The 144,179-nt window shown below is 39.1% G+C and overlaps 3 protein-coding genes across 3 annotated transcripts in view; 1 reads left to right on the top strand and 2 right to left on the bottom strand.

Moving 5' to 3' along the window:
- LOC139713919 (TLC domain-containing protein 2-like) overlaps positions 1–6,776 on the bottom strand; it is a 12,805-nt gene extending 6,029 nt beyond the window's left edge. The window contains exons 1-2 of the mRNA XM_071625640.1: positions 6,589–6,776; positions 1,875–1,957 (exon numbers count right to left, since the gene is read on the bottom strand). Coding sequence (XP_071481741.1) covers positions 1,875–1,957; positions 6,589–6,776 — 271 coding nt within the window. The remainder of the gene's footprint in view (positions 1–1,874; positions 1,958–6,588) is intronic.
- A 13,007-nt stretch (positions 6,777–19,783) lies between these two features.
- LOC139713932 (uncharacterized) lies at positions 19,784–44,474 on the top strand. The gene is made up of 20 exons (XM_071625651.1): positions 19,784–19,994; positions 22,082–22,248; positions 23,265–23,438; positions 24,003–24,068; positions 24,796–24,900; positions 25,522–25,632; positions 26,124–26,306; positions 27,327–27,492; positions 28,720–28,775; positions 29,304–29,403; positions 30,252–30,303; positions 31,390–31,567; positions 31,958–32,182; positions 35,591–35,685; positions 36,214–36,398; positions 37,953–38,253; positions 40,161–40,402; positions 42,319–42,408; positions 43,067–43,207; positions 44,398–44,474. The coding sequence occupies exons 1-20, from the start codon at positions 19,784–19,786 to the stop codon at positions 44,472–44,474; spliced, it is 2,925 nt and encodes a 974-aa protein (XP_071481752.1).
- Positions 44,475–62,172: 17,698 nt separating this feature from the next.
- On the bottom strand, positions 62,173–124,457 carry LOC139713931 (galactosylceramide sulfotransferase-like). Its single transcript, XM_071625650.1, has 2 exons — positions 124,291–124,457; positions 62,173–63,274 (listed from the first exon to the last, which is right to left on the bottom strand). The coding sequence occupies exons 1-2, from the start codon at positions 124,455–124,457 to the stop codon at positions 62,173–62,175; spliced, it is 1,269 nt and encodes a 422-aa protein (XP_071481751.1).
- Positions 124,458–144,179: the final 19,722 nt, after the last annotated feature.

The following is a 144,179-nucleotide window of genomic DNA, read 5'->3' as shown; positions in this document are numbered from 1 at the left end:
TCCACAACTTTGGTTTAACCAGAGACTTCAATGTGGCCAGGGTGCAGGGCCCGCTGAAGGGCCCCGGAAGCTCTACAGTTTTATCTCTGCACCCTGGTGCTATCTTAGACATATTTTTAAACATATAGGCCCGAATTCACGAAAGTGGTACAATTGAAACCATGGTTTAAACCATGGACAAAGACAGTAGTTTTGTACAAGGTGCCAGGTGTCTCATGGCCTATTTCGTTATGAAATCAGTCATTTTGTTGACAAAATGATCATTTCGTCGACGTAATGTTAACATTTTGTAACGACATGAATAATACGTTGATGTTATCGATGAAATAACTCATTTCGTAATCAAATAGGCCATGCAACACTTGGTACCCCATAAAAAATTATGGTCTTTGTCCATGGTTTAAACCATGGTTTCAATTGTACCACCTTCGTGAATTCAGGCCATGATGACAAAAGCAATGTTGGGCGAGAGAAAATATTGATCTTGTGACGTGTGGGCGAGTGAGAGACTTTGAGAAAATGGCCCCAAAGTGGAATATCTCCCACCCAAAGCAGGACAGTTGGAGTCTCTGCTTAACTTCTTTATCATGGAAATGTCACTTAGTGTACTGAACAATTGTAATCTACACCAATTACACCTATCAGAGATTAAGGACTGCAAACAAATTCTGGGTAACGTTGATATTGAGGAGTTAATCCTTGAACTGCTAACTTGAGATAAAATCAACACTTAGCAAATCTACGTATACATGCATATCTGCTTTGAATCAATATTGTGAAACTTGTATGTAATAGCGACTCAAGGAATTGGGATAAATTATATCATCTTTTTGCTTCATTCAAATTCCTTCATGTTTGTCTCAGATGCATCTTTGAAATTATGACTTTTCCTCCTTCCACTTGTTTGAATTATCCTTTATCATTACGAAGTAGGACACAGGCATTATTTGCCCCACTACACAAAAGTATGATGTGTAGACCTTGAACAGTGCATGTTATGTTTACCATGATTGGCATTCTTTTTCATGGTCAGGTCATCATCTGCTCAAAGGATACAACTCATCTGTTGAGAATAAGAAGTGCGTTAAGTTATCTTGAACACTATGGGTTTATAATCAACTTTATAATCAATTTTAACTCTTCATAAAGCAGGACCCTAAAATTACATCTGTTCTAAACTTTGTAGTAGAAGAATTGCACTTTTGTCACCTTTTTTTTTGTACATGATTAATGGAAAACTGGGAGGTGATTACATTGCCAGCCCACTATTTGCATATATGTTCTTATCAACTGTTCAAGAACCCCTGTGCAAAAATTTGCAAATCTTTAGAATTTAACAACTTCCTTATTCTTACTCTGATTTTGATCAAATTTTCTCTGTCACGCTTGTCATTATTTTTTCTTTTCTTTTCAGAATAACTTTCACCTGACCAGTCCAGAATTCCCCTTGCACAATCAATCTGTTACTGGTGAATCTGGAGACAAGTAATATTTCCACATTCTAACTTCACTGAGGCTATTGTGGAACATACAGAGACTTTTTCATCATGGCCTGACCTACAGTGTATTTCTTTTCCCCCAAATTCTTGTTAATGTTGATATAATAAACAGTAGAAGTTAATCCTGCACAAAAACTCCTGAAGTGCTAAAAAGGTTGAGCAAAATGCAAACCACTAATAATAGCGTACAATCAGCTTCGAACAAACTTCAAACACATGACATTCGTGGCGGAAAACATGAACATGTGACAGTATCGTCAAGGTCTACATTCATTATAACAAACAGACTTCCTCTCGTGGCCTAGTTAGTCCGTGACAGGAAATGCGGTAGACCTTGTTTGGCATCTCTTAGAATGTTTGAATAGGAATACTCACCACCAGAAAGAGCTATGATGACCTCCGAACCCAGGGTGTAGCCATTGACCAAGTCTTCTTGTAATTCTGGGTTGGAAAAGAAGCTATCATGGGAAGAGCAACAAGATAGATTTAATGAGAAATAATCAGTTAATTACAGAGCGAATGAAAGAATAAATACTGTAAATAAAAGAATGAATGAAAATATGAGAACATTAGTTTTTCTTCAAATCTATGATGGAATTTCATAAATGTATATCTTTCCTTTTAAGAGTTAAGAAACTTGGGGAAAACATGATCAATAGATAGTAATTAATGACAGTAAACTAATTTCCTTTAAAATTGTGCACATTATCAAAGTATTTGATAGAAAATGTCACCAGAATATACAATGTAAACAGAACTAATATATTTTTCATCAAAGAAGTCCAATCAATGTCAAATAGAAGGAATATTCAATGAAAGGAAAATGCAACAAAACGCACATCGTAAGCTTGAAATGATGGTGGCCTGAGAATGGGGTAGTGGAGCATTTGAAAAATAGACAGTAAATCTCTTTGTATCTCTTCTTTTCTTTCATTTTTGTTTAGTTGTTGGGGGGGGGGGCGGCGTTTGGGTTGTTTTATTTTCTGTTCTTTGTTAAATTTTTCCACTTTTTTTTTTTTTTTTGGGGGGGGGGGGTATGCTCCTGAGATATCTTCACAGCACATGAAGAAAACCGACTTGTAAACAACATTCATACAGTACAGGGCTAGCAGCACTGAACAGGGAGTGTGAGTGAGACAATGCGGGGGGGAGGGTGTGGTAGATAGGCTCTTTTACCATCATCTGAATGGTGTGCAATCAGGTGTGTGTACCCAAATAGTGAGAGGATGAGAACATGATAAATGTGTGAAGCTATGAACCTGGCAGCCCTGCATTGTATACATGGGACATGAAGCACGACAGCGGTACCTCACTGGCCTCAATCAAGGTTAGATTTTCATCACAGATTGTCTATTTTGCAGATGACTGGCTACTATATAAGTACTTTTAACCTGCATTTGAATAGAACTCAATTTGATGCACTAACATTCCCCTACGATGTAAATGGTGATAATACAGAATGCCTATACCACTTTTACACAGAATCAATCATACCACTGACCAGGGCCCATCACACATGGTGCAGGGGGGGGGGGGGGTGCACATCTGAATGCAATCTGTAAAGTGTCTTTGTGATTAAAAAAAAATGACACACCGTCGTCAACCAAATCTCAGCAAACTGCACTTTACACACATCTCAGGGATTGCTTTTGAACAGGAAAGAAACATGTTTCTTTGACACTTAACCCATTGAGGACGAGTCCCGAATATACTCAGCTGAATATACTCAGGCAAGTGCCTATGGGAAATGCTTGTTGTAGCAAAATCAAACCATCCTCAACAGGTTAAAGATGCCTTCACTTCGGGGGTCTCTACTTTTCATTCATCACTGATGTTTTTGATTATCCATTTCTTTGATAAAAGATTTCAAAATACAAATATCTTTAACTCTCATTCTTTCTTGATATGGCTTTGACCTATAAAAATGAAAAAAAAAAGCATTGAAAAAAGTATGGACATTGCCATCAAGGGTAATTAAGATTCAATAAGATTCACTGGTTTTGCGCCTGTCATCTTCTGTCACAACATTGGGTGACAGGTTCCATTCCGGCTGGTTCCTTTTTTTCCTAGGTTTTCAAAAATGTAGATCAGCAGTTGTGATCTTGCAGATTTCATTTGGAAAGAGGGCAGAACAGATTGAAGAAAACTCACACAAATCATATCTTCCCTTCTGCTTCATAATCTATTGCTTTCATTTATAATCGAAGCTTCTTCCACCCTCTATATTTGGCTTTCATTCAAGCTGTATGTTACAGTGGATTAAACAGAATGGTTCTTTCACACCTTTGCTGCCTTTCTGGTGAAGCTTCAAATGGGATCACTCAGAGACAGATTAAGAGATCACAAAATGGCATTTAGACTTTTAAAACTATCAGTTATATACAGCTATTGCTCAGCATGCAATTGACACTTTGGCTGGTCAACAACAAAGAGAAGGATGAAGTCCAAATAATTGAATCGAACCTACTTTTGGTCAAGGAAGGTCAATTTGATACAAAGGGATCTGGATTAGGTGGACTAATCCTGCTTTGAATAGGGACTCTGTATACACATCTATTGTCCCTTATCTCTTCTCAAGTGCATCAATGTGAAATAATCACTCAGCTCCAGAAAGTCCACAGTAGTGGACAAATGCTAGCCAGTTGTTTAATCATGACTTTATTTCAGTTCAAGGCAATGTGGGTAGAACATAAACAAAAACCGGGTACAGCGTTTCATTCAAAATGAATGGCAGGTTAAAACATGTACAGGTTGGTTGAGCCCTTAACTTTGTTGCAGGACTAATAGATGTTTCTTGAAAATATAATACACTAGGTAAGTCATTGCACTCTGCAGGCTTTTCCATATTTTCACAAAGCACAAGTATCACCTCCCAAAGTTTAAATTGATAATTCTATATTTGTTGAAACTTCTACTATTCTGTTTGATCAATGTATTTGGTTGAGGTGGGGATTCAGGTTTTGACTTTTTGCGAAATAATTAGAATCCACTTATATAATATATTTTAATAAGACGTTGATTGAGAACATGTCTAATAATAATTATTCTAAGAGGAATTCGAAGTCAATTTGATGACAATCAGTTTTGAAATGGCTGAGATATCCAAAATGAAAGTATCAGTAAAACAAAGTAGTCCCAATAAAAAGTGGGTCCTGCCTTTTATTGAGATCTCTTTATTTCTTGATATATCTCAGCCATTTCAAAACCAATTTACCTCAAATAAACTTTGAATTCCTCTTAGAATTGTAAGCTCTTTCATTTTTTTTTTCTAGAGAGGTTTCTCATACAGTGTACTCTCACAAAAAAGTTTGAAACCTGAAGCCCCATCTCAACCAAAACTATACAATCCTTTTAATCCTGAAGTCAATCAGAATATAGAGTCACTCAAATTGCACTTTAAAAACAATAAGTTACAATTTGACACTTAACCCTAAAATAGCATGTGGATTGAGAGTCCATGCAGCAATGTTTAGAACACATCAGTGAACATTTGAGGAAAATTGGACAATCTTTTCAGAAGTCATACATTTTGTAAGTTCTGGTGCTGCCATTGCTGGAGGAAAAGACTACTACAAATCAGAATGTATTATACGAAGAAAGATTATCCATGGATGTATTATTTTTTTTAATCTGCAAAATTTTATTTTTGAAATAAGAAGTATGCATTCCCTTGACTTGTTGCTGATGTACAGTGTACATGTACTGTATGGTACCAGTAAGAGATTCTCCCTGCTTTCTGAAAGAGACAAGTCAAGAGCTCTTTCATTGTGCTAGAAAAGTGAAAATATGGTGAGTTTTCTTTACATTTTCTTTGAAATATTTTCCATTTACATGCGAAGACATAAACTGTGGTTTTCAGTCTTCTCATCCAGCGATGGTGGTACAACTTTACAAAACTTCATACTAAAGTTTTGAATGGATTATCTAATTTTCCTCAAACTTTCGCTAATAATATGTGATATGTTCTAATAATATGGCTACATTCACTCAATCCCATATCCACATGTTCATTTGGGTTTCATTCCCCCTAGAAGGGAAATTACAGCCAAATATACAAGTATAGTAGCCGAGACCAAAGAACACAGTCACAGAACAGTTCCTGCATGTCTCCTTGTTTTGTACTAGTTCAAATTTCCATGCTTTGTGCCTACTGTTTGCCGATGCTGACTTATTCGTAGATAGGAGAGGAAAAAAAAAAATAAGGAGCGGCAGAACGTGGGCGTTGGGTAGTTTGTCTACTGTTGTTGTAGACATCATAAAGACCAGGTCACATTCCGGGTGACCTCCACCCAACCCACGCTTTTTATGTAAATGAAGAATATACTGTAAAACGAGGAATTTTCGCGTGCATTTTAATATTTTCGCGAATTTCGCGAGCGCCAAGATTCGCAAAATTAAAATGCACGCGAAAGTCCTTGTGTACACTATACGCATTGAACGCCAGTGGTATTTCGCTAAAAATTTCATGCCACGAAAAAGGCTGTCAGCTCCAATTCGCGAAAAATTCATGCCGCGAATATATCATGTTTTACAGTATAGGCCTAATGAATGTGTTCACACCATATTACATGGCAATTTACATGTACAAACCTCCCAGGGACTATCCCCCACGACATACTCTGATAAGGTACAGTTAGATTAGAGTTTGAGATCATGAGATTAGGGTTTGGGTTAGATTTTAGGGCCATCAGGGTTAGAGTTTGGGTTTATAGGAGTAGGATTAAAGGTTCAGGATTAAGTAGGATTAGCGTAAGGGGAAAGTTCTGGAGTAACTAATTGTCCAGGGCCGGGGTAACTGCCATGGAACCGTTCACACATATCACATCACATATTATTTTGTAATATTAGACATTGGTCATTAGTGAAGAGAGCTGTAAAACAAGGCAAATGGATACATGTTGTCAGTCGCATTTCGAATGACAACACAGCTGAAAGCACTGAGAGAGCATTCCATGCCTTATAGGTACTGAATCATTCCACCGCTGTCGAAAAAGAGCAACCAACAGTCAGCTCAGTAACCCCGCAACATGCTGACAAAAAAAATAGATGCAGGTATAGGGGCGCTCAGGCGAGGGAGATAACCACTTACCAGTACGTGCCGTATATTCCGACAATCAGGGCGTGGACAAGCGAGCACATCGCGTTGCGCCATTTGTGTCGATTTTTGTCGGCATATTTCGCGGGTGGCGAGACATAATTCAGAGACTTGTTCAGACAGAAAAAGCCGAAAAACGACAAGCACGAGGTGGCTATACTGACATCCGAAAGGATCATCATTTTCGAAATGGAAATGTCTTGCCCCGCTCCGTGCTGTTCTGGATGGAAGATGGTCATATTCACACGCAAATGTTATGTAATGGAGATTGATGATCGCATGAGACGTCGAGATCAACCTTCCGTACCCGGGTACGCTCGCCGGACGCGACGGGTGTTTTGATATCTGTCTGGCACTGGTCTGGGAGAGCAATGGGTGCACACGGAGTCTCTCCCCCGTTCACACTCGATCGCACACTCTCGCCTGACACAGATTGTTCAGTTTTAGGTCAAAGGATGGCGTGATCCATCGAACCGGCTGTCAGGGGGTGTTTCATCAATATAGTCAGCGCTGACTATTTCAGTAAAATCATCAGTTTAGGGTTAGTTAATGGTTTTTGTAGATATTTGATATGGCCGCAACATACAATGTATTCCTTATAAATGGTGAACAATTGAAAATACTTTTTTTTAATGTTGAAATACTGAAAAGCCAATCATCTTTTTTTTTGACGTGTCCTATATTCAACATGTAACAGCTTTGAAGGAGAAACTGTTCTTATATTCACAGATAGAGCAGCAATACTTCAGTGACCATCATGTGAATGAACGAGGAATAGCGAAAATGATGTTGATTGCACAAACTGCATAATCTAATTACAATGTTACAGAAACAACGCGTCCATCTGCAACAAAGAACGAGAAAAAAAAACACAAACGAAGCAAGCTCCATAATCAGTCAAGCAGAGCCAAAAACACAATAAATTAAACAAAGTAAAGCAGCGTGAATTAAAACGAATATAGTTAATAATAAAATACAATAAGACGTTAAGACAAACTAAAAAAAAGAGGAAATAAAGAAGGGAGGGAGAATCATAATAAAATACACGTAGCTCTGGTAGGACGTTATCTGTGTTTCCAGCATCAAATTCTTGTTTGATGCAGCATACTTAATGATGCCGTAAATTTTGTCCGTTTGGGAGGAAGATAATTATATGGTAGGCCCTATATGTATTTGCAATATCTACGAAGACAGATAGAATTTGGGGAAAATGTTTTGAAAATTACCAAACTTGCAATTATTCCGGGAACCTATAGTCACGTGTAAATGACAACGGTATTTCGATAATGTTAATTCTTACAGAATGATTCCCCCATCCCCAAAAGCCAAAGAACAACAATGATGATAATGATAATTATGATGATAATAACAATTACAATGATAATTGTTCTGGTTATTACAAGTAACAACAATCAGCATAATTAGTTTACAAAGCAGGGAACATTATTCTGCGCTTCAAGAGTCAACTGATAAACTTGATAATAACTTATTCAATATATGAAATAAAATGAAATGAAATTTATTTACCAAAGGCGAAAGTCGTCACTGAACATCGTCAAAACAGTCAATAGTTTAAAGTACAGTTTTGGCAAAAAATAGCGTGCAGGCTAGTCGAGGCCTAGTCCCTTCAATGCGCTGCGTTTATCAAAGCCATTTCCAAAGCCCTTTCGAAAGCCGTTTTCAAAGCCCTTTAGAAACGGCTCCCAAAAACAGTTGCGTTTATCAACTCATCACGAACATAAAAACTAGCCTTGTCACTTCGCGGTTGCATTGTGCAATTTGACCCGAGGAGAAGGGGTCATACTGTTAGTATGCTGTAACCGCAGTCAAAGCCGTTTCTAAACAGCTTTGCGTTTATCTTGCTTTAAAGGGCTTCTAGAAACAGGTTTCTGGAAACCAGTTTCGGAAAGCACAAATTTGAGGCTTTCCGAACCCGAAAACAGCTTTGCGTTTATCATCTCGTAAAAATTCTTTGAAAGCCGTTTGGAAACTCCTGTTTCTGTCGAGAAAAGGAGTTGATAACGCACAACTGCAATATTCACAAGAACAATGTTATATCACATATTTGCAGGTTTTCATTTCATTTCTACACTAGGCTATTATTTGAAAAGAGATACTTTCGTAAAGATTTCCGAAAAGCGTTCGGGTGTATACCTTTTTTACATCTTGTGGAATTCCTCTCCTCTCCAAATTATGCTGCCGGCATGACATGACATGGAGTGTTAAAGGACAAGTTCACCTTCATAGACATGTGGATTTTGTGAATGCAGCAATATATTAGCAGAACACATCAGTGAGAGTTTGAGGAAAATCGGACAATCCGTTCAAAAGTTATGAATTTTTGAAGTTTCTGCTCAGTCACGACTGGATAAGAAGACTACTATAGCTTGTGTTGTCACACGTGTATAGCGACAAAAAGAAAGTATACAGAAAATTCAACATATTTTTACTTGCTCGCGTAACAAAAGAACACTTGACTTCTCTCTTTCAGAAGGCAAGGGGAATAATATTACCCTTAACATACGTCAGAAACAAGTCGAAGAAATGTGCACTTTAATCAAAATGTAAAGTTTTGTGAAATTCTCTTTTTATTTTCCTTACATTGTTGTACGCATGTGACATCATACACTGTGATAGTCTTCTCATTAAGCAGTGCCTGCGCAGGTACTTAAAAAATGCATAACTTTTGAACGGATTGTCCGATTTTCCCCAAACTTTCACTGATGTGTCCTACTAATATTGTTGCCTTCACTCAATCCACATGTACATGAAGGTGGACTTGTCCTTTAACTAGTTTCAGATCTGATTAATATAAACACACTATAAACTGAGAACAGGGGCGGATACAAGAATTCCGTCAAGGGGAGGCGCCTTTACAAAATTTAAGGGGATGCACGCACCCCTCCCAAACCCCGCACCCCCTTCCCTCCAAAAATATATATATATATTTTTTAATTTCTTAATAATAATAAGGAGGGGGCGCGCACCCGGTGCGCCCCCTCTGGATCCGCCACTGCATAGGTCCTACTAAGTAATCGGCTTTAGATGCAGGATATTTACTCAATAATTTTGAAAATATTCAAAATGGAGGGGAAGCTAAGAAGCAGTACTTGTAATAAGCATTCCACTAAAAAAACATTATCAATAAGGTGCAAAAAAAACAACAACAATAAACAAACACGTAACCATGCACGGGCAGACTAAGGTAGCCTATGTATAAAGTGACTACAACACATCTAACATTGACAACAAAGCTAAACCCTACAGGTGTGCTTTGGCAGGTGTGACTCCATTTACGGGATGCAAATTTTATGTCCCGTAATACGCCATTTAGAGTCCATTTTCTGAGGTGATTAGACGCGCGCTGGTGCATGTGTATGGCACATTACGACTATTTATAGATTATGTGTGGAAGCGACTTCCCATGACGATCGCTCATTGCTTTCAATTTGCTGTTCAATTTGTTTACTGAAGTGTGCTCGGCATGCTCGCTAATGTCGAGAGAACGATTTCTAGTTTGAAAATGAACAATTTGAACGAAGGGTTACGGGATAGATGACTACAACCTTCTTGTAGATAGTTCCGAGCACGATTGGAAACGAAATGATCTAGGTCAGGGGCCGCAGAACGTTTTTTTCTTTTTAGTTTGGATGTGTGTGTGTGTGTGTGTGTGTGTGTGTGTGTGTGTGTGTGTGTGTGTGTGTGTGTGTGTGTGTGTGTGTGTGTGTGTGTGTGTGTGTGTGTGTGTGTGTGTGTGTGTGTGTGTGTGTGTGTGGGGGTGGGGCTCTTATCATTGGGGGAAGGGGGCTCCTGACCCGTTCCCCCTTCAGGCTGGGTCTTGTACGTGTGATCATAACCTAGAAAATAAGCAGCGGAGAGTCTGCATTTACACAGTCGTAGAAATATAGTTCTTGATGTTATGAGATGGTTTTCTTGCTTCACAACACGATGTAACTCATGGATTAAACAAAAATGCGACATGTGTACCAATACAGGTAAAAGCTGAGATTTTACTTTGTGCGTAGATGATATCATGATTATGATTGTCATTTTGAAAAAAAACCCCCACAAATATCAGAGTACAGACCAATCCAGATTGATTGGTTGATTGCTATTTCATCACGGATAAAAGTTTGCTGATTTTCAACAAGGCCGTGTGTTTTATTCAAACAAATTTACAATAAATAAGGTGTAATCGGAACGTGTAACACGAAAAAAAAAGTATATGCAATAAACAAAAGATATCAAAATGAGATATGAAGAAAAGAATAGCATACAGAAATATACAGACATGTGGAAAATGGACAATCATATGCCACAATGCAAATAGGTTAAAAGGTTTAAAAAAAGTGGACTAGCGTTTAAGAGACACGGGGTAGACAAATGAAAGAGTGAAACTGAAGGAGGCAAAAAGATTCAGTTTCTGTAGTATCGAACTATTGATAATTGAAACCCTCGAATCTAGAAATCAAAAGATTTAATGAATACACTCTATAGCGAAATAGCGGGTTTTTCGTCTTCATTTTGCATGCAATGGATACAATTATCGTTAACAGTCACTCCCATCACTTTAAATCAATCACTTCTGGGGGTGTTTCATCAATTTAGTCAGCGCTGACAACTTTCATGAAACGGTACCCCGATACAAAGGGACAATCTCTTCGATCACTAGGCTACTCATATCACTGATTCACGAAAAGAGCAGCAGGGTTGGTTCGATGCACCTGTTTTGTGTTCAATGCGCACCTTGACAACGTACCTCTTTGGGGGCAGGGTGGGTGCGCAAAACTGGTATGCGGTCGCTAATTCGCTAATCAGTTCCTACTATTCTTGGTATTATTTATGCGTCTTTCGCGAGTGTGCACTGCACTTGTTGCTTGTGCGAAAACCGCAAACTTGCCCACAGAATCAAAACTTTCGCGAAACTCGAAGATCATGGCCGCTTGCAGTTCAGTTGTCGTTTAGGTAGGTAACGGTGTCAAATGATACAAAAAACCCGACAAAATATGCGTCGTTAATTTGATTGGTGCGCATACTACAAAATCTCTTGATTACTAAATGAAGGTTTTGGTAGGAATCGCTAACACCATTTTTAGCTATGACGGTCGGTGTTGTGTTGTGGTGTGACGTTGCGTTGTGTAGCCCCACGCATCTAGTTCGATGGGAGTTTTGACGAGTTCGTGCATTGTTGTTGGACGGACATGCCGAAAATCCCGTCAAGATTTACGACATAAGTAATAAAATAGTGTGTGGCCTATCTGCTGCCTATTTTTTTAATCATTGTACAACGATTTTAAACCGCAGTGCTCACTTTAACTCTGAATAAACTGACTGGATTCTAATCATCAGCTGATCTTTATATTGTTGAACTGTGAACTGACTCTAGCTGTGAGCTGTGTGGGTGGGTCTTCATGACCAACATTGTTTGCTAATCATGTAGAAATGCACACCATGCACACCTACCATTTTCTTCCTTAATTTGTCAATGAAAACTTCTTGCGGCTATTATAAATTTCAAGGTTGACTATATCAGACGGTTTCATGAAATTTCATAGCCAATTAAAGAAGAAAAGTAGCTAATTTTGACTCAAAATTACGCCTATTGACGGTTGAATTGAATGCCCAGCGTAGCACGATGGATGACCCATTGTATCTAGAAGAGCGATATAACAATTACAATCGATCGTTATAGTCCGTGATACAGAGCTGCTTGTTCGGTGTTTAACCGCAATGATTACAAATCCCCTTTGAATTCAACTTCCTTCTGATCTTCTTCTTTTCTCTCTCCCTCCCCTTTCCCTCCGTAGCCTTTACCTTTTTCTTCCACTTCTTCTCCGGATCTCCTTCTATACCCTACAACACTATTCAAATCAACAAACATCCACTTTTGTCATGATAAAATCAATACATTACTTGACACAATTTTTTAAAGAACAGACGTCTACATCCTGGTATAAATTAGCTCTGTATCAATTTGAATAGTGATAATCATGATAGTGGCGAAAAAATTAATGAGAAAAAAAAAGAATTCTAAGATGCGTCGCGGAAAGTACACATATTCCACGAGTTGTGTTTGATATTGTTGATAAGCGGCTAATTAGAGATGATCAGAATCGATCAATATCGTTCAGTGCGAAATCGATGCACTACGTACAAGAGTCTACGCCGAGACAGCTTGCGACCGACATACTTTTGAAATCTGATTTTTCATTTTACTTCCCTTTTTCGGCTTTCTAATTCCTTGAAAACTGTTTGATACGGTTCAACTTAGCATCTCCAATAGCTGCACAAAATTTAATTGACAAACAGCGAAGCGAACGGTAGGTGTGCATTTCTACATGATTACCATTGGCAACAATTCTCATTTAACGTTAGTTATAATATCATCATACTATATGGTATCATAGACATCAGTGTCAGACATCAGATCATTTGTGCCCCAGCACCAGAAAACCAACAAAAAGTCGCCAGACATGGATTTCTAGTTCATAAGGACAGATTCTAAAGAGCAGACTTTATTAAGCTTTTAAATTTATTTAAAATTTTGAAAAGAAAAGTCATCACATACTGTGCCTGTGGAAAAATTTTATGGCCAAATTGTGATAGCGATCCCCTCTCATTCTGCGTGTGCATCTCCGCTATGTGCAAAGTCTATGGAGGTTGAAAGAAGTCCCCGGCTTTTATGAAATGAATGGTGGTGAATGGAATGGGTACCTATTTCGTGATAATGCCATGTTTACAAAGAAAAGAGGCTCTAAAGTGCATGGTCTATTCAAGTGCTTTACCTTGCCAAGCCATGCTAGCTGTCTGCGATAAATGGGACAAAAAAACCCCCGAAAAACTGGATGTAAAACTCCGCAGCAAGAAAAATGAAGAGATTGTCAGATTAAGCTGAAATTGATTAAATGCTCTGTTAACACTTTGTGTCCATGACTACGACCAACTTTCAAAGCAATAGCATCATCCTTTCAAAAGTTATTAGAGTTGAAAGTGAAGAGTGTGTAAAGGTCTTCTGAGAAAGGAAAAAGGAACTCTTAGACACACCTAATCACACTATTCTACAAAAAAAAAAGTGTTGTAGAAAAACTGTTAAAAATGCAATTACACATTCGTTATATGATCCTGAATTTTACAATATAAATGCAGAAAAAGTCTTGCTCTTTCAGAAAAAATGAAAAACTCAAGATTCACTAGGTTTACCCATCTCACCTATTTTGAGTCCTGACACAAAATCATTGTGTGCAATTTTTTGGTGGTTTTGTGATGCACAGTCACATTTAGTCAATCTATAAATAGGCTTAATGATCTAGATAGTGTAGACTTGTTATGATTTGCAAATAAACGTCCAATGCTATTAAAGGAATTACATCTAGTCTAGATCTACAGGTATGTACCCTATCCCCGATCAGGCCTAGATCTAGAGCTACATGTACAGTATTTGTTCCTCTCTTAATTTAGCCACACTCTGACTTAGTCTTATCCAGACGGTCTCAGGATCAGGCATTAAATTAAAGGGAAGGTAAACCCCAAGAGCAATGTGGATTGAGTGAAAGCAGCAACATTAGTAGAACACATCAGTGAAAATTTGAGGAAAATCGGACAATCGATGCAAAAGTTATGAATTTTTAAAGTTTTGGTTTTGGAATCGCTGGATGAGGAGACTACTAGAGGATATGACGTATGAGTGGACAACAATACAAAGAAAATATAAAGGAAATTCAACAAAAACTCACTTTTCTAGAATTATGAAAGAGCAATGGACCAACCGCTTTCAGAAAGCAGGGGGAATAATTGCTACCCTTAACATATGTCAATATCAAGTTGATGGAATTTGTAATTTTCAGGAAAAATGGATTTTTGTAGTATTTTCTTTATATTTTCTTGGTATTGTTGTCCACTCATACGTCATAACCTCTAGTAGTCTCCTCATCCAGCGGTTCTAACACCAAAACTTTAAAAATTCATAACTTTTGCATCGATTGTCCGATTTTCCTCAAACTTTCACTGATCTGTTCTACTAATGTTGCTGCTTTCACTCAATCCACATTGCTCTTGGGGTTTATCTTCCCTTTAAACACTCTGACTCTGAGTCTGATCTTTTTCTTTGTTTTGTGTTTATTTTTTTCCATGACAATGCAAATAATGTCTGAATTTTGACCTTTTACATACACTACTTACAGTTACACTTACAACTGCACATTAATTCATTTCTGTTAACCAGTACGTACATTGTAGTAGTAGTACACTGTAGTTGTAGTAGTTGTTTGTATAATTTTTGTTAAAATTCTGTTTATTAATTCATTTATGTGTTTGCTGAATGTTGTCAGTGAGAAGGCAACTTGATCAGAGAGTGAATGATATTGTCATATTGATAATGTGAACGACTAGCTTGTTGAGAGATACACTTTAGGTCTAGAGTCTCCAGAGTGATTGTACTGTTACCTGATGTAATGAGAATATGAGAAGAAAGTTAAATATGGGGATTGGAATTTGGGAGTTGAAATTTGAGGGTTGAAATTTGGGGTTAATATGATGAAATATGGGATTACTTTAAATGGGAAGTCCAGTCTGAAAATAAGTTAGTATGATAAAAAGTAAAATTTTACAAGTTCAACGGTAAAAATTTGACTGAAATCGGATGAAAAATAGGGAAGTTATGAAATTTTTAAGTTTTGCTAATTTCTGCAAGACGGTTCATGTACAGTGGATATGCAAATGAGTGAGCTGACCATGTCATAACCTCACAATTTTCCATAGATCATAATTGAAAAAAAAAAGACGAAAATTCAATGTATCTATCATTGAAGTGTGAAGTCTGAAACATAATGTTATTCCTTTTTGAAAAACTTCAGAGTAGTGATCAGACAGATGTATACAGGATTTGAATTGCGGGGAAATTTCAACATTTTATGTACAAACTATGTGGCAAGGGGATGACATGCTCACTTTGCCATTTGCATTCAAGAACTGCTTCCTTAAAAATTGAGGAAACTTCAAAATGTTGTAACTTCCTTATTTTGCATTCCATTTCGATCAAAGTTTTACCATTGAACTCATAGTATTGCACTCTTTCTTATCAGACTAACTTGTATTTGGACTTGATTTCCCCTTTAAGTGTGTGAAAATAGTCATACAACACCACCAGTTCAATGTCTTAACCAAATAATACAAGATTAGAACTGGATTTAAATAAGTGTCATTAAAAAGTAGAATAACCATCCATCTTATTTGCTTTTATGTGAATTAGCTTAGAAAGTTATCTTAACACAAATTTATGCAATCATGGCACTGTTTGGTTCCCCTTGACCCTACTCTGACTGGGGGGGAGGGGGGGGGGGGGGGGGTTTGGTGGTCAAATTGACCCCCCAGACATTTTGCGCTATGATTCTGCAATGCGCAAAGATTTTGCTGCGTCGTTTCATGACTTTTTTCTTGAAGTCTACCGTATATTTTGATAACAAATTTGCGACATCCGGGTACATTGTTCTCAAGTTACGCAATGCTTTACATATATGCATGTCAACCCGAAAACAGCTCAAATTCATAATATTGTGTGCAAATCCTGTGCAAATTGTGTTTTTTTGTTAAATTGATATAAATTAGATTATTTAAACTTTTAACCGTTAAAATTCAATTAATTCTAATGTAGATAAGCTTGAAAAAGTGCCTGCAACAAATTTTGGAAAAAAAAACAATAGAAAACAATAGGTCAAAAAACAACAAAATACATAAGAAATTAACAAAACAATAAAAAACAAAACAAACTAATTTTGATTGTGCTATTTATTTTTGCATGGAAATCGTTGGATGTGTCTTGAGGGACTCTGACACAAAAAGTTAGCAATCCTTAAGTCTTGTTAATGGAATTATAGGTGAAAATGTGATTTCATGCGTAAATTTGTTGCATAATTAATTCACTACAAATAGAAATATTTTTCTATTGTATGACCATGTAATCTTGTTGTTGACATCCAGCTCTATCTTCAGGCAAAATTTTGCGGGCGATCACCGCTTGAGATCTGAAGGCTTTTGACCCCCCCTCCCCCCGTAAAAACTTGGTCTCAAATAGCCCAGTTAAAATAGGGTTAAGGTACCTTTAAGGTATACCTTTAAGGTTACTGTAAAACATGACATATTCGTGGCACAAAATTTTTGCGAATTGGAGCCGACGGCCTTTTTCGTGGCAAGAAATTTTCCTGAATTGCCACTTGCGTTCAATGCACATAGTGTAGATAATAAATTTCGCATACAATTTGTTTCGCAAATCTTGGCACTCGCGAAATTCGCGAAATTAAATTGCACGCGAACATTCCTCGTTTTACAGTAGCAACTTTTTGTAGTGAGAGCCAATCAGGAAGTGGACTTCTTGTCGTTTCCATGACACTCGCCATTGCGGCAAGAGTTGCTGTCACAGCAACTGTCTGATACATGGAACCCATAGGTCTCTAAATCATTTAATGTCTGACATAGCCCTGCCGGAGTGAATTTTATGGCAGATTTCTCTGGGAAAACAGTGCTTTTATATAGCTGTAAGTGAATACGAAAATGAAAACATTATTTACTTTTTTGAACTTATGTATTGATTTATGGAATTATTTATTTGCCTTTTGGAATCTACAATTGTGGGATACAATTATGCATCTATCTTTAAAATGTATACTGTATCCTTATCAAAGTCAAGTAATATTCTATGTTATCAATTCTATTTTGATTAGTTTGGTCATGGTCAACCTACTGTGTGCAGTGCCATCATATTTCAGTGTTTTGTACAGGTGGTGGTATTCAGATCACTCGCTAGCAGCAACTGTGACCATGTAAGAATTTATGACAGATTGTGGACTATGGTCCAGATAACTTCCAGAACTTGGTTTTTTAAATTCATTAATTAGGAGTAATTCAGTAAATGTCTTCAACATTTGAATTTTTTTAGTATCAAGTCACTTTGTCTTTTTATTACAACAGGGAATATTCTGTAATTTCTGTTAAGTCAAGTCAACTCCAATTGTAACCTCAAGGCAGGGACATTACAAGAAAAGGGGAGGGGGGGGGGAGATAAAAGCAGTAAATAATGGGGGTTTGCTGCAATCAGAACTTTTACTGCCTTAAATCCCCATACCACCACACAAAAGACTGTAAAGCGCTACTTTTGTGACGTTATCACCATGCAGCATGCTTGACTACACCTGACAGCCATCGAGAAGGACTGAGCAAACAATGCATCCCATTGTTGATGTGTTGAGCCAGCTTTTGTGCCCCGATTCTTGGAGAAGAGAACTCTGGCAAACAAAAAATAAATTCTGACTAAGTTTCTGTATGCCTCATATGGTGTATAATGCATGGAAGGAGTTTCTGAGATATCAGGCCTGGTTCCTCTCAATGATGCATGCGATTAAATTGCCACGTCTAAGGATTCTGCTTATCAGAAGGCAGTGAAACTGTCGTAGCAACCAGTTAATTCACTGAGCGAGACTTTTGGAATGAGAATGCCATGGAACTCATGCTCTGAGAAAACAGCAAATGATATTTGAAAGAGCTTCATCAATATCTCACTGTTCTACTGCTTGAGAGGATAAGTGCCATTGTGTTGTACAGATGCATAGGATGCTTCATACATTGGATTTGTTATTGGTTAGGCACAAGTCTTGATTTCTTCATGTTCTCGTGTTTGGAAAAGAAGATAGCCTGGCCTGTAAGTTGTGTTGTATCACAGAATGTTTGAGAATGTTTTTTTGAATGCATTATATTAGTGATGGCAAAGTGTATTATCTTTTTGCGAGTGGATTACCATGTACACATTGTTGCAGTGTGCATGCTTGCAGTGTAAATGAATGTATTGATTTAAAAAAAATGAAATACATTGTATGATATTTCCTGTATAAATCTATGATGCTTAAATGTTTGATAGATTTACTCAAGATTTTGTCCCTTCAGAAATAACGTACCAGTGTACAATTGTACCTTGCTGCAAACTCTCACTCTCTCTTGCTCTTTCTGTTATAGCAGTACCTGTACATCTATTTTGTTCATGTAGAACTGTTGACTCTTAATATTCTTTGGATATTTGTGGGGGAAAAAAATCAAATTGTCATCATGAAAAATGCTGATTCTTGTTAAGGTATAGCATGTAAAAATCTGCGATAACACAGGGCAGAAGAATGATATTAAAGATTGATTTCATTACAAATACATGTATTACATGTATTGCATTTAAGATGTCAACAGTGCCCCAATTAAGTACAGGTGTACTGATTCTGAGAGGGAAAAGGAGTTGTAGAAGCACATGCTTTACAATGTACATCTCAAAAAACAGTACACATGTAATGTATTGTACAGACCTTGATTTAAATAAAGAAGAAGAAAGAATGCACAGTCATATGATATGTAAGCAAGAGAGGGAAAAAAATTGGATTTGAGTCTTCTTTTAATTTCTTCATGATGAAAGTCTCTAGCTCTGATGACTTTCCTACAACACGTTGATAATCACATGACTCGTGTCAGACTGAAGTGTGAAGTGAGTTGTTGCATGTTAACCCGGTGAAGACCAATCACAAGCATACTGTACATTACATGGTACTTTGGCAGGTGTCTATAGGAAGTGTGTGTGTTACATGTATAGGAAACTGCTTGTCCGCAGCAGGGTAAGATGAATACTCATACATCAAAAAAGAAGAAAAGAAAAGAAAAAAGACGAGAGAGAGAGAGAGAGAGAGGGAGAGAGAGAGGGAGATCTGTACTTGACGGACCTCATTCTGTATCATCTTAAAGACTGAAAACACAATGGAGTGATTTCCTATTTTGGAGATGCCAAGTGTAACTTTTTTTGGCAGTATTTTGTACTGTTTTGCACTGACGTTGTTGTTTTGTTTTGTTTTTGTTTGTGGTGGGGGGGGGGGGGGGAGGAAGGGGCAAAAAAACGATGCTGTATGTTTCATGGAAAAAAAATGTTTTTCCCAGATTGCATCTCCACAGCTGTAGACCTACATATTACATGTATGTCCATTTCAGGAAAAGTAGAAATACTGATTTTCTACTGAAAATGCCCCCTTTCAGTCTTGTCAGAAAACTGCAATGCTGTTAATACAAGGTTGGCACCTGTGCTTCGCATGTACAGCTTTTTTTTTTTTTCATTTGTTTTTGTTTTTTTTTCATCTTGAATGCCATCTCTCTTTGTCCTCTCTGTATATACCAGATGAAAAGGCAGAAAGGAGACGTGATGCAGGTAGCGCCCTCTACGGGGGACAAGACCATACCTGACGTGAAGGGACAGGTTTCACCGGCCCACAGGACAGGTGTCATGGAATCCAGCACCTCCCTGCAGCGAGAAGTGTCCTCCCCAGCCACCCAGATCCATGCAGCCGCCGTCAACGGGCAGAAAAATGCTCTTGTGAAAGTCCTGAAAGGTTAGTGTCGTATCAACAATGGGATAATATGCTGTGCATAAACCAGTACAGTGTATGTATTCTAGGTACATTTGCCAACTATTGCAGTGAACGATAGTGTGTAAATGAGATTCAGTTTCCCCATAGGTAATTATTTTTACCATTTGTATGAGCTTAGATTAAACTGGTAATTTCAAAGTCTGTAGCAAACAGTAGATTTTTTTTTTTTTTTTTTTTTCAGGAGTAAGCAAGAAACATGAGACTGTATATCTCAATTTTAGAGTCAAGGCTTGTCTACTATTGCTTCTTTGTGCTATCCTGGCCCTGTTTTATGTAGAGTTAAAATTGATTATATAGTTGATTTCAACTGTTAAAGTCTATGGCAGCCTGTGTGGTAAGGAAGTTTAAAATAGATTTTATCTTTTGATAAAACGGGGCCCCTCTCTTGGAAAGATTAACCCGTTGAGGATGGACTGATTCTGCTACAACACGTACTGTGTATTTCCCATAGACACAAAACTCGTCCTCGGCGGGTTAAGGAACATTTTCAGAAACGCGCAGTTTTCAGTATAAAATTCAATGCTGATTTTGAGGAGAGTACATGGTAACCACCCCCGCTCCCTTAGATAAGAAGACTGTAGAAATGGAACTTTTGTGAAATACATTGTATGTGTGTGGGGATTTTTCCCCAGTTTTGTTTTGCTATGGCTGTTATATGTGTTTGTGTGTGTTATTGTTTGAGCATGTGTTTGCTACAACATTTGCAGCTGTGACAATTGCTCCGATCTTATTTTTATGCCTCCGCCAACGAAGTGGCCTGAGGCATTATGTTCTCGGGTCATCCGTCCGTCCGTCCGTACGTACATCCGTCCGTCCGTCCCTACGTCCATCCGTCCTTACGTCCTTACGTACGTCCATCCCGTTTTGTTTTTGTCGATATCTCAAGAACCGTGTGGTGGTTTTACATCAAACTTGGTATGAGGGTATATCCTGGGGGGATAATACTTTGTTTGGATTTTAGGGGCACGTGGTCAAAGGTCAAAGGTCACAGATTATTTTGTGAAAAAAAAGGTTGAAAATTCATGTTTTTCTCCATATCTCGCAAATGGTTCAAGGTATCTTCATGGAACTTAGTATATATGCTTGTTCCAATGGGCAGTGATTATCTAGGGAAGTTGGGGGTCGTGATTCAAAGGTCAGGGGGTCAAAGGTCAAGGTCAACTCCTCAAAATATCACTACTTTCCTTATATTTATGCAATGCCTAAAGTTTTTTTTTTTTTTTTTTTTTACTTGATGTATGCATGTATTACCCAATATATATTCTGTGGGAAGTTTCTTGCCAAAGGGTCAAAGGGTCAAAGGTCAAGTGAAAGTGCTGAATTGCACTTTTTCCTCCATATCTCGAAAGTAACTCAAGGTATCATCATGAAACTTACATATTTATGCATGTTCAACCTGACAGTGATTCTCTTTGGAACTGTGAGGTCAAAGGTCAAAGGCCAGGTTTAGATAATGCTATTTTCCCATTTGATACTGAAATTATACTTTTTCTCAATACCTTGAAAATTACTCAATGCATAAACTTATAAAAGGGTCAAAAGTCAAGTAAAAATCATCAGTTCCCCAAATACCTGCACTCTGACATTTTAGTCATTCATCCAATTGAACCTAGTTCTAGGAAAGTGAACATTCAGCACATTTGTGTCATACCTGTCATTTTAATATTTTGCCAGTTGTGTGAAACTGTCATCACACATTGTCAAGACATTGTACTATACAATGTAGACCTATTAGGAGAACCATGCATTATGGCGGAGGCATATCAGTCGCCGTAGCAATATTCTAGTTTTTTTCTCCAAAGACTTAGGGTTAGGGTTACGGTTAGGGTTGTGATAGGTTTTAGGTTTAGTTTGATGTGAGGATTAGGATTAGGGTTAGGGTTACGTTTGTGGGTAGAATTTGTGTTTGGCTTTAATAGCGTGCAGAGATTTCATGGGAGCAATATTGTTGCAGGAGCAAATGTCATGGATCCTTTTACAATAGATTGCATGGAGCACTATGTAATCAGATCCTATTCACATTGTTTATGCGTTCAATCCCGAAACAGCCTATCCCAAGCAGGTGGATCAGCCGGACCAGTTTGGGCGCACGCCCCTCATGTTCGCCGTCCTCGCTGACCGCCTGGAGTGTGCCGAAGTTCTAATCAAGAAAGGCGCAAATGTGGACACCAAGGACAATGGGGGAAGGACAGCCCTCCACTGGGCAACTTACAAGGTCAGGAGATACACTGTACACCGTACCTGTAGGCATCCCCCTTCCCCTTCCATTGGAGATGAGGTTGTCTCAGAGCATTATGCATTTCATTACCTCCACTGAAGAGGTTATGTTTTTATCAGCGTTGGTTTTCTTGTTTGTCTGTTTGCAAAATAACTCCAAAAGCTGGGAACGGATTTGGATGAAGCTTGCAGGAAAAGTTGATAATGGCACGAGGAATAGATGATTGAATTTTGGTAGTGGTCCGGGAATTTTTATTCATGAGTTTTTGAAGGATTTTGTAGCTTTTGGCAAATAGGGTCAATGAACATGGCAGTTCGAGCTACAGGTACATGAGGTTTGCATATTTGCACTAGAAGCACATGCTCTGCTCAAGTCGCCTTGCAGCATGCAGGAATCTGATGAGGTAAACAAAGGCTTCTTTATCATTAAGAAAATTGGATGATTTTCAGCATGCATGTGTCATGGGTAGAAATGAACTGCTTGGCAGAGGTCTGCTCTCTCACAGTGCTTTTCTGTTTTTTCTTTAATTTCTGAAGACGTTCACAGTCAGGAAATATTAAAGAGCAGTCAGCCAAACCTGTCTGTTTATGTGTGTATCTTTCTGTCTTCTTGGTTTAATTAGAATTGAGTGTATTCTTCATCGCATTGGAATAGGCACCAAAGATAACTTGGAAAAATCTCTAGTAAATTTTAGAGAAGCAGTGTGCAATTTAGATTGGTCTATATTTCAAAACAACCCGAACGTACTCTTGTAGCATGCAATATTAAACTTTATTACTGATTGAAAATTGATAGTATTTTGCTATTATTAATGGCTGTCCTTCCTCTGTACTTTCCTTTTTGAAAGTAGCTCCTCAAATATCATACATGTTTATTATGCAATATGCAGCCTATTCCTGTAAAATGCAAAGCACTACTGTGGGGTATTCATAAGGAATTCTAATGACATGTTCATTGTGTTTGTGACTCGCGCCACCACCTCATGAATTCTCACCTGTCATGCTGCTGTACAGGGGCTCTTCCGACTGTGCAAGCTGCTGGTGTCGAAGGGAGCGTACTGGCGGGAGAAGGACAACGACGGTCAGACGTGCCTCCACTTTGCCACCAGACACAAGGACACCCGCTGCCTGGCCCTCATCATGAAGCAGCTCTTGCCTGGAGAGATGGACGAGCAGGATAACTCCAAGGTACAAAGGGAGGATGATTAGGGAGCTTTAGATTTTTCGCGACGGGGACGTTCAGAGGGGGAAAAAAAAACCTGTTCTGAGCATGCGCAAAATCGCTTATCAAACTTGATCTATTTATAGCTTGCGTCATCTGAGTTTTCTCTACATGTTATAGGCTATTTTTATGCCCGCTCACGTGCATATTTGCCTCACCAGGTTGATTCATAAAGGCCCAAATTCACGAAGGTAGTTTGTGGTTGAAGTTTAGTCCACGGACTAAAACAGACATGAAATAAGAGTACCTTGCACCTTGCATGTGCATGTGTCAACGTGCTTTCTTTACTGGATGTCTGTTGGCATATGCAGTGTGTCATGCTCATTGTGCAGTCAAAATTTGCATAAGCCCTAGGTGAGATTAGACTTTCTTTTGTGAAGTTCAGCTGAATAAAATTATGTCCACATGTCTTGAGGAGAAGGGGGCGGGGAGGTAGGGTTCTAATGATTTGATGTAGATACAATCAGACAGACTCTGGTTTATGCAGTAGTAGTATAATGTTTGTTTCTCCCTTTCTTTTCATATGACAGAGAACTGCTCTTCACTGGAGTGCTTCCTATGGCAATGAGGAAGCAGTGAGGATGTTGATCAAACATGTGAGTGATTTTAACTTTGTCTGATGTACCTTTAACAATAATACTGCATGGAATATCAGTTGTTTAGTGGTGCAGGGAAGGTTTGAAGGGTTAAAACAATCCATGCCCTGAAAACAATAACTCTCAACCTCATGCCATCTTTTGTTACATGTTCTAGCATTTCACACATCCTTAGGTCCCATGAAATGAATGGTTGGAGCACAGACGGCAGTGCGGTTCATAGATGCCACTCTCAAAAATGATATAAATGCCTTTAATATTTTATTTCAAATGATATAGAATGGACAGTGCCATCTTGGTGCCATTGATAGAGACACGTAACAGCACAAAGTGACCATTGCAGTGCCCAAAAACATATCTACATTGTAACTCCGTACCAATATAACATATCATAATTGAATGCACAGAACCACCAGCTAGCCTTAAAATTCATCATAATGACTAGTCATGAGCAATCACAATGATATAACTTCTGATAATTAAATATTACTGCAGTTCATATGACAGTATGATAACTGCATTCCTGTGTGTCCGTCTCACCACTTTGACAGCACAGGGATGTGGATAGTGATGGAGACTGCCATGTCCAAAATGAAGCTGAGCATTGTACCTGTAGTTCAGCTACATTTGTATACTGAAATAGTGGAGTTTGCATTGGCTAACAGTTATATTTCATTAACTGTGGGCATGTTGTTTGTTTGTTTGTTTTTTTCTTTGTGCATGCCAGAGCTCCAACATTGGCATCCCAGACACAGATGGGAAAACCCCTTTACACTGGGCAGCTAATGCTGGGGATTCCCCTACTGCCATCAGCACGGTCCAGCTGATATTGGTGAGTACACATCGGGTCTAGGGCAATTACTCCCTGGGCAATTTCCCCGGACCCTCCACCTTCCCCTAAACCGTAATCCTAATCTTGAACCTAATTCTAACCTAACCCTTAGCTTTACTCTAACCTTATCACTGACTAGTATTTAGCGGGGGATGGGGGGGGGGGGGGGGGGGGGGTGATCGCCCTGATACGGAGTAAACCCAATATTAATTTTATCATTTATGAATGTGAATTTGAGTTTGTAAATGTGTGTGTTTGTGTGTAGGTATGTGTGCACACTAAAACACATTTAGCAGCTATATTTAGTGTATACCCCCTAGGGGTAATGTACTTTTTTTCCAGGAATCTGTTCCAAGTAAAAAAGCATTAGCAAGCCTTTTCTTAGTGGTAGAATCACTACATCCTGCATCAAAAATGTCCAGATGAAAGTTATTTACCGAACTGATCAGCAGAGCAGCCTCTAGTGCAAAGTAATTTTCATAGCTCCTGTGTTTAGGTATCCTTTATGAGGCACTGCTTTACAGCCTTTGATGTATATCATAATTAGGGTCCAGTGTTGGAAGATTCGACCAAATCTCATCTTCTTGGAAGTAAATCATCTTTTTATTTTATCCCCTGCAGGACACAGAACCAAGTGTAATAAATTGGCAGGACTACGAGGGCAGGACAGCGCTTCACCTTGCCGTTGCCAATGGCAACACCTCCGTTGTCCAGCAACTTGTTGATTTCCAGGTAAGTCAGGAGCATTAAGATAGATACTCCTTGTGTTAAACATGGGTGTTAACATAAATGACTCCTTTGCTTTAAAGAGTACAATATCTCAATATCTGAAGTTTATGTCTGAGGCCTTACTTTTTTTTTCTTTTTTGTTGTTGTTGTTGCTGAGACTGGAGAGTGAATGTCAATGAATAGAAAGTACCCAATTCCCCAATCCCCATTCTGTCGTCATGGCCTTTCGTTGGACTGAGGTACATTGCTACACCTGAGTAAGCTTGCTAACTTTTACAGCTAGGTTAAGTTTGGTTGGAATACTGAATGCTGATGGAAAAGCTTCACAAGTTAAACCAAGTACCTGGACACATATAGAGTTAACAGGAATTGCCATCCCAAAATTCTTTAGCCAAATTCTGAGCAGCCTGCTGTTGCTGAGTTTCCAATTTCTCTCTGACCTAGTGGTCAAGTGTTCAGTTTGAATGTGGTTACTTCATATTCCCGTTTTGCAGACACCCTTGGTCAAGTGCAACATCTCCGTCCTGGACAACATGTTCCGCACCCCGCTGCACTGGGCGGCGGTCCTGGGTCACACCCACATGGTAGGCATACTGCTGGACAAGAATGCCAACTACAGCTGCTCAGACTCCAACGGCGCCACGCCCCTCCACTACGCAGCACAAAACAACCACACAGTGAGTGTTTGTTTAATTCAATTCAGTTCAATTCAATTCAATTCAATTCAATTCAATTCAATTCAATTCAAGTCAATTCAATTCAATTCAGTTCAATTCAATTCAATTCAATTCAGTTCAATTCAATTCAGTTCAATTCAATTCAATTCAATTCAATTCAATTCAATTCATACATTTATTCAGTAATAAAATTGTTTGGAGATAGAATGTGGAATATGGAATGTTTGCAAAGTGTAGCAGGTACAATTTAGCACAAGCAAGAGGTTTGTTAAGATAGAATGTACCCTAAAGTCATTGAATAGACATCAGTCCATATACCATTATGTATTGCAGTGTATACATTAAAATACCGAGTGATAAAGGTTTCTGGCAAAAATAAACATACAGCAAAAGTAGAATGTGGAGTGAGAGGATTAATTTTTCCATATATTATTTACGAGATTGGATCTGTCTGCTGAGAAAAGGTTTTTCTTCTATGCCATACAATTCTGTGCTATAAAGTTCCATCTGACTTTCTTGCATACGTGTCTGATGTTTGATTACACACCATTTATGCCAACTCCAGAGATGCCGACTGCTACTTTTTTGTAGTACTTGCAGTACTATCTACCTAGTTTTGCAAAAATACTGTAGAAAAAACTTCTTTCCCAAATCATTTAATTATGGAGGTCTATGGCAGGAAAGGGGAAAAAAATGTCTTTCCAGCCAATACAACACACACCTTTTCATCCCTCAGAATACTGCAGTGCTGTTCTACAAGGTTGACATACATGTACCTTCATCTTGGCAAAAGGCTGAAAAGAGGAGCCCTGCTGATGCACACACACACACACACACACACACACACACACACACACACACCAAAAAACAAACAAAAACAAAAACAATAACAACAACAAAACAAACAAACAAACAAACAACAACAACAACAAAACAAAAACAAAGCACATCTACTGACTGCCAGAGTTCTGCCAGAGTTTAAAGCCATGTGATATTGCTCTCTCTCTCTCTTGTTGCTAGGAAACGGTGGAGCTGTTCCTCCAGAGGGAAGGCATCACAGACGAGCCGGACCTAGAGGGTCGGTCCGCCCTGATGTGGGCTGCGGGCAAGGGGGCCGATGGTGTCCTGGAGGTCATGATGAGATACGGACAGGACATCAACGCCACAGACAAGACGGGAGCAACAGGTAAGGATTGGTGGCGAGCAGCCTGGGATTGATACTACACTACAGTCCTAGCTAGTGTCAAACTTGGTCGAGTTAACTCTCATAGACTCACTCATAAAATGCACAGTGGGTGTATGAAAATAGGTGCAAAGTTTTTGCCAAAGTGAGGTGTACACTGTGTGTGAAGGGGTAAAAGTGCCAAGTGTGTTCAAGACTGTAATCATATGCATTTCTATTTGTATTATATGAACGTTTTAATGTCTGGCGGTTTTTGATATTATATCTGTGTTTTGGAAATTGAGCTGTAGAATGAATATGCAATAATGTTATCATATACATATTTATCTGTAATGTAAGTCTTTTTTTTCATAAGCAATTTGTATGTGATATTGTTAATGTTATGTTGTATTACTGTGTAAACTACCTCAATTCGGCCTGTTTTGGCTTCCATGGTAGTTTTCTTTTAAACCATTAATAAAATCAAATAAGATAAAAATAAAGACATTCCCCTTCCACATATCCCTACACCTTAAACAAAAAAATGATATCAGGAGACTGAGCATTTGCTTGTGCAGCTCCTTTACTTTGGAATGATTTACTATTAGAAATCAAGAAATCTCCAATTAATAGTCTTAAATCAAGACTCAAAACACGTTATTAAACACATCTTTATGCCTCTTCCTCAAAGGGTACCGGAGGCATTATGTTTTTGTTCTTTCTTTTTGTTTCTGATTATGGTAATGAGAGCCGCCGAGTCATTAAAACTCAGATGTAAGAGTAAGCCTTGCACACACCCCCCCCCCCCCTAAAAAATAAAAAAAAAAAAAAGATTGAAAACCCCCCCCCAAAAAAAAAAAAAATCTCAAAAAACAGAAATATTAAGGAGCAGAAGTACTTATCATTTGCTTATAGGGAAATAAATATCAACAAATCGCTAACATGCAAATTATTTTTTGTCTATCGTTATTGTCAGTGAATGATCTTCTACAATCAAGCTTTTTGGCTTATCTACAATCAATCTTTATGGCTTGTCTGAACAATCCAAAATCTATGCTGACTTTATGAATATCATCATGATAAACTTTCAAGTAGTGGAGATGTCTAGTGAAGTATGTCATGAATAATCGATTCAAGAACCAAACTCCAAGGCACTGCAGTGGACAGATGCAGAAGAGAATGTTGACTCCAAATAAAAAAAAAAAAATCATGATGATTTATCCCCCCTTCTGTTTGTTTTGTTTTTAACAGCTCTGCATGCAGCTGCCATGTCAGGCCATGCCAGCACTGTCGGAGTTTTACTCAGGGTAAGTAGCAATGAGCAGTCCTGTCACTGTTGTGTCATTTAGAGCATTACAGATTTTCTTCCTTTTTGGCTCTCCTAAACCCCTTGTTGTTAAAAAAAACCCCACAAACTGTCTGATATTTGAGAATTGTCATACTGCAAGATCTATGTGGTGACATATTATTTTACAACATGTTAACTAATATTCTTGACAAGTTAAGTTTTGAGGAAATGATCTTGTGGACACAAACATCTTTAATGATTGTGCAAATAAAAATTGGAATTGATGTGTATAAATGACTCATTTCACAGACTCCCTTTTATTTTTGGCTTGAGATATTCACTTTAATACCAACATCACCATGCTTTCTAAGTCTTTGTATTACAAGTATCCAAATTCTGTCCAACTGTACCATGGTACAGATTCCAGAGTCACAGAAATCTCAAAATGATAGTCATACAAGAAGGAGCTTCTTTCCCGTTCAAAAAAGCTGAGGAAACATCTAAGTATTTTGATCCATGTGATTGCCTTTTGTTTCCAACCTTCAAGCATGAAGCTGCTGTGGATGTACAAGACCAGACGAAGCACACGCCCCTCTTTAGGGCAGCTGAGATGGGTCATCTGGAGGTCATGAGGTCACTGGCTGAAGGTAAAGTCAAGTCTTATGCAGTAATTTGCTGTTTACTTAAAATCACAGTGAAAGATTCTTGACAAAGTTGTAGCTGCAGAACAGCTTGCTTTGTATAGTTTGAAAAAGTTCAGGCATAATTTTGTCATAATAGTGATTGAATATAAGGGCATCATCTATGAAAGTCATCTATTGAGCTGTGTACTATTGTTTGTGTTCTGCTGTAACACAGCTATGCAATGTTTGCATGAGGGCACAACTCGCTTGATTTCTTTCAAATCATCCATGAGGTCATTGCAAGAGATATTTCTCCTGCTAAGAACACGGGCAAGGGCCCATAACAATTCACAAGCAACTGGTATTTACATTACTTACCCTATGGAAAGTTTTAGCAGCCCCGGGCAAGGGAGTAAGTGGGATTGTAGTACACTATCCATCAATAGGACCCTCAATTTTTGAAAGGTGATGTAGTGAGCTGTGTGATGCAGGCAACAACCAATCTTGATGGTAGTACTTTCTTCAAGCCATTCTGCTTTACAAGCACTTTCTCATATGCACAGCCCTGTAGATCAGCTTAATTACAAATTATCCACATGCAAATGTGCACGTAACATCACATTCCTTGTGCTGCACCGTAGCTTCTTGTCCAATGCTGCTGTGGCCCATTACCATTGTAAATTAGAGTGTATGCAGGATTTCAAACTCGTAACTGTGCCAACTGCCAAAGTTTTCAAAAACCATTTACACTCTGACATCTGCATTACCACTGTGAAAGCTCCCTTTTTACTCAATTGATAAATGAGAATGTAAACTGAATTATATGCCATTGTTGGAACTCTTCTTGAATGTTGTTTTGATCTATTCTCCAGGAGGTGCACAGGTGAAGATTGTTGACCAGGAAGGGAGATCGCCTCTCCATTGGTATGTTATTCACCTTCAAAATGTAGAATATAATAAGAAAATAGTAAAAACAAATAAAAGGCAAGAATATTAATCAGAGGGATGAAGGTTGAGATGTGAATTTCCTTCAATTTGTTTCCCCCTACAAGTGAAATTTGTAAGGTTGCAACTGCTAATCTGTCAATTACAGATCAGCAGTTGTGATCTTACAAATTTCATTTGTAGAGGGAGACAAATTGAAGGAAATTCACATCTCAACAAATAAAACTTATAAATGAGGGTATGTTGTGTCAGCAAGTCGATGTGTAGTGAAATATGGTACTGAACTCATGAAACTAATGTTCAAATTAGAATCCTGACTATGAATTGCTGGTGATTTGTCAACACCTTGTAATAAAGGTCTCGGTGATGTTACAGAGGTTGTTGACATAGAAAGCACAAGCCAATGTGCTGTTGAAGAACAAGTCAGTGCTTTGTTTATTTTCCATGGCACTGCATGAAAATTGCAGTGCCACTCTCTCTTTACTTGGAACAAGTTGAATCACGTAATTGCACAATAGAAGCTGTAAAGGAGTGCTTTACAGAGAATTAAAGTAGTGTCATATACTGTGTCAGGTTGCACTATGTTTAGACCAGCAGAATTAATTGTAAAGGCCTTTTTACAGCATGGGCAGAAACTGTAATTGCAAGCTCATGGCACAACATGAAGGTTTGAGGGCCTCTCTTTTCCTTGGAACAAATTTGAATCAGGTAATTGCAAAAAAGAAACTGTAAAGGAGTGCTTTTCAGAGAATTGAAGTAGTGTCATGCATCATGTCAACCTGCACTATATAGGCTAGTAGATATAATTGTGATGGCCTTTTTCATAGTACGTGCAGAAACTGTGTAATTGCTGTCTCAATCGCACTGTTCAGTATGAGGAGTATGAAGTGATGAAGGTGTTGGTAGTCTTATCCAATTATTATCACACCATTGTCATGCCTATGATGACTTTAGTCTTATACTTATAATCACCATTGTCATGTGTATGATGACTAGAATAATTTATGAAATGCTAATCTGAAAGTTGAGACCTGCAACATCTGTGTGCTTTCCTCTCTCATCCAGGGCTGCCCTAGGGGGTCACTCCTGTGTGTGCCACGAGCTCATGCAGCATGACATCACCCCAAACGTGCAGGACAATGCAGGACGCACCCCACTCCAGTGTGCGGCGTACGGAGGCTTCATCCGTTGCATGACTCTCCTCTTAGAGCAGGGCTCCGACCCTAACCTCCAGGATAATGAGGTAACCATGGCGATATGCCTCTCTCCTATGACTTGCTGTGTCATTTGAAATTATTTTATCAAGATGTTTTAAAATAAACATTGGCAGCATAGGTGTAGGTAGGACTTTAATGAAGAGAGTGCCAGGAAAAAGTGTGATGGGTACAGTAGACGCACATATCGATTTAAAAAAAAATTGCAAGTTCACAAACCATTACCAATACCTAAAACTGTATGACTCTTTGAATAACAGTAAGTTGTGTAAAGGGAACATTTAAATGGCAGCTTGTCTTCATTTTTAGACTATCCTGAGACTCTGGTTTTAGGGTCTTGTAAAGTCTTTCCCAAAAAAAGATCAGAAAAGTTATACAAAGAGCACAGATGAACTAGCTGGCTGGCCTTCTACCCACAGGGCATGACAGCTCTCCACTGGGCCTGCAGCACTGGCTACCTGGATGCGGTCAAGCTCCTCCTTGACCATGGGGCCTTCCCCAACCACATGGAGCTGACCGAGGACCGCTTCACACCGCTGGACTACGCCCTGCTCAATGACCACCACGAGGTCTCGCAGTACATGGTGGAACAGGGGGCCCTGTCCATCACTGGCATCAGGGACATGGCAGCTACACGTATTCAGGTAAGCGCTGCAACCACAATGTTTTGAAGAGTGGAGTTTGGGGTTGCATGGGCTTTTTCCGGGATAAGAATATAAAGAACATGGAAATAAGAACAATAGTCACACTTAGCTTTTGTTCACTGCAATATTGTTGTTGGGAGATCATACCTTGCTTACTTACTGCCCATTATGCCGATCGGCATGTAGGGCAGCAACAAAGGTTCTCCACCTCTGCCTGTCTTGGGCCATCCTTGTCATCGTTCCCCCATTTTGCTTTAGCTCATTCTCAACCATTCTCCGCCCAGTGTTCCTGGGCTGTCCTCTCCTATGTTTGCCTTCAGGTGTCCAGTTGAGGGCTGTGTGGGTAATATTGTCCTCTTCCTTTCTAACAACATGCCCTATCCATCTCCATCGTCTTCTCTTGATAATCGTTCCGATGTTTTCCATATTGCATCGTGTTAATAACTTCTCATTGGAGATCATGTTTGGCCAATGCATACAAAGAATTCACCTTCGATTTTTTTTAGTGTGTGGAATGTCGAGAGCTTGGTAAGATCACTATCAGTCATCCTCCAACATTCTGATCCATAAAGGAGAGTGGATGATACACAGCTTTGATACAATTTCATTTTGGTCTTTTTACCGTACTGTGATGACTGCCACACCTTGTTAAGTATCCTAAATACATTTCTGGCTTTGTTAAGGCGATTCCGAATGTCAATCCCTACTCCTCCATCACATCTAACTGTACTTCCTAGGTGAGTATACTGTTCTGTTGTTGAAAGTTCTTCTTTGGGAACATGGGTGGGTGAGGGGTTTGGAACATTTAGCTGCATTCACTGCAAAACCTATGTTGCCATTTTCAACTCGACAATTGAAATTGCTATAGAAACTTTTGATAAGAAGAACAAATTCCTCTGGGATGCCATACATTCGGAATATTCGCCACAGACTATCCCTGTGTATACTGTCAAATGCCTTCTCAAAGTCGATGAAGGTGATATACAGCTGTCGCTGCCATTCAGTACACTGCTCTATGATATTCCTTAGTGTGAATATCTGGTCTGTGCAACCTCTTCCTTTTCGAAATCCCGCCTGTTCCTTTCTGAGCTCTTCATCTACTGCACCCGCTATTCTCTGTATGATGATTTTCGCTAAGATCTTTCTTGGAACTGACAGGAGTGTGACACCATGCCAGTTATTGAAGTTGCTAAAAGGGGCATTCCAGACGATTTTCATAATTTCACATCATGTAGTACATAAATCGACAGCTCCATGTATAGATTTGTGGAATTTATTTCAGTCCTTTAGCAGAGAAACCAATTAACTGAAAATCTTAAACAAATTACACTGAACAGTGTTGATGACATCAGAGCCTCACATATTTCAGAAATGTAGCAGTGTAATTCCATTACAGTAGCGCTTGCTCAACAAGTTCACCTGTGAAGAATCTATGCATGCCTTCTTCTTTTGTTCTGCTACCTTAAGCCCCAACCCATGCATTCTTATGGTGAGGCTGCATGTCATCATCCTTGTTCATTACAATTTGTTATGAATTTTGAAAACATTCTTATTCCTCATCCCAATCACTATAAATTCTGAAACTCTGTACTCAGTTTAAATAATTTATAGTTGTTCAAATGTAAAAGTCTGAAAATCATCCGGAGGTCCCCTTTAATGCTCCTTTTTGGTGTTTTTTTAAACTATAACATGTTCTGTCCATTCTTCTAGTATTCTCTTCTCATTCCATATCATTGCAAACAGCAGCGATTGGAGTACTTCTGCTGCAAACTCTGGGTTTGCTTTAAACAGTTCTGCATTCAAATTGTCTTGTCCTGGTGCTTTCCCATTCTTGAGTGATTTTATAACTGCTACAATTTCAGCTTTACGAGGTGGGGGGGTATCCACTTCCAGGTCAGTTTCCGCCTCCTGCATGTCTGCTTCTTCTATTGGTGGTGGTCTATTAAGGATTTCGTTGAAGTGTTGGGAGATTATGTTTCTAAGTTTTTCATGCTGAGCAGCAAAGACAACTTCTGAAAATATTATTGTCATATTTACCCACCTATCTATTTCTCTGTTTTCTTTTTGATGGAGGAGGAGGGGATCGGGAGGTGGATATTTGAAGGGATGGAGTTGGAAATTCCCCTTTCCTGATCTGAAAAGCGTACAGACTATGTAAATGAATGCTCATCTTACGCTCTGTGGGAGTTTGCAAGTAGTTTCATGTGAGAACAAGTGCAAATGCAGTATTGAGAATAGGAAATCATGTTTGCTTGATTGTTTGTTTATGGGTTTATTTACACATTTATTTCTTGGTAGGAATAAATCTGTTTCATGTCGTTGTGATCTGGAATATTCCAGAAACGTACAGTAGATCTTGTGGATAGGCGCCCAAATCACCGGTATGCAATAAGAAGCAACAGCATACTATACATATGACCCCAACTGTGTATTCACATTCCTAGGAATTCTTAGGAAGCTTAAAGGAACCAGTCAGTAATCTTGATGGAAATGGAAATGTAAGAAAGCATGAAAAAACATGGCAACCAGGAAGACAAGATGAATCTACAAGTATTAGGTCATTCTTTAGCTGAAAAAGGTTGTAACTTTATGGGTCAAAGGCACAGTTAGACTAAAGTTACTGTTCAAAATCATGTTGTCCTTTGTTAAATGTGACCACCCCCCCCCAAAAAAAAAACACAAAAGAAAAACAAAACAAAGCAAAACTCAAAGTCCTTGTAGTGAGTGAGTCACAGCTTGAGCACACAAGCATGCTATTTCACTACTCACGAAGAGCATTATGAGGAACCCTTTTAAGTGTAGACTATATTGCACTCCTGGTATTAAACAGAAGAATAATAATGACCCCTTCCCAGCCGTTCTGCCCAAGATGATAAGGTAGCAGACAGTGCTACCAAGGCACATTGTACCATTAGACAGAGCAACAGAAAAAGGGGATGCAGCATATGATGTGATATTTGGTACCCTGGGGTACCAAATAGAAATACGCCATTTTGTTGAATTGTGTTTTATTTTCTGTGCCGTACTCTGGGCTACCAAAAAAGTGTAAAAATAATTCTTAGTTTTATTATGCACAAAAATGTTTTCTTGTTTGTGATTATGCAACAATATATGCATGCAAACAATAACTTCTTTTATTTTTCTCATTAACATGCTCTGTTGTTCTCTTTGCTGTAAAAAAAGTTGACGTGGAGGGAAACTCGGCATTATGATTGTTATTGCTACGCCGATTTATGCCGGCGCTGATAATGAGAAAATAGTTGCCGTGACAACATTGTACAACTGTATGATAATGGACATGAGATGCCGCAACACAACGCCGTGCCCCGGGTTATAAAAGTACCCTGGTGTATGGAGTGACGAATCATATGGACATTTTCTCCACTGTTTTAAATCTTTGTTCCACAGGCACGCTTCCGCGGCTTCTGTGTTCGCAAGACTTTCGTGGAGAGGAAGATGCTGCTGATGAAGCACGAGCAGCTCCGGAAAGATGCTGCAGCCAAGTAAGAGGCCGCCTTTCACTTTTATCACTCTCATCCATTTGCTTGACATGAGTGAGCTTGGTGTAATTGCCAACTTCATTATTTTTTTTTGACGGTCACATGTGACTGGTAATAAAAAAGAATTATGCAGTATAAACTTGAATAGAGAGTTGAAACATGCAGTAATGGTCATAGTCATACTTGATTATACTTTTCTTTCCATTTCTTTTTTCCCTCACATTCTTCTTTTTTTTTTCTTTTTTCTGCTTACTCATGATATAAGCATTACTCTTATTTTAGTATTTGATGTTATTGTGAACATCCCTGTAATCATTTTAGATATCGTTATCATTATGTTTTTTATGTAGCAGAGAAGCAAAGAGTATGTGCAGAAGGGAAAGAAAATACAATAATGTGTAATTTGAGAACATACAGAAATGATAGATATTCAGTGATGATAAATTTATATTCATGTATACAATCATCTTATTATTTGTGAGTCACATCACAAAAAAATAAACCAACTATCATTTTTTCCCCCTGTATCAGGAAACGTGAAGAGCTGAACAAGAAGACCGATTCCCAGGATGAAGGCTACCAGGAGGGGAGTGACCGAAGGGGAGGAGGTGGCTCCGAACACCTTAGCGGATCCACCCGGTCCTCGGTCAGGCAGAATGGATGGACAGCTGCTGGGGGTGGCAACCCAAACAACAACAACAGCAACAACAACCATGGTAACTATTGGCAACCACATGCTGGACTGATGATGTTACTTTGTGATGTTTTTTTGTTTGTGTGTTTTTTATTTGCTTGTGATATGAACCACAATATACTGTCTTGATTCCATGGAATTAAAAACATACAGAATTCATTTTATTTGGCCTAGCACTAAACATTACTTCTCCTAAAATATCCACTTTTATACTAATAAGTCATATGGCCACTCAATAACCTGCAGAGTGTTACCGTTTTTTGTCTCGCCCACCAAGGCGAGACTAAGGGATCCAAATGGCGTCCGTCCGTCGTCCGTCCGTTGTCCGTCGTCCGTCACAAATGTTAAAGTTTACCTGCAAGACTCTCTTATGATGCATAACTTGGCAACTGTTACAGCATTGGCAGCCACACTTGGGTGATAGAAGCACTAGGGGTATCTTCATGTTATGGTGTTGTCGGAGGTCATGTGATGATGTCAAAGGTCATTTGAGGTCATATATTAAAGAGTATGTGCAAGACTCGTTTCTATGTTAAAGTTTACCTGCAAGACTCTCTTTTGACAAATAACTTCACATGAGTTGCTTGGAATACAACCTAACTTGGGTCATAGATGCACTTGGGGGTACCTTCATGTTATGGTGCCGTTGGAGGTCACAGGATAAGGTCAAAGGTCATTTGAGGTCATACGTTAAAGTTTACTTGCAAGACTCTCTTATCACACGTAACTCGACACATGTTGCTACAATGGCAATCAAACTTGGATGATGGATGCACTGGGGGTACCTTCATGTTTTGGTGCCATAAGAGGTCACATGATAAGGTCAAAGGTCATTTGAGGTCATACGTTTAAGTTTACTTGCAAGACTCTCTTACATGTAACTCAGCACATGTTGCTACAATGGCAATCAAACTTGGGTGATGGTAAATGTCTCTTGGGAAATTGAATGTAACCGCAAGGTCAAAGGTTACAGAGGGGTCAACGAACTTTTAGGGCCCAATGTTAAGTTTTTAGGGCGCATTTCATTTATGGCTCATAACTTTTGATCCCTTTGTTCGTTTGTGGCCAAACTTGGATGGAAGATGTCCCTTGGGGAGTTAAAGGTCATCACAAGGTCAAAGGTCACAGAAAGGGGTCAACAAAATTTTTAGGGCCCAATGTTAAGTTTTTATGGCGCGTTTCGATTATGGCTCATTACTTTTGATCCCTTTGTCCGTTCGTGACCAAACTTGGATGGTAAATGTCCCTTAGGGTGTTGAAGGTCACCACAAGGTCAAAGGTCATAAGCAGGTCAATTAACTTCTGGGAGTTATAAAAAATATTAATTCCTTGTACGCGAATGGACGAGACACAATTTGGCGATTGCCTTGTTTATGAATAAGAGATTGCATCTATACATGAGAACTGGCTTTTGTAGATATGAGCAACATGCAACTACTTACTCCACTCTGTTGATGTACAGATCATCAGCTGCATCCCCAATATCTCATTCTGATTTGGACAGAAATATGAAAAGCTGGGTGTTACAATACCATAAAGTAATTTCTTTTACACTTTGTGACTTGGTCGAATGCAGGACATCCAGGCGGGATGGATGCTTACTCGGAAGACTTTGAGCACACCGAATCTCTTCTGAGTGAAGATCCATCTCATGCGATGATTGACGGAGATGGGGTTTCCATGGCAATAGCCCCACCCCTCCTCTCGGGGAGCAGCCGCAATCCGTGCTCGGAGCCGCTGACGGAGGCCGTTGGTGACGGGGACAGGGCGAGGCTGCTGGCTGGCAGGAAGGCGGTGGTGGGCAGGGAGAAGATGAGGCTGGCTGATATGAGGAGGAAGAGGAAAGCAGCAACCGTCATCCAGCATGCATGGCGCAAGTATGCATTATAATATCTGCGCCAAATATTTTGCGAGGTTTTTATTTTCGCGAATTTCGCGAGTCAGATGCTAGTCGCGAAATTAGAGACACACAAAAATATTGACCCTGGTCCAGATGTGGATGTGACGTACGTGTGTACATTTCTCCGTTCAGTACAGGATTTCACGATCGCGAGTTTAACCACTCGCGAAATCGTCTGGAATTCCCGATTTGCGAAAATTTAGACTCGCGAAATATATGGTGTATACAGTACCTCTATTATCAAACATGCATGTGTGTTTAGTTGTGCGTTTATGGATCCATAAAGTGTTTGTGTGTCTATGTATAAATCCATAAGCCTCTATAAATTTGGTATAATCCCAGAAATATTAATCTACTTACTAAATAGATATAATGGATGAAAATCGGTACGAACTTGATATGAACAGTATTGTATCTACAAGATGTCTGGATGGATAAAAGAGAAAGAGTAGTAAAAGGCAGATTCAGATAATATATGACCCACTCTCATTGTCCCCGCCGAACGAGTTCGAGCAGGGGACTATGAAACGGGCTCCGTACGTGTGTGTGTCCGTGTGTCCGTCCGTCCGTCCGTGTGTCCGTCCGTCCGTCCGTGTGTCCGTGTGTGCGTCCGTGTGTGATCAAAATCTTCAATTTGCTACTTCTCTGTCATTTATGAGCCAATTTTGATTCTGTTTGCTTTATATGATAGCACTACATGGGAGCTTTGAAACTTCTACACAGAATTTCTGTCGTGACCTTTGACCTTGACCTTTGACCTATATTGCACATTTTGCTACAAAATGCTACTCCTTCGCCATTTCTAACCCGATTTCGATTCCGTTTGCTTTATGTGATGGCACTAGGTGAGGGCTTCAAAACTTGTACACAGAATTTTGACCTTTGACTTCTTTGACCTTTGACCTTGATTTTTTGACCTATATTGTACATTTTGCTACAAAATGCTACTCCTTCGCCATTTCTAACCCGATTTCGATTCCGTTTGCTTTATGTGATGGCACTAGGTGAGGGCTTCAAAACTTCTACACAGAATTTTGACCTTTGACTTCTTTGACCTTTGACCTTGATTTTTGACCTATATTGTACATTTTGCTACGAAATGCTACTCCTTCGCCATTTCTAACCCGATTTCGATTCCGTTTGCTATATGTGATAGCACTAGGTGAGGGCTTCAAAACTTCTACACAGAATTTTGACCTTTGTCTTCTTTGACCTTTGACCTTGATTTTTGACCTATATTGTACATTGGCTACAAAATGCTACTCCTTCGCCATTTCTAACCCAATTTCGATTCCATTTGCTTTATGTGATGGCACTAGGTGAGGGCTTCAAAACTTCTACACAGAATTTTGACCTTTGACTTCTTTGACCTTTGACCTTGATTTTTTACCTATATTGCACATTTTGTTACAAAATGCTACTTCCGGCGGGGACATATGTTACGCACCGCGTAATTTCTACTTTTCCTTGTTATTAGTTATTTTACGTTGAACATACAACAGTCATCTTGAATTGCGGGTTCGGGTATCTTTCTTTTTATCATCGTACTGATGACATCTCGGGGTAAGAATATGATGATGATGAGTATAATATTTTCTGTTGTTTTATTTGAATTAGTGTGAGTGTGTGCTTCAAGTAAAGAGGGAAACTTGTGGATACATGATAACCATCTGATTTTAGAATTTTTCTTCCATGATGTGTAAGTTGTAAAAAGCCGTCATATATGTGGAGCCTTATCAATAAGCCAACTTTTCAATACCTAAGACATTTGAGTCATGTAAAGACAGCCCAGAATTAGGAATGATAGAGGATCACAAAATTCGCCGACCCTTGAGTGATGATAACTTTTGTCCCCTATTGTCTCCTCTGCCTCTGACCGGTCAGCTACCGGCAGCGGAATACCAAGATGGGCAAGACAGTCAACGAGGTGCAGCTGCGGCGGCTGATGCAGCGCGACGAGAGCAACTGGGAGCGGCAGGTGGCGGCCTGCACCATCCAGCTGGCCTGGCGCCGATTCTACCGGCGCAAGCTCCTGAAGGCCCTGGGCGGGAACCGGCCACTGGTACACACCTACGACCCCCAAGTCATGGCCCTCAGACAGCGCCTTGTCCTTCAGAGGGTGTACGGTGAGTACCAGGGTTTCCAACAGTCTATGAATCTGTGAAAACTGTGGAGATACCACCGCCACCACCACCACCACTACCACCACCAACAACAACTACAACTACAACAACAACTACAACTGCAACTACAACTATTACTACAACTGCAACTACAACAACTACAACTACAACAACAATCTTTACCAACCAAAAAAAAGATCAACAAACAAACAAGCAGAAGCAAAAGCAAATACAAATGCAAAAACATAACAAAACAAAACAAAATGGACATTTTGGAAGGGTCCAGGTTGGAAATGTGAAAGGTCAAATGCAGAATGTGTTTTGATTAGAAGCAAATCTTGGATACAATTGTGGCTTATACTCATCACTCTGTCTGTTTTTGATGAATATATGTGCATTGTCTTCATTCATTGTTATCTGATGTCTATAATTCAATCATGATAAATGCCTATTATTCAGTGCTTGTTAATGCGTATAATGATGGCATACTACATTCTTTGCCGAGCATACAAGCGTACTACAATGATGATAGCCCCATCTCACTAGACGGCGATTTCGCTACGATCATCAAAAATCGACAAAGCGCGGCGGATCGTGGCTTGATCGCTTTAATCTTCTCCATTGTATCTTGAGCAGTTCAGAAGCGCGGAGGGTTGCCACCGTTGCCATGGTCGCCGACCTCGCTACGGAAGTTTTGAACATGTCCAAAACTTCCGTAGGAGGTCGCCGTGGCTTTAGAGCATATCACAATCGCCTCACGGGCGCATTAAAAGAGCCACATTCATAACTCTTGACGGGGTGGCAATGCGTTAGGCGTAACTCAAGCGCATCAAAAGCGGCCCCCATCGCCCATGAAAATTACCACTTTTACAGCATTACGTAACAGTAACCAACCATGAACGATAGAAAGTGATGCAAAGACCAGGAAGGTGGACATGGAGAAAAATGTATAAAATTGATTTTTCCACGTACACTCAGTACAAATATACTCTGTTTGTTTGTTTATCATATACCATTCCAAGTCAATGAAAGTAAATTAAGTTGTAGTCTTTTCATATATATCTTCATAAGTTTGTCTCATTGTAGGATACAATTTGTAGTTTGCTCATAAGCTGGTTCTTTAATATTATATTCACATTTTACCTTTTAATCGAATGGATGACTTAACCAATAGTGCAATTTCACATCAGGGGGTGTTTCATCAATTTAGTCAGCGCTGACAAGTTGTCAGTCACTGACAATATCCATAGTAACAGTCAGTGACCAGAGCCTCTCAGCCAATCAAAACCAAGGATTTTGCTGAAATTGTCAGTGACTGACAACTTGTCAGCGCTGACTAAGTTGATGAAACACCCCCCAGGTTCAAACTGGTGTGTTCAAGAATGCTAAGATGCAAGGGTAAAACCATATTCTGCATATCCATGTTGGTTTGACACTGACATCTGCCTGAAGAAATTCAATCATGAAACCCATTTTATACCCCGATTGCTTGAGATCGTAGCATGAGCCCGGCACAAACGTATCACTGTCGCTCCGATCGTATCACTGTTGTAGCAAGGTCTTGATAAGCGTACGAATATCGCAACACAGTCGGTTCGATCGCAGAAGCAGCTCGTCTTGTCAGCCTGGAAATGCGGCAACAACATGGCAGAGTCGTATTATCATCGTGGCACTATCGCCTACAGCGCAGGTTGAGCATGTAGTGTAATCGCCTCAGAGGCTAAAAATGGAGACGGACGGTGATCGCGCCACGATTTGTTAAATCGTCACAAATCGCCATGGTCACCATGGTCGCCTTCCTAGTGAGATGGGGGCCTAAGGAAATATGTCACTTCATGGTAGGCAGGGAACAGCTTTTTTTTTGTCTCAGTCTTGTGTTAGTCAATCATTTCTTTCGTCTTGTATGGTTGTTTGTAAAGGAGAATCCATGGAGGCAATGGAGTGGCACCCAGGACCGCCAGAGAAGAAGAATCGTCCTGATTACATGAAGTACATCCCTTCCCCTGCAGGTATTGTTCATGCCTCCATCTTTGCTTGTCTATGAGCCTGTGTGTCTTAATTACATATGCTCATGTATTAAAGTTACCAGGATTTGGTCACAGTAATGGTAACAATCAAAGAGACTGCATATCTAATCAATGGGAAATCAAACCTAAATATTCATGTGGCTTGAATGATTGCAGCAATGTTAGTTCAGTTTCATTTAGTCAAATACATTATTTGACTAATTTAATGATGTATTAGTCAAATACATTAGTGAAAGTTTGAGGAGGGATGGACAATCTGTTGAAAAGTTATGAATTTTTTGAAAGTCTGTGCCACCGTCACTGGATGAGAAGACTGCACAATTTTGTGATGTCATACTATTACGTGGAAAATGATATAAAGAAATATGAAGACAATTTGAACATACTTTCACTTGTCAGGCATAATAATAGAACACTAGACTTTTATCTTTCGGAAAACAGGGGAATGATATTGGTCAGTAACAAGTCAAGGGAATGTGTACTTTCCATGGCAAACAAAATTTGCTAGTAGTAGAATTCTTCTCTGAAGATAACTGCTATGAAAATGAATTTGCAGTGCAGCGCGCAAAGCCCATCTGCAACGTTGCACATCTAATATGAATTGTGAGTGATTTGCGCTTTCCTCTTGGTTTGTTTGTAGCCTTGTCGTACAACTTTGCCGTGGAGCAGTACAAACCAGCCAACCACAACCTGGCAGCCAGCAGTCTAGACTTCATCACCCTGCCCAGAGCCGGAGGGTCGATGCACTACGATGACTCCACTGCCGTCACAGAAATGAGAGGTGAGTGCCATGGTGAGCTGTAAAAGACCAGGGTCTCGGTTTGTTTATAATGATGTTAGGATATCAATCCTTTGCTTAAATAACGACTTCTTGTAGCAACAGCCAATCCTGTTCTAACCATGACACTTGTCATTCCAGCAAGAATTGTTTTCATAACAACTTTCTAGGAAGTGAAGCTCAGATTATATTCTGATGCAGTGTGTGATGTGTGGGCATAAGAGTACTTTAACTGCAGCACAGAGTCTATGGAGTTGTCCCCTTTTGGCTCTCACTTGATGACACTGCTATGGTTGCTTTTTGAGCACGTCCTTGGTATTTTGAAATCCTGACAGTAAAGGTAAAACAAAAGGGGAAGACGAAATGTTTAGCAAATGCAGACAAGCAATGCAGTGACAATTGAACACACATTTAAAGGGGATGGCTAGTAACTGATCAGTGGGAATCAGTGGGAATGCTGGAGGATGATTGTTCCAATCCTTGTGGGATTCATTTCAGAGTACATTATATTTCTATTGTTGTGTGAAAATTATTTGCTTCAGAATGGTCTCATATTCAAGTAATGTGCAGTTTTATGTTTCCAGGTTAGCGTGCTTGGTCAGTGACGGGGCATTAATCTGCACATTACTTGAATATGAGACCGTTCTGAAGCAAATAATTTTCACACAATAGTAGATATATAATGTACTCTTGAATGAATCCCACAAGGATTGGAACAATCATCCCTCAGCATTCCCACTGATTCCCATTGATCGGTTACTAGCCATCCCCTTTAACCCAAACTGAAAATTCACAATCTTGAACGGATTGTCCAGTTTTTGTCAAACTTCACTGATGTGTTCTATTATTTCTGCTGTCATTGTATCCATATATCATATATTTAGAGCAAATTTCTCTTTCACCAGCACAAAAGTGGAAAATAACAAAGTTCATAAATGTTTGACTAGGTAGCTGTAACAGTTCCACTAAAATTTCCCTGATAAATCTTCTTCTTTGCCTTTGCCTTTCTTCATTGTCCATTACAAAGGAGAAGAAAAAGAGGAATAAAGGAACTGCAATGTGTTTTGATTTGATGGTGATAACTGCAATGTTTTCTTATTGATTTCCAAGGATGTTTTCTGTAGACGTTACAGAGTATTTTTTCTCTGATGTTGCATTGCTATTGATTTTCTGTTTTTGTTTTGTTTTTGTAGAGATGGACTACCTGCAGCAGGTACCTGGTACTTTGCCTCAGTCTGGAAAAAGCTTCTCCTACAACTCCTATGACTAAAAGCCACTTCAAACTTCACGACTTTGCCACGGATTTACTGGTTGTACGACCTTAAGACTGGAAGTGTGACGTCACCAGCCTTGCCAGTTTTTAGTCGTGTGTCTGGATCTTAGTGCCAGTCGTAACGATTTGACACGCTGAACTTTCACGACTAGTGGTGGGCTTTCAGCCAATCACGCTATAGTATAATGCCATAAAGCCAGAATGGTCGTAAGCCTAGCTGTGTAGTCTGATCATAGAGTGTGCGGTGTCGAGTCGTGCGACCGGTTGTATGACCTGGTTCGCCTCTCTAGTCGTGCGACTGGTCTGATCGTACAGTGTGCGGTGGGCTTAAAGCAATCCATGACTAGAAGAATCTGCAGGATTTCTTTCCTTGCACAATCCAAGGAATACTGCTTCTCAGCCAGACATCATCTTCTTTGTGTTCCCAGTGAGTACAGTGCCAGCCTGATGTGTTTTTAGTCTACACTGTCCCTCATCCAAGGCAGAGTTCGTTGTTCACAAGATAAGCTATGCAAAGACGTTGTCCCCGAAATGATCGCTGCTAAATCCCCTCAAGCAGGCCTTTTGGGATTTTGCAGGGTTAAGATTTATAATCAGCTTACAAGTTGATGCATTTCATTTGTAAATGTATTAAATGTTGCAGTTATTCAAGCATATTTATAGGGATGGTAGAGTGTTGGTGGAGATGAGGATTTGGTTTTTAACTTTTTGCGAGATACCAAGAAACCACTTATGAAATAGTACAGAGCATACCATTCTAAGAGGAATTCAAAGTTTATTTGATGAAAATCGGTTTTGGAATGGCTGAGACATCCAAAAACAAAGTGAAACAAAGCAATCGTAATAAAAGGTGGGTCCCACCTTTTAGTAGGATTGCTTAGTTCTGAGTATCTCAGCCATTTCAAAGCCAATTTTCATCAAACAAATGTTGAATTCCTCGTGGAATTACATGCTCTTTCATATTCCTAAAGAGGTTTCTCATTATCTTACCCTAATATGTTACAAACCTGAAGTTATGTCTCAACCAAAACTATATGATCCCTTTAAGTATATTTGGTGATGCCAATAGCAGCAGTGTATTTCGTGTGTTAATACATATATTAGGGCTTGATGCTAACTTTTTTGCTCTGGTGGCCTGGGGCCACTAAAATCTTTGAATTCGAAATTTTGGTGGCCTGAGAAAGAAATGTATTGGGCTGAAATAATGGGAAATGTGACAATCAATTTTGAATCATAGTTGCCTGATCGGGACACCAAAAGGTTAGCTTTTTGGAAATTTGTGGGCCCAACATCAATTTTTAGTGGCCCTGGACCACCAGGCTACCGCTGTATGTCAAGCTCTGATATACATACAGTATATAGATTGTGTACTGTATACGCCATATATTTCGCGAGTCTCAATTTTTGTGAATCGGGAATTCCCGATGATTTCGCGAAAGGTTAAATTCGCGATTGTGGAGTCCTGTACTGAACAGAGAATTGATACGTACGTCACATTCACGTCGGGATCAGAGTCAATATTTTTGCGTGTCTTTAATTTCGGGAATAGCACCTGACTCACGAAATTTGGAAAATAAAAACCTCACGAAATATTCGGCGTATACAGTATATGATATATCTTGTGGTGCGATTTCTCCAAGGCCTGATACGTCTCCTTAAGTTTTACCTCATATGACAAGACTGTCTTACGGACCATCACAAAAGTATTAAGTCCCTGGATTAGACCCTGGCAAAGATTATTGTGAAGAAAATCAGATCGTTGTATGTGATGCAGAAAAGATGTCTGCCTAGCAGTGTGTGCAGATAGGATGACTGTACATCAAATGTTTTCTCTGGCTTAATGCATATCTTGGCTTAATGCATATCTGTGCTTAATAAATCCAGATTAACTCTGACATTCTCATTGTGTATTCAATGTTGGAGACACTTCATGCACATACAGTGTACCAGTAATATGGCCAGACATGGTATTTACCAAATGCTATGGTACTTCCAAACATGTGTATCTCTCATAATGATGAAATTCTATAAGATTGGACTACGCAGACGTCTGTCACTGCGCATTAAGTGGGCCAGCATTGCCAAAATGTGACACAAAAATGGAAGTAAATCACATTTTAGATTTTACTGTAAAATAATCATGTTTTTACCTTTTACCATGCATTTTCACAGTGTACGGTAATTATTCATTGGACATTCATAGAATCATTGTTAAAATAAGCATTAAATGTTATATTTTTTAATCTTTTTTTTTTCTTTTTCTTTTTTTTTTCTTTTCCAATAGAGGGTGTGTATTCGGAATTATCCTGATTTGTTGCACTGTGCTAAAAAATAACCTTACTTTTGGAGGGGTTAGGAACTTGATGTTTGTTTTTTTCAAAAATCAGAGAGAATAATTCACATAATTTTTGCAAAATGTGTAACTTACAGGACATTGCGAGTAACTAGTGCTGTCAATAAATTATGAATAATATACAAATATACTTGGCCTTGAGAGTTTCTTGTTAAAACTATGGGCATAGGTGACTCCAAACTAGTACTATTCACTGAGGGGCGCAGCCCCGAAGTGAATAGTACTAGTTTTGAGTTACCGAGGCCCATAGTTTTAACAAGAAACTCGAAACTAGGCAAAGTATATTTGTTTTATATTTTGGATCAAAAATTTGAATAAAAAGTAAAATCATTATGGGCTTAGCCTAACCCCGGGACGCTCCGTGTACACAGTTACACTGCAACACTGCGTGTTGGGGCTGGTCGCAGTTATGTATAGGCTTTAGAGTTATTGGGTTTCAACGCCATACTCCGTTTCATGTACTATCTTCAGGCACTGCCAACTGCGTTTGACCATGCTGTGAGACAATACTTTTAAGTTTTTAGGGGAAAAAAAGAGAAACCTGGGGGGCATTTCATGAAGCGTTTTGTCAGATATTTTGTCTGACAAACTGTTAAAAGCTACTGAAGTCCTTGCATCTGATTGGCTGAAATCAAATTTGTCTGATAAAGTTGTCAGCCAAATGCTTCATGAAATGCCCCCCGGATACAGGGAAACCTTATTGTAATGAGGTTGCCAAGACCATCAATTCTACCTTGCTATAACCGGTACCTCATTCTAAATGTACTCAAAATGGACCAGCTAAATGCAGTGAATGGAAAATCAAAACCACGAAACCACCAAAGTTACCTCATTTTAAGCAGTATTCTGTACCTTAGTTTCTGTACAGTGTATTCATCTCTTAAAACTGTTTGCACAAATAAGAATATCAGCCTTATCTAAAGAAAAAAAAATAATATTGGTAAAGTATGATATTATACAACTGTATTTGTCAAACATGTAGATCTGTCAACATTATTCTCCAAGATGTGTTGAAGATAAAATGGAAGAAAAATTGAATGAGTGCTGCTCGACTTTGAGATTTAGATTTCTCAGTACTTGTTTTGACAAGGTCTCTGGACGTCATGCCACTGCAAACTGAAATAGTCATCATTAACAACAGGCTGACACTTTCTATGGAGCAAGCTTTCATTTGTTACAGGCAGTCATAGCTTCCGTTATTAAAAACAAAAAAAAATGTTTCAAAAGAAGCTGTCTTGGTCGTAAAAGTAACAAACATTCAACTCCCCATAAACCAACTGCGCATATGTCGAATACATGTCATATGCTAATTGAATGTGGTGAAAATTAGAAGTGCTGATTTACATCCATAGTGTACTACAGTGAGGTCTTATGAGTTTGAAGGCAGTACTTTTCAAATAGCAAACTAATATGTATCAATAAAGTCTCAAAAATGAAAATTAATGATAATTATCGAGTAAATGTGTCTGGATGTTTCACTTCAGCATTCATCGTAGTATTCTTGTCTTCTGAAAACTGTTACGCATAAACTATCTATGCAACTTATTATATCTCTGCAGAGGGTGTTAAGATTTGTATTTTGTGAAAACAAAATATTTTTTTCATTCTGCATAAAGCCATGTTTTACAATGATTCTGTGTGCATTACATTCTAGCATTCTTATGTTCAACATTGTTTGGTGATGTCCATGATATGTGTGTTGGTAGTTATTGTAAATTACAGATTTCACGTATCACGTTACCACATATAAGAAACAAATGAACGAGATACATGTGAGAGAAAACAGAGAATGAGAATGAAGAAAATGATTGAATACGAATAGCACAATGTAGGAAAACGAAATGGTGAAACCAGAACGAAAAATGAATGATGAAGAGAACAAGAGAGAGAAAAAGGAGAAGTGTAGGAGGAGAAATTTAAAAGGAATTAGGGGAGCTTGACGGAACTGAAGTACATCTACATGGTGGTTTGTTATTATTTTGCATGATTAAGACCTATGGGTCCGACCTGGGCCTTATTGCATTGAGTTGCAACTGATTGCAACTTGGATCAAACACTAAAATAAAAAATGCACCTTGCAGTAGATCGCAGGTGGCGTCGTTTCACTTCAAAGGACCAGTGCCGTAGATACATGTATACGGTACTACGTACTGTAAGGGACTTTAATGCTCTATTTCCCTGCTTTCTCTCTCTCTCTCCCAGACACAGACACACACACGCGCGCACACACACACACACACACACCCACACACACACACTTCTTTCTCTCTCGCCCTTCTCAGTTGCAATCAATCATAACTTTTCCTTGCACGACGTACCAGATGTCTGCCCCCAATACCACGCTGTGCATCATACCCAGGGTAGGGGGTCAGTACACTTTCGTAGTTCACTGCGTTCCCCGGATGTGGCCTCACTTGAGCTTTGTCTGACTCATCACCGCATCCATACACAAACGCATTGGGAGTGAGGTGACTGTTTGCAGTGAAAACAGATCAACATTGACAAAGCCTGACCCCAAAAACAGAAATCAAGAGGAAACACCCCAAAGTCAACAAACAAAATAAGGAAGATGAAAATGGAAGCCTATATACGCGCACTTTCCTATCCTTGTCAGAGGGTGTTGCAGGGAAGAATTCATGAATGAGCGGAAAAACAAAACAAAACAAGAGCAAAAGTAACATATCAGTTATACAGAGACACATCACCTCTCTACTGCAAATTCTTAACTTTGAAGTCATAACGCAGGTATGACTCGACATAGCATATTAATTGTCCTTACTTGCTACTGTGCGGTGCAGGAAAATGACGAGATGACATGATAATCGTCAACGGGGAAGCAGACTCAACGCGGACACGCTCTATCTATCTCGGGTAAATTGTTTTGTCTTTGCAGCCTTTTTTTTCTGTTTTTTTTTTTTTTTTTTTTTCATGCAGGTGGAAATGCGTCATAAATCGCGACTGCGAGAGACATCACGTCATCCGGCGAATGCATTAGCGTCTCGAGTTGTGTAGGGAATCCGTGCGTTCACGATCTCAAGACGCTCATCTCACGCGTAAATCATGGATCATATTCTACATGTATGTTAAAATCTAGTCGGGTTCTTCCCCATCTCGCTCTTGCTTTCCAAAAATATTCATTTCACGCAACAGCACGCAGTTGTGGGGTTATGTCATTCGGGTTACGTATCTTATAAACACTAGGAATATAATCAATTTCGCCTATGTGGAATATTCAAAAGGACCGGAGTAAATCATTCGACTTGCACAAATAAGTAGAAACAAGTACATGTAGCACATGCTTATATTGAGCGGCAGTATTACTAGAACACAACAGCGAAGTTTGAGGAAAATCGGAAAATCATTTCAAAAATTATAAAGTTTTCAAGATTTGGTGCTGCCATCGCTTAATATAGGTTTTCCCGGCCAATTTCGCACTTTTGTCAGTCCATTTGATGGAAGGTTTATTCAATTAAGCAAAAACACCTCGTTATCGCACAGTCTGTCATTCAAAATTGCAACTTGTGCGTTCAATTCAGCATTTCAATCAATGAAATTCGCCCATGTGGTTTTCAAATTCGTAAAAAGGGCATTCAAATTTGCTGGTACTCTACGTTCATTCAAATTCGCCACCACTCGCCGAAAAGGGTATACAATGTACTTGAGTCATTCAATTTCGCGAATGGCGGGCAGTCAAATTCCTAACATTTTCATTCAAATTAACGTCATGTTATATCTTTTTTGAATAAGTAAGAGCATTTAAATGTGTGCATTTCTATGTGACTTTTACAACTTTTTGTTTCATCCACGCACTGTTAAGCAGTAAAAGTATCACTTTTTGACCCGATATAACTCGAATTTGTTGTTCTGTGACTCCCTTTTTCTTTCATACATATAGACCTACATGTACCAATAGTCCAATACTACAAATTAACTTCATCTTCTTACAGTCATGACAGCACAAGTTTGATACAGACGTATATTTCAAGAACACAGAGAAAGAATTATAGGAACATTTGATGATCATAACCTTGACTTCCTAGAACTTGCCGACACACTCGGAGTAAAGCACTCAACGGCCAGATAGGTTGTGGCCACATGCACTACTTTCGGACCGGGAGACTCAATAAGCACATTGAAAAAAAAAAGCTGTTGCTAATATCTCCAAAATAAATACGAAAATATGAAGTGTATTATGATGCTTACAAAACAATTATGTCATATAAATTAAAGAAAGAACCAAAGCATAAACATGTGTGCTAAATTGACTGCAAAAGAAGTTAAATTGGATGCCCCAAAACGAATTCGAATGAACGAGCGCAGCATATACATGATCATATCATTCTAAATTGAATGAACGAATAACGTTCGAAATGGTGCTTGTTTTACGAGTTGAAATTGAAAGTGTTAATTAGAATGAAGTTAAAGGTAATTTTAATGCTCCAAAATGAATTTGAATGAAGAGATCATAAACTTGAAATACCGAACATGTCATCTACGCTAAATTTTGCTGAATTGAATGCAGCAATAAGGAATTGTATTGACAAAAGTGCGAAATTGGCAGGGAAAACCTATATAAAGAAGGCTACAACACTTTGTGAAGTCACGTACGGAAAACGATACCAATATAGAATACAAAGAAAATTCAACATAGTACATTATTTCACTTTTCTAGCATAATGAAAGACTATTTGGGGACATGATATTGCCCAACATGTCAGTTAAATATCGAGGGAATGTTTACTTTTCGCAAAAAAAGAAATTATTTGAATTCTCTTTAATGACCGATTCGGGTTCGTTGAGGGTAGCAGACATTTTACGGCACAGGGCGCAGCCATAGTGGGTGTATCAGCGACCCCCCCCCCCCCTGCTCTCCCCACCCCGGGGCAACATGTTTATCACGCACTTGTAACAAAGGTTCGCGCACTAAGCAAGCATTCGCGCACTCAGTACGAGACGCCTGTTGGCTAAAGCAGTTTTTCATTCTGCGCGCGTGCTAATGTAGGGAGAGGGGTGGGGGAGTGCGGAGGGGGGGGGGGGGGGGGGTCGGCTGATACACCCACTATGGTTGCGCCCATGCCAAAAATACACATAGCGCGTCACAGAATCGGTCAATACTTTCTTTATATTGTTTTGTATATGTGACGGCACAAACTGTACTAGTTTTCTCACCCAGCCATGGCTGAAAAATGCACAACTTTTGAAAGAATTGATTTTCTTCAAACTTTGGTGATTTATCTACTAATATTGCTGCATCCACTGAACCTTATATTTGGGTTCCAGTCCCCTTTAATAGCGGACCATTTTGCAACGTTCTCCCTCTGCGGACAAAACATTCTCGGGACTGTTCTATGATGAGAGAACATTAATATGTGTGTATGTGTGCGTGTGTCTGTGTGTTGATCAGGATAGCTTGTTTGTATTTTTGGGATTTACGCAGAATTTTATATCATTTTTGTGGGCTTGGTATGATTTGCATAAAATATTTTATTGTATGTTAAAAGAAAAGAATATGATTGAGCAGCACAAATGAGAATTTAGTTGGTATCTTTTTACATACACGTTTCATTGTGAAAATGATGCTGATATTGAATGAAATTCAAATAAAAAACATTATAAAAAGTGTGTGTATGTGCGTTTGTGTGTGTTAAACTGTTATTCTTTGTACATATTTCCAGTGGTTACCAATTCAACACTCCTGCAAAGTGTTTATCGTTTTTGTTCTGTATCATTCGTATTTTCTGTTACGGAAAGCTTGCACTTCAGAAAAAAACAAACAAAGACAAAAACATACATCTTATGTGCAAGAATGCATGAGGTAAATCGCGTTTATATCTTTATTCATTAAAATTTATAATTTTAGCCCCCAAAAGTTGGATTTACGACTACAAGAATTGTGTGAGATTATACCACGATGCATTTGTACGTACGCGTGGAAGAACAAAGGACTGAAACAAAAACACCGCTGGACCAGATACTATAATATGTTCAAACTTTATTCACACCTTTAAAACACAAGTTGTTCCTGACAACAAGAAAGCTTGGCCGAGCCTTGCCCGACATGGCAACAACTATACTGCTGGCAAACACATAGATTAACTGAATGACCCGTTGCTAAGCTGTGTGTGTGTTGGGGGGGGGGGGGCGGTATCCATGAGTATTAATTGAGTACATTCCGTTATTGTAGGTCGGTCTACATACAACGCCTCACCAAGAATTACTAATGGTAACATTTTTCCTTTTTTTTTTTTTTTGGACACTGTGCTATGGTTGTTCTTGAGGATGAATCGACAACGAAAAAAAAAAACACACGTTTAACACACTAGTACGAGTAAACACTTGAATATAATCATATGAACATTTTCTTAAAGAAAATACAGCTGTCCGACACAACTAATTAAAATTGCAGTATAAATATTGCCAATGTCAAGGGTTACACACATTCACATAAAAACATCGTCATTTGCACAAGAAGTCAATCAATAAGTCTGCATAAGCAATATTCCAGAATGACACAACACGCATGAAAGAGGAAATGTTCAATTTACCTTTTTTGTTTATCGACTTTTCACAAATAAGTTCCACAGAACCTTGATCATTAAAGTCACAGCTTGGCACAAGAATTGCAAAACAACGAATATAGCATATACATATCATTATGCACATCAGAGGAAATTGACCAAAAAACAAACAAACAACATCTTATTTTCAAATTACGTCAAACATGACTTTTTTTTGTTCGTCTTTGTCTCGATGAATGATTCAACTGCAAATGTTTAACCTGTAATATTCAACAAACTTGAAAAGTCTCAATATTATTGTTGATCATCAGACCTCGATAGCCTCCAATTCATCCTATTACATGTATCATTTCACAGGTGTACTCCGTAAAGACGACGCATTATAGATATACAGTGCACTCCTATTATAAGAATGCGATTATAACGAAATTCCGGTTACAACGAAGTAAAAAATCAGCTCCTAAAATAATCAGCCATAATATCTTTACATATCTTATTTGTTGGGCTATAATGAAATTTCGATATAACGAAAGAAAACTGCCGGTCCCGAGGACCTTGTTATAACGGGAGTCGACCGTAGTAGAGGCTTTCTTGGGACCGCTTTCGATACACACGTTTTGAACAGCGTTTTTGCGCAGTGCTTCCCGGGACTGGACAGGGTGCTACGTATCAACAGTATCAACAAACTGATAACTCACACGTTGTTTATCTACGGAAGCTTTAAAGTGCCATTCGACTTCGAGACATGGCGAGATAATTTATCTTGTCAAGTCAACATAATAGCTCTATCAAGTCGACTTATCAACTTTATAAGTTGACATGGAGACAAAAATTATCATGTCAAGTCGACATCTACAAAGTTACATGTCGTCATGGTGAGATAAGGTATCTTGCCAAGTCAACATCGAAAAAAGTTACATGTCGTCATAGTGACATAATGTATCTTGCCAAGTCGACATCTAAAAAGTTACATGTCATCATGGTGAGATAAGGTATCTTGCCAAGTCGACATCTGAAAAAGTTACATGTCGTCATGCCTACATAACGTATCTTGCAAAGTCGACATCTGAAAAGTTACATGTCATCATGGCGACATAAGTTATCTATCCAAGCTGATATCTAAAAAGTTACATGTCGTCATGATGACATAAGGTATCTTGCCAAGTCGACATCTAAAAAGTTACATGTCGTCATGGTGACATAAGGTATCTTGCCAAGTTGACTTACAAAAAATTACATGTCGTCATGGTGCATGGGTCATCAAGTCTCCATTGCATTCTCTGTACATAAGAATTTCCCATTTTCTAAATTTTCTTGAAAGCTACATTTTTTCTACCCTATACTCTAAGGAGCTGTTTGGCAAAGAGTGACAACTGTTCTAAATATACTCAGAGTTTAAGATGTAAAAATACATACTCTGAAAAATGAGAAATTTTGCGTAAAATGTAAATGGAGAACTTCTCCTAAAAATACTGTGATTTCATCAGCATTGCCATTTTGCATAACTGACAATGAAGTACTAGATAATGTTAATGAGTGTAGTTTCCTTATTCACTCATGATTGGATCAATTATTTTTTTTAATTCATCGTCTTCCATACAGTGTGTTCCTAAAAAGGAAAGGCAAGTTCAAAAGTCAACTGAACAATACATAGTTTTTTTTTCTTGTAATTTGTATAATGGAATAAAAAGTAGCTCTCCAGCTTTAATTTGACCCCTTGCTTGCGTCAACGTTGACATGAGTTAGAGAGTTAGGGTTCTTTGAAACTTGGAAAAAGTAGATGTTGTATCATTTTCCTTTAAAGAAACCTTACTCGATTTGTAACAAAACCCATGGCAATGCTGACGCAAGCAAGGTGTCAAATTTAACTTAATGAGCTACTTTTTAATCCAGCACACAAATTACAAAAGAAAAAAAAACTATGCATTTGTGATATAATTTACCTTTGAGGTTTGGTTTCCCTTTTTTAGGAACACACTGTAGAAACACCGGACTGACTTGGGTGGAATTCCCCTTTTATCGAGGACTGCCACATAGGCATGAACTGGGAGATCATTATGCATTAATGCACCCCTTTCCGACACAAACTAAGGATCTAAGGTAGCTAATAATACAAACTGCGAACAGACTGTATTTTCTACTTGCAAAATGGGCAGTCTCTTCCTTCATTCTCTTCAAGGAATGTGCTGCATGGAAGGCAGAGTGTGTGCCCACATGAAATGAAAAAGCTGTCTCTCTTTCTATCACAGCATATCCCACACAATTCTTGCGATTCTTGCTTGATGAGGACCTATAAAAAGGGTGAGAGAAGATGAGGAGGAAGATGATAAAAATTAATACCATGGTATATATTTTACCAAAAAATGAAATCAAAACCATCAAATATAAGAAGTAAATGCGCGTGTGTGTGTGTCCGTCCATGCGTCCCGGCGGCGTCTGTCCATGTGTGCTCAAATGATAGAAAATGCTACTTCTCGGTCATTTCATGGCCGATTTTGATTTTGATTGTTTTATCTGATAGGGCTTGGTGAGGGCTTCCAAACTTCTACACGAAATAGTGAAATTCAGTAATTATGCAAATTCATGCAAATTTATTCAGCTTGGATAGATAACTTATGTCACCATGACGACATGTAACTTTTCAGATGTCGACTTGGCAAGATACGTTATGTAGGCATGACGACATGTAACTTTTTCAGATGTCGACTTGGCAAGAAACCTTATGCACCATGATGACATGTAACTTTTTAGATGTCGACTTGGCAAGATACATTTTGTCACCATGACGACATGTAACTTTTTTCGATGTTGACTTGGCAAGATACCTTATCTCACCATGACGACATGTAACTTTTTAGATGTCGACTTGGCAAGATACATTATGTCACCATGATGACGTGTAACTTTTTAGATGTCGACTTGGCAAGACACATTATCACACCATGACGACATGTAACTTTTTAGATGTCGACTTGGCAAGATACCTTATCTCACCATGATGACATGTAACTTTTAAGATGTGACTTGGCAAGATATGTTATGTTGCCATGACGACATTTAAATTTTTAGAAATCGACTTGACATGATAATTTTTGTCTCCATGTCAACTTATAAAGTTGATAAGTCGACATGATAGAGCTATTATGTTGACTTGACAAGATAAATTATCTCGCCAAGTCTCCAAGTCGAATGGCACTTTAAAGCTTCCGTATTTATCATCAGAACACCGCACAGACAGTCGTAATGACTTCATCGACAGTGATGAGAAGAATAAAGTTGACGATACCGAAAACGTGAGTGTAGTTGGAAGTAATGTAGAACGCGCTTATGAAACCTTGACGATGGACGTTTTTGCTCCTCTTTTTGTGCGTTTGTCATCATTGTCTTCTTCCGCTTAGTATCATTATCAGCATCATCATTCTAATTATTATCATTACTAATATCATGGTTAATTTCATTTCTATCATTATTATCAATATAACAATCGCCATACTTTCTTTTTGTAGGTATTACAATATATGATTATGATTATATCAATCATTGTCCCCACCACCGCCGCCACTATGGTCAGTATCAACCCGTCGCAATCATCACTAAATATACATCTAATCATATCGTTGCTATTATCTCATTGCACTTAGATACACCACCGATTGTAATAATTTCTATATATTTCAGAAGCTAATACTTATGGGAGATCGTCTCGCAGCGGTTGGGATGGCTCATCTCTCATTTTTAGGAGACAAACACACAAACAACAACAAAAGATCGCCAGATGAGATTTTGTTTCGTTTACACGTTCGTTGTAAAGTAAGCTTCATATATAATTATGTTATCTTATCATTCTCTCATCGTAATTATCAACTTGTACTATAGTTTATAATTACATTTTTTCATTTCATGAAGAGAATACTGTATTTTTTGTATATTTGTTGTTCTTTTGAATATAATTTTTGTTACATCTGCCTGTTAAAAAGATATATTTGTTCTCCCATTATTCTATCATGAGAGGTACATAACTCACAAGCAAAATCTTTTATTGGATTTTTTTCATTTCGATTGTAATTATCAACTTGTACTATATATAGTTTATGATTACATTTTTTTTTTGAGCTCATGAAAACAATACTGTATTTCGTATGTTTGGTCTTGTTCTTTTGCATATAATTTTTGTTTCATATCCCTGTTAAAAAGATATATTTTTAATGTTGATATAGAAAAGAAATAAAGTTAAATCAAGATGATAATGCTCAGGGTTGATTTTTTCAAAGGAGAGATTCCCAGCTTTAAAAAAAAAAAAATCACAATAGGAAATGCTTATTTTCATCAATCAGATGTATAATAAATGCTGGAATTTCATATGCTCTGGGAATGTATACCAAGTATTGAAATTATGCAGGGTTTAAAATGGAGGTGAATAAGCCACCTTATGGTGGCAAACAGGGAGAAACGATGTACATTCGATGGTAAGTTTACTCAAATAAGAGAGAAAATCGCAGAGATTTCAGATTCTGTAATGCTGACGGCTTTAAATGGAATGAAATCGACAAATATCGCGCCTCGAGCGGATATTTTATCAGTAGAGAATGTTCATTACCTTATAAATCTTACATCTACGAAACATGAAATTTGAAGAGCCGAGACATATTGTATGTTTTCTTTGTCTTCTCCTCTATCGGAGGAGAATTGTTTGAGTCTCAACTCGTCGCATGTACATCTTATCGGAATGATATGACATTTGACGTATGATGTTTCATACGTACATGTCGAGTCAGCGGCATTCTCTTACTTACTACTTGCATAGTTTAACATAAGCTGGAGCTCAATAATCGATGTTCCACCTACCACGTGCATGGCGTGTCTACCTTTGTTCATCTTTGTCTTAATATATCTATCTGTTTGCCTCTACACTTGAGCCATTCATTATTCAAGATCTGTCTTTCTACCTGCTTCTATATTATGCCAGACACAGTTCATCCTATCTCTCTCTTGATCTGTCTATCAGTGTAATGATCTATCCATTCATCTAGTGCTACGTATCTATACCAACTAATTCATGTCTTTTCCCTCTCTGTTCTTTTCATCTCTTTGTCTGTATGCGCCCGTGTGTCTGTGTACAGCGCACTACGTAGCTATGCACGCCAATTCCATGATTAGATATAGCTCATATTTTGTATACAGCATGGAATGAAATTTGACAAAATCAACAAGAGCAATTCTGCTGTCTCTTTCATACCTGCGACTTTATCACTCGATTTGACAGAGATGCAAAATGCCGCCGGCATTCGCGCATATTTTCTTCTGTTTTTACATTTAAAACATATAAAAAACAGATGTATGAAGTGCAAAGCCCAGAAATATTTCGGACCTGTCGACCATGGCCTTTGCCAGGTTTTATCTCAACTCCGCAGGTTCATTTCAGACACCTTGCTGTTCACACATAGGGAATACAAGTTCTAAATCTGATCGGGAGTGTCGAGATATTGCAATCAGAAGATCGCGATCGAGCTATCGGACGGATACTTGGACGGACGATTCGTGAGCCAGCGAGCCTTGCAAAAAGGCGCTCTCGCTCTTGCTAGCGCCAACAGTAGTGGGCGAAAGGAGTTCGTCACCTCCTCGCCGGTGGCTCGGCTCTAGCTCGCGTGGAGACCCTCTGCTCGCTTCACTTGCAATTGCTAAGGAGAGAGAGGGTGTTGACAACGCTTATCTATTAAAGAGTCACCCAAAAGCACAACATCAACTAATGACACTGACGCAAAAAGAAATAAAGGAAAACATTTTGTTTTTCTCCTATTATGATAACTTTCTGTGACTGGAAAGTCAGAGGTTTCATCTTTTTTTTCTTTTTTTTTTGAATTCCCTTGTGAGGTTCGTCAAAAGAACTGCAGGAGATGGGGGGGGGGGGTGTGACGATGGAGCTACAACACACCCTTGGTGTCATCAAAATGTCTGCTGAGTGAGGGGAAAATCACTACATGAGCAGCACCTTTGTTTGTGTATTTATTTGTGCGTGTGCTCAGTATGCTCAAATCAAACGAAGAAATAATATCAACGGCCCTGCCAAAAGTAAAAACCATGGAATAAATGAAGATCGGTCGTATCCATATTATGGCAAGTGCAGGCTGACATTTGTGCACAGCATGTTAAAAAACGAAAAAAAAAATGTCTTTGCAACTTGTGACGGCAGGCCACAATGACCGATTCGTATACTAGTACTATGAAGAGCGTCGAGAGGTCCCACGGGCATATGACGCGTAAAACATAATTCCTATCGCGTGTGAAGAGCAAAATATCTACCATACAACATTCTCGTGAAGAATCAGCATAATCTATGAGCTCTTCGCAGTAATTCAATCAGACATCTTGACGTGTTCGTGACGCAACAATAGCATCTACTACTGCGTACGTCATGTACGTACAAACACTTTAAGTACTTGTACTACCACATGGAAACAACAACAGCAGCTCAAAGGCAAATCAAGTCGGCAGCAATGAAACACGGCAAACGGCAACAAACCGCAACAAAAAGCACCTCTGGAAATCATGTCGATAGTCGCCAAGAGCTATACATTAATTGTTCCCCTCATTCAGCGTATGCACCATAACAATAATTTGGCCCTTAAAAAAGCGAGAAAAACATTAAAAAAACATGCAGTAGGTTCGAATCTCGTGACTAGCCATGGCTAATCAGCACGAGTATAAATCAATCCATCAATAAAATACAGCATTATCATGATTATGATCGTTGGTTATCCACCTTACATTCTGCCATGACTGCGTCAAAAGACTGTTCTGCATTTCTCAACGTTTCTACTACCAATATTTCGTGAAGCTCCGAAACAATGCTTTGACAGCAGCACAAAAGATCCAAGTTTGTCCCAAAGTCCAAAGGGAATAACACCTTATAATTACATGTATAGGGTTATTGCACCCATTTCTGGGGGCGGATCCAGGGCCCTATGTCATAAAAGATGTTAGGATAGCAACATTTGCTGGAATGGCAACTTCTAATAGCAACAGCCAATCAGGAAGCTGGATTCTTGTCATTACCATGACAATTGCCACTCTAGCAAGAGTTGCTTTCATATCAACTTTTCATGAAATGGGGCCCAGGAATTCCGTAAAGGGGAGGCGCCTTTACAAAATTAAAGCGGGAGCGCACGCGCCTCCATTTCATTCTATTTCTTTTGTTTTAACTAAAAAAAAAAAGGGGCGCCCCCTTCTGGATCCGCCACATTTACTACTTCCATATGAAAACGAACTCTCTCAAATATTTACGAGATAATGAGGTCAGGAAGGATGGTGCAACTATTATTATAAGGGGGTACTTGGTGAGCCTCGTAAACGTGTACCTCCTTGTAGTAACTAAAAGCAACCCACCAAGCACCGTCACACGGTGTCCAAATAAGAATTTAATTTTTTTTTTCCCTTACGCCAACTGAGGGACGCCTGATGAAATGGCTAAATAAGAATTCAGAGAGGGAATTCCCAAAAAAAAAATCAATTTCGAGCCGTGGAAGTTTCAGTAGGAAGGGATACAGAATACCATGGTAAGAAAGTTAATATGGAATTTCAACATTTTACAAGTGCAGAGTAGGGGATGATTTTCCCATTAGCTTGTGCATGAAAAACCATATAAAATCCCTGTTTTTGGTTAATGATATGGCAACTATTTCGAAACTACTGTAAAACCACCTGTACAAACCTGGAACGATTTGATTTGATATGAAGGATATTATATATTTTACTGTGAATTTACTTTAAAATCAGGAAAACTATTACCCCCTTCTGGGCAAGCCAAATGAAAACTCATGAGGTCATGATAATCATGATATTGCCACTTCTGCTCACGTAGATACGTAGTTTGGACAGCATAGGCCTATCATTCTTTCGACTTCACTATTTCCAACCATCCAAAAGGATGCTCAATTTTGATTAGTCTTTCGCTGCTCTGTTTGGTCATTGTACTTTAGTTATTTCTGTCAATGAGAAGATGATACGGAGTGCCACTGTATACACAGCAACTGTGAGCACGCTCAGCCGTGAGTGAAAAACAACTATATATAACAACAACAACAACCACAAAAGACTGAGGGTGATTAAATACAGACTGTCAAAGATGCACTGTAGCTCCAAAATTCATCTTATAATAAATGATATCTGGCTCGCCTTGCGAGTGGTTGTGTACACACAGGCAGCATGTTGCAAGCGAAAGAAAACGCATTTCTTAACACCACCCATTAATTCCCCCCCCCCTCCTCCAAATATTACTACGCCAGTGTACGCAGACATCTTCATTTTTTTTTTTTAAATGCAGCTTGCTCTTGGTAGGAGAATACACGAGAAGGAAACATCAAATGAAGTTTATTATTGCAACAATATAAGAACATGTATAGCAATGAACAGGATATCAACGTTATTTGAATCTTCATACCCTCGTCCATTAGACATAGTACGCTTTCTCTACTGGAACAAACAAAAAATTAATGACTTGAATGGCATGAACTACAATAAAGAATGCACGGTGTACGTGTTCTTCAGTGTTCTTTGGCATAGGACTCGTAGCTTTTAAAGCACTCGTTAAAAACAATCATATAAGATCTATGGCGTCTTCTGGAATGAACGCTACAAACTGTTCTTGCAGACCAGAAGCACATTCACATATCGCCTTCGAGGAAAACGGTCATTAACAACATGGAAGTGAATAGCGCCATCTTTTGTTGATCAGCCGGTTGCAATACGCACCTATTTTTTTTTTCCTTCTCCTTATTGGAATTCAGGAGGCAGATTATATCTGCACTACAATTTTCTTCAGCATGTTTCAGGAATGAAAGACAGAATAATACAGGTCTCGTAGATAAGCTAGAGAAAACTTGGACGAAACTTCTCCGTTCTCGCGCATGCGGTCCTGTATAAGTGACGTGTAACTGACGTCACCGCGTAGAATGTCTCTGCATCTTGCGCTCGCGTTCGATTTCGGTTTGTACCTCAATTCTCGCCCGTCATCGACTGTCGCTGTGAAATCGATGCACTCTTGTGTCACCTCAGTCTGCATGCGTTCGAACGTTGCAAGGTCCTTGTAAAAACTTGGCCCATATTCCTGGACCTTCTCCCAGAAAGTCCTGTTGAAACGCTCATAGAGTTTGGCGTCTGCGCAATTCCAACTTCGAATCTTCGTTCGAAGCTCGGGCGAGAGCGAATACCTGCGGCTGGGCACGCGCACACCGTTTGATAAGTAAAGAATATCGTCGAAATCCCAGCACAGGAGTTTTTTCAAGAGTAAGAGCGACTCGTGATAATATTCTGTGATCATCACGAGGTCGATCTCTTTGGCGAGTGTCTCGATCTTGTAATCGACCATGTATTCGTCGTCGTGGTACTTGTGGTCCAAGCCCAGGTCGAATAACTGTTGGTTTCGCATGGCCTGCCAATAGTAGTCGTAGGCTCTCATATTCAGGTACGTCCGTGGTTGCTTCATGAACTCTTCGATGGGTTGGTCGTACTTGCTGAGGCCAATTTTTTCCGCCACCCTGAAGTAGCTGAACGCCGACTCGAATTGCGCAACGGGTTCCCTGATGATTGTCACGTATTTGGCGTGATGCACCACGGCGTCCATTTCGGGCCGGTTGTAGCGAGCATGGTTTGTCAGCATGTCGAAACCGTCGCCAACGTTGGAGCAGTTTTTCGAAGACAGTGCCTCCTGGTCGGCGACGACGGAGCGATCAAAGAGGGAGTTTTCAGTGAGTATGTGTCCAGCCGGGCGGACGGCGAACGACAGGTTGTGGAGGTAGCCGAAACGCTCTAGGATGGAAGCTGTGGTGCTACTCGCCGTCTTGTGTGTCTTGACAAAGACTATACGACGCTGCTGAGAACACGTGCCGTTTGATGACATCACATTTCCCTCTTCCTTCGTTTGAATTGCCCTGGGCAAGATAAGAGATAGAAAGAACAAAACATTCAGACGTGACGTTATCTGGTCCCCATATCGTAAAAATCACACTATTAATCATATCTTAATGAGAGACATCATCAATGACCAAATTTCGGGCACATAAAGATAAAAGATAGGGGAAAATAATCAGACGTGACGTTATCTATGCCCATACTGTAAAAATCACACGATTAATATCTTAATAAGGGGCATCATGAATGACCAAATTTTGTACACATAAACCAAGAGGTCATGGTATAATAGACGACACTGACATTGCTGTCCGAACACGAAGTTTACTCTGCGCTTGTACGAGCTTATGTTCATGCGCGCATAGGGAAAGTCGATTTCGGCGATTTCGGCGGTGAGCGAAATATTCCATGAACTTTGTTCACCAATGTAGGTCACTTTCTTTGAACAAGGCAAGTGCCAAAATGTGTCTCGCTTATTCGCGTAGAAGAAATTAATGTTTTTCTAAATCCCGGAAGTTCATTGCCCCCGCCTATGACCTTTGACCTTGAGGTGACCTTCAACTCCCCAAGGGACATTTACCAGCCAAGTTTGGTCACAAACGGGCATATGCATCAAAAGTTATGAGCCATAATGGAAACCCGCCGTAGTGGGTTGTTAAAGTTCCTTGTATATGTCTGTATGTGACATGCTCCAACACTAGAATGTAGTACGCGACTGTGACATTATTGCATATGGATTCCAATATCCACTGATTTGATGCGGTATCGCTTGCAAGCTTTTTGCAGCGATGAGTTGTATCAAAGTGCTACGTGCACAAACTCATTCTAGAACGCCAGAATGCTCCAGTCTTTTTTATAGGACATTGTCACATCTATTTACACAACCAGTGACTTCCTTTGCAACTCATAGAATAATATACACTTACTCACGAGTATCCCCACGAGTATCAGATTTCATATGTCATCTTCATTGTTCAGAAAAACATAAATCTCGATTCAGTAGCGCCTTCGAAAAATTTCGACAATAGATTTCTATCTAAGTAGACAACATCTCCATAATTACAAAAACAATAATGGATTCATATCAGATCTCGTTGGGAAGGATGCAGTCATAGGCCTTTACGATGTATTCTAGGACATGGCAGTATATAAATTTCTTGTTAAGTATGACACTTCCATTATAGAGATAGCGTTATGATCGGAGCCGATCGTTCCCATCACCCCCTCCCCCATAAAAAAAAGATAATGATCAGCACTAAGTTAATGACTAGTATACGCAAATATTCCTGAGGTGCTGTGATTGCACGGTGCTGTAACCGAAATGGAATCTAATCCAGATGAAACTATGAGCAACCATAGGCATACTCTTAAGGAAATAACAATCAGCCAGTGAAACAACAACCCATTGTCTATGTCATCAATGATCGCGAAAGTCCCGAGCCTTGTTTCAAGATAACATGGGAACTAGATCAAGCTAAACAATGAACCACAGTTCGGACAGATTCATGTCAGCTCTAGCCGGAAAGAATACATAGACATTTACGATGTATTGTGAACATGACAACATGGTCGCAAGGTATTATTCCCAAAATTGCATGGTACAAACAGTTCGTAACTTCTGAGGACTGATTGGTACCTAAATTTTCCAAAGATCAGTCGACTTGAACTTAGGATGATTTTAGAGCTTAATGAAGTAGGCCCTAGGGAGTTTTGGTATTTGCATTGTAGGTATGATGGAACACAGCAACAGTAACCCACAGTGCAATAAAACATGCTGATCTGTGACACGAAGACGCCGTAATGAGAAGCATGGTTATTGGTCACAATTATCATTACTCTCGAGGTTCAAGTCTCGGTGTGTTTGAGTTTGGTTTGTTTGGGATTGTTTATCGGTGTAATGGCAGAAGGACTCCTGTTAGAATGAAATCAGCAGGTATACAACAATGCTGTTAAATTGTCATGACCCGAATGACATCCATCATCAAACCAAAAGACTCTAAGAAATATGTCTGGGAGTTCGGAGGACAGAACAATAGTGGAATGTTTAAAATCTTTGATAACCATCGGAACACGATTCCACAATACCGCGTCCGTTATTCGCCAGCCGTTATCGCGTCTAGACCGTTTAGACGTCACAGTTTAGAGAGAGTGGGTATTGCATAGCCTTGTCTTAAGACTGCAACGAGTATCTATCCATCTATACATCTAAGAAAGGCACCCATTAGTTTACTTGCAAAGTGCTGTTGTCGTCTGCAGCACAGTAGCCTGTGATCTGTGAGAAGACTTTCTATACGACCTCGGGGAGTCATGCCTCCCTACTGGCGTCTTCTCGGCTTTCCTTAAGCTGCGCGTGAATTCAGTGGGAGATCTGACCTCCCATATTGGGTCACGCCATTCATTCATTCTTCATTCATTCATTCATTCATTCATTCATTCATTCATTCATTCATTCATTCATCCATTCATTCATTCATTCATTCATTCATTCATTCATTCATTCATTCATTCATTCATTCATTCATTCATTCATTCATTCATATTCATTTACTCACTCATTGATTTATTTTCCATCTCCAACTTGATAAAACACAATTAGATACGTGATATCAGTTAAGTTCCATACATTATACACTCGACTCGTGAACGCATTCGTGTGAGAAGTGTATGTGTGATGTGTATCTCTCAAACACCATGGGGAGGCAAATTAATTCATTTTTCTTTTCTTCTGATCAATCACACGTGAATGCTGCTTCCGCCACCGAGTGATGGCCTTTTATCTTCTTCTTTTCCCCACAAGTCTGTAACAAGTGAAACGAGGCTTTACTGCGTACGCCCATTTCCCATTTACACCAACTGTTATCATGCATGGTTACCGCAATTAGCCTGCGGCTGAGATCACTAGAGCACGGAGATTTACATAATTGCATCTCCAGTATTTTGCCGACAACAGGTAACAAAGACATTACAACGACCACTTCTGTCGGGAGAAGATTATTCTGCACTTGATCAAGAATGTAGAAGTGACACCGGTCTCCTAGCAATGTTTACGGGAGGAGGTGACCTTCCGAGCAGAAAATTTGACGGCAGAAGTTTTATCCCTGCTCCGTAAATGAACGCAACTTAATGAATAACTAGAAATGTCGCTATGGCGACTGGTGTGCCTCCGCCATAATATATGGTTCTCCAAATACGTCTATACAATGTACAATGTCTTTACAATGTGTGATGACAGTTTCACGTAATTGGCAAAATACTAAAATTACAGATTTGTCACAAATGTGCTGAATATTCACTTTCCTTGAATGGCTAAATTGTCCAAGAGTGTAGGTATTTGGCAGGTTGAGGATTTTACTTGACTTTTGACCCTTTTATAAGTTTATGCATGAGTAATCTTCAAGGTATGGAGAAAAAGTGCAATTTTAACATTAAATGGTAAAGTAGTAGCACGTAAACCTGGCCTTTGACCCATTACCTTTGACTTCATGATGATACCTTGAGTCATTTTCGAGATACGGAGGAAGAAGTGAAATTTAGCACTTTCATTTGACCTTTGACCCCTTGAACTTTGACATTTTGGCAACAAATTTTCAAGAGAATCTCTATTGAGTAATACATGTATATATTAAGTTTCAAGAAAAATCCTGCTGGCATTGAGTAGATATGAGGGAAGAAGTGACCCCCTGACCTGTGACCCCGAATTCTTATAATCACTCTTAGTCAGTACATGCATATACACTAAGTTCCAAATAAGATACTATTACACCATATGCGAGATATGGAGAAAAAACATGACATTTAAACATTTTGCCTTGACCTTTGATCTTTAACCTCATGACCTGAAACTCTCTCGGGAGAGCAGTATACATTAACTGTGAAGAAAAAACATAAAGGCATTGCGTGGATATGGGGGAAATAGTGAAATTTTGAGCATTTGACCTTGACCTTTGACCTTGAGGATGTGCACCTAACAGTTGATAGGCACAACTTTGCCCACTCATACACATAGATGCCAAGTGTCAGTAGGATACCTCGAAAGATTTTTTTTTTTTTTCAAAGTTACGCTGTCCACAAAATTGATTACGGATGGACGGACGGACGACCCGAAAACATAATTTGTGGCGAAGGCATAAAAATCCCCCAAACAGAACGGCATCTGAAATTTCTTGGTTATTGCTTACAAACTACAAAGCATTTTTTTTTCTTTTGTAAAACTTTGATGTTTCACCAGCTTTTAGCGTAGCACAGTAACATCGATCGTCACCACGTATGAAAATTATATGATCTCATCTCCTAGGCCTATATAGCCGCCTCATTAAACATAATATTTCAGAGTAATGTTTTACTTTTATATCCTGGTACAAGTCTACTACTATCTGACTTGATTATTAATTGGTAACTTAAATAACTCAACAAAAGGGAAATGAGTGGAATTTGGCAGGCAGGTCGATGAGAGATTAAATTTGTGGGGCTATGATCTGAAAATACATGAAAACATTAAAAAGAAATGTCCGGATAACAGAGAATCCGGACAATCGATGGCCGGATAATCGAGGTCTTACTGTAATTCATATAGGAACGGCGAACACGTCGAATCTCGATTGAACCAAACACAAAGTTAAAAGAAAGTACTTAATACAGTATAGCATCTTGTTGTGAATGACTCAGGGGTAAGAACAGTCTTTATCTTTTCTATAGTCTGCACATGCTACGTTGTATGGCTTCAAAATGATAATGATACTCAGGAAAAAATTTTGATGTTCATTAGTGTGGTTTCAATCTTTTGGGATAGGGCAATCTGTCGATATATTAGAGAAATACAACTGGAATAAAGTGTACATAGTGTAAATAACCCTTTTACACATGTTTTTCAAGGTGGGTATAGGGTAATGTCGAAGATATTTCAAATTCGACGAAATCCTAAGGTTTTACATAAGAGAAAGCTTTGTAAAACGCATAATACGAGGAAATTATTTGAATAAACAATTACTGTCAAAACCACACGGCCAATATAAATTCCTCAAGTCGCCATAAATTGATTCCTTGTGCATTGATCACAGTGCCATATAGCCATCGGTCAGTAGTAAGCTTTCATCAGTTGTTTGTCTTAGTCAATAGTATGTCTGTATTAAAAAAAAAATGGTCTCAGTATCCACGCAAAATGCATATCTCCTTTAATGTCCAAACGGTGAATGGTTCACGGTACAAAATCCATTCTGGGTACCTACATGTACCAAAAAAAAAAAAAAACAAAAAAAACCGCACACAGTTAACGTGTCGAAGAAATGCAAATAAGAATTGCAAATAGATATACCTCTTCAGAATCAGACAACCATTATTAACACCTTACTGTACATGTCAAAGAACCACCACAGCAAAGTACGCCAGACTATAATGACCGCCGCCGATGTCTGCATGTGACTGCGAATATCCGATGAACAAAAAGACAAAGCCAGAGTCAGCATTCCCCCCCGAATTGACTTCCACTATAAGGTCTGTCAATTATCTTTCCAATACTGAGCACTGTACAAATTGCACACCATGCTCAAGTTGGACTAAATCAAACATTATGTTCACATTTCCTATCTACCTGAATTTAAACCTGGCTACATTTTCTTCCCGTTTACATGGAAAATGAAAAAAAAAATGACACGTATTCCTCGAATCAAATTAGTGTAGTCCTCTAATGACCTAGCAACGATGGCAGCGGGGAAAGTGATTTTATAGTAAATGTTGCTTCCTGTTGATGAACAAAGAAATATGCTTTTGTATCCTTGTGCTGCCAAATGAGCGAGTTGTTACATGATGACATCAACGCCTCTTGGAATTTACTCATTCAGCTGCGAAAATATGATTTTGGTGAAAAAACGCGACACTTTAAAATGACATAAGCTCGATCCTGTTATCTATTTGATTTTGAAGAAACTATAACGCTGTTTGTCTGAATTTGTTGTGGAATTGCCCTGTTGGCATCTGATTGCCTTAAATTTGCCACGATCAGATGAGTAATGACGTTTGGGTCATATCGATGATGATGATGACGATGATGATGACGATGGTAATGACAATAGATGCCATGATGACTTCTTGCTGCTAATACAAACAAATAATACAATGACGATGTACTGATTGCGATATATCAAAATGATGGATAGCTCTGACGTCAAAAATTATGCAAAACAGAAATACACATTTCACTCTTGGCTTTCGACCTTGAGTCCCATTACAGGGAACTAGGGCTATTCCTGCGAAGCAAATATTGATTCCCTTCTGAAAAAAAAAAGAATGTAAGCTGATCCTCTTGCTCAGTCCTGTCTCCCATTTCCTTGACGACATGTCTTTTAATTTTCTCGTCATCCTTTGTCTCTTTCTCGCCATGCGATTCTCGTCTCCTTCATGGTAATGTAGTCTGGCTCTCACGAAAGCGTGTCTTCGGGACACGGCCCTGCGCTGCCCCCTGTGAAAAGAGTACGAGTAATCGATCCGCTCAACCAACCTTAATCTCGCTCGCCGACTGCAAACGGGTACGGACCTCAAAGGACGACTGCGCACAGGTTTGTGATACAAGCTCTCTCCTTGTCATGTGCATAAATGATGCTGTACTTTAATCACGTGATTCCTCAAAGTCGTCAAGCACTGCTGCACGGCATGCTGGATATCGCAAAAGTATTACATAAATAATATGACAGGTGTTCATGTCCCCATAGATGACAGAAAATTATATTAGATTAGAACAAGGCTTGCGGTAAAACATTTTACAAAATTAAAGGTGTTCTTTCAAGAACGATTACACTCTTACGTCACTTTTTGTGGATAAGAAAATGCCGCTTGTATTTTTTGAGCACGCGCGCTTTGCCTTTTATGCTTTCTCCTTTACAAACGAATAAACTGAGTCAAAAAATTCTCATACATGTATTCAAGTTTGTATTAGGTGCTGAGCTGAAGGAGTTACATTCATCTGGTGTGACGTAATAGACAAAACCTCTACCTGTAATGTTATCATATCGGCACACCAGCGCGTTAGGCACGTCAGATGAACACCTCGTGAACGCTGAAGTTGTTTTGAATATCAAAATATGCTGTGTATTTGTTGGCGATTCGAAAATATCAGGGACGACTAAGTATTTCTGAGGTGGTTTGGATCTACAACATTTTGAACAAGAGCCAGGTATATCAAGACCATCACGCATCTTCACTTGCGATGGGACAGAAGAAATGCTTACAGGGAATCAAAGTTTCATTTTTCCTGTGCCGCTACAAACCTAGGTAGAATATTAAAAAATGCCATCTTAAAAGCACAGTTTGACAAGATTTCTAGGGTGAAAATCTGTCTATAATCATTCATTTTATCAAAGTGAAGCTATATCGTGATGCAGTTAAAGGCATTGAAGTAACAAGTCCCTGTGTGACTGGATTTGCCATACATCGATTTCGCAAAGACAGTAGTGGTGTAGCATACACACCTCCTGTTGTTAACACGGTCCTTAGTCCATAGATAACGTGATAGTTACAACATACGTTTTAGTAGGAATCTGCTTGGGTGTTTCGTCAATCATTAGTAGAACGTTGTTATAGGCCCATATGGGAGGAAAAGTTAATGTGTCACATTGTTTTCTTACTCATCGTGAGTCATCACAATTAATAATGTTAGGTAACGTCTATTAAGGGGAAATTCCGTCCTGATATCATCTTGCTTTGAATGAAAACAGAATAGTAAGAGAAAATCAGTGAAAATTTGTGGGCAAAATCAGACACATGAAAAGTGTGTGTATAAGATGTAATAGACGCATGCACGCACACACACACGTTCTGAACTATAACAGTTTCAGACAATTCTGTGTAACGGAGTCAATCGTTAAGCAGCTCTCCATTTGCTTTTGTACAGAAAATTTAACCTTTTTTTCATTTTTCCTCAAATATTTGGGCACAGACAGAACGTATCCGCTATGGAAGGCGTGCCAAAACGTATTACTCTTATCATTTTACCAAAAAATGGACTGAAGATTTGTTCTTCACTTTCGGGAAAAGAAAGAAAGAAAATCGGCGAGTTTTGTGTACAAATCGAATGGAGAGGTGCTCAACACACATACGTCACACACAGGTGCTACTTTGTCTTACTCTTTTAAGCTGTTACAGTTCATAACTTGTGTGTGTGTGTGTGTGTGTGTGTGTGTGTGTGTGTGTGCCCGATTTCCCCACACTTTCTTTGATGTGCTGCTCCGATTTTTTTTTCTGTTTTTATACCAATCAACATATTATCATCAGGATGGAATTTTCCTTGACGTATTTTTCGTGAAGAGGATTTCCTTCGGTTATCAAGCACGACATGAAGATCTAAACGGTGTCACGTTTTAATCATCTTCAGTACACTCCCCTAAAGATGTGCGATGAAAATACCTCGGCGATGTTTTGATTGCAACCCCCCCCCCCCGAAAATAGAGCAACCCCAAAAACCAAACAACAACAACAAAACAAAACAGAACAAAACAAAACAAACAAAACTTAAACATCACGACAAAATCCGTATACCAATGCATGAGATTGCACAGAAAGTGACAAACTCGAGAGGTTCGGATTCAGAGAAGCGGAAACTGACATCGAAAAGCTTCATGAATTATGTGCGACGGGCAGGCCTGACCGTCATGTGAAATGTGAGTGACCAGGTCACCGTTTCTCACATCAGTCGCTTTCATGGGTGCATGAACCCTATTCTAGTGTACAAAATGGTCCGATGGGGAGGCGGATACTACAACGAATGGTCGCGTAAAGTCAATTGGTACATGCGACGATTCGTTATACGATTATGACTCGAAGTGGTTCATCTATCTCTGTCACGTCGCATGACGTTTGCAACATGTTTAGATCAGCATGACCCTCATCGCGTGTCAACATCAGTTGTGTTGCACGCTGTACTATTCTGTTTTTCAGTATAGTTTCTTTCGCGGTATTATGCCGCCTACCCACAAAGACTATCTGAGAGGAATGGATATACTAGTAATGTTATTTAATTATCCTACGGTAAAAATATTATGGGCACATTGTGAAGTATCTTATTTCGTTTTTTATGGTCTCTACACAATTTACATATGCTTGGGTGATAGGGCGAACGGCTCAAAGCAGAATCCTGCAGTACACGGTGATTAATTTTGAAGTGCAGTTTTATTATTCTCCTTCGAAAGAAATATTTTACTATTAAACTGGCTCCCTTTAAAAACAATATTTTTTTATGTTTGTGGGGTCTTAAATGTATACTACTACAATATTGCACATATCATTAGATGCTAACAGTGATGTTTTCAGATAACATGTAGGCCTATCGCTGAAAAACATAATAGATATACCCGATATTCATCGAACAAAGACACGATCTTGTATCTAGTGATTTAATGTAAATACAAAATACTATAACAGACATGAATAGATACATGCCATTGAAACTATTTTACTCTTTAGACTTAGAAGTTTAAATCAAAGAAATATTCTATTTCACGTGCACTTTGTGTAAACCAGGAGGAACATATTCTATTACTTTTAAATCTCAACTCAATCATCAATTACATTATTATATTAGCCACGTTTCCTTAAGTATACTTCCATTCTGTTAATAAAAGGGTGTACTTTGTGTACCATGTGGTTCTTCTCTTTTTTTTCTAGCATCACAATATTTGCCAATGTAAATAATATGTGAATCATTGTATGTTGACCATTTATGATTGATCATACACAGACAATATCTTACCCGTTTGTGATCAAGGACCGAAGTCTATTAACAATAGTAGCTAGCAGAAACATATTTTCAAAGGGAAAAATCCTCCCTAGATGTGAAAAGCAACAGATTCATTATTTGATTTTAACGATTATCTTCGTTCTATTATATCGAACATTCACTTGAATACTAGCAATATACTTGCAAACAGACCTTGGAATAAGTTGTAACGAGATGTTAGGTTTTCGATAAAACAGAAAGACTGCGTCGACTCCGTATTCAATATTATTATCCAGTGTGCTGTCCCTGACAATTTAACTTTATTAACCGCACTCGGAATCTTCAACAACTTCAAGAACTTGAACTGTTACCAACTCTTTAAAATTCTTTTTGAACTTCACCAGAACATTTCTTCAATTGGAATGACTAACGTAGTTTATTTTCTCCAGAAGCATTCCACTGTATTACGTCAGAGACGTTTATGCAAATAGGTATTTGCATGATTTTATAGGTTACCAAACGCTCTTGGATGAGGGATCAAAAAGCCGTCACTATCTGGCAACAACCTTCCTGTTTATAATGCACTGCCATTTTACACACGAATATCCTCATCACATAGGGTTACCATGGGAAGGTCAAAGGTTGTCAGAAATGTGCCCGAAGGCTGTACATGAGAATACTGATCTACGATACCGATCGACATCCCAACAGGAGATTTACCTGAAAAAAAAATGCAATCGCTCGCAACAAGGCTCGTCATTCTCGTATTACGATGGGGATTATAATCATGGAGCTACTAATTAGTAGCTCCATGGTATAATATAGGACGGAAGCATCCATATTATATAAACGATGTATGATGAGATTGGCTTCAAGCAAGGCTACTATGTATGTGCAGCGACCGGCGCCTCGTGTCAATCAACTCCAGTTCAGGCGGTATCGAAGGCGTGACGATTCGAGAAATTGGGTGTCGCGTTCCGTCCTCAGCATCGGCGGTGGCGCTGAAAGCATAATTTGCTTATCTGTGCTCCATATCTACAGTGAGTACTAGAATATCCGCTCCTCAACAAAGAGGTTAAAGCATTTATATACAGCAAAGCATTTTTTTTTTTGGGGGGGGGGGTGGGGATGGTGGTCTAGGTCGGGATGGATCTTGCATTTTGTTTTGCCTTTTTTTTTTAGGTGAGATTGATCATGTTATTTCCGAAATTTCAGAACATTTTACTTACAAACACCTTCACTCACAGAGACAAAATTAATCGATAACAGGGCACCGAAGATGTCTTAACAGATGCATTTCCTATGAGAAAGTACTGGAGGAATGAAATCACTTAATTTTATCAACTTTACATTACAAACCTGAAGGTCTGATCAACGTCTGACGGATCCATCTTTATTTTTGTTGAAGTTTGTGATGTTTCTTTCTATGCTTCTAGTTATCAGCCGTATAATGATCACCAAGTGGAGACATGGTACGCTGTTAATAGTAACAATGGTGATGCATATGGTGAAACTGATTATTTTGACGATAGCACATAGCACAATGAGAGCATGAATCATTGATGATATAAGCAACATTAGTATTGAGATGGTACTGTTATTCAATTATCATCAAAACAATCAAACTAATAATACCGTATCTGTAAAGCTGTTATCTATAAACATGATCAATGCGCATCTGTGACACTTCTCCCAACTGTATCTCATGTCCGGCTTGATTGCTGAACAACTCAGGCCTCGATCGGCTGCCGACGTACATTTTGAATTAAAAACATGCTGTAAATGTAGACAAGGAGAAGCACTTGACGACAGATGGTGTCTATCGGTATTGAACATCAATCTTTATTGCTCATTAAAGTACTTAAAACGGCTGAAATTCTCTTGAGGTGGAGAAGAGTTTGATAACGATCGTAAATTGAATCAAATCCCACCTCAATTAAAGGCCGAGGGGAGATAAGTCAGCGCTCGTAGGTCTTTCCCCGTAGTTCTAGACAGTTTGGCGTCACAGATATACGGACCCTCAAATCGTCTCGTCATCTGTCAGCCCCACAAAATAAATCATGGTAATTACGCGACGCGCCCTGAAATGAGGTTAGACAAACGTTCGTCCCGCACTGGCGGGATGTATCGTAATGCCGGAGGGAGAGGTTCAGGAGGCAGTGAAAACACGTGTGAATGCCTGGTATGCTCCTCGTCCTCATCCTGCACAGTCCCAGTGATGAGCTGGGAAAGACTGTAAGATAACCGGGGAAATTCTCATACTGGGGATTTTCGTTCATGCCTCCCCAATATTATGGAGGAAGGGCCGGGGCCGGGACACAATTAAGGGAGGATGTGGATGGCGCAAGCTGCAATGATTTCAGAGTAATTAGAACCGGGTGCAGGTGAATGCGGAAGCTGCAAAATGCGAACTTCGTTGGGTTTTAATCCCGCCGCCGTTATGAGACGTACGCAGGATAGAAGTCCCATAAAATGAATCATTTATGGCTACCAAAGGATGGTACATTAAAGGGAACGTCTGTTATTCACAAGTACGAGGGGTGGATCTTTAACATTTCGTATCTGGCTTTCTCTCTCTCTCTCAGCTCTCTCTCACCTCCCTGACTGACTCTTGTTCGAAATGTTTCCGCAGAGCAGAGCTCGACTGGCGAGATAGATGCTGTCTTGTATGAACAGAAACTTGTGGTAGAGTGGCGTTAAATAAGGCTGCATTCCTGCTCCGTCACTCTTTGGGATCTTCTTTGCCTTGCTCCTGAAGTACGCCTTTGGCACAGCAACATAAAGGATCTGCCCTTACCTCAGATCAGATAACAGGCTGTTTAACCTTGCCCGCCTTAAAGCCACAACAAAAATACAGGAGGCTCTGATCAAAGACATGCTACTTGCAAACGATGTATGCTGTCGCAACCCATGTACAGCAGTAGTTCCATGCCCTAATGCATCGTTTCTCCCAGGTCTGCAAGGACTTTGGGCTGACTATCGGTCTGAAGAAGACGAACATCCTGGGACGGGGTGAAGAAGCGCCGCCATCCATTACTGTTGATGACTACGAGCTAAGAGCTGTGAACCAGCACACACCTACTTCGGGTCCACCGTCTGCAGCAACCTTTCCCTGGAGGAAGAGCTCGACAGGAGACTTGAAAAAGCAGCGAACATTCACTCGCCTCACCACACGAGTGTGGGAGAACACTGTACATTTAAGTCAGATCAAAGCCTGCAGAGTGTGCCTCCGTCCTTCACAAACTGCTCCACGACAGCAAGACGGTGACGACCTATAATGGCAATTAAGAGAAGAGAATAATCAGGGGACCTTCCATTTGAGGTGTATCTGTCGCATATCGATACTCTGCATCTCATGCGGAATGACAACGTACTGATCACCGAAGTCCATTTGTAACGTGCAGGCCTTCCAAGCATGTTCATCCCTCTCAGGCAACGCAGGCTTCGCTGGCTAATAGGCAACGTCCACCGTGTGGAGGATATGGCCGAATACCTAAAGACGTCTTCAATATAGACAACTGACAACTGGCAAGAGAGACACATGGCCGTCCTCTGCTGCCCTGCAGAGATGAGTCAAAGGGACTTGAAGGCTCTGAAGATCATCACAGAGCTGTGGGAGGAACTCGGCACTGGCCGCTGGAGCAGTAGCCTTGCTATGCGGCTGAAGTCAGGTGAAGGCTAAATGATGACTGTAGCGGAAGGGATCAGCGGACCTGCAGGAAAAACCGCTGCAATTGTGTCAACACAGATACGAGCCACACGTGCGACTTTTGTCATAAAGACTGTCACTCACGCATCGGCTTGTTCAGCCACAGACAGCGTGGTTCCAGCAGGAAAAGCAGCTAGGATTCATGTTCTGGTCTTCACAATCAGAAGGAGGCCTTTGTGGCACAACACACGCTGAAACTGTTACATGAGAGTCCAGGAGTTAATTTCCTGTTTCAATTTCATGAAAGTTTATCGGTGAAAGTTTAAGAGGCTACTCTATAGATAAAGAAGACCATAATTGTTATCATCATTACTATGATTATTATCACCTTTATTATCATTACTGCTTTTGCTGTTAATATCACCGTGAAGAGCAACTTACCACCATCCATCGCGGACCGAAAGGGGGGCATGTGATGGCTGGATCAAGCGATTCCTTTTGATCCTTGCAGTACAAAATGTACTGTCAGTTTTTTAATGACATATTGTCATTAGTGTGCTCACAAAGAACAAACACGCTGCAATTATATAATGCATTGCAAGCATTTGCATGTAAAGTATTTCACGAATGTTTAAATGTTATTGAAGAGGAGTGAAGATGAGAGGTGTCATGTCATTCGGCGCCATGATATTGACAAGTGTCATCAGACTACTTGTGACGTGGCTTTATTAACAGTGGCCAAGAACAATCGAGACTATCTAACGTCTAAGCGATCACTCCTCACCAGGTATTATATACTGTCATGATATACGGTCACCACTTAACACAGAGCCTACCGAATCAAATCCCCAAGATATCCTTGATATAAGGTTTCTGACAGCTTCACTGTGAAATAACTTTGTATTTGTATTTTTTTTTTTGTGTGTGAGTGTTTCCCTTTAACGCTCCACTATCTCGCGAAAGAAGACACTTAAATGGTTTTCCATTCAGTAAGCGTGACGCAGAGATGCACGTTATATGCGCTTCTACTCTAGTAGAGAAGCAAGTATACCGGCATGTTTCCACACCTAGCACATGAAATCAAGGTACTAAAGAGGGAAGACATGCCTGAAATGACGACATCAAGCATTAGCCGAAGTCGTCAATGTGACAGCCGACAAACGATTTCATTACAAACGCAGGCTTGCTTCAGAAGGAATATTCTAAAGCGCGGCCCGCATGATTGTATTTAAGTGACACGGCGCCCTCAGACACTTAGAGGGATTTAGTGTGCTATTACGCGATAATTCACTTATCGAATCAAGAGACGGCATGGTATTTATCCGTGTTAGACAGGTGAATCTGTGATATTCTTTCTCCAGGGTCGAGAAACGACCAAAAAAAAAAAAATACATGAACAGGGACGCGGGCCAAACGGACACATTCACCGACATACACATCTTCCGATGTTCTGGCACATTCATATTCAACGCGAAAGGATGATCATAATATATTATTCAAATCCTGTTTTTAAGTATCACGCAGCATAATGCTTACCGGTATGTAGGCCTATATTTTTGGCATAAGCGTCCCTTTCAATCATTTCTTTCTTCTACCTTTTTTTTTTACCTTGCGTGTCAACCGAGAAGTCTACCAAAACTTAGCAGAAGCCTGCCCTGTTATTACAAAACTGCTGAAGGCAAAACAACATTATCATTATTATGTCAGGATTATCAAAGACAGACCTCTCCTTGTTGGATAATGGAGGCCTTATATGTTAATTAGTGGATTAGCCGGTTTGTTGCCCCTTCTTTTTTCTTTCGCAAAATCTCTGTGGAAAGCAAAACTCCATTCCATGTTCAAGGTGACCCTAATTAATACAGTATAGAATCAAGCAGGACGTCAGAAGTTTCAGATAAAAATCCAACTTGAAAAAAAGAAAGAAACATTATCATCATGATGGCATTACAAATTTCTCATGCTTTCAGAAAGCAGCGATTGTGAGTCATAATCTCACGTGTAATTAGATGAGTGTTACTATAATGCCAACGTATCTCCGATTATATCCTCTAGGCAATTCGTCATTTAACGTCAAGTCATGTCTTCTTAAATTGAAGCTGAAGACAGGAAGGGAAAATGTTGCGAATTTGTAAATAAAAAAATGGGGAGAATTGCAGTTTAGTTGACAGTAAGTGCACATTCATGCCTTATCGTGGTGCAAATTGGAGAATTGTGAGGCAATTTTGTCACCTCGTCAAAAATTTGCTTATGAGGTTCCTGCCTATATCTATGACTATATGACAACATATGAACCTTCAAAATCTATTCTCAGTCTATACCCAGTTTCAATTACATCTCTACCATTCCTTTGGATTTTACTATTATCGTTACATGTATTTATCTATTACAGTGAATTTGAATATGATACAGTGTAAAGTGAATTTTTCTTTAAACATGCCAAATCGCAGGAAGATAAGGATAGGGAGCTTACTCTAAATCCCGCCCAGCCCCAAGTGAAATAATTAGCGTGTTGGGTTGTTTGTTTTTTTTCACATCCAAAAACGTTTGTTTTTTTTTTTTTGGTTTTTTTTTTTGGGTTTTTTTTTTTTTTTGGGGGGGGGGGGGTGAGTGAGCAGTCCTCCCCCTCCCGGTTTCACGGCCCCTGATAGCATAGGATTGACAACGACTGTTATACAGCCGTTACAGTTTCTACTCCGGTAACTGAAGAGTTTTGTTTGAGCGACACAGCATTTCGGAGGGAATGTACTTATAGGCCTGCTGTATAGGGGACCAAGACTGAACGAAGAAGCGTTCCTGAACGATCTTACAGAGTGCGACAGCCCGTTATGCTCCGAAACGTGCATCCCGGATGTGTCTTTGTTTCAATGCCCTTATATTCACTTGTCCGATTCCCGTGAATGTTTTCGACGTTCTCCACTTTAAGTAGTCAAGTTCTTTTAAATGCCCAATACCTTTTAGAATCTGTAATTTGACCTTTCAGGCAGCAAGCATCATCATTGTACAATACGATATATATATATGTATATTTTTTAATGATTCATGATTCATTATTATGGGTTGCATTCAATGTCAGCATGACCTTTGACTTTCGACCCTCGCATTTCACACCTGACTCTAACCATGTAAAGTTTATCGTCATATCAATGAGTCTTAAGAAGACAGAATAACAGACTTTGAGTGTTATCGAAAATGCATGATCAATTATAAGTGATCATACTATCACTTCAAACTCTAGACTTAAAACATCTGATCTCTGACATCTGAACAAAAATCTTAAACCGCTTATCTTGGTGTGATCGCGCACCAACAAGCTACACTGAGTAGCTCCATGGTTACCATGACAACAAGATATAAGCCTACTCGCACTCACGCGGGCGCCCAAACTATACAGTTCGTCGCGGAGATATGAAGTCGATTGAGAATACGAAGAAGAAAAAGAAATAAAAAAGAATTATTATGATGGTTGCAAAGATCATAAGCAATGATGAAAATGTCGGAGGATAAACAAAAAAATCCCTTAGGTCCCTTCTACATGTATTTGGGAGAAACTAGGTGTATAACTGCTTAACCTTAAGGACTTGAACGTGACTATACCATCCACCTTCCTCCCGCGGCTTAAACCGTCCTCCTAGAATCATATAATGTGTATTTTAGTCATAATACATGACTCACACAAACAGTCGAAACTGAAAAAAAAAAGTTCAAACGCATTGTCATTATCATTTTTGCTGTGATCGTGAAACAGTACACAAGAGTGTGTGTCAGAGAATGTTTTTGTTTATTTGTTTGTGTGTGTGTGCCTGCACGAGTAATTTGGCCGGGTGATGACGCCACTGGCGTAGCCAGGGGGGGGGGGGGGGGGAGGGGGGCGATGGGGGCGGTCGCCTCCCCCCCCCCCCCCCCCAAGATTTGGACCGGGGATTTGGGAGGCGGAAAAAAAATGCGTGTATACTATAATATTTCACTCAAAGTGTGCACCAGATCGTTGAATTTCAATTCAAAATATGCAAAATCTCTCGTGCTTGGGAGGGGTATCCTCCTCCCAAACCCTCCCCCTCTGTTCCTCTTTACCTAGCTTAGTACACTTTTTAGATCTACAAAAAAATTATGAATAATTCTGAGTGCAAGACTTATCACTTATATTCCGAACACTGAAGGTTCCCTCATGTATAAGGGGATTTTCCCCTTTTAATCGACCCTTTCCTCCCTCAGTCCCCCCCCCCGAATCAGTAGTTGGTTCTTTTTTTTTGTGATATCCCAAATGTTGATGCCATCAAATATGCGTATACGAGATAATTTATCTCAATTTCAACCTTAAAAAGGCAAAAGCTCCATCGGAAGGGAAGCGTGGAGATAACACTCGCCCACGCCTTCTTCATACTCGCCCGCCCCTTACCCCCTTCCGCCATGCATAGAAGTAAACTGTGGCAATACCCAGATCGCTTTATTTCAATTCTAAAAACGGGCGAATCCCCCTTCCCCTAAGCTCTACCTCACTAGACTTTATACATACACACAGATGGTGCACATTCGGAATAAGAGCTAAATTCCGTGATTTTAACACTTCGATGAAAAAGTATTGCACCAAAAATTTGTACCAGATCGCTGAATTTCAGGTCTGAAAACGCAAATCACCGTCGTGTGGGAGGGGATATGCCCCTATCTACACCCTCGTGTGCATGCTTTTTCTGTTTGATTGCTGAACAGACAGCGTTCATGATAATATTCAGTGTAAGAATAAATACAAGAAGATTATTTAAATGATACCATTTTATAGGCAAATTGTTCAATAATAATCTACACTAAAATATACTGCAACCTTAAACAAGTGGGACTGTTTCAACTCGTTAAAACACGCAAAAACATGCATCAAATTCCATTTGCAACATCAAAATGCAAAAAGTTCTCACCATGGGAGGGGGGACACCCCCCTCCCACACCCTCCCCTCCCCCTTCGCTCGCTCCGCTCGCTCGGGTTCAGTCGCGTTCATGATATTCAGTGAAAAGAATTAATACAAGAAGATTATTTAAATGATACCATTTTATAGGCAAATTGTTCAATGATAATCTACATCAAAATATACTGCTACCTTAAACAAGTGTTACTGTTTCACGTCGATAAAACGCGCAAAAACATGCATCAGATTGCACCATTTGCAACATCAAAATTCAAAAAGTTCTCACTGTGGGAGGGGGGCCACCCCCCTCCCACACCCTCCCCTCCCCCCTCGCTCGCTCCCCTTGCTCGGGTTCAGTCGCGTTCATGATATTCAGTGAAAAGAATTAATACAACAAGTGTATTTAAATCATACCATATTATAGGCAAATTGTTCAATGATAATCTTCATCAAAATATACTGCAACCTTAAACAAGTGGGACTGTTTCAACTCATTAAAACACGCAAAAACATGCATCAAATTGCACCATTTGCAACATCAAAATGCAAAAAGTTCTCACCGTGGGAGGGGGGACACCCCCCTCCCACACCCTCCCCTCCCCCTTCGCTCGCTCCGCTCGCTCGGGTTCAGTCGCGTTCATGACATTCAGTGAAAAGAATCAATACAAGAAGTGTATTTGAATTATACCATTTTATAGGCAAATTGTTCAATAATAATCTATATCAAAATGAACTGCTACCTTAAACAAGTGGGACTGTTTCACGTCGATGAAACGCGCAAAAACATGCATCAAATCGCACCATTTACAACATCAAAATGCAAAAAGTTCTCACCGTGGGAGGGGGAAAACCCCCTCCCACACCCTCCCCCCCCCTCGCTCGCTCCGCTCGCTCGGGCTCGGTCGCTTCGCTCCCTCGCAAACTAATCGCCCCCCCCCCCAAGATGACATCTTGGCTACGCCCTTGGATGACGCACTAGGAGGAAAGGGGGGGGGGGGGGGGCGAGAAGAAGAAGGGTGAAATAAAAATCGAAATTATTTCTGAACATGTTGCCACAAGGATGGCATGGTTGAAGAATCTAGATCAAAGTCAGAAAGAAAGGGGGGAGGGGGGAAAGTTCGTCTGATACTCCGAATGATTTCTCGCATTAATTAAGATTTACTCGCGTGAATCCCAAATTAAAAAAAGTAATGCTAACGGAGAACAAACATTTTTTGTACCTAAAACGTTTTAAATCAAGTCAGTCATGTTAAACAGACCTAAATGCACATTCGTGTTCTTGCAGTAGCGCTCAAGTCACTAAACGTCAAACATTTAACGGGTAAAATTCTGCACTTTTCATAGTAGGCTAGAATTAATTTTCCAAATTTCAGCGGTTTATCTTTTACATCCTCACTTAGCGTATAAAGATGCGTATTGATGACACAGATAGAGCCCTTAACATACTATCTTGACATTGCACAACTTGACAAACCCCCATGAAAGATTAACTATATAACTTCTCCTTTTTTTGTCGTCTTGGCGGCAAGCGAGCCTTTCGTCATCCCGTTATAAATGCTGATAGTGGTTGTAATACGAGTCGGCACAGAGTCGTATAGCTCTACACGAGGTAGGAGAATATTACTACTGACTACGGAGGCCGGTGCGCTCTCTCATGCTCTGCCTTGCCCATTACATCGGACGGGTATGGACGCCAATGACGGGTGTCAAAGGTACTATGCATCGATATGCCAATCAGCTTGTGCCTTGCATGTCGATAAGATGTGGGTCCATGTTGTCCCTTCCTTAGAATGCCTTGCCACGGATGTTTAATGTGACGTGGGAGTCCCCGCGGCTCAGGCAAACGGCGGCGGGGAATCGCAAAGTGCAAGTGGCCGTCTAACGTTGCTGTAAGCGTATACCCCATGTCCTTTTCTTTATGAGAAATTGATTGAATTATCTTTTATTTCTTTCGATTTCGATGAAACGCTTTCCCTCGTGCCTTTATAGCATTGTCGAGGTCAGTTTATCAGCATTAAGGTCAAAGGCTGTATACGTTGCGATGCGCCGAGCGATTGTCAATAAAAGTAGATACATACTTTATCAGATCACCATTCTCGCCGAAAAAGATATCAGATTCCCATAATGAATTTCTTTAAAAAAAACAAAACAATAGAATTTAACGACCTGAAATAAAAACGAGCACAGCGCCCTTGTCTCCATACTTCAAACATTGCGGGGCTGTCGGATTAAGGTTATGTAGGGACGTTCGTACACTATCAACTCGTAATGATTTCCTCATCATCAGATTTACGTTCACTAATTGTTATTGATTTGTCGGCTCTCCGGATCCTTCGGCTTTATGAGACTACGACAGACGGCATGCTGATACTTTAATCTGGCAGGATATCTTAATGCTGGCAAGATCTCGCTGACGCAAAACCGACTTATTGGCTTTCGGCGTTTTCCTTCACATTCGATGATCTCGTTGTGACAAACTGATACATTGTAATTGACGTGAAGTCGAGAATGTTATCAGAGTAATATCATTGATTGTCGATATAAACCCATGAACAGTTGTGTTATTTGTGGTAAAAAACAAAACCCACCAACAACAACACCAAAAAAACAAAAAACAAACAAAACAAAACAAAACAAAACAAAACAAAGTTAAACCATAGTAATAAATTCTCATAGAAGTGCTTTTAGAAGTTCTTTATCATAATCATCTTGAAATCATTGAACGCATGCAAGTGACTGAATGACCTGATTTCAAAATAATGGGCAATAATTGCTTTAGTATAACTTTTAGACTAGAAATGTTGCTATGGCGACTGGTGTGCTTCCGCTATAATGCATGGTTTCCTAATAGGTCTGTGCTGTAGGAGGTCTTGAAAATGTTGAGATAAGAATTTCACTTCATTGGCAAAAAAGAGAGGAATAAATAAAATGCTTGTCACAAATGTGTTGAGTTAACTTTTCTTGAACTGGATTTCATTTGGACCGTTGGCAAAATTGTTTAAAAGAGCAAGTATTCGTGGATTTGAGCATTATCACTTGACATTTGAAGCTTGACCTTTGACCCTAAACTGGTAACATCCATTATCATAATAATACCTTGAGCTACTTCAAAATATGGGAAAATTGTGACATTTGAACATTTTCCCCTGAGCTTTGATCCCATGGCCAAAACCTTTCCCTACAGAATCATTGTGCAATAATGTATGAATATTGTATAAACATACATGTAGTTTTATCACGTTTATGCACTGAGGAATCTACAATTTATTTATAGAGAAAATTTGTAATTTCAGCATTAGATGATAGAATTTTAGCATTTCAGCCTGACCTTTGACCCCATGACCTCGAAATTTCCAAGGGAATCATTGTCAGGCAGTACATACTTTTGTACTAAATTTCATGATAATACCTCGAGCCATTTCACAGATATGGAGAAAAAGTTAAATATTAGCATTTTCACTTGACCTTAGACCGTTGACCTTGACCCTCATGATCCAAAATCTTTGCTTGGTAATACATCTATACACCAAGAGTTAAGGAAGTACCTTCAGGCATTGCATGGATATGGGGAAACTTTACTTTGACCCCATGCAAAACAAAGCCCCGAGAGAATAATTGACAGGCAGTACATGTATTATGCTTTAGTGTTTCTTCGTACAGTGACATGGCACGTCTATAAAGCTGTAAAGTTGTTTTTAGTTGAGCCATGTCAAAACCACCGAAAAGTGTCTGTAATGCAGCAATGATTTTATGATGGCCAGTAAGGACACAGTAATATGGAACAAGGCATCCAGACTGTTTCATACAATAATACTGTCTTTGAAATGATAACTTAATATGTATGTTAAACAGAAGTATGGGAACAACGGTTTACCGTCGCATATCTATTTTGAGACTAAATGATAATAAAATGTGCTTCTTAAACAAACAAATCATCAGACCGACAGACAGACAGACAAACAAACAAACAAACAAATAAAAAGCCGACCTGGAAGATTTATTCAAGCACGATGGTGATATGCCATGCGACTGTATCTAGGTATTATCAATGCTTTAGCGAAATATGCTACTTCTATCCTGGATCTTTTGTCTATCACTGCGAGGTTTCAAGGCAAGTGACTTGCTGATAAACTGCGGACCAGACAGCTAATGCCTTCAGTCATAATTACCATCATGCTTTAAAAAAAAAAAAAAAAAAATCCATGATCCTCCCATTGTCGGCTTCGGGTTCAGGCAAAATGAGTAATACACAGCATCCACTGACCGCAAAAAGGATTCTTATACGATGCAGTATAGGATTACCACACACACACAAAAAAGTTCCATTCCTCCTCTTGTTACTGTGTGTGGTCCCTCTGCATAGACAATCATTCTTGAATCTGAATACAATGGTGATCTACTGTAGATGAGAAAATACTTGTCTCACTTTTTATGTCGGGAATATGAGCATGGCAAACCTATAGGAGGAAGTCGAAAGATCTTCTGGGCCTGCTGCAGTGGTCTGCGTTCAAATGTTTTTGTATGTCAATGGAAATACTTATGCAACGAGTTTAAATTCCGTAGGCAAGGTCTATTCGGTCACGAGAGGGGGGGGGGGGGGGTTAAAACAAACTACAAATTGGGGGTGGAGTCTCTCAATAAAGCTATGAACTCAACAGCATGGCTGTAACTGTTTCAGTCAAATTCGCGGTTTTGTGTAAATTTGAGCTGACACAAAATAAACATATTTTTTTTTGATTTGTTGTCTTGTCGATGAACAAATGCAATCATTTGCATAAGAATGTGAGGTGTCCATTAAAAACACAGCATGTATATATAGGCCTACAGAAAAGTCATCTTTTAAAAATTTTGTGCACCGCTATCAAAGGATGATATGCTACATCATCATTATATTATTATTATCATTATCACTATTGTTATAAATACTACTGTCAAATACTATCATCGTTCAATGTTTTACATCATTGTAAGGAAAGTGTATTAATAGGGAATATTAAATGGGTTAGTCAAATACCGGTTAGTGATTGGCTAAACACAGTCACGTGATGGAGGCACATTGGTTTAAGTGATGTTCACCCATGGGCAGAACATTTTTGTAATGTTCTCCCATGGGAAAACATTTTCACGTAACAAATGACAAACGATACCAAACGATTGAACGATCATATTTTTCACGCAATCGATAGGATAAATTTGCCTATTCAATACAACGTGAAAAAGCAGATGACCGATTATTGTAAAGCGTACGAAAGTGTGATTTGAAGGACCCGCGCACAATGAATTTGGCTCTGCGCGAGCGATCGAGTGCGTTGTGCTGGTGGTTGACGTTGCGAACATGGCTTGGTATTCGACTAACCCATATAATAAAGCAGATGATGACTTTTGTTGTCGGGAACATGTACCGAACGTTCCACCCTCATGGTTTGAAATGCTATTTTGGGAGGCTATAGGTCCCTCGACTTCGTCTTGGGACTTATAACCTCCCTCAATAGCATTTCAAACCCTTCGGGTGGAACATTCGGTATGTTCCCTCCCCCGCCAGTCATCATCTATGTAATGTTATGACAGCTTGAGGGGTGTGTTTACCATAGATTCGTCGATGAAATGAAAAGCTGTGTGGTAAATGTTTAAGCAGAAAGAAGGAATGAATAACGTTCTGTCTGATAGTACAGTGCTTCACGTACATTGTAGCTGACAAACGGAAAATATTCTTAGAGGCAGAGCACTAGTTTCTATATAATCACCGTGAGCTATATGGTTACATCGCAAAATTTTTATTTTACCTACGTTTCAATTGATTTAGTCTGTAGATTGGAGGAAGGATAACTGATTTCAAAGCGCGTTTTCACATGTATACCGCTAGACTGATAAGAAATGTAACAATCACATATAAAAAGTGAAAATATGCAAAGTTAAAACAAGCACTGATGGCATTTTGTGATACCGAAAGAAATCAAAGAAGAAACATTATTAAGCACACAATATGTCAAGTAAGCTGACTCACGCCAGTTATACTCAAGAGTGAAAAAATAGCGGTCCTGTTGTGAATACATCAGTAATTACAACCAGGGAGGTGACGGTTACGACTAAACCTGCATGGCTAAAAACCGACTGCCAAGAAGAACAAGAAATATTGAAGCTAATTATGCGTATTTACTGTTTTCGAGATATAAACTATCGTTGGACACGTCATAAGATAATGACTTTTTCACTGTATTGACATTTTATTCATGTCTCGTTGTTTTGTTTCTTTTTTTTTCTGCAAAGATTGTTCCTGTCAAAATCTAAACCGTGCTTTACCGAGACTTGCTTTGACCCAGCTATGACTATCGCTTCCAGAAAGAATCTCATTCATTATGTTCAGAAAAAGAGTTATAGGCATGAAAACAAAGATTTGATCTCTAGGCATATGGACGGAAACCAAACCATATTACCGGGTGATTATTTATTCATCTAAACACTTGCTCTACGTCAAGAGGCTATTTCCATCGAATGAATATACATGAACAGGTTATAAACTACAGCGTAATTGGGGATATCTTCAGGCACACCTTCAAGATTTTCGTGGATATCATAGAAAACTTGCGAGGCATTTCAAATCACCACATGATTAAAATACGGTATAGACAAGCTTGTCAACATAGACTGGTTTTCTACCGATACACGCTTAATATATGGTCGCCATACCTTTAGAATTGAGGTGTGTGTGTATGTGTGTGGGTGTTTATGGTAACCTAACACACTTGGCCCGAGGTCCGTCCGACACAGCCAGGAATCAATGTATGCAAACTGGATCTGAAGTATTGATAAATTCACTTACGCAGGAATAGGCTGACGAATATAAACTCGAGCATATCAAATGCCCTAAGGGAAACTATATAAGCCATAAATTTGAATGCACGTGATTAGTAAGCCGGCCTATTCGTCTGAAATGCATTGGCTGTTAAAGTGAGATGAGCCTAACAGACCTTCAAGAAAACCTTCGCAGAGAAACAGGGAAGCTTTCGTCACTGGAATGGAGAGTTACACAAAATGAGTACATGCATGTAGGCAAACAGTGATATATGACGTGTCATATGTGAATGTAATATGATCACCATCGGTCTCACAAGGGTCAAAGGTGAAAACAAAGATAATGATGTCATATTTCAAAAGTGAAATGTGCAGTGAAGAAGTCACATCCGCCGGTGTAGTAAACAAACATTCATCATCCTGTTTGCATCTTGTTCTTGGACCTGACATGTGATTTACTACTCCGGCGGTACAGAAGGAATACCAGAAGGTAGAAAAAAAAAGAAGAAGAAGAAGGAATAAACAAACGTACACTATACACAACGCTCGAATTTCGGCCATGAATAATATGCTGCCATGGGACGGGACGAGTGCTCGCATAGCGCCACGCATGGGATACACTCCACGGCTGATGACGCATACAAGGTGCCTTAATAATCCAGTGTCACCGCCGGCCCTCCTTGGTATATCAGTGCCTGATGTGAACATTAATGACTGACTGCATACACTGCGCACAGTCAGGCAAGTTACCGGAGGCGGTAAGACGTACGCTATAATGAAGGTAATCCGATAAGACTGGCGTAGCTTGAGTGAAATATGGCCATACTGAGTGTGATATAATCTGGTCGGAATGAAAGAGGCAATACCAGAGACGTTGAAGCTAATTGAACGCTTTTGATCAGGACGTGCGGTTTCTTGTTTTTATTTTTTTTTAAACTTGATACAACGATTGAAGAACTACAATATTTGTCTTAACATTGCAAACCTAGTACTCCTTATATTTCTCTCAAACATTTATAGGTCACTTGACCGTTTATACTTCAGTGCTCTATATTTCTAGAGCGCAGGACTCGGATTAAAGTCATAATACAGCGCAAGGTCGAGTAAGGATTATGGGCATGTCGCGGATTAGCCATGTATTCAACGGATATTGCTTCGCAGAGAAATAATGCGCCTGAACTCGATTACCAGCTAAAGATGGGTGTACCGATATCGCCAAACGAGAACGCATGGCGAAACTTCCATGTCAAGCATACAGAGCGTTACATATTATAGCAATGATGAGGAAAACAGCACGCACCCTAATGAAGGAAGAGCCATCTTTATTGTGGGAGCTCACAATTCGTATTCATCGCGACTCTGAGCGGGGAAATGATTCCCCATACCGATTTAAATGAAGATGCAGGTATATTTTATTGAAAAATTGGACTATCCATAATGAATGGGGCTCAGACGTTAAAATGTGTATACTACTGAAAAAACGGGACATTTCATTTCATTGAATTTCATGTAAATATTGTATTCAACAAAACAACATATTGAGAAAATAATATTAGAACCATACAAACAATGACAAATAACAGAGTAATATTGGCGTATGAAAGGAAACAAGAAATATGACAGGGTCTCCGACTCTAGCTATAACTGTTTGCTTGGTTGTTTTTTTTCCAATGCAATTCTTGTAGCTTTTCTCGAAATAATCAATACAACATTGTAAAACATAACATTATCTAATGATGTAATCACCTAATGATTAGAATGATGACAGATGATGAAATTAGAAAGCAATTTACGTCGACATCGTGGGTAAAAGCAGGCTTTTCATGCAAGTCATGTTGAATAAATGATGTAATGCGGGGATAGATGAAGAGCGACTGAGAGAGAATAATAAAACCCAACAACAACAGCTAACAATGAAAGGACGAGCAGCTAACCAGCTAGTATGATGTCCCGCAAGTTGCATAATACATTAAAATAATGAAGCAATCACATTCCCTCTACGTTGGCATATTAATTAAAGCGCACGTGCAAGCCAAAGCTCTAACATTACGGTACTCGTGTTTCATGACTTACACGCACTGTTAAGATAGAAGACATACACACCACATCACATTCACATCTAATGGAAACGATATTGCTGAAAGACTACAGTGTAGCATTAACGATGAACAGACAGTACACTTTGAGAATCCAGCCCCAACTTTGGTTGTGTCATCCTCATTGCATTTGCCGAAACATTATGATCGTTAATGTTCGATTTAGTGAGTTACTGCCAGGTCCGGGCCATTTGAAAACACAGCTATGATCTTTGACCTTGTCCTTTCACACACTAAACCTTCTCGAATCTAGAATTTTGGTTACACAACCGTACACACGTAAATAGCGTACAGTGTAAATAGTGCAATTCGTATACTTTATCAAGGAGAACGGACTTTATGGTACATATGACACGTGTTCTGCCATGAAGTATAGGTTTTCCCATTCATTTTCAATTTTTTTTTCTATTCAGTTTGAAAGAATTGTAGTTCAATTTCGTCCCGAGAAATCCGGAATCTGCCAGTTCTAGTTTCCAAATCGTCTTTTGTTCATCATTTTCAAACAAAGTCTGTTCAATTTAGTTATTTATCACACATTTTGGTCATCTACAGTTCAAATTCGTTCGTCACACTCGCTGCACACATAATTGATTACCAGCAAAAGCAATTTCGTCTTTTAGCGATCTTTTTCACCAAATTTTCCTTCAAACATTATCAAATTCGTCTTATATCTTCTCATGTTGTGATTTCTTGGTTACAAAGTGAATTATTCCTGCAATCGTTCACTTTTTCCACATTTAGGAGTAAAATACACACACGTGTACCCCACCTCCAAAAAGACAGACACACACACACACATCATATACAAACACATCTTAAATCAGAGTACACATGGAGACAGACATGCACAGTCACACAAACGAAAACAGTCATCCACGATTTCCAGGCACATTGTGATTGAAGACATTTCTTTTTTCTTTTCTTGGGGGGGGGGGGGGGTAGAGTTAAAGCCTGTTTTAACGTTTGAAAACAAAAGACATTAAGTTCCTAGCCGTTTTAATTTTGTGTGTTTGTATGTGTGCGCACGCATGTATGTGTGTGTGTCTGTGTGTGTCTGTGTGTGTTTTGTGTATGGAGGTGGGGTACACGTATGTTGATGTTACTCCTATAAATGTGGTAAGTGAATGGGTGCTGGAAAAAGAAAATAACCAAGAAATACAGAAAAGATGTGGGACGAATATGAAGGAAAATTTGACGAAACTGATCAGTAAAAGACGAAATTTGCTTTTGCTGTTATGAGTGCAGCAAGTGTGACGGATAAATTTGAATTGTAAATTACGAAAATGTGTGACAAATAACTAGATTGACTGGACTTTGTTCGAAAATGATCGACAAAAGACAAATTCAAAACTAGGATTGGCCTATTCCAGATAGCTCGACGAAATTGAACTACAAATCTATCAAACTGAATGAAAAAAGTTTGAAATGAACGGGAAAACCAATTATGATATACGCCTATTTCGCCGAAAAGATGAATTAAGAGCTATAGTACTTATTATATTAATTTGTTTTTCTCTTTGCTTGGCTTTAATATACGTCTATTTCGCCGAAAAGATGTATTAAGAGCTAGCACTTATTCATTTGTTTGTCTCTTTGTCTGGCTTTATCTATGCTATAGTAGCTTTTCTGGAATATAGTTTGCCTGGGCGGCAGCGAATCATTTGCTTAGCCTTTTTGGAACTCTGCTCTGCAGGGACGTCTGAATTTATCGTTTGCTTTTGCACGATGTAAGGAAAAATATAGGAAAACGCATGGACAACGAATAACGGTAGATTATATTGCCTCTGGCTAGTATGATGTAAAGATACACGAAAACAATACAGAAATGCATCAGAATGCTGGCCACAATTTCAGCAGACAGTATAATTTAGACGAGACGGTGGACAAACTCGACTGCTCGTGCAACGTATTGGAGCTTCCGCTGTATATGCGTTGTAACTGTAGACTCAAAACACATATATTATATTTTTTTGTGTCCCACGCATACACTCGTATTTACCGCACAAAATGAAGTATATATATATATATATATATATATATATATATATATATAATATTATATATATATATAAATATATATATGCATATATGTGTTATCATTACCATTGTTATTCTTTATTATCGTTATCAATTATGGCTAATTCCTCGATTCGCATTAACGATTCCACCACTGGCAGTTAAGAGCTGCTGCTATTATCATTATTAGATATCAAGTTTGTTTTTGTGGCTATGTTTGCTATCATTTCTCGTAGTGTCTGGGTTTAGTCACACCCCCATAATAGTGTATAAACAGATTCCTTTATTTCCAGCCCATAATATCAAAAGGTTAAGCGACGAGCAATGGATTTCCGTTTCTCCTATCTTGATACTCCATCCCGGAAGTCGAGGTATTACACACACACACTGGCTGGGACGGTTCGCTGCCCTCACGCAAATCTTGGACAAAGCCTCAGGGTTGTCACAGATAATCTACGTGAAGGATGTACAACTTTACAAAATTCGCGTATGTTGGAGATGCGGCATTGGCTTATAATGACTGTGTCATAATCACATGTATTAGTAAGACAGGTGAAGTGTTAAAAGCAAGGGTAGGTACATCGCACTGTATTCTTACGCATACATACATACATGTACATACATACACACACACACATGCACATCCTAAAACAGTTACACACATTCACACGCACGCACACACACACGCATTTTGTACACAACACACGGCCTGCGTCTTATCCCACGGTTCACTCTATCACCGGGCTTGGGAATACACCGGAGGTAAATTTGGCGTGGGAGCGACGGCCGCCGCATTATGATGGCGTAGCATCTCAAAAGCACTCGCTCGCAACACCGGACATCCCATACAGATGAGAGGAGGGCCATTCCTCCAAGGAGTAGTATCTTTAAACTATGCGACATTCCAACACATATAAACATTACATGTTTTACTTGTTTTTTATTTTACCCTCATTATGACTTTTCATCTCGCCTAATATCATGTTATTAGTAAGCATGACTGCGCAAAACCATCATATTCTTTTAGCAAGTGCCAATTACCAAATTATTTCTCATTATTACGCTGGTGACACCGTTTCACTTTCATACGAGTATAGGCCAATAAGTACATCCATCGGTTGGAAGTAGAATCTCACATCTGTCGCTTTAATGACCTGATGAATGACGATGTTAGCGACCGATGTCCAAGAAGCATTGCACAATATCATTGTCAAGATTCCTTCAGCGTTGAAAATAAAACACAAAATTTGTTCACCATAACAGTTCCGAGGAGATCTCACAAAGTCAATATCACAAAATAATGCAGGTCAGGAAGACTCTCTTACAAAGTATTCAGAACAATCATGAAGACGCATCAATCGATTTCACAAGACGGAACAGTGTGTTTCAATGTTTGTACATTTTTATGATTGTATGTTGTTGTTTTTTGTAATATATGGTCGGACGCCTGTGAAAAACAGCTCTTAGCTGACCAGGGCTATCCATCCCATGAGTGGAGAATAAATAGATAGAATAAAATAAATAAATAAAACAGAAATGGAACAAGAACAGACTTCGTTCTGATACCTTTTTACGTAATGAATGCAGCGTTATCAACAGGGGAATCCTGATAGCAAAAGCCCCTTAGGCCTTGGATCGACGACAACAACAACAATAACAACAAGGAAAAGTAGAAATTACCGAGGGGTGCGTCATGGTATGCACTTGGCTATGGAAAACTGCACGCATTTTTGCACGCTACCAGTACCGCATACACGTACATGTACGTACCGCGAGTGAATTTACAGTGTGAGCGCTTTCCCGCGGCAAGTGAAAATCAAAGTCGGGAAGCGTTTTGGAGTAGGCCTAAGAGGGAAAAATGCTTGCCCGAATCTGGCAAGCAAATGATTTAAAAGCCACCCTTTCTCCTCACATTTTCTTTCCAACAAACTCATGAAATCACGCATACTCAATCTCAAGCCAGACGGACTGTTTAGCGATATAACGATTTCAACCTCACAGTACTAAATAGTAAAATCAAAGATCGTATACGGAATTCCGTATACGATCTTTGGTATACCGTTGCGTGGTGCGTACTGCGCGTACCTGCAGTATAGTAGCAGGCAAGTCGAGTGTTAGTGGTGCGCGACTCGCTCGCTAACGCTGTCATGGCTGTGCAATTCGCAAGTGAGCAGCGTGCTCGTTATTCCTCATCGAACGTACATCGTCCATGTGTTGCATTCAACCGGACTAGAAATGGCCGCGCACATACAGCGCATCTGCAGACAAGTCATGGCCAGGTGACTATGGATTGCATGCACATACATTCGGAATATCGTAGCAGCAGAGTGATGTACGGTGAATGACGGTACGGTGCTTACAGGGCCAGGGTAAGGGAAACTTGCCGAAACTTTGACAAATTGTGTTTACGAACCGAAAGAAAATGAAATTGCGTGAATAAAGCGTATGCAAAAATCCTTTCAGTATTTACGGGGTGCGTCAAATGTACCGAGGATGTCCGTCAAGAAAGTGACCTAGGTGTTCGTCAAAAACCCCGTGTTGTCCGTCAAAAAAGTGACTGTGGTGTTCGTCAAAAACCCCGTGTGGTCCGTCAAAAAGTGACTGTGGGGGTGCGTCAAAAACCCCGTGTAGTCAGTCAAAAAATGACCATGACGCACCCATGTCCGGGGGTAGTGGGGTCGCGGTGCGTAATATATGTCCCCGCCGGAAGTAGCATTTTGTAGCGAAATGTACAATACAGGGCACAAATCAAGGTCAAAGGTCAAAGAAGTCAAAGGTCAAAATTCTGTGTAGAAGTTTTGAAGCCCTCACCTAGTGCCATCACATAAAGCAAACGGAATCGAAATCGGGTTAGAAATGGCGAAGGAGTAGCATTTTGTAGCAAAATGTACAATACAGGTCAAAAATCAAGGTCAAAGGTCAAAGAAGTCAAAGGTCAAAATTCTGTGTAGAACTTTTGAAGCCCTTACCTAGTGCCATCACATAAAGCAAACAGAATCGAAATCGGGTTAGAAATGGTGGAGTAGCATTTTGTAGCCAATGTATAATATAGGTAAAAATCAATAAAGGTAGGTCAAAAAAATCAAGGTCAAAGGTCAAAGAAGTCAAAGGTCAAAATTCTGCAAAGTAGAAGTTTTGAAGCCCTTAACTAGTGCCATCACATAAAGCAAACGGAATCGAAATCGGGTTAGAAATGGCGAAGGAGTAGCATTTTGTAGCAAAATGTACAATATAGGTCAAAGGTCAAGGTCAAAGGTCACAACTGAAATTCTGTGTGGAAGTTTCAAAGCTCCCACATAGTGCTATCATATAAAGCAAACAGAATCAAAATTGGCTCATAAATGACAGAGAAGTAGCAAATTGAAGATTTTGATCACACACGGACGCACACACGGACACACGGACGGACACACGGACGGACACACACACGGACACACACACGTACGGAGCCCGTTTCATAGTCCCCTGCTCGAACTCGTTCGGCGGGGACAACAAAAACAATATCCTCAACAACAACAACAACAACAACAACAACAAACCCAAGACAAGACAGGCCGTCACGAAAGTTCAACGGGAAGAAGCAATAGGGGCGTGTGTTCTTTAGCGAAGAGGAGCAATTTGATGAGGTGGTCATCTTGTAATACACGGCTAGAATAAAGAAGAGAAGGGGGGGGGGGGGGAGACTCCCAAAAGATGCACATTTGATTTAAGTGAATTCATACCTTTTTGCTTATAAATAATATTTCATTTACTAGCACAACATTTCAATGGACTCTTACAATCTTTACGTCAGAAAAACAAAGTTACTCATTCACGATTTTTGCTTTAATGAGTAACTCTCTAAACGAATTGGCGGTGTAGATTTTCCCTATGTATTGCTGATCATGCTGGTGCTGCCGTTTATAGTAAAAATCAGGGTAACATCTCTGCAAACATTGAAGAATTAAAAAAAGTATATAATCGAAGTGACGTCCTGAAATGCACTAAATTTCGAACATATACCAGTCGCCGGGAAATAAAGAACCTTTTCACCCTCTTCACAAAAAAAAAAAAAAAAATCCTTTTCATGCTCTCTACATTCACATGGATTGTTATTTTGTCAATTATACCAACACGAGCAATATGCAATTGTCATGATTGGTGCTTCTATGGATACTGACTGAGCAGCAAAATAACATCAAATAAAAATGTCACTGTTAAACGTGATTAATGCTCCAAATCAATATCCATATATCACATACTTTCCGCTACCCTTAAAAAATTATCCTACACAACTTTGTTATTCGTCAAATACCCTAAATGCGCAAACTGTAATATCAACGTACTTCCGCTAGTCGTAAAATGTTATGCACAATTTTGCTTGCCAAATTTCTTCTTATTGTTGTAAAAACTGGTGAGGAATTTCATTATGCGAGGTTTTATTTTTCCTGATTTGGGGCCATGCTGTTATACCGTGGCAACGCACTTTCCGGTTCTCTTGAAAAAAATGTGTGTCTTGCGGAACTTTGCATACAAGCTTAACACTCGTGCCAAATTTCGTTTGAATTGCTTGAAAACTGGAGAAGTATGGAGTTTGATCCGCAAAATTTGGAACAGACCGACCGTCCGACCAATATAACCCCACGATCATATACCTATATGCCACCTTCAAACTTGGTTGGGCGGGGGCATAATGCGCTAACTGCGTCATTTACAGAGCTATGTGTTGAAGGGAAGATGAGAATGGGATTGGGGGAGGGGATCTGAAACTGAAGTATAGGGTGTTTGCGCAGTGACCAAAAAGGGTGTATAATCTCATTTAAATAATTTATGGTCAACAGAGAGAACATTCTTGAAAAGAGTGCATGTCCTTTTCACTAGATTTGACAGAAATATATCAATTTCATTTCGTCTTTACGATAGTCTGTTTGTCTTTTTTCTCGTTTTTTTCCGTACACACCTCATTCATTTTTGATCAATGTAGGGGCCTAGGTAACGAGCTGATTCAATGGCCGAATGACGGGCCGTAGATAATCCCTTTAGATCTCCAGCGAGAACAGAGCTAGCAGACTTTAGTATGCATATCCACGATTAGCGTATAGTGCAGCCATGGCACTGTAACTATATATTTTGGCGGTGTTGCGGGGATCTCTGGGGAATACGGCTAGGCGTAATGTTGTTTTCATATTACAAGGTCATCGATAATTTTGTAGGGAAATGATCCTCTGAATCATTACCTTCGATCAGTCCTAATCAAAGCCTGTCAAACTTCATAAGCAGTTACACGTTTGAAATGACAGATTGAGTTGTGTTTTATTATGCCTATGAGCTACTGAGTACCCGTTTGCATCCCTGGACCATGAGTTATTGTTTAACATTTCGATCAATGATTTCAAAAAATGTTCAAGTTATCACATTTTATTTTGATGCATATGTGTTGATCATTCATCACAAAATATCCTACCATATGAAAATTTCGCAATAAAGCCTAAAATACAGGGAGATACCACTATTCTTTCTCAATAAACCGCAACCGCAGACGGTTTAGTCTGGAAACAATTTTCTCATATGTTCGCATTTAGTATATCTAACAGTACTTACCTTTGATTATACTGATTAAAATTCTTACATTGATTGTTTCTATCCTCAACTCAAATTAGAGCTATTTTGAAGCATTAAAGTCTTTTTAAAGGTTTTTGTTTCATCTGCAAATAGTAAATAATGCCTTTAATGCCCTAACACTATCAGCCAACTATATAGTGCTTGATTTCGTGTGGCAAATACGTTTTCTGCAAGAGATCCACATATAGTATCACAAGAATCGATTGTCATTGAGCTAATTTACCTAAAAGATTATAACCATGTCTTTGCACGAACAAAATGAAGAATTGTATCTCACGTGATTTATAATCTTTGCACAATATTGTCAACATAATGATGTGTCCGGAAGACCATTAAATAGTTGTGTTATTGTGTACTAGGTATATTTTACAGTCGGAAAATGAATAATTCACAATATGGACGGGATAGGAATGATTCATAACTACTGTTGTCGCCTTGATGTATAATATGTATCGATTAAAGCTGTCACACGTATAGTTGTACATAGTCCAGGTGCCAAAGTTTGAATTTGGGAGTAAACTTGTTTTACGTCCGCCCGATACTTTTTGAAGGGTTTCTCCTATTTCGAGGGTGCTGAATCTGAATCTGGATGTTGCAACTCGTGCATCCTTGAGGGTTTTGAGATATTCAAAATGGCTGCCAAAATTTTACATTCCTGTATATGTCATTTTAGATGATGAAAAGTTGGAAAGATCTGATCGTTTTTACCTATTTCGAGGGTCCTGAATCCGAAAATGGATGTAGCAACCTTTGAATCCCCAAGCGTTTTGAGATATTTAAAATAACCATCAAAAATTGACACTTCAATATCAATCATATCCGTTTGAATATTATTGTACAAATTGAGACGAACTTGATGGGTTGATGGTTGATGCAACACTTTTTTGAATGAGGATTTGAAAAAAAAAAACATTCATCAAGATGGCCACCAAAAAAATTTCCTTAAAATAAAAATGGTAATTGAATAGATACAAAAATGATGGCGTTACCCTTTATGAGGGTGCTGATTCTGAATATGTTTGATGCAACTCTAAGTGAATCCTTGAGGGTTTTGCAGTATTCAAGATTTTTTATGTCCATTTTGGTGGCCATCTTGAATATCTCAAAAACCTTAATGATGCAAGACTTGAATCAACCAGATTCGAATTCAGACATTCTCCAAATATGCCCTAGGGTAAAACCATCCACTTATTTCCAATTCATTTACAATTTCTAAGAAAAGACCTATATCAAAACTTTATTTTTTGGCGGCCGTTTTTGATATCTTTTAAAAAAAACCCGAAAGGGATGCAAAAGTTGCCTTATCAAGATTCGGTTTTGCACCTTCGAAGTAGGCTAAAACCATCAAAGTTTTCACCGTTAATAGGAAAATATGTGCGATTGTTATTAATTTTTATGTATGTATTTATTTATTTTTTAATACCTCAACATCTTCAAAAAATGCAAAAGTTGTATCATCCAGATTCGGATTTGCCACCCTTTAAAGAAGGTAAAATTTCAATTTTGTTTCCATTTTCAGTATTCATAATGAAATATCATAAGAATTTCAGATTTTGGCGGCGATTTTGGAGGCCATTTCGAATATCTCAAAACCCTCAAGGATGCAAGAATTTATTCGAATTCCTCACCCTCGAAATAGGGTTAAAGTCTCAAAAAGAAAAAATGAAAGAATGAAAAGATACAAGAAAGCTATGAAACAAGTTTCAGCCTCTGGCACCCAGACTACTACTGCTCTGCATCGTAGGCTATGTGCCCTTCCATTGAAGCGATGAAACGAGAAGGATGTGATATGTTTACCAAAGAAACACAATGAGGAGAGTGTTCTTCTCGACGCGGCTAGACAACAAAGAAAAAGATTGAGAGTGAAAGACAGATAATGCGAAACAAGATAAGTAGACGACGCTCCAACTACAGCAATAACAACAAAATAACGACAATAAGAACGACAGCAACAAAACAGGAGGAAAGCAGCAACAAAATCAGTGAACACCTACATCTCTCTCTCTCTCGATCTCTCTATCTAACACACATACTCTCAAAAGATCCATCCTGGTAAGAACTAGGAGGCCATTGCTCTTCTGTTTTTTGGTTGTTGTTGTTTTTTTACCGGATGCCGACGCTCTTGGAGCAGCTATTAATCTCAACAGATGTTAAGTAACGAAACAACCACTTCACGAGTATATTACTGTTTAATATTCCCACAGCATAGTTGTCAACAAGCATGAAGCGTTACAAGCAGCCAAGGAAGTTGTGTAACTGCAATATTGCATGATGAGCCACTCATAGTTTTCGATTACTTGTGTTTGTCTTTTCTATCATCGCGTTCTTCTCTTTGGAACGCTCGATTCTCACCGACAAAAGTATGGCTCATTTTGAAAAAAATAGCTACATCGTGCTCGAGTGCCTCAGAGGCTTCGTGCTAACCACTTCAGACGAGCGCTAGATTTGATTTTTATCGGTCAGTGCCGTCGCAAGTTTCTGGGTGTTTCTACATTTTGTCAGTCTTTCGTGTACTGAAATTGAGGTTACATCATGACTAGAGTAACAAACACAGTTTTTTCCTTATTGCAAATATACATGTGTGCCTCCCAAGGGTTCATTTTGTATTCAAAACTTTTCGTAGTTCTCGAGCGAGTGCACGTCAACATGCTTGTGATGTAAATTTGTGCGTGTGTGTAAGTGTGTATGTATGTGTGTGGTGTGTGCGTGTACGTGGTGTGTGCGTCTCTCTCTCTCTCTAAATTTATAGTCGTGTGTTTGTTTGTTTTTTCATCTGCACAGCAAGAGCAACATCGTACTTAGGATATCCATAACGCATGTGATTTACGATCTCAATTTCAGTAGTGTCTCTGGGCCCGTCTTGCTCGTGTTGTTGATTTTCTTTTCATTTTGCTTATCTAATACTCTACTCAAATGCATAAGGAATGTATGAAAAACGCTGCGTCTGCAAATCTCCCCTCTTCCTCCGCATTCGAAAGCGTCCCTAGTGCAATGTCAGCATGCAAACATTCGCAGCCATGCACCACGTACACCGTTATGGGTAATAAAGTGTGTCCGTGGGACTGTACATCAAATAAGCTTTAGATTTACAACTCGTTTTTTATCTGTAGTTATTCATGCACTCATTATTAGAATATCAATAACGTTGTTATTTAACAACACCTATATAAAGACTCTTGCGATCCGATGGGCCAACTGCTCATTATATGAAATTACCTAAAAATCATTGAAGGAAGATATTTATGTGGTGTGATAATCGGCGGAGAGACATCACAGCACGTGTCTGGTGGTGTACTTTGCCTAAATGCCAAAGTTTATTTTCAACTGTTATGTTATATATGTAATGACGAGCACTAACAACCGTTCATCAGCATTCGGCTACATTTCTTGTGCATTGCAATTTCATTTTTTTTTTTCGTTTCTGTCTGCGCTTCAGTTGGCTTGAAGCTGATCCTCGGCTGGAATCTTGCAAAAATGGCTTCCGCACAATTTAGATCATGTCATCATGTTACAAAACAAATAATGCATGTTTCTTGTTCAGGCATTAGCAAAATTGTCCATCATCCGTAATTTTTGACGGTCAAAAACACTCGGCTTCCCCCGTGTGTTTCAGACTGATCCAAAGTTACGATCGGGATGATAATTCTCACATAAATGAATGACCCTCTGAAATGTTCATTGTATACCACTGCACGCCATCGCTGCTGCTGTTTTGACGAGCAATTTTGACATCATCCCTTCACATTTGCTCACATGATATAAGGCTCTAAATCAACTCGTAGTTTTGCACCATCGCTATCCTGAAGTGAAAATACACAATTATTATACTTTTTTTTTTTTTTGCAGTGCGCACTCAGTTTATTTACAATTATTCAACCGATCGTTTTATCGTGTAACCACTGGGGATACCATAACACAATAATTCGCCTTTCATTAAAAAAATATAGTTGCCGTTTTTATACTGTGTTTAGGAATCTGTGTGGGTCACATTCGTTGACGTCCGAAGCATTTAAGTACACCTGTATAAAACAAATAGTGAATAATCCTTATTTCTGCAATGGAATATGATTTCACTTTCGGTGAGATACGAAACATAATTATATTTCACTCGGCTTCGCGTCATTGAATAGAGGGTCTCATCTTTCACCTCGTGCGAAATCTTGTATCGTCGCACTCGTGACCATTTACTCTTCGTATACAATTATTGTTTAGCACGATGCTCCCAATGGGCGTCAATCTCGTTAGGATGATAAAAGGTCTCGGGACCTTTCGGGATTTTAACTTGCAACCAAAAAAAAAAAAAAAAAAAGAAGAAGAAAAAAAGAAAGAAAACTTCACAGCTGTTTGCTGATTCACTGTATGGCTACGAATCAAAAGCAACGTATATAGTAATATTGCATTTCAAGGATTTCCTGGAGTATTCTAGGAAAACCATGTATTAACGGCAAATATCTTGACACGTCTTTTACGATACATGCGAGCTAACGGCACTGCCCGAATATAGTGTCTTGCCGTAATTGCCTTGGGATTGGAGAGTCAACACCTTGCGAAGATTTCTCTAGAGACAACTGCAAGCCCTGTATTTCTTATTATACACCAAAGGTGCGTTTTCTAACAAGTTTTCGCTTTCTGTGTCTTGTAACCTTTACGTCACAGTGATGTGATGAGGTGATAATGAAGAGTAAATTCTTCGGCGCCCCTAACTTTTACGGGCTCATATTCTTCGTACAATACTTTAACACATCGGCATCCTCAGAGCGCCTTTCTTCTTTTCGCAGTCATTTACATTTCAAGGAATCCAATAATAATAATAATAATAACAATAATAATGATAATAATAATAATAATAATAATAATAACATTAATAAGGTGTTCTTTATCCAGGGGAGCCTCTTATGTGTTGCCACTGCTCTGCCAAAGGACCCTGCCATTATTATCACCCTAGCGCTGCCAGGTACCCATTTATAGTGTCACGCATTTTGGTTAAGATGTTTGATGTAATATCATGTATATAGCATTACTTGTTTTTCATTGTTTTCATGATTATTGTACAAGTCTATGTAAAGGATGTCTCGCTAGCGCTATCTCAAATTACTAGTTTAGCAAGCCCAATCCCAATTGCTTTGCATATAACAGCGGAGTACGCTCTTTGGCCATCTTCTTTGTTCTTCTGACCTTCACATGTCATTCTGTGCCTCCCTCGCTCTGACTTTGCTTTCACCTTCAGTACTTTCGCTTTGTCCCTTCTCACTTGCTGCATGAGTTGGGGCTCACTATAAGAATGCATGAGTATCAAGAGGCTCAGATATCATTGAGAAAATAATGTAGCAATGTAATTCCATTACAATACCGCTTGCTTAACAAGGTCGCCTGTGTAGAATTAATGCATGCTTTCTTCATTTGTTCTGCTTCCTTGAGCTCCCACTCATGGATTCTCCTGGTGAAGCTGCTATAAAATATATCATCATCCCTGTTCATTGTGATTTGTTATAAATTAGCTATTTTGAAAACATTCTTATTCCTAATCCCAATCACTACAAATTCTGAAACTCTGCACCCAGTACATGTATAACCATAGTTACATGTACACGTACAACCATAGTTATTCAAATAAAAAAGTCTGAAAATCATCCGGAGGTCTCCTTTAAGCACCACATAACAAAGGCTTTGAACGCAGGAAAGTCTAGAGCGCGCACTTGAAGGTAGCGAGTAGACATAATGCGAAGGTTATGTAAGTTCAAATCATGATGTGCGGCGCTGCCCTAACTCTCCAAGGCCAGACAAAAACAGAGTCTATGTGGAATGGCTCTAAAAACCCTTGAAACATCATCGAAAGGCCAAAATGTAATCTTCCAGCAAAATTCTCACAGATCTCTGTGGGACCTTGAAGACTGCCGAATGTTCACGGAGAGAACATTAAGACTAATGAGAGATTACTGAAAAGACCATCTGGCATGATACTCCTGAGATCTCCGAGAGACTAGTCTTTCAATGCTCCCTTAATGATCTCTAAATAACCTTTCAGTGATCTTCTCTGAAAAATGTGGCAATTCTATAGAGAGACTGTCGAGAGATAATTGAAAGACTAATATACGACCCTTGAGCATTCGTTGAGAGATCACTCAAAGGCTGCTGAAAAAAAAAATTACGTCCTGAAAGAACATTGTCATGTGAAACTACTAAAAGATTATTCTGAACCACTTCAGGTTTTTTTTTTTTTTTTTTTTTTCAAGACAAAGGGGACCAAGAAATTCAATAAAACATCACTCAGGTATCATGAAAGATCTCAGAATGCATTCACTTTGCTTAAGGATCGTTGAGAGATCTGTCAAATTTCTGGTCTTTCAGCCGTCTTGCCCTATAATATTAATGATGTGGAATGAAGTGTACAAACTTGTAGTCGGCGAGCTCCGACGATAACGGCGCCCCAAGGGCCTCTAACTTCAAGTTAGAGATTGAGTGAATGGAATTCTTAGTGATGGAGCGACGCTCGATAAACAACATGGATCTTGGGATTACATAGCGATCGATAATTGGGACATACTAGCGGAGAGTCATGGGCCCATGTGAACCGAGTTATCAACGAACTTGTGCGTAGCGCTGACCCATAGCTGAATCACTTCCCATTGAACGTCGGTAAACAATACACTGTACTATGTATTCATAAACAAGGGTCATTGCATGCGACGCACTGAACTGGCGGACTTTATCATCAAGTGCAACTTTCTGTTTACATACACGAGTCGTCACTACACCATTGGTGATAAGCACTTCGTGAACGTAACTCGTAGTGACAGATACCTAAACCATCGATAATAGCACACATACACTTTATCTCGAGACCGTGTGAACATGGCTGTTCACACGGAATCATGAAAGACTTTAAAAAAAATCTTGAAGTTGGGTTCCAACTGCCGATCAGGGGGGCGTTTCATCAACGAGTTCGTCGGAGTTTTCACCGACAAATTTGCTATCAGCCAATCAGACCAAGGATTTCATTAGCTTTTGACAGTTGTCAGTATAAATCCTTGCGTCTGATTGGCTGATAGCAAATTCGTCGGTGAAAACTCCGACGAACTCGTTGATGAAACGCCCCCCAGATCAACTCGATATCAATATCGCTATAAAGACTGGGCGCTTTAACTTTAAGCTACGAACTTTTTAACGAGTTCCGTTTACACGGTCTCCAATAAACAATAGGTACCTACTGCTAATGTCGTCGAAGTGAGCAAAGTTCGATTCAATTAGCTTAGGTTCGGACGGGTTCGCGTGAACCTAACTCTATATCAACAAAATATATATTGAAAGAGAAGGAGAAGAAGAAGGAGAAGACTTTATTTAATTTGTGTTAGACGATGGAAATATATTGGATTGATTTAAATTGAATTAAGTTGATAAGGACGATTGATTTCTTGGGAGGGTTAGAGAACATTCATATATCTAGACACTATAAATATCACTGTGAGCGGATTTTAGTTTGTGTGTTTGTTTCTTTTTGTTGTTTGCTTGACTTGTTTAAGAGTGTGTTCGGTGTAACGCATCATTTCTATGGAAAAGGATAAGTATGGGCTGGACTATTTATTTTGAAAATCCGATTAGGAGCGATTAGGATTAAGTACATTAATAGACAAATATTTATTCTTGAAATGACGCGTACAATGGAATGAAAAGCAAATCCGGTTAAAAAAAAAGAAGATCGTTGTTCGTCTGGGATGAATAGTCGGTGCCATGAACGAATTCTTCATGCTCCGCTTTTAATAAGAAATGGTACGCGTAAGGAATATTCCGTTGTTAAGACGGGGCTCTCCAGCGTCCGTGTATATTATAGGGCAAAAGAGGAATTTTAAATCATACCATGTCTGGAGATTAGATACTGGCTGACTATAGTTTTTAAGTTAGAGTTCGATTTTTTTTAATTAGTTCAAAATAAAACGTGTTCCTATACTTCATCTAGAATCTAAGTCTATTCTAGACCACTAGAACTCTCTGTTGTCAGAATTCTACGTCTCTTTTGTAACTTAACTAAAGTCTGTAAAGTATATTTTCGGATCTATAATTAATGTGACGACGTGTTGCTGTTGGTCTACAACAACTTAACGACAAGTATTTTGCACGACAGCAACAATTGTTTTATTATTTCATTGTTATTTTTTTTTTGCCTCATCACAAGAAGACCATCATATTGAGGAATAAGTAGACTGATTAATCTATCCCTAGTTCGGGGACCTCTTGTTGACTATGGTAAACTCGGCCCCAGACGTACTCTGCTGTGCTGTGCCGACTTACTTTTGATAAAATGTGTAGGAAACGGGGATAAGATTCAACTTTTTCCATTATAAGAGATTGATACAAAACTTGACATACATGATTATATATACTTATTACTCCAGGAACGAGTTAAACTTACTAAGGTTTAGGATTATTCCTCTTTAACAGATCACTGTTTTGAGAGTGAAACCCTAAGGAAGCATGCATATCGCGCGATAAGCGGAGTTTAGCAACGAGAAGGCAGCTGTTGCCCTGAGATATGTAGTATTGTTTGGAGTGTCTTATATTATGACTTATGCCCAGTGAGGGGGAGTCTATAGATAGAGCCTACACGTTAATGTTATCAGATTTGTTATTTCTATTCTTCAAGCACTCAGCTGCATGTAGTTGGGTGTTGTTCCACAATGAAACGCACTTCGCAATTTAACCTCTTATAACTATACATACAACATAACAGCAGACGAGCAACAACGAATAAGATATCAGCATTTTGCAATTGTTATATTGGTGACCGCCATTGTTGTAACTTGAATCCATGCATTTTTCCCCGAAAAATTGTGCTCCGATCCAGTGTAGGTCGAGTAAAAAAAAAAAAAGAAAAAAAAACTATTGTGGTTGCACAAGACTTCCCGCGATAAGAAAAAAGAAGAAAAATCCATGTCTTGTGCGGCCTTGAGAAGTGTGACCATCCGCATGGGAATGATTATTGCTTCGTACACCGAATACCGTCTTCCATCAATAACTCACGACGACAGAGAAAGAGGGCTCTCCACGGCCAAGCATTACCAATGCATGGCACACCCATAGGGCAAAGAACCGGGGGTGGGGGGGGGGGGGGGCAGGGTTTGCAGCAGTGTGGGGGTGGTCGTGGTTCACTTGTCGTTCCGTTGCCAGGGGGAAAAACCCGGAAAAAACCAAACAAACAGTATTTGAATATTTCCGAATCTATTCCATCACTTTGGTTGAAATTATGGAAGTGGAATTGATAATTTGTTGCTTCGCAATCACAGCAGATTCTACAGTAGAACCAAAGTGACTAACATTGTTTGCACGTACATGACTCGACTTGAGAATTCTTATAGTACACTTACAACGTTGCATTTCTGAACAGGTAGGCCTACATCTCAAGCTCAGGTGTGATACGTTCATATTTGTAGGCATAATGCATACCTTCATTCTCTGTTTGTTATGAGGTTAGTGTAAGAATTATGTTTGCATTGCTCATGCAGGTCACGTGCCATTACATGCACTTTTCGAAACGTTTTCTTAATTCACCAATCTTTGTTCTTTTTAATACAAACTTTAGTGGCATTACTGTTACCTGTTGGCTGGATTTTATTGCTTTAGGCCCATATATTTTTGCAGAAGCAAAAGATTGCATCGCACATGCGTCCTCGTGTCTTGTCACATTATTGAAGCTACTTTCATTACGTACGACTGGGCACTCGAAAAACGATGGATACTCCTTGAAGCCACTTGTCAAACATTAGCGACATCTTGTTTCTTAACGTTTTTGGTGGATCAGTTTTACTCCCCCTCCTCCCCCTTCTCTCTCAATGGCACTTGTTCATTAAAAAAGACACAACTCGCCCAAAGAAGAAGAGAGTAATGGAGTGAATATCAACCTTTTATGGAAGCTGAAATCTAAGTAAGATGTAGAAGGAGTCTGATGTTTCGAGTGGAGTTCTTGTGCAAGCCAGTATTTCAGAAGTTTCTCCCATGCTCATCTTATCAAGAAGCAAAAGTTTATGCCCTTCGAAAGTGGCGGGCAGAGTACGTAATGCACATTTTGTCTCCTGCATCTGACATTACTCTTGGGCAATTTGTTTGTGTACATTAAAGTCATAAACACCTGGGTATGATTTCAGTCCCAAGAGGGCAAAAATCATTAATAGGTTAATACTCTGGTCAGTGTGGGAGAACCGGCTAGCTATATGAAGGTCACAACTCAAAACGGTGTCGTTGGGCTTGAAGGTTTAACATATACAGTGCTGTATGCATGTGTGTGTGCGTATTTTGTTTGTTTGCCTATGTGTGTGTGTGTGTGTGTGTGTGTGTGTGTGTGTGTGTCAGAGAGAGAGAGAGAGAGAGAGGAAGGAATGGGGATCAAACGTAAGTCCCTTGAGTGAAGTCACGCTACCTGCGATCTATTGAAATACATTGTGTATTCTTTTGATTTCAGTGTTTGCAGATCAAAATTGCAATCAGTTGCAACTTAACTGTGTATATAATATATATATATATATATAATAGGAAGCTGAAATTCCATATATATATATATATGTGTGTGTGTGTGTGTGTGTGTATGTATTTGTGCGTCACAGGTACCTATTGTTTATGTGTGTGTGTGTGTGTGTGTGTGTAATCTGTTGCACTCTGTACTACTGTGGATTATTAACAACCCTCCCGCGATGACACTGAAAACACTTTCCTCGGCCGCTCACAACATGGTCCATGGTGATGTTAAGACACGAGTTCCACTTTGTGATCTTTCATGCGAAGGATGCCGCAATACAGTGATCGATGGGCTTCAGAGCGCCTAGCTGTTCATTAGACCAATTTGCATCGGGCGGCCTATGGTAGCTTCTTTCAGGTGCTTTCCGCGTGTCCGAGCGAGAGCATGAAATTCGATAGGCAGGTAGTCGTGCAGACCTGCGGAAGATGAATGACTTTCGCTTATAGCGAAAGACCGTACAATATATACGAAACGCGCGTAGGCAAAGTTTTGTTCGAGGTCACTCTAAGATGAGGCTGATGTGGCGGACATCCTGCCTGAAGACGAACGGTGACAGCGTTGGGTAATGCGGCAAATTGTGTGATGCCGCACACAGGACGTTGTATTTTTCCCCCAAGCGAACTGATCTGATAAGAGAGTTAAGAAAAGGAATAAGGGAGGGAGAGAGAAAGAGAGAGAGGGGGACGGAGAGGAGGGAAAGGCAGCATGCGGAGTAGTGTCACACGGAGGTAGTTTATTTCGAGAACGAGCTTACACACAAACACACACACACACATACTCACTCAAAGAAAATCAAGAAGAGAGAAGAACGAGCTTACACACACACACACACACATACACACACACACACACACACATACACACACACACACACACATACACACACACACACACACACACACATACTCACTCAAAGAAAATAAAAAAAGAGAGAACAAGAAAAAGGGTGAGCTGAGCGACAGAAGAGAAATCCAGTTAGCAGCTATAGTGCTAATGATGTATGCAGGATAATGATTTTTTTTTTCTTCATCCAAAAAATGCATTGCCTTTCTCAACCACGGCTTCGGAAACCACTGATCGCCTGATTTGATGCCGTCTCTGCAGGGATTTCCTAACCACATGGTATCAACGCACAAAACCGCTTATAATTTGCCTTTATAATTAAAAACTCTTATAATGCCATGATTTAAGACTATGTCAAACGTGGTAGATAACTGCACAAGTAGAGAACAAAAGGAAATGCAGCAAAGAATGCCAAGCCACAAACCGTCTCATGTGTAGGTAATTTTTCTGCAAGATTGATCATGTTGTCAATAAATGAAGAGCTTGCTTCCAAAAGGCGCTAAATCCATTTAATGATGATGGATTTAGCGTCTTTTGGAAACATACATGTAGCAACTCTGAATTCCACTGCACATGTCATAATATATTGGCAAAAGAGTATCGGTTGATGCACGGAATAATATGCACAATCATGACAATATTAGAGAGCAACTTACAAAAATGTGTCCCTTCTGAGAGGAACTTTCATATTCCAAAGAAGTGTGGCCAATTTTAAAATATATTATATGACATGAATTAGCGATTATTTTTTTTTTACATTCTGCAAGTGAAACTTTGAAATTATGATAACAACAATAATAATGACAATCATCATCATCGTCATCTTGACCATACAAATATCATTAGTCAAACTTAAAGAAAATGAAAAAGAAAGGGCTCAAAATCAAAGAAGATGATTTTAACTCTGCCTTTGATACAGAAACTCTAAAAATTGACTGTTTAAACAACCATGCTAAAAGGATACGGCTGGCACCATATATACCTCAGAAATGCAGTTTCTAGACCTAAATGAGATAACGGGATGATATACTGCTTGCGGTGGGTATGATTAATTTCTCTACTTTTGTCGGTTTGTTGCTTCTCTCCACTTAAATCTAATTTTCTCAAGTTATGTAATAAAACTACGAGAATAATGCAATAACTTTACATCTAATATATATATATATACACACACACACAAACACACACACATATATATATATATATATGTATAATAGGTACATCTATTACACACATATATATATGTGTATATACATATATGATATATATATTATATACAAGTATATATTATATATATATATATACATATATATACATAATTATATATAATGTATATATATATATAAGTAACAAAGCTGCAACAAAGTTCATGCTGTATTCACCAACGGTTTATTTCTGATATATATACATATACATATTATATATGATTATATACATATATATGAATAAAATGAAGAAAGATCTTATGTCTTATACTTTGATCAAGCATGACATGCGGCCCCTTTTATCTATGCAACAACTTTGAAATGTCAGCTGCACTCAGTAAGCTTCAGTTCCCCTTATCGATGTCCTGCCCCAGTGCTTTTCATTAACGCACTTGAATGGACTTGTCACATGCACAGGCGAGACTCGGGAGGTCGTTCGTTGCCAGACGTGGGACGTGGGACGTGAGACTCGGGAAACTTGTGTCATGCCGCATAGGCCACAAATTGGGCAGAGGCTGATGGAACGCATTGGGTGATTTCAAGTTCGGTTCCAGAAATCCCATGTGACTGCATGCGTTTATTAATAAATGTAGCTCCAACATACACGGTCAGATTAACGCAAAATTAATGATGCCGATCATGATTTTCGTGGCCCCAACACAAGTGTTATCTTTAGCACCAGTGCCAAGTCCGCGTGATTGCGCAGGAATTGCACACACATACACACACACACACACACACACACACACACACACACACACACACACACACACACACACAAAAATCACGATTGCCCTGCGTCTCAACTAAAATTGAAATATCATGCCGCCCTGAATGCTTTGTTTTGGACAAGTGGTGTGGAAGGAGGATCGAAATATTACAAATTTCCCAACATCTCCAAAATCTAGAGATCTTAATTTTACTCCAAGCCGTAGATTTAAGTGGCCATACTCAGAATGATCGTGTAGTTTCCATGGGTGACTATTGCATTACCATCTGACCACAGGCTATGCACGTATCGGCACTTGATCTGTTGATGTGAATGGGAACGACGGCCAACCATGGACGTGAATGTAAATTGGTCTTACCCATATCTAGCAACGCTATAGCATCAATACTGAATTAGAATTGACAAACCTATAACAAATGATGATCCCTATAGGGCTGGTGTTTCTCAATGTGGAAAAGCACGTAAATCACCAACAAAAGTAAGGTGGAGCTCGAATCAGCAAAGAACATTATACTCCATTAGCAAACGGAACTATACGTCATAATTCTCAGGTCAACCTACTTTAAAGGCCCGTTTACACCGAGTACTGGCAAGGGGTCGGGTTTTTGCTGTGGTACGCCAAAAGGAACCATGTCTGCTTCTGTTACAATATTACTTCCCCACTAATGATTTTGTTACAAAATTAATATTTTACTGATTTTGTTGCTCTTGATTTTGACATAAGAATAACATTTTGGGTGATTTTTTACCTAATTACTGATTCTTTTTCAACAGAAGCAGACATGGTTTCTTTTGGCGCACCATAGCAAAAACCCCGCTCCGTGAACCGTGCCGGATTTGGTGTAAGCGCAGCTTAACACCGCGTGGAGCTACGGCTCAATGGTAACACCGACTGATTCCAAGTTCGGGATTTCTGTTTGTTGATAGTTGATATAGCACTATCTAAACACCATAGCACTACTACCGAATTTGATAAAGACATAAACAACAGAGTCCGCGGTATGCGTTTGTGTATGTGTGTGTGGGCATTTGCGCGGGTGTGTATTTTGTGCGTTTATGTGTGTTTTTTCTCTTTTCATGTGTGTTGATATGGACGAAACATGCGCACATACGGATAATGGTGATCTTTAGCAATTTAGCTGCATCGGCTGAACGGTGACAACACTGGCTAAATGGTGACAACATTCCTTTCCAATATCATAACACACTTGAAAGTACAATCATCGACTAAGGAAAGAGTGGGTAAAGAGTAGAAATAACTATGATATTTTGAAGATATTAACGCTGTAGATATCCTCTCTCTCTCTCCGAACAAACTTATCGAGATTCACTTCAAATCAATTTTGTTTTGTTTGTTTTTATCTCTAAATAAAAATAGACTTTTCCTCTTTTATATTGCACTGACAGCAGTTATAATATTCTGTTTGCTCAGTATGAAGGAAAAAGTGATGCCATCGTACCGACAACAGGCTTTGGGTTTTCGGAATGGGACTAAGTAGCCTCCATAATTCTAAAGTAATGAGTCACTGAAATACGAAATTTTCTCGTTATGAAGCAAATTAATGGTAAGAGCCGTTATGCATATACATCACAAAGCAGCATGGGCAATCCAGAAAAAAGGAGGAATTCAGCAAGCTAATAATGGCTAAACGCATCGATGGCTCATGATTATTCCGCGTTATTACCATTAGTAGCCATATTCACAGTGGATATTTTAAAATTACTAATTTCTATAAAGGCGACTGCAAGACGCCACTCACTAGCAACCCCCATTTCCCGAAGATAGAATAATTCTGTGGCAGTTTTATTTCGTTCTTCTGTCAAGTATCAATACAGGAAGAAAGTTGCATGGGGTTTTGTAAGCCTGTAAGGGTTAATTGTGAGGCTATTTCTATGATTGATTTATTTCCGTTCACGTTCGGCTTGTATATAACCACGAAATTGAATTTGAAACTACTGGTATAAGCATTATTATGCCAGAGAATACTTCGGTAAACAGACATATGATACCACAGACAGTGTTTGTTTGTCGGGAGAAAGCAGAATGCACTATCACCGCAGGGTTGGATATGCAACTTCGGGAAGGCGTTGTAAGTCCCTCAGCGCTGCGTCGTGACCGCAACCTCCTCCAAATGCCAAAATCATTTCATATACCTTTGATTCGGACTGATGTCCATCCCCCGCAGTAATTACCTCTATGATATCACTTATTATGTTTCGTTATGGGATGTTATATTGTAGTATGTCATGTCAGAGTATATTATTCTACACAATGTTGTAATATAGTTATACTATATGATGTGCACGTCACTCTGCTGAGTTTAACCTGAGTTTAACGTGTGTTTATGTATGCTGAAACAGATTGCGAGGCTCAAGGAAACAGTGCTTTTCCGCTGATGAAAGCCATCTCGGACAGAATTGAGGGTGACCTATTCCGTATTTAGAAAAAAAGGTTAATTATTTACCATTTTTATACCATACATGCGTTCCATGGTTCGCACTTATTCCACCATATCTGGAAGGGAGCTTGGTTTTTTTTTTTTATTCTAAAATCTATCTATCTATTATCATCATCTTTTTTTCTTTTTTTTTTCTCGCTTGCTTGCTTGCCGAACGAATGCTGACCCGGTCAGACGTGGCGTACAGAACGTCCCGAGCAAAAACAAAACAACAGAAACACGGCTTCTTACAAAGTAATGTCACTCAGCTCAAAGCAGCTGAAAAAAAAAGTTATCATGCTTATATGCATCTTTTCCATTAGAGGTTGCAGTTTTGATTTTTGCAAACCGCAGAAAGATGTTGCAGGCCTTTATATAAAGAATTTCTCACGAGAGAATTTTCCGTATATAATAATGGATTTGCTTATTTCTCGAGCGCAAATTGGCAAAAGCGTCATCTGTTGATATACCCCATCCTTGCAATTCCCACGCTGAAGTGCAAAGCATGGAATTTTGTAGAACTTGGAAGGATTGTTCAGAGGAATCCCGACACAAGCATTTGTATGTCACATGCGCATGTTATAGACTGGGAGCTATTTTTTTTAACCTATATTTCGAGGGTGCTGAAACAGATTCTGTATGACAAAACTTTTTTTTTGTACAAGTGTTAAGTGTTATACTTCAATAATTTTTTGTGTATTATTTGTGTCTCCATAATAAACTATGAACGTACGTTAAGGTGTGTATTATCATACAATTGTTATACTAATGCAATACTATTGTTTGTGTAAGTATTCACTTCATGCCAATCTACCTTCTAGTACAAATCGTCTGTGCTACTTTGCAATAATGTCGTAGTATTTAGATAGAATGAAAATCAAGTGAATTACTTAACGTTGCTTAAGGGCATTTTAGCAAACATTATCCAAACCTACAAAGATGCAAGAGTTGCATCATATACATTGGGATTCAGTAACCTCGAAATATAAACCATTTAAACAGATACAACACAATAAAGAGAGAGAGAGAGAGGGGGGGGGGGGGGGGGGGGAGGAAGAGAGAGAGAAAAAAAAAAGCCACTCGGGCAGACACTAAACTAGGTTATATCCTAAATCTGACTTCGGCACCCAGACTGTAAATAAATGGACTAACTTTTCCAGTGCCCTCCAAATCCAGTGTCTGCTCCGAACAAGCGTTAATTGGACTTGTATACCTGATCGTGCTGATTCTCCACAAAGTGAACTTGTCATGCGAGAAGCGCAGAATGCATGCATGTGTCTGGTAAGTTGTGTGCCCGTTTTGCTGTTCCTAGAATATCATTGTCAGATGCAAGCAACTATTTCCCTATGCTTCTAAATGAATGTCAAATTTTATCTGTAACAGCAACATCATAACTTGAATTAGTACATTGTATTATCATTGGTGTTTTCATTAATCACAACAATAAATACTACGTGAACATCATCATCTACAAATTTAACAAACATCAGTTTGTTTACAATCTAATGTACATCATTGTGTGAGAGCAGTTATTGCGTAAAGTATAATATTGATAGGCATCTTTTTATCTACTTTATTTTGTTCATATTTGTTGTGCATAGTTTTGATGCTGTGTTATGGCAAGCGTCATCCAAGACGAGGAGTTTTCAGGCACGTTCATGCTTATTAATGCGGCCGCATCTCATTATCGGTCGGGTACAGGCACATGCATGTACCGGGGCGGGAATATCGGAAAAAGGGTGCCGAAACAGTAAACGCGAAACCCACCTTCGCGCCCTTGGGCCATTGCGGAGGGTGATTTCACATCTGAGTGCGATGAGAGAAACATGTAGTCCACTGCTGTGGTGCGCCTGCCTCGTATTTTTTTTCTTGTGCATGGCGTGCAATAGGGGGAACGTAATCTACTTATTACCCTGCCAGACGTGCGCATGTATACGGCTTGCTCACGGGCGCTCGGTCGCAATATCGCCGCGTATTCACTACGACACGACGATGAATCTTCTCAACCCAACCTTCTCTTTCCTCCCATAAACCCCCTCCCATCTCCCCTCTCTTCCTCTTTTCTGAACACTATTAACAGGGAGTGTTGGTCTATAGTGGGTGTAATAAGACATTTTTGTGTACTGTATATTGACAATATCGAGAAATTGACAAAGTTGTGTGACACGACTGAAGGAGAAAGTCTGACTATGTAAATATTAACGGCAATCGCTGTTTCTCAACAGCCCAGGATATTATGTCCCCTGTATGTTGTCAAAAGCTCTCTCTTTTTTTTTTCTTTTCTTTTTTTTTTTTTTTTGGGGGGGGGGTCCTAGTCACTAATGTGCTGATCTATGTGTATGATTTCGATTACTTTTCATACCACGTCACATAATGTTTGTGCATAGCTAACATACTTACATAACAGTCATTTCACATCGACGTTGTACGTAGCCCAAGCGCTCTACAGTCATTCGTATGTATGCCTTCACACAAGAAAGTCGAGTAGAAAACAACAACAATAAAGACAAAAACATACACTTCCGATACACAATATTGTAAATATCATGCTATGAGTGATTGCACTTTTCACTTATTCAAGTCCGGGATATCTGATATCATTTTGACTGACAAAACCACTGCAATGAATCATCTGCACGAGCAATCGCGATATTATGGTACCGTACGAATCTCAGTTAGTGTGGGGCCCTTTTGCCGGTTCCTGCCGTATCTATACTTCTATGAACTGTGACGTAGGCATTGCAGCATGATGTTTCCAATATGATAATTTATATACGCATGAGGTAAGTGAAGAGGTGACTTAAAAGTAGAGGAGAGATCACGCAGTTTTCAGAGTACTTTCATTTTTGCACATGAGATTACTAATCGAAGAAACACGCAGATAGTAATGCCCCATAAACTCATTGACGGGGGTTACAGTCTAGCGGTTACATCAGATAGAGAGAGAGAGAAGGGGGGGGGGGGGGAGGGAGAAACCTGAAAAAGCAAAGTCTCTAAAATGCTGACGGCGATAAACTTAAAGATCAGCTGCTAAAAATAGGTGATGACGGATGAAGTGTGATAGTGATACATTGCGTAAAATATCACCACTGTTCAGTTCGTTGTACATGTACCCGTGTTCCGCTGAAATCAGGTCTGTTCGCGAGGCACAGTGTATAGCCTCGCATTCAAGCTAGGAACGATCCGAATAGGCACTAGCTCTCGAAAAGAATCAACGTCGCACTCCCTAAGCGCAGTGCAAGCTGTGCACATTTTTTAAAGCCCGGTGTGCCTTCTCTGCATGCATAGTGATACGTGCAACCGGCCAAGCGGCATCTGGAAATCAGGGGTAAATCAATCGAAGATCGAATTCCATCAGCCCCTTCGCCACCGGGTGCTGTCCGACAGACTCGGCAGTCCCACTGCTTGCAAATCGTGCACTGACCTACTTTACATCGTCGGGGACTTTACGACGATAAATTAAATCACCCTCATACTATCCAGCGCGTACCGCTCTTTGCATGTGTACCGATTGCTGAGAGGAATCAACCCCTGACTGCTCCTGTTTCTTTGTCGAATGCTGCACGAATGTAGGATCGACGTGCATAATCTAACAATATTATAGTGTCGATCCAACCGACAAGTGAAGTTCCCCGACACAATAAATAGGCCTACATCAGAACGAAGAATTACTGAAGAAAGTGGGCAGGAAGAATATTTATGTAGAACTATAAAAGGCTGTTTGTGATTGGCATTCTTATCGCTCAGATTAGCAAGGTAAAGAAAAAAAGAAAGAAAGAAAGAGATATATCAAAATGCATGAAGAGGGCAGTATGATACACAAGGTAGCGTAACGGTTGCGTGAAGCACCTTACTACAGTTATGTTCATAATTCATGATTTGAATGAGTGGCGTGTTCCATTGCACTTTTTATTTTTCAAACGAAGCAGTGTTATCATCAATCCCTTAAAATTCCTTATCTGGCGTCAAACTGTACTTCCTATAGCGAAATAACCCATACATGCTTTCGTTTTGAGCATAAAATTTATATTGGTTATACAACACATATTTCCATCTCGACAGTGACGACAGGTACATCATAATGATATGTGCATAAATTTAAATGAGGGATATCGCTAGATATTACATTATCTGAAATCAACGAATGTATATTTTTCGGTGTATAAACTGTAACTTTCTTCAGAAAAAAACAAGTTTTGCACTAATTAATCTTGAGCCATTGCACAAATCCTGGGTAAGAAATGATCTGATGTATAACAATAGTATCATTGTCTTCAATAAGATCGACATTCCTCTCGTCATGATCTCAGAGAGCTCCCCCCTTCCACCTCACTCCGGCAAAAAGAATGTCTGTGAAAGAGGAAGAGGTGTAAAATACGTGGTTCCTGCAAAATGAACATCCGTGAGCATGCACAGGCACATGCTGATAAATAGAATTCGACCGTTACAAAGCTTTGCAAAAAAACTGGTTAGAACTGATGCTTGGACATTGTTAGTGTCAAGTTTCAAGTTTTCGACGTGTAATGTCGTAAACACAATTTATTAATGACAAAAGTCATATAATATGCATGCAGACATTACCCCCTCCCAAAAAAAGCAAGCGAACAGAAAACAAACAAACAAACAAACAAACAAACAAACAAACAAACAAACAAACCAAACTGAATGCATATACATCCCATCAATCATTTCCATATGGTGAAAAAAATACGTAGGGAAGGGAGACTGTTATACAAAGGAGTAGATTTGGTGATTTGTGCAGCCTTAGGCCTTGAACGAGCAGCTATTTCTTATCAAAGACTGTAAAAATTAAAGTTTATGACAACCTAAGGGCAAGGCGTGAAAGGGGGGGGGGGGGGGGGGGCTAAGACAAACGTAGAGCCTGATGGGAAATGAGGAGCGAGATGGAGTGAAGAAGGAAAGGGAAATTAAGGGTAAATATACGAGGCAGAAATGAAAGTAGCGGTTGATTATGTATACGGAGATCTCGAGTACGAAATTTGTTGATTGCTCACGTACTTATGACATGAGATACATTTGTATTTCACCCAGGATATTCTTCTAAACCCTAACATGCTTACACGTACCCTTGAACCATATCCTATACTTAACTCTATTCATCTCAGTGGTGGAATTCACGATAATCCTACAGGGTACCAATCATACCAGCTTTTCCTCTATATATTGCTTTTATGACAGAGTCTTTTTTTTTTCATTCATTTCATTATTTGTCAGTTGTTATTTCGTCTCACAGTAATATAGGTCTCCCAAGAAAATTCTTACGGCTGAAGATGTCACCGCCTATAAACGCAAGGATAGAATAATAACATTCATAACACGAAGTCATCGGAAGCCTTCTTTTTCTCTGGGTCTGCAGCACGTATAGGGTCCTATATAAGCGGGCTAATCGACTACTTAGTGCTAATTTCAGTCATTAAGCTATGGTAATGACTTTGGCCTATACTAAATTTCTCTTAGAAATGAGAACGGATCGTGCACAAAATACCGTAGCAAGCCAAAGACTTTTGGAGTGATGTTGTCTAAAAAAGGGAACGAACGAGCTGCAATTAATATAGAATTATGCTTCATCCCTCTGTGTAACAACACTTCCATGACAGTCATTAACCTCAATTTTTCCGAATGGCAAACTTTTTCTTCTATTTTGCGCTGAAAACAACCACTTACACCGTTCAAAATGACGTGTACACAGAAATCATCTCTGTTTTTTACTTTCTAATGTCTTACTCAAATAAATGTTTACTCAAACTCCGTATACTGCATGCGAAGACGTTGTAAGGGAGCTTTTCACGGAAGAACCGATGCATCTTCATTGGCATCATTATTATAGCAGTACTGTAAGTTGCACATCTTTTCGCGGCTTCTGATTTTTTTTTCCAACACGGCCACGTGCCTGTAAGCACTCTGACACGGTAGTCTTCGTTGATTATTAATGATCAAAATCCGCACCCCTATAGTCCGCACCCCGGTGGACCCAAAGGACTAGCTCCACAGTATAAGAAGCAATTCAGATATACATTATACAACAAAGATTGTTCTAAATTATTAATCCTCCTGCTTGGCCTCCTCCCCTAGCTCTCCATCTCTTTTTCCCTTCCCATCTCAACTTGTCTCGTCTACTTCCTTATTTTCTTTTTTCTTTCTCTCCATTCTCATTCTCATAAGGGGAGCTGCAGTTTTTAAGTTGAACCATTTTTGTAGGCTACACGCTTTTTCACACGTCCATTTACAGCTTTGTGGCCTACGTAGTACAAACTGGCCTTTATTATGATCCCATCACTTCCGTTCTAATTTCTGTTTCGTATTACGCTGTACTAGTACACAATTAGCTGCTAAAATTACGTTTCTCACTACCTTTCACTTTACGACAAAAACAAAATGCCACTGTATTGTTATAATCATTGTAGTTCAGTATACAATATGTTTGTTTCTTTTTCTAGCCAACCAATCAAATCACCCATAAAAACAAACAAAAACAAACTCTTAAAGTTAATATTTCAGAAATAGTATCAAGCTTTATGCAAAACTATCTCTTTAGTCTCTACGAATGTTCGAGGGTCTTGGACACGTCACGAATCAAACATAAAAATGATAAATTTGTGAAGCGCACAACATAATAATGTATATATATTTTGAGCTAGAAGAGCCCCTATAACATGTACAATGTGCTAAACAATTATGAACAGCTATCTTGAAAAAAAAAAGTTTCAGTCTTGATGTACAGAATGCTGTTCATTACGTTCTGTTTCTTAAGACGTACCAGCGATTGTTGAACCTCCTCAAGCAAGCGTATGTACGCAGACGATGCCAACCCATGCATGCATAACTACATGAATGCACACCTTCGTAAAAGTCGTGTAATGACTACTTTCTATCATATTGGATGTAACTATAGTAAAAACATCGATAGTAGACTTACGGCGAAATGCTACGGGGCACTTTCCCCACTTTACCCACTAAGAAAATCATAACAGGCACTCATTTTGCTCCTAATGACAACCATCTTCACAACTCTCAGGTTCGTGGGTCCTCCCCATCCCTCAACCTGTGAAATGTTGGAATACCGTTATAGGTTGATAGGTACAGGATCGTCCTGGTTATAGAAAGTCCATTTTTGAATGAAAAATGACACAAACATATATTAAAAGATGTAAAACCTCCATATAACACCTCCACACGTTGAAATGAAACGTTTTTCTCGTTTAATGTAAAACAGCTTTTACTCTCATGTTGAAGTGTGATTGTAGGGATAGCTCTTTCAGAAGGTAGAATTCACCTTTAAACATGTTAAAGGGGCTGAATTCCCTGTCCAAAGAGGCTGAATTCCCTGTCCAAAGAGGTAAATCCACACAAAAAGGAGCGAAAAAAGTAAAAGAAACAAACCACTCAGTTACTTCACTCGGAAAGAAGTGGTTTCTACGCTCCCATATGAGTGAGTTGATACGTGAGACTGTCTGTAATGTGATAGGGTATTGAAGTCAACATAATACTACGTTTGGCCTTCTTATAGACATCACAGCATTTGGAGTACGCTTTATACGTCAAATCAATCTAAAAACATTCTGTCGTATTAATTGTGTAAATGTACCACATGTCTTGGTAGCTTTTATCAATAATGTTGATGATTATCACTCACTTCGTCTGCGTCATAAATCACGTGTATACATTCTGTTCAAGGAATTTCCGCATTCAATTTCAGTCACACTCCAATTTAAACAACTCTCCAAGCTATTGTAAAGGGCTATTACAGCACGTATAATACGATAAAAAGTATCTATATTCTTGTCCGTGTTTGATTCACTCTGAATAGGACTAACAAACGTGAAGAAAAAAAACTTACTGTAACCCCCAAAACAAACAACCGAACAAATAAAACAAAAGCGAAAGTACACCCCCAAAACAACAACAGCAATAAACGAAAAAAAAAAATCAGAGCCATTTATTTTTGCTATAGATATATTTCATGAAATTGCAACTCTTGCAGGAAACGGAAAATGACGCGCTGGAACATAAATTCAAGCAATTCTCACGCTTATCATAGTCAAGTTACGTTCACTTGTGTAATAATTTGATGTGCAACAAGATAAAACAAAAAGACAGAAAGATTTAATGAGGATTTGAAACAGAGGGAGAATTCTGAGCGGATATCACTTCATATCATTTGCACATATTTGTATTCAATAATACCCCTTTTTTCGGGGGGGGGGGGAGAGAAGTAAATACGCATTATGTGTTTTACAACCTATTGTATTGTGTCTATAGTGTTATATGGGTAGTAGATGTTGTTTTAATAAACTATTGTCATGCATTTTTTTTTAAAAAATGACAATGTATGAAAAAACTGATATGAAAAAGAGCGTAATAATTTTCTTACTCACTCAAAAAAAAGTCGAGTGAAAATATTCACTCTTAAAGGAGTGAATACAAAAAAAGAGTGAATTTAGAGTGAAACTGGGAGTGAATTTTGTTTGAAAATGATCATTTTCACTCGTTTTGGAGTGACCTCAGGGATCACTCCTAAGTCTTCGAGTGATCCCTGAGGTCACTCCAAAATTAGCGAAAATTAACATTTTTACTCAAAATTCACTCCAATTTCACTCTAAATTCAATCTTTTTGTGTTCACTCCTTTAAGAGTGAATATTTTCACTCGATTTTTTTTTAGAGAGTTATAGCTCTCTAATTTGTGTCCGAAAACTACGAATCTTTTACTGTCTTGATTTTAGAGAAAAAATAAATCAAATACCCATGTCTCGCTGGAGGAAAGAGCAGCCGATTGTAAAGACCATTTTGCCTTTTAAGCGCTTCGAACAATTTTGAAATGGTGAGAAAGTCACACCGTTATAAATTGAGCGAATTTCGTTGGAGTAAAAGTGCTCAATTGCTTCGCGCGTTATACTGCTCTTACTGGTTAGATTTCCAGAAGAGAGAGAGAGAGAGAGAGAGAGAGAGAGAAAAGGGGGGGGGGGGGTAGCAATATTTGAAATTGAGCCAAAGATGGGCCAAGGAAAGGGTCTCACTAAACAGCTGCTAAAGTAAATCCGTAAATTGTTTTCCAAAGTGATAACATTACTAGCAAAGCAAACAGGGCTGCAGTTTATTTTGATACCACTGAGAATGGTTCAGGTGGGTACCCTTCAAGTGTAATGGCATTTCATGCTTAAGTCGACTTTGATGAAATAATAATCAAAATATTGCGTAAAAATCGAGCAAACAGAATGGTAGCAATGCATTCGGCTCGATGCCGATACCGTTTTCTATTGTCGACCCATGTAAGAGGAAGGACACATCTATTTAACTGAGGTTGGTGTGCAGGCCTATGGGAAAGTTCTGAGTCGATGGCAGTTTCCTCGTCCAAGTGTCAATTACTGTGGTTACGACTTTGACACTTTATTACCGTTACGTGAAAACAGGAAGAACGTTAAAGGACAAGTTCACCTTCAGAGACATGTGGATTGAGTGAATGCAGCAATACTTATAGAACACATCAGCAATAGTTTGAGAAAAATCGGATAATCCGTTTAGAAGTTATGAATTTTTGAAGTTTCTGCTTAGTCACTGCTGGATGAGAAGACTTCCACAGCTTGTGATGTCACATGTGTACAACGATGTAAAGAAAGTATAAGGAAAATTCAAGATATTTTCACTTTTCTCGCATGATAAAAGAACACTTCAATTCCCTCTTTCAGAAGGCAAGGGGAATAATATTACCCTTAACATACGTCAGTGACAAGTCGTGGAAATGTGCACCTTTTGCAAAAAGTAAAATTTTGTAAAATTCTCTTTATATTTCCGTTATATCGTTGTACGCATGTGACATCATGCACTCAAGTAGTCTTCTCATCAAGCAGTGACTGTGCATGATACCTTAAAAATTCATAACTTTTCAACGATTGTCCAATTTCCCCCAAACTTTCACAGATGTGCTCTCCAAATATTGCTGCATTCACTCAATCCACATGTATATGAAGGTGGACTTGTCCTTTAAAGTCTTTTCTTATAGTTCATGATCAGTTTTGATTATGACTTTAAAAAATTCTGTTTGAATTTACTATTTCTTTAAGACAACGTAAACAAGGAGTGTGTTTTTTTAATGGATGCAATGCCTGTAAGGCAATAACCTTAGCAATATACATACAACTCTGCTCTCAAATTGTTGTAATATGTAGGTGTTTATGAGAAGTGCATCTAGGGCTGCCCGCTGATTTGAAGAAACGTTAAAAATCGGAGTGCCTTTCTGTAGGCTTTTAACACAATGCCTTTTTACTACTTTTTTTTTCTTTCTTGCAAAGCAGAGGTATAGTGAGCACAGTCTATCTATTATTATAGGAAGACATCAAACTGTTGCGGGCACTTAGCATTTCCCTGTCGACTTGGCTGCAAGGTATAAATCTGCATTAGATAATCACGGCATGGCAAGATCTTGAGTATGGCATATCGGTTGTAATTTGACACGACACTTAGAAGGCACAGCATAAGAGGACCCAAGCATTTACAGCATATATGATACATAAATGACTATTGTGTTATGAGTGGATCACCAACCTTGTGTCTGAGGCCTGACACAGCATCGTGTTCGGAGATGCCACTAGCTGCCACGAATGTCGTCCCCCGCCAGTCGACGACGTCCACACGACCAGGACAGTCAACAGAGTCGCCAGGGACCAGAAAAACATCGCACGGGGCTTCGTGGATTTGGACGGTTCCGACATGGTGCAGCATTCGACGTCCTACACGGGCCCCCCGGCGGTGTCGCGATTCGGCGATGGGTCGACCCTACACACCTGACACACAAACGGGTGGTGCGCTCGCTACAACGCCATGTCCTCGATGCGTTCGACAATGAAGCCGCTCTGTACACGACTTGGAAGTAGAATATTGCCTGATTGTCAAGACACTTGCGTTGGCAATGATATGGCCAACGCTGATGCGTAACACAGCTGGCGTAACGTCCGCCCTCCTCTCCTAGTGCGCTTACAGTGAGATGGAGAATCTTGCGTGCTTTCGTCTATGCTTCCCCAGAATGACGCACTCTCGTGAGCAATCGAGACCCCTGTCAGGGAATCTGAGAAGGAAGACAGGAAGAAGAGAGGGAGAGACAAAAATGAGAGATAGGAAGAGAGGGGAGAGTGAGAGAGAGTGAGAGAGAAGGGGGAGGGGTGCAAAGCGGTAAAACAATGGCGGTTAGAGACAAGCGGGAGTGGAGAGGGACTGTACGGCTCGAAATAGGCATTGCAGGTAAAGCTCCCTGACGCACATTTTCTTACTTCGGAAGTGAAGCAATCAGGGGGTGCAGATTGGATGTAGGGCCTACATCGTATGCGCACTACGTGTTTGTGTGTGTTTGTGTGTCAATGTCTGTGTGCGTTTGTTCTCATCCTACTTCGAATGTCGGGCGTTGAGATGTCACAACACTATCTTATCCGCACTTTACACTGAAAATGACAGTGAAATGACGAAGGACATGGCTATACTCCCTCATTGTCTCAAGGCACATTCTCATCTTATGCATTTGGTTAGTGATAGTGCGCACGCACAAACGTACCTACATGCTATAGCAACGCACTGCAAAGTATTAATATTCGAACAAAGTGCTCATAACTCAACCTGATCGAATTCACAAATTTGGAAAAGAAACCTTTTTCTCATCAAGCATAGAATTATGAAAGCAAATGATAATAATAATGATAACGCTAATAATAATGATGATAATAATCAACCGACCTTCTTATCAAAACCTCTGGTTCATTAACCAATCTAAAGAACAAAACAAAACTGTTAGCCAGAACGAGTGGAATTTCTGTTATTAATGTACATACAATGAAGTTAAATGATGATAAAAGGAAATTACCATAGTGTTTTATATACAACAAAACAAAGAAGAATAAAAATGCTCAACATAATAAATACAAGCATACTTGTTCACTTCAAAATCATGGAAAGTGTCCCTATATAGACAAAATGAATTCTCTGCCAGAGTATGCAGATGATAATTCATGATATGAATATTAATCAATGTATGTATAATAACAACAAAAGATATGTATATTTTTATGTATTACTCTTTAAATGGCTTGAAACCAACAAAGCAAACACACAACTGATTCCGATCTTTGAATTGTATGTTGGTAAGGATACTTCTTCTCTCTAACTACTGCTCATTGCCTCATTCCCGCGTCAAGTTTCCTAGGAATTATTTTGAAATATTAATATTGTGGATCCTTACAAAAATCAAATGATTAACCTGAAGCTATCACTTAACCAATCACATTACCCAAAGGCCCAGAATTATTTTCCATCGGAAAAAGATACTTTTTGGATAACTGCATTTCTTTTCTTGATAAAGTGAAGCTACATCTTTACAAAGCATGAGATGTTTAAAGCTGTCTTGATCAAGTTGAATAAAGAATAAAAAGAAATCAGCGGAGCATAAAACTGCAATTTCTGTCAGTGACAGGCTAATTATCAAAACGCATCTGAGCTGGAATGTGATTTTCCTGCTAGTTTGCAGATATACAGTATATATATATATATATAAACATGTTGCGAATTCACGTATTGGCTCCAATGTAACGAAGAATAAACCGGTAATGCAATATTTCGCCAATAGAGTTTAGTGAGCAACTCAAAATTTTCGGTGGCTTCCACCCACTTTCTTCAGGAGTCTCGACGCGGAATGTCAATGTCAATGTCAATTTATGTTTTGACATTGACATTCCGCGTCGAGACTCCTGAAGAAGGTGGATGGAAGCCACCGAAAATTTGAGTTGCTCAATAAACTCTCTATTGGCGAAATATTGCATTACCGGTTTATTCTTCGTTATGCATACATACATACATATATATATATATATATATATATATATATATATATATATACATACATACATATATATATATATCATATTTGTTGATACGGTGACTTACTTCGGCAAAAGCAGGGGCGTCACCAGCTTTTTTTTTCAAGGGGGTGCGTTTTGACACTAAATGTAACGAGATTTTTTTGAACAGACATTTGGAATATAGGAAGCTCTCAATCCCTAGACTTTTACTATTTTTTGAGGGAAAGGGCACCGGTGTAACTAGGATTTCCGAGGCATCTTGGGGGGGGGGGGGGGGGGTGTTAGTATGCGAGGGAGCGAGCAAGGGGGGGGGGGGGGGGGGGAAGGTGTGGAAGTGCCTGTTCTCCCACCCCCTCCTCCCACGGTGAGAACTTTTTGCATTTGATGTTGTAAATGGTGCAATTTGATGCAGGCTTTTGCGTGTTTATATCGACTTGAAACAGTCCCACTTTAGCAGTACATTTTGATGGAAATTGTTGTTGAACAATGTGCATATAAACTATATCATTTCAATAAACTTCTTGTATTGATTCTCACACTGATGTCATGAACGCGACCGAGCCCGAGCAAGCGGAACGAGCGAGGGGGGAGGGTGTGGGAGGGGGCCAACCCCCTCCCACGGTTAGAACTGAAATTGCATTTTGATGTTGTAAATCGTGCAATTTGATGCATGTTTTGCTTGTTTTATCGACTTGAAACAGTCCCACTTGTTTAAGGTATAGCAGTGTATTTTGATATAGATTATTATTGAACAATCTGCCTATGAAATAGTATCATCCAAATAAACTTCCTGTTTTAATATTTCTACACTGAATATCATGAACGCGGCCAAGCAAGAGCGAGAGGAGTGAGCGAGGGGCAGGATGTTGGAGGGAGTATCCTCTCCCACGGTGAGCACTTTTTGAATTTTTAAGTTGTAAATAGTGCAATTTGATGCAAGTTTTTTTGCGTGTTTTATCGACTTGAAACAATCCCACTTGTTCAAGATATCAATACATTTTGAAGGAAATTGTTATTGAACAATTTGCCTATAAATGGTATGATTTAAATAAACTTCTAGTAATAATTCTTACACTGATGTCATGAACGCGACCGAGCCCGAGCAAGTGGAACGAGCAAGGGGGGAGGTTGTGGCAGGGGGTTGTCCCCCCTATAAATGGACTATGGAATGACGGCGTGAAACGACAAATTACTGGCAGCAATATCAGGAGAATGGCATAACGACTAAACATGCGAGCGAGCGGAGCGAGCGAGCTTGAAAATGTTGACATTTTACAGTCCCAAAACTGCTGTTTGTATAGCTATGTTTTTTTTTTTTTCCTTTGGAAATTAAGGGGGGGGGGGGGGAGAGCATCCCCTAATTGTGCGTGTTTGTTTGTGTATGTGTATTATACATGGAAAAGTTAGGAACTAGCCCAGGGTCCCGTTGCATAAAACTTTTTTAGCAACCTTAAAAAATTTAGGTTGGGATTTGCCCAACCAGAATTTTTTAAGGTTGCTAACTTAAGAATGTAAAATCCGTTGCATAAAAACTCTGGTTGGGAGCTTCCAACCGTAATTTTGTGATTTCAACCGGAAAAAAATCCGGTTGGAGTTTTTATGCAACGGGCCCCAGGTCAAGACTTTTCATTGGCAATGCAAGACATTTTTATGTAGACTAGTATGTAAAGCAACACTGCAAAATCAATGATCTAGCTTTGATAGAACGAAGCGTAAGGTACAAAGGTGTATACATTCTACATCACATTGCGCAACATTGTAGCGACTCTTTTTGTCGTTCGGATGTTCTGAGTACACTGCGCACATCCTGCTTATATGTAGAATGCCAACCAGGAATCACGCTGAATCACAATCTTTTTGTCGGCTCCGGGCTTTTTGAACAATGTTTCACACTTTATACCTATTTAATTATGGTTAAAAGAAATCATAGAAAAATATCTTATTTCTTGATCACCCTTTCATTCAAAAGCAGTTTACTAACCCGTGAATCACTATTTTGGTAAGTTTTTTTTTTTTTTAACCAGCGGATTGGGGGAACCCCCCCTCCGTGCGCCCTCCCCCCCCCCCCCTCCGTAGTTACGCCACTGCTTTTGGATGAAATAATTGGACAGATTTCTGAATTAAAAGCAAGAAAATCTTTTCATCGCGGGAATTATGATTATGTGGGGTGGGGCAAATGGTGCGCTTGCCTTCCAATATTTTTATGGGGACAACAATTTTGTTTTCTTTCAAAAGCAAGAAAATCTTCTCATTTCGGGAATATTAATTATGGGGGGGGGGGGGCAAAATGATATGCTTGCCCCTCCATTTTTTTTTCTTTTTTTAATGAGGCTAAGGCTCGCTCTTGGGGTGGCAATATGGATTGGTCAGAAGTAACGTACATAGACCCTACATACTAAGTAAGTCGCACACGTACATGCAAACGTGTACGTGCTCCGTACAGTACGGATGTACAGTACGGTCGATAAATAAAACACTGAATACTAGTAGATATGTATAAAATCAGTGCTGCCAGAACCAGGGGTGGGAATTGTTTTTGTCCACGATTTTTTTTTCCCTGGCGCAAAAGATAAAAAAAGAGAAAAGAATAATTATATAGCGTCTGGCGTTGAGGTTGCTCGCAGACTGAAGCTTTTTTTTTTTTAAAGGATCTGAAGGGGGGTGCGTTCGCACCCAACGCACCCCCCTGGCGACGCCCATGAAAAGGGCCTAGCAAATATTCTAGAAATGAAGTCAGATGATTACGAGGTCCACAATGATGAAGATGGACTTCGATATGACATCAAAAGGGATCAACTGATAAGGAATAATCGTGAGTATAACGGAGTTCCAGTAATGGTGTCATGTATGAAATTACAAACAGGCAGTGGAAAATATCCTGTTGAAACCCTTACCAAATATCTTTCAAAGTTCGACAAAAAGTACATCTAGCTGTTCTAGGCAAAAACCAAACCCCTTCAAAAGCTGCCTGTCCTGCGCGGTATTGCAGTTCTCCACTTTATAGGCAAAATACGCTTGGCGTTAAAACATGATGGAGAACATTTTTACGAAGGAAGTTGTGCGAAGCTCTACACAAACCATTGTCTGCGCCCCTTTAGGCCCTGCGTCACTACATAGGGTACTGTAGAAGCTTTGAATCAAGATAATTCACTATAGCTCTTTGACTGGTCATCATAACGAGTACTCACTTGAAAATTACAACACAACAAGGACGAATCAAACCACTGCCTCTCTTGGTAGCCATCTTGGCGAAAAGGGCGAAGTTTTAGATCCAGCTTAAGCTCTACGCACGCTTTCAAGTTATTGAAATAAATTCTTCACATACCGCACTTCCAGCACCTACCACTACACTTGGACGTTCATTGCTCGTGATATTGTGCACCAGTTTCCGACAAAAGCGTTACAATAACATTTTACGGATACTTTCCTGCTTTTGATCTCATCACTACCGCCGAAAGTCAGCCTGGATATATACTGGTGCTTATACAGGGCGTATCAAAAAAAAAAAAAAAAAGCTACACTTTAAAAAAAATTGTGTAAATTACATTTCAAAATATTTGGAAGATTTTTTTTTCATATTTATGGATGCCCAATAGTCTCATCTATCAAGTGCAATCAACAAAACAAATTTTTGTTCACGCTTGGCTGAACACTGACGCTCTTTGTCCAGAGTGTGAAAAATGACTTGCGCCAAATTGAAAGAAGATGGAAAATTCAGCAAGAGCAAGGAAGTGTGTCGAAAGGGAAGGAGGATACGTCGAGGATTGAAATAGAAGTCCAGGGACTAACGAAATTTTTCACACTCTGGACAAAGAGCGTCAGTGTTCAGCCAAGCGTGAACAAAAATTTGTTTTGTTGATTGCACTTGATAGATGAGACTATTGGGCATCCACAAATATGAAAAAAATGTCTGAAACATTTTGAGATGTAATCATGAAAATTTTTTCAAAAGTGTAACTTTTTTTGATACGCTCTGTATACTGGTCTAAAAGGGGCAAAGTTGCACCTGTAAAGGTGCTCCCAGTGTGACAATGGTATAGGTGCAAAGTCAAACCAATTTTTCTTGGAGTTTACTGATTCTTTAAATGCAAGAGAATTTCTTTGAATGGCATATCTTTCATATCCTACTAATTTTTTGTTCTTACCGCAAGTGTGCAATTCCTAAACAATATAGTAATGTCATATGAAATATGACAAGTACTGCACCGTCAAATTTAGATGAACCTTTCAAAGTGACAATCCCAGCAAACATAATTATGTCATTATCATTTTTATTACAATTTTTTTTCCGAATCTGGTGTCCTATCCACGAGACTTATTATTTTTTTATACCTCCTTGGTATAAACAGCCAGTGATGAGAACGTTGGGTCCGTTTGCACCTCTTTCTGGACACGAATGATCAACGCCCCACTTTCATATCCACGGTAATTAGTTGGAATTGCCTCCAGTCAGGAATTCATTTGACAACAAAACAAACACAAGTTCTACATTTAATTGTTGAACATCCTGACCGCAGACGGCGAGTGACAACCAAGTGTGACACTGGTCTGCGCCTGCAAAGTTGAACCTACATGTTATTTTCGTAGTGTGTGTAGAAATGACAATTTGTTTTAGATGAGACAATCCAACCTGCAAAATTAGTTTGTCTATAACAAAACCTTTAGGTGAAATCCCGCATCTTTTTTTTTTCATACCCACACGCACATGGACACACACACGCACACGCCACACGCACACACACATACAACACACACATTTATATACATGAAGTTGCATCACAAAACAATATATATAGATACGTATGCCCGAAGAGACGCATTCGTTCGCCAACTCTGACAGATTTGCACCTTAAAGGGGAATTCCAGACGATTTTCATAATTTCACATCATGCAATACATAAATCGACAACTCCATGTGCAGATTTATGCAATTTGTTGTGGTTCTTGAGCAGAGAAACAATACTTTGGAAAACCTTGAACAAATTACAATGAACAAGGATGATGACATAGGAGGTTCACATATTTCAGAAATGTAGCAGTGTAATTCCATTACAATACCGCTTGCTTGCGAGTTAACCTGTGTATAATCTATGCATGCCTTCTTCTTTTGTTCTGCTTCCTTGAGCCCCAAATCATGCATTCTTACGGTGACTCTGCCATGTCATCATCCTTGTTCATTGTAATTTGTTCTAAATTTTTGAAAATATTCTTATTCTTCATCCCAATTATCACAAATTCTGAGACTCTGTCCTCAGCATAACTAATTTATTGTTGTTCAAATGTAAAAATCTAAAAATCATCCGGAGGTCTCCTTTAACCGTTTCTTAATTTAAAGTTGAAAGCATAGAATTAGGAGTAAGCAGTGTTTTTCTATATATATTTATATATATATACATATAAAAAACACGTTCTGTATGTGAAGGTATGCGTGAAAAAAATAGAGAAGCTTTCCAAGCAGTTGGTATGTTGCCATGATAAGTAGGGCATATCTGTAAAGAGTTCACATAGTGTTGGGAAACCTGCTAGGCCTAATATCCTCGCAGGAGTTGGTGTGGAGCTGAAATATTTTTCTTTTGTTTCAAAGCCTTCACGGTGGTTGCCATAAAGATTTAGTCTCTTTTCTATTTCAACGAACAATAAAGGGTGCGTTCGAGCACGCGAATGTTTGTCTTCTCAAATGCAGCATTTAGTAGGCTTGCTGAGGGCGAAAAAAGGAGCGATTGCTGCCTTTTATAGTACAAATGTCTTACTTGGCACAGATGTTCCCTAGGGCAATTGAAAAATTTTCATCTGAAGAGACAATCTCTATCTATGCAAATAAACCTTAATTTGCATAGTTTATGCAAAATATATATAAAAATTATCAAAAATATATGTGCATCCAGCATAAATACCTAATTTGGTAGAAGTATTCCATAGAGTATGTGGAAACAATTCCTGCAAAATATAATTTCATACCTATGTTAATAAACATAAAATTTGCATGATTATGCAAATTAAATGCAAATTGATTTGTAAACAATTAATACCCTTTAAATCTCTTCCTATACATATATCTTACCCGTTGTAAACACTCTACCAAACAAAATGAGAAAAGAATTTGAATAATTGAACCATCATTACCACCTAATTTACATAATTACTTAAGAAAGTAAAGTTAAAACAGTATTTTTAAAGCTTTTCTCACGGTCTAAGAACTGCATTTTATGATAAAACTACCAAAGTAGTATGCATATCCTTTAGTCAAAAGGAAATGGTTTGTAATATCAAAACACTGTTTCTCTAGATGCAAATACCACCTAAATAGCATATTACGCATATCAATACCCAAATGTACCAGAAGTCAATGGTCAAGATCGACTTAACAAATTGTATCAGTTTATGAGATAACTCTGACTAGATTAAGCAAATTTCATCAAACTTGGTCCAAGAATGACGTATGGTGGGGCAATTAATTTTTAAGCAGTTTTAAAGTAAAATCGGCAAAGAGGTCAAAGGTCAAAAAGTTCAAGGTAAATGCTCAGAATTTCAATTTTCCCCCATAACTATGCAATGTATGAAGGTAATTTCTTAAAACTTAGTGACTACATACATGTACTACCAAAGTAAGGTTCTCCAGAGAGTTTAAGATCAAGAGATCAAAGGTCAAAGGTCAGGTGAAAATGTTTAAATTTCACTTTTTTTTCCTCCGTATCTCGCAAATGGTTCAAGGTATCTTCATGGAACTCAGTACTGGCAGGAATTTTCTAGGGATTTAGGGGTAATTTGTCAAAGGTCAGGGGCCAAAGATCAATGTCAATTGGGCCCTTAGAATTTCACTATTTCCCTCTTATTTATGCAATGCTTGTAGGATTTTTCATGAAACTTAATATATACATGTATTACCTAATAAAGATTCTCAGGGAAATTTCCTTGCAAAAGGTCCAAGTCTAATGAAAGTGCTATACAGCTGTATTTCACTTTTTCTTGTGAATCAAGGTATCATGAAACTCAGTACATATTTGTGCATGTTCTACCTGACAGTGATTCCCTAGTTGACTATCGAAAAAAAATGTTAAGCCCTCCCCTGTCAAGTGTTTTTATTTCCTCTTGATAAGTAGGATAGGACATGCCATACAGTGACATGGTATAGTCATCACTGTCATTGCATTTAGTATATGGGTCGCATGAAAGTTAATCTTGATGCACACAATAACCTCTGACATATACCTTTTACATTTTTAACTGTGTTTTTTTCTTTTTCATTTCAACCTCTAATGTCTTTACACAAAGCCGGTTAACATAATTATCTTTTAGAAAAGCTTAAAGATCACGTAGGTCATGATCATTTATACAGGTATTAGCTGGTATGTGATGGAATATAATATTCGTAGGACCGCCACGGAGTTACATTATAACAAGGGAAACAATCACAACCAGGGAGAATGACATTTACGATCCTCGCAAACAGTAGCATGTGACAATCTGTTGATAAATCACATCCTAGTAATTGTAGAGGCTAATATATTCTTTTATGGCTACGAATATATTATTATCCTTTGATTTATTGTTGAAATTGACTGATTTTAGGTCAGAGACTAAGATAATTTGACTTAAAGTATAGCATCTCCTACATTGTTCACATGACAATTGTTGCATACATTATTGCCTTATCACAATGTTATTGTATATAAATTTCCTAGCACAGTTTGCATGCCATAGCAGCTCGTAGTATACTGAGGCCAGAGGGATTTTTTTTTTTTTTTAAAGAAACAGACTTTGTTTCTAACTGAAGCTTGTAAGTTCTTGTGTGCAGATACCCTTGCATCCACATAGTTAGCACAAGTTTATAATCAGTTTGATGTAAAAAGCCTACAAAATACAATGAAAATCAGAATTCACACTTTCACTATGGTAGTGTTTTTTCGGAATCATTTTCTGACCATGATCTCAGTTGTGTACTGTTTGAAGGAAAAAAAAAATCCTTTTGTAAGCAATATTGTTCTGATTTTCATGATATCAGTGCTATTCCTATGTAGGACCTACCGGTATATTTGCATAATCATATTTAAAGAGTGTCACTATCGATTGCTATTTTTCCCAACCTGCAAAGTATTTATGCAATGAGGGAATATTGATAGTAAAAATGATTTTAACGATCAATATGTTTCGAAACTTGGCGTCTTGTATACTTATTTACATCATTTATGCAGTAAATGCCTGGGTTAATTAAATAATATGGAAACAATTTAAGCAACTGAAGATTGTTGTTGCGAGAATATTGTCTTATTCTATTAGCTTCTGGGATATCAAGTTCAACTGATTTAAGACATTGCCACATGATTGCTTTTTGTTTGTTCTGATTATCTATATAAATATTGATATGCTTATTACAGGTTGTTTGCATAGAGACAGTTTGTCTCTTTAGATGAATCCTTTGCTTTTGACCCAAGGAACATCCATCCCAGGTTCAAACTTTGTACTACGAGATCCAGTGCTTAATAAATTAGAAATTCTTTCCAAAATGCAGATTTTTGCATACTAACTTGCATAATTATGCAAATGTTACGTTTATTTACATAGGTATGAAATAAAATTTTGCAGGAATGTTTCCACATACTATATAGAATACTTCTATCAAATCAGTTATTTCTGCTGAATGCACATATATTTTAAAATAATTTTTATATTTTGGCATAAATTATGCAAATTAAGACTTATTTGCATAGATACAGATTGTCTCTTTAGATGAAAATGTTTCATTTGCCCTATGAAACGTCTATGCCAAGTAGGACGTTTGTACTAAAAAAAAGCAGCGTTTTCCCCCTTAGCAAGTCTACTATTTTCTGTAGCTGCACTGAGTTCCATTAGCACGTGTTTATGAGGTTTATCGGAACGTCTGCATGATTTGACGAGTTGTGCATCATTCTAAAGCTGACAATCGCCTCTCTCGGAATTTGACCTTAACTAAAACATAGTATATACCGTTATGAAATAGTGACATTACTACTTCCACGTCACCACCATACAAGGTTGTGACGTGGAACCGAAAATGGCGAATGGCTATGTATATTGCAATTCATGTCGCTGCACACATTTTCTCCTCATTGGTTTGAGAGAAAATGAAAGGGGTTTATAAAATTGAAAACATGTATATTACTTACTGATAAGCATCAGCAAACTTCGAAACATCGGGGGTTTTATTTGACCACTTGATCAGATTTTATTTCATCTGACATTGCTTTTTAGTGGACCTCTCAGGTCCCCTTTTCCCCAGCTAAACATAACTTTGTATTTTCCGGTATGTATGCATATCTTTATTGGTTTATTGACTATCGCTTATTTTTCGTACTTTGTAATGTACATAATGCTTGTGACTGCTGATTTACTTTGTGAAAAATAAATGAAATGAATTGAATTGAATTGAATTGAATTGAATAACGAATGATAACAACTGCAGTATGTGAGTGGCAAAAATATCTTAATAATAGATTACGGATAATAAGTATCATTATCACTTTTTTAAAGACCAGGTAAAGAGAATAGGACATACATTAACATATGATCATAAATATTACAAACATGACACACACACACACACACACACTCACACACACACACACACACACACAAACCAAACAAACAGAGTGGATTACAAAGGGATACATTGTATATTGTACTTGTAACCTAAAATGATAGAGGAATAGATGGTGACAACATGACTTTGTGGGTCAGGGCACACAAAAGTAAAGACATTTTACTATTGCCCGTGTAGGCATCCGAACCAACACAACATGTTGTCCCTGAGGAACATTACTAAGACATGCAATTTACAGACTTAACGTATACAAATTTAATTTCAAATATTATTTCGTATAGGCATAACTAACCTATAAACTACAAATCATATGGGGTAAAAAGCAGGCAAATAAGATCGACGGTTATAATCCTGAACAGACAAACAATGAACCAAGATCTGTGTTACACGGAATATATAACCTATATGGAAATGTCGCTATGGCGACGGGGTGTGCCTGGCTATTAGATGCCCATACAATTTCAATGTTCTTATCATCATGATGGACATGAACCGAACACAGCGTATATTCAAGTATTCATCTTAGATTCCAAGGGTAGAGTCCACAATATCGCTATCCAGCCATGTTTCCGTAATAGAGAAGATGTCAGGTCTAGATGTGTTGGACAAACATCTCCAGTACAGGAATTTTGTTTCTCAAACTCCTCGCAGTATGTATATCTCTAGCACGATGCTTCTGGTTCAGGTGTGCATTACTAATATTTCGCCGTCCATCAGGACCTGGGTTGATTTCCACATCTCCGGACAAGAATTGGAGATATAGTAAAAGGAGCACACAGATGCCTGAATCTAGGGCAGGAGTCATGGTCTATTGGTTCTAACAAAACGAACTGGAAGGCGGCACTGGGGTTTGCATAATAATGAGTATTGCATTCTGCGACCAAAATGTCTGTCATATTGGTAAAGCGCTGTATCACCACTGTGTGCAGTTTTGTATCTAGAAGCACTGTGTATGTAGGCGAAGGCTATTGAGTTGCATGTCAACACAAATAAAACAAAAGCAACCAACTTGAAGGGTCCCATCGTGACAGGCGGGCTAGTATTGTGATTATCAATGAACCTCGCAGTAATGTGAACTTGACCGTACATTGTATCATGAATGATGGCTCCATTTGCTGGTCATGTCGGTCAGCAGGGGTATCGATCCCGGGGAGCGGGGGCAGGGGCAGTCACGAGATATTGCATTTAAATTTAAAAATGTAAAAGATCCTTCGTTGCAGCCCAAAATGTGCACTAGATTGTTGAATTTCAAGTCTGAATATGCAAAATCTCCCTCGCGTGGGAGGAGGATGCTCCTTCCCTCATTATGTCGGCTTCTATAATTAAAAACACTTGGGAGAGTGACGAATTTACGAATATTTCAGCAAAGAGTGTGCACCAGATCTTTCACTTCAATAAAAAAAAAATAAAGTTCCCTCATGTGGGAGGCGGTTATATTCTTTCAATATTCACCCCCACTCCAATCCAGAAACTTTGTTTAGAAGACTGATAATGTTAAATGTAGAGATGATGTTTGATGTTATCTTCACTAAAATAAATGACGGAGGAATATGAGGAGCTCATCTACAGTGCTTGCAGTGTAGTCTATAATCCTAATGATAATTATGCATCCGGTCTTCTTTATCCAGGGTTGCCGCTTCAGTTTTGCCGCCGCTCTTTACCAGAGGGGCCCTGCCATGATTATTACCTATATCTACACAAACTTGCATCGGTCGAGAGGTACATGATGGGGTTAAAAAACAACAACAACAACAACAACAACAACAACAACAACAACAACAACAACAACAACAACAACAACAACACAAAAAAAACATCTTGTCCGCGGACGTAATGAATACAATCTTGACGGGATTCGAACTCGAGATCTCCGATTGATAGCCACCTATAGAGTCCTTTCTAATATGCCACAGTGCCCCTTCATAAATACATGAAGGAGATCTTATATCTTCCATCACACAGGTCCCTCGGACACTGCTTGAAGCGTGTTTGAAGACACGCTTTTGCGTTCATGCCATTGCCATGCACAGACAGCTTACCTGCACTTCTCAACCCTTATTAAACCCGAGGCCCTTTTTGGCTCGTACATTTTTTTTTTCGAGGCCCAGTGAGATCGAACACAAATGTTTGCAATTCATTTTTTGGCCGACATCGCGGTTTACAACATCATGAATCGGTCTATTGATGTTTGATATCCTCTTTAACCAATGTTAACTCATCAAAATAGCCCTTGAGCAGATTGAACTATCTCATAACCCCAGCATTGCTAAATATATAAAACATGAACTGTCTGCACCTCATCCAAGAGGAACTTTGTAAGTTCGACCACGTTATGGAGCTACTTTACCCCCTTTTAGGTTTAACTTTTACATGCAATATCTCATGAAGAACACTCACTGCATGGTCATATACGGAAAATACTAGGTTTATTCCATCGTACAGTCGACCTGAATCAATAATGTGAATTGAAACAGCTTGGGAGAATTAAGTTTCATCAAAACGGTATACAGTACAGGAAAATCATGGCACTCTGTAGATTATGAAAGTCTTCAGCACAAATTCTATGACACTCGCTACAATGTCTTCTTTCTGTTTCTTCTAAAGAAAAGAAAGAAGAAAAATGTGTTATGGTCAAATAAAGTGCCAATGAAGATTGGAGAAGTGAGAGCCTGCATGGCAGGCAGTTATATAATCATCGTCTCATTTACCTTACATGGTGACAATTCCATTCATTCCACAGAATATTTTCGTTTGTTATTAGTGATCTCTTATTTTCTTCTTATTGGAAAGGTGTGTGCAGCATTTCTTGGCGACACGTGTGTGAAATAATGCTGAATGTGAGTTATCAGTCATTCCGCGAGAAGTAAATCTTCAGTTTCTCTTATTTTTTTCAAAGCATTTCCTACCAGACTCACACGTTGTTTGCCGATGAGAACGAACATATTCTATTTCAATATGAATGTTTTCGGTTGAAGAGCTGATTTCGTCTTTAAAGAGCTTGCCTTATTCGTCTTGACAGTTTGTGTATTGAAACATCTCTCTGTTAGTCATGATTAGTGGTTTGGAAGATGTTAGAACAGAATACTAAGTACTCCTTACATTTTACTCACTATATGTTCTGCGAATAGGAATAACTGATATTGGAATGATGCAATGTTGATTGCGTTATGTTATTACTGGTATTATCAGTATCATCATGCGGATATACAACATTATGAATCGGTCTATTGATGTTTGGTATATATCCTCTTAAACTCATCAAAATAGCCCTTGAGCAGATTGAACTATTTCATAACCCCAGCATTGCTAAATAATAAAACATGAACTGTCTGCACCTCATCTAAGAGGAGCTTTGTAAGTTCAACCACGTTATGGGGCTTCTTTACCCCGTTTTATAGGTTTAACATTTGCATGAACTTTGTAAGTTCAACCACGTTATGGAGCTTCTTTACCCCCTTTTAGGTTTAACTTTTATATGCAATATCTCATGAAGAACACTCACTGGTCTTATACGGAAAATACTAGGCTTATTCCATCGTACAGTCGACCTTAATCAATAATGTGAAATGAAACAGGTTGGTAGAATTAAGTTTTACCAAAACGAGTTTGAGTATAGGAAAACCATGGCACTCTGTATGAAAGTCTTCAGTGCAAATTTTATGACACCCCCTACAATGTCTTCTTTTTGTTTCATCTAAAAAAGAATAGAAAACTAGAAATGTCGCTATGGCGACTGGTATGCCTCCGCCATAATGCATGATTCTCCTAATAGGTCTATAGTACATGTGGACAATGTGTGATTACATTTTCACAAAACTGGCAAAATATTAAAATGACATGTTTGTCACAAATGTATCGAATGTTCACCTTCCTTGACCTAAATTTAATTGGATGAATAGGAGAGCATGTATTTGGGGATTTAAGAACTTTAACTTCGACTTTGACCCTTTCATAAGTTTACGCACTTGAGTAATTGTCAAGGTATAAATTGTATGGAGAAAAAGTGCAATTTCTGTATTGAACAGTAAATTGTTATCATTTTCATCTGGCCTTTGATTCATAAGAGAATCAATGTCAGGCAGAACATACATAAATATGTACTAAGTTTAAAGATAACTTGAGCCACTTCCGAGATATGGAGAAAGAAGTAAGTTCAGCACTTTCACTTGATCTTTGACCTTTTGACCTTTGACCTTCTTGGCAAAAAAAAGAAGAAAATCCCAGAGAATCTCTAGTGGGTTATACATGCATACATCAAGTTTCTAAAAAAATAATCCTGCTGGCATTGCATAAATAATAAGGAAAATAGTAAAATTTTGAAGTATTGCCCTTGACCTTTGACCCCTGACCTTTGACCACATGAACCCCAAATTCCCTAGATAACCACTGCCAGTCAGTACATGCATATATACTTTGTTCCATAAAGATACCTTGAACAATTTCCAAGATACAGAGAAAAAAGTGCAATTTTAACATTTTACTTGACCTTTTGACCTTTGACCTTTTGACCTCATGACCCCAAACTTTCACCAGAGAATCTTAATTGGGTAATACATGTATACACTAAGTTTCAAGAAAATATCTTCAGGCATTGCATAGATATGGGGGAAAAAGTGAAATTTTAAGCATTTGACCTTGACCTTTTGACCTTTGACCTTCAGCATGTGCACCCAAAAGTTGATAGGCACAACTTCACCTCCTAATACACATACATGCCAAGTTTCATTAGGATACCTCAAAAGGTTTTGGTAGTTACCCTGTCCACAAAATTCATTACGGACGGACGGAAGGACGGACGGAAGGACGGACGGAAGGACGGACGGACGGACGGACGGAAGGACGGACGGACGGACGGACAACCCGAAAACATAATGCCTCCGGCACCACTTCGTGGCGGAGGCATAAAAACACAGAAATGTGTTATGGTTATGGTCAAATAAAGTGCCAATGAAGATTGGCGGAGTGAGAGCCTGCATGGCGGGCAGTAGTATCATCATCTTATTTACCTCGCACAGTATGAAGGGTGACAATTCCATTCATTCGAGAGAATATTTTTGTTTGTCGAGTGGTCTGTTATTTTCTTCTTTAATATTTGAAAGGTGAGTGCAGCGTTTCTTGCCGACACGCATGTGAAATAATTCAGTCATTCCGCGAAAAGTTAATTTTCAGTTTCTCCTAAAAGAAAAATAAGAATGATAAAAAGAGTAGCATTTCCTACCAGACACGCAAGTGGTTTGGAAGATGAGAAACGGAGATACAAATTGCATTCTATTTCAATATGATTTTCCTCCTGTTGAAGCGCTGATTTCGTCGTCAAAGAGCTTGCCTTTTTCGTCTTGACAGTTTGTGTATTGAAACATCTGTCTGTTCGTCATGATAAATGGTTCGGAAGATGTTAGAACAGAATACTTGTACTCCACACATCTTACTTCCTATACGGTGTTCTGCGAATATATGATAACTGATATTGGAATGATGCAATGTATTGTGTTATGCTGGAAGTACAGCTGGACGATGCAATAAACGTTCGTGGAAAGGTCAACAGAAGGCATTGTCATGCCCTGCTTTCCGTGATTTCGGCACTGAATTTACCGGGTGACTACAGAGTCAATGTTAGGGTCATTATCTCTTTTCATCTTGTTTACCCTCTATATACGAAGGATCACTGCCAGAGAACACCTTTTAAAACAAATATGAGGGACATTATCTCTTTACATTTTGTTTACCGTTTACAAATTTAAGGATGACGGTCATAGAACACCTAAAAGCAATATAGGGGCTTATTTTTTTTTCTAAAATCATATAAACTGTGCCTCCTTGGCATGTATTTTGTACAGCATTTTATTATCGACACGGATTTCATTTAAATCAAACATAAGTAACGAAGCACGCACCCAAACACACACACACACACACACACACACACACGTAGAATTCCCATTTTCGTTATATACGAGATTTATATCACCGACTTTTAACTTCACGAAATTATTTGTAGTTTCGAGGCATTCGGTGTTATAGCTAATTACCAAAAAATAGTGAATAGACATCGATAGCGACCAATTAAATTTTCATTTGCCGCCTATTTTTTTTAATGTATATTTCTAGACACTGCATTATGGAATATACCAGTATAGTATACGAATAATTTATGAGTTGTGAGTGCATAGGGCACGAATATCGCACGAGGCGCGAGATGAGCCACTGGTCTATTCAACAAGGCGCGTAGCGCCGCGTTGAATAGACCAGTGGCGAATCTCGCGCCGAGTGCGGTATTACGTGCCCCAATGCACGAACAAAATCATAAATTATTCGTTTTATACAACACCTTGTCCACAATCACAATACAAAATTAGTGACCGCCAACTCAGGAAGGCCCAAAAATAAATGTAACAATTAGGCAGAGAATTGTAAACCACCCTGTGTACTGCTTTCAAACACTCGTCATGATTCGACCACACAGTCACAGGAATCACGAACTCCGCAGGGTCTATACCCATTCTACGCTAACGTTAGATCGAGTTAGGCCTGGCTGTTATCTGTTAGGTTGATCTGAGATGTCGGTAGATCTAGTAGTAGGTCTAGACTTTGTCTATTTCCGAAAATGATTTTGTATAAAAACACAGAAAAATAATCAAATTACGGTTTCTCAACTTGAAATGAAGTCTTGATGTTGGGATCACTGTGGTCCACGTAGCAGATCAGAGTCAAAAGTAAAAACACAGCAGTACCGCTAGGTGTATACAGGCCGCGATACATGCAACTAGCTAGGTAAAGTAACTGCGCGTATACGTTAACGTTGCAGTACTCCGCCGCGCCTGGTCTGTGAGACTTACCGGCAGCGCAGCGCAGCCGGCCAGCACGTACACTGTACAATGTAGTTTGCTGGCGCTTTGCTACGGGTGTGAGCCACAGAACTCTGTGAGCGGCCATGCATTAGTAGCCCCCCGCGAAGCCGTGCTATAGTACCTTCGAGCCGTGCTATAGGCCCACGCCAGGGGCCTATTGTATGGCTGTCACTCTCATTGAGTTTGATAGGTATTTTCTATTGAATGTCATGTGACATGTTCTTGGCCAATCACAATTCGACATCATTCTGAGGTGTTGTATAAAGGAGAATATCCACCCCATGGGTGTAGATAGGCCATGTGCAATCTTGTAGCAATGTGTTACATCTCAGATTCTAGACTTGAATTAAAGTTTTCAATTCCGTATATATGTGACTTTATATTAGAGATCTATATTTTAGGACACTGTGTTCACGGTGTCTTCCATTTTCCGCACATGACATAAAATTATACGAGATTTATATCACCGACTTTTAACTTCACGAAATTATTTGTAGTTTCGAGGCATTCGATGTTATAGCTAATTACCAAAAAATAGTGAATAGGCATCGATAGCGACCAATTAAATTTTCATTTGCCGCCTATTTTTTTTTTAATGTATATTTCTAGGCACTGCATTATGGAATATACCAGTATAGAGGAGAATATCCACCCCATGGGTGTAGATAGGCCATGTGCAATCTTGTAGCAATGTGTTACATCTCAGATTCTAGACTTGAATTAAAGTTTTCAATTCCGTATATATGTGACTTTATATTAGAGATCTATATTTTAGGACACTGTGTTCACGGTGTCTTCCATTTTCCGCACATGACATAAAATTGTTACTGACAATAATGATTGTATAAACCTGTTTAAGGCCTTTGGCACGAAAAATCAAATTCCATTATACCAATGTGCCAATAATATGGAAATCCGGAGAAAAACCTTGGACTGGTTCTAAACTAAATATTATCAAGTTTTAATCTCCTTATTTGCTCTAAAAACAATAAAGGGTATATCGATCGATACCTACGTGCCTTCTGTTTGTTCAAAAGCAGCAATAGAGTTACAACCTGCGCGTATTTCGGATGTTTACAGGAACATCTGCATTGTTTTATACGAGCTATATATTATTCTAAAGATGGCAATCACTCTCTCGGAATCTGATCTTAACTATTAAGATTT

The sequence above is a fragment of the Diadema antillarum genome, unplaced genomic scaffold (assembly GCF_040938485.1).
Source record: "Diadema antillarum isolate AM-2024a unplaced genomic scaffold, OU_Dant_1.0 seq00002098_RagTag, whole genome shotgun sequence".
In the NCBI taxonomy this organism is placed as follows: domain Eukaryota; kingdom Metazoa; phylum Echinodermata; class Echinoidea; order Diadematoida; family Diadematidae; genus Diadema; species Diadema antillarum.
This window is presented reverse-complemented; position numbering and strand designations above follow the sequence as displayed.

Bases quoted from the DNA above. Each gene is read 5' to 3' on its own strand.
- LOC139713931 (XM_071625650.1), bottom strand. From the start codon at position 124,457: ATGTCGGAACCGTCCAAATCCACGAAGCCCCGTGCGATGTTTTTCTGG. The intron at 63,275-124,290 runs GTTGGTGATCCA...TATCTTGCCCAG, and splicing joins TGTCAGGCCTCAGACACAAG to GGCAATTCAAACGAAGGAAG.
- LOC139713932 (XM_071625651.1), top strand. From the start codon at position 19,784: ATGAAAAGGCAGAAAGGAGACGTGATGCAGGTAGCGCCCTCTACGGGG. The intron at 23,439-24,002 runs GTACAAAGGGAG...TTCATATGACAG, and splicing joins ACGAGCAGGATAACTCCAAG to AGAACTGCTCTTCACTGGAG. The intron at 27,493-28,719 runs GTAAGGATTGGT...TGTTTTTAACAG, and splicing joins AGACAAGACGGGAGCAACAG to CTCTGCATGCAGCTGCCATG.